Below are 110,536 nucleotides of genomic sequence, written 5' to 3'. Positions count from 1 at the left end.
CCTGCCTTCCTTGCCAACAAAAATAATGAGACACAGAAATAATATGAAATGAGTGTAGACAGAAGCATAGCTGCTAGATGCCTTCAAAGCCTGGCCTGGGGTTGAATAACCCGTCCTGGCTGTAGCTTGCAGCAGCAGTTCTGGTCCAGGGGTGCTGGGTGGGTGGTAGGGTCAGTCCATGGTACTTTGGGAAAGGTGTAGATTATATAAAAGGTGACGGGAAGGTGAATTAGGAGAGAAAGAAGCAAAGGAAAAATGAGTGTGGGTTTTTTATTTTTTAACCTAGCTAAGACTGATTTACAGCTGTGTGTGGAAGCAGAGCCGTGCCTTGAGAAGCTGCGCATCTGGAAAGAGACCAAACAAGTGAAATTCCATCTTGCCCATGCTGGGCCACCCAAAAGGCTGCAAACTTTTAGGTAATTATCTAGAATTTATTACCTATAACATATAGGTTGTTATAGTTAATTATATGGGTAATTATAGTATATGGGGAATACATAATATATAGATCACAAAAATAAGTTAACTATAAAATATGTTAGAAAGTTAACTACAGTTTCCCTCTCCGGAGCTTTTGATTGATGAAGAACCCTCATGCCTGACCACGTCCAATCTTGCCTTCTGGCTGGGAAGCAGGATGCTACCAAGCTCTGTCCTGGTGCGAGCACTGAAGTTGCAAGAGGCTCTGGGCCCAGGCCAGGGGTGTCGGAGCTTGTTGTTGGAAATTGGTGCCAACCGACCTCTGAGCGGGTACCTGAGGAGGCCACTGCAGTACAGGTTCATGTGCATGGCCACTGAGTGAGGGGATATTTTGTTGTGAGTCTGTGAGCCCCGGGAGACTCAGCTGATGAAAAATATTTTTCTATGGTTGATGTCTCACTAGATTTCTGGCAGAAGCTTTTGGAGAGAAAAAAGGGAGCAAGTGTTAGATTCAAGGAGTTCCTTGTGAAATATAGTTTCTTTAGATTGCAGTTCCGGTTGCTCCGGACATCTGAGAGATATGCTCTGAAAATACAACTATTTTTGACGTCAGAGAAAGTACTGAAACTCACGTAGATGATGCCATCATCCAGCGGAAAAGCAGTAAAACTGGCAACACTGACACATGAAGACCCCCTGGCAGGACACAGCATGTGGGAGTGAGGACAGACCCTGCACCCTGGGGAGACAGCCTGAGGAGAGGACTTCTTGGGCAGGAGGCGGGTGTGCTCAGGGCTCTTCCTACCTTCCTAAATGAACGAGGGGCAGGGAGCCAGCCCCAGCACCAGGCTGCTGGTGGCACTCAGCGCCCGCCCTGCTTTATCTTCACAGTGCAAAGGTGTTCACTGGATGGGAGATAAAAATGTGGACACTGAAACAATGTCCATAGAGGAATAAGGCATAGTCTCACAGGTTTCCAAAAAAAACATGGCCAGTGCTGGAAAGCAGCGACTGCAGCACAAGCTAATGGGGATCACCCAATTTGGCATCTGCCTGTGCAAAGGCCAGTGCCAGGAAAAGCTCTCTGGAACATTGACCGAAAAGGCTGAGCAGCTACTCACGGCTGCTGTGAGACTGGACTTGCTGACTGGGGGCCAAAGGTGTGGGAACATTTCTTGGGTGAGCGGTGGCACGGAAGGAGCGGGCAGGGCTGGTGGCACGCCGGTGCTGATGGTGGAGGGGGAGAGGGTGGCCCTGCGTACACCCGCTCCAGGGGAAATGCCCCTGTGGTTGCTCCTGGTGGTTATTCCCACTGCTCTGGACCTCTGGTATCCTCAGTGTAGAGGAACAGTGGGACTGGTTTCACCGTGGGTGGCGCAGGGTTGGATCCTGGTCCATCCTCAGCCCAGGTCATATGCAAAAGGCACCAGGGAAAGAGGGACCACTCGCTTTTCCGCTCACCCGGAGAGTGATGCCCTAGCCGCACCTCTGCTCGGCGGGCAAGGAGCTATGAAAGGAGGCAGATGCAGCAGAAGACACGTGAGCCATTTTCCCCTGCCTATCCAGGTTACCTGGGATCTAGGAGAGGGGCAGGCTGCTCTCTCCCTGAGATTGGTTGCAACCCACCAGCAGCACTGCAAAATTCGCTGATTATCACAGCTTGCATTTAACTGAGCCGAGTTGGAGATGGGGTAACTGAAATTCAACAAGTCTCAGAATATTTGCTGTTCTGCCCCTGCGTGAACTCACACAAATCTATTTTTCAAGGTTTATGATAAAACCCATTCGTGCAGCTCAGGCCAGGCTGGAGCTCTTTTCTGCATCATTAATTCCTTGGCTTGTTTTTCTTTTTCCAAAGTTCTCTGCAGGTCATTCCTCCCAAGTGCAGCGAGGGATGGAAGAGCACATTGAAATCATTATTGATAAACAGTTACATCTCGAAGCTACACAGAGCCATTATTTCACAAAGATGCGAACAAAATGGTTTTGCATCGTGTGAATTATTTTCCTATTTGAAACACAGAATCTCTCTCAAATAGCTTTAAAACCTGTATTGTAGTGAAGCATCCAGTTTGTTCCATTAACTACTCATGGAGTCAACTGGAGAACCACTGTTATTAATTTCAATGGAAAGCTAAAATGCAGTTCATTTTCTGTAATTGCAGGCCCATCACCTAAAGACCCAGGAAAAGCTTTTAATCCAAGGCATTTTTAGAAGGGTATGATTACATTGCATATCTTCATAAGGTGCGTAATTACCAGGGTGTCAATCACAAAGAAACACAAAGAGCCAAACTTCCTGGGCTGTTAGAGAGTGGTCCACCCTCCCACCTCGGGGCTGTGCGGCTCGGCCGGTGCGTGGGGTGCCAGGGTGGGTGCTGGAGGTGGGGCACCTCTCCGGGACCCAGCCGTGATGCTTCCCCTGTGGCGGGGAGCAGCAAACCCAGCAGCTGTCCTGGTGCCAGGCCGCACCCCCAGTGCCAACGTGCCAGCAGCGATGGAAAGCCCAAAATAACCCTTAGGCCTCCCTGTGCCACAGACCGCGCACTACCTGTCAGAGGATGATGCAGCGAGACCGTGAGCCTGGAGGAAGCATTAGCGGGCTGGAAGATGCCTTGGAAAAAGCAGCGCTTAAAGGGTTATAGGGGAGTGGCCGAGCATCATGGCAGTGGGACAGGGGACAGGGAACGTGCAAAAGGGTCAAAAAAACCAATGGAAAGCTTGGAAAGAAAAATCTGGGGGTAAATGCTATTTAGTTTAAGGATGAGAAAGTCTCTGTGAGGTGCAGAATATTCAGAATAAAATTTAATCCCAAGGGCACAGGAGAACCCACCACAGCCAGACAGCTGTCCCAGAACCCCTGGATGTGGGCTGCAGCGGTGTGGTGGCTCCCGTCCCAGCCATCCTCATGGACATCGCCCCGTGCCAAGCTGCCAGCCGCAGCCACACCGCAGCCAGAAGGGACCATGTGGTTTAAATTCGAGGTCTGTGCTACCTTGACTCTATTCAATCAAAACAAATCACATAGCTCCTCCAGCCTGCCTGTGGGAAGAAAAAACTCCAGCTGGAGGGAAGAAGAAAGGAAAACCTTTAGTTTTGAATTATCGCTTGGCCATTTCGCTCAAGGAGGGACAGCCATGATCGCCTGTGGCGATTCAAGGCTTCTGCAACCCGGAGGCGTGCTGGCAGGACTTGCAGCTGCAGGCAGAATTTCAGCACAAGGCCACCGTTTCCAAGCAGGTCCTTTGTCCTCACAAACCTGAATCACAGAGGAAACTCAAATTGGTGGAAACCCATAGGTGCCAGAAGGAACCACTTAAATCAGGCGTCTGACATGCATGACAGCCCCCTTCCTTCAGCTCTTGGCTCCAGTCCTCTCCTGCTTTAAGCACTGATGGATGCTGAGCGGTGGCTGCAACGGCAGAGGTGTGACAGAGCTGAAGCTGTTTCTTTCCAGGGCTGCTTCACCAGTAAAGAGGAGTCACCTCTTGCTGCGTCCCACAACAAGGGACCCTTTAATTGATTGCAAAAAGAGCTAAGTGTACTTAGCACCTTGGTGGATGAGTACTAAGGTGGGTAATAGTGGTGGCAGAAGTAGCTGTTTGGGAAGCAATTTAATTAATAAAAAAATAAGAAACAAAAAGGTCAAGCCTTGCCTCTGCTGTGCTGCATTTAATCTGCACATGTATGCAGGATTTCAGGCTGCCGGGTTATTTTTTTTAGCTGGCACGTTTCCCCAAACATGATAACATTTTTTAACTTTAGTGGATGACATTCTGTAATATGTTTAAGGATCTGTAATATTTTATGCTTGTAGCTTTTTGCGATTGTTGTTCCAATATGGCACTGATGCCGGTATTAAAGTTTAATATGATTAGAAAGCTCAATTGTATAACCATGGGGTTATACTCTTTATCTATTCTAATCTGATTAAAATGCTTCTCTTCAGTAGCTTTATGCAATCGCTTTATAGCAAAACCTGGGAGCAAAGCCACCAGCACTTTGGTTTGTCCCAGATTGAAAGAAATACCAAATGGGTTCCTTAATTGCGTATTTCATTCATTACCATGCAAAGCTGGGTCCAAACTGCAAACCTGGCTCCATTTGGCTTTAGCGGAGCTGCTCGCTGAGAAAGGGCGTGTGGGACCCATCCGACGGCCCAGGCTCACCCTGAGGCTGGTTACGGTTCAATACCTGCCTGCTTTAGGGGCAGAAAAAAGGCATTTTGGGTCTTGCTGCCTGGTGCCGAGGTTGCTAAGCAATGAAGTCACTACACATAGCTAATGTCACGGCTACATCTAAACCCCATCATAGCATTAAATTCATCATTGTAATTAAATTCTCTCACTGCCTATGATACCATCTCCCTTACGTGATGTATCTGGTCCAGACTAGGTGTAAACTAGTTAATGCAAGAGAACACATCCACCTCTAATTTCCACTGCCATTTAGTGCTCATACACCACAATTTATTATCAACCTGAAGGTACAGTACAGAAAATGCGCTGCAGAGAACATGATAGTCCATTAATAAGTAACAGCATGGAGAAAAAGAGCTCTGTTTTAGTAAAACTTACCTCCTCTCCTTCCACTGGTCCTCTAAAGATTACCAACACCAGAACGGTGTGGCAGAAGAGCTGCAGAAGACCAAACTTAGCTCCCGAAATAGTGGTGGTTTTGCACCACCACACACTATGCTTTGGGGGTAAAGCAGAGCTGGTAGATGAACCCCCCACACAGCAGAAGCTATTCTGTGTGCTATGGATCCATAGCGTTAGGCAAGCCTAACTCTGAGACCAGAGTTAGAGTGCTCCTGATGTGTTTACGTGAGCCCTTGCAGCTGCAGGGGTGGTTGTTTTGCAGACCATCTCCCTGCAAGATGCCCAAGACTGAGTCGCCGCTGAGACTGTGACCACTGACTCCAGAGTAGCCAAAGCTGGTACTTGCCACTGCGGCAGGCTGCTGTGGGAGGCAAAGTGGCCTCGATGCCTCTGCCTCTTCTCTCTAAACCTGAGCCGTGGTCTCCACGACTGGTTGCTGCAGCTAAGGCACGGTAGGAAAGGTCCAGGAGGGGAGTTGAGGTGTTAAAGGTAGCTACTACTACTTGGGAAGCAGAGTGAAGAGGGGCAGCCCCTCCTAGATGCGATATGTGCCCCTAAGAGTCACAGAAGTGTCTCTCCCCTTCCATTTCTTGCCCAATTCCTCCCCCTCCTGCAACAGGAGCGGTTGGCTCTCGTTCCTCCTTTGGCAAAACAAGCTTGGCTTTCCCCGCTGAGAAGCGTGCTATTTCTGCTTGGCTGTGCTTGCAACCCACAGATTCCTCCAGCCAGCCTTTACCAGCATAGCTTAACAACAAAAACAACCCCCAAACCCAAACATTTTCCTTCTCCTTCTGAAACAGCTTGAGGCCCAGTGAACGCCACGGCTGCTGCTGAGCAGGCTCCGCACCTTTGACTGGCCTCTCAGACCTCTTTTATTTCTGAGGTGTCTGAAGTTTTCTGTGTCACTCTACGGTAGGGAGCTCATCACCGCTGTATCAGTTGCAGTGCATCATTGACATGGGCATTGCATCCATATTGCACTTCTAATATTCAGGGGACCCATCCATGTGATATGGCAATAAACAGAAGGACATCATCAACATTTAACTAGAATTAAGCTTTCTTACCCATATAACATTATTTGAATTGTCCCAGAAGCATAAAGTCTAAGGCTTTCTCCATCCTCTGGGCAACAAGTAAGCTAAGAATTGTTCTTCACTAGCTGGACAGATCTATATCAGGTGTGATGAGGCCATTGCAAATCATTTTCCATCTCTCCTTTTTCTATGTGTCAGGGCAGATCCACTTTTTAGGTAAGCAACCTTGCCTAGAAGTTGCCCAAGACAACTGGGATGAGGATGTTCGCTGACCTTCCTTGGTGTTACAACATCTTCTTGGGCTGCGTGGCATCAGACACGCGTGGCCTTAGCTCCATGTTTGCCATCATACTGCCTAGCATACTTATTCTTTTAACTCATCAGGATCTCCTACCTTCGTTTGTTAACAAATTTTTATGATCCATTAAAATTGCCTCACAAGTAAATGGTCAAGTTTCTTAACTAAAAGGAACTTGCCTTGCTTCCGATATTATCTGGGTCACACTACATCTGAGAATGAAGCTTAGATTTTCATTATACCCGCCCCAGATCTATTAGGGAATTTGCAAATAAATGAATTCTTAATTCTTTTGCGATGCTGCATTTTCCCCTCCGTTGTTCCTGACTCTAAGTAGGAAGTTTGGAGCAGCAAATGAAAAATCTTCAGGTTTCGCTTCACTGGCATGCTGTGAAGCAGAATAAACTGTTTCAACATTCTTCGCTGGAGATCCTTAGGGTTGTTCGGGGAAGGTGTTCCTCTCTCATGAAGCTCCAGCACGCAGGTAACTAGGCCCCAACACCTCACACAACGGCTCTGTGCACCTTCAGCTGCAACAATTAATTCATTCATCCATCGGTAAATCACAACTCTGATGGTCTGACTCTTACCTTACAAGAAGTACGAGAGCTAATAACCCACTGGCAGATGCAGCTAGTTTCTTCTGCGTTTCTGTACATAGGCATGGTTTTGTTTTAAAGGAACTCATCTATTCATAACCCACTAATTACTGCAAGGAATAAGAATCCAGGTGCTGGGCAACTTCACTGCAAATCATTAAGAAATGCTTTGAGACTCATTCCAGCTTCGCAGATGTCTCAAGATAGAGCATACTTGCCTGCAGGAGACGGAGATGGGAATTGATTACCAGGAGGCCCAAGTTTCAGCTGTAAAACTGATGTTTCCAGCAAGACTGTCTCCTTGCATCAAATCTATGCTATGAAAACATCCTCCAGCTGATCAGTACCAGCTGGCGTTGAGGGGAAAAGAGGAAACGCTGCTTGCGGTGAAGCACCATAAGGCACAGGCCTTACCTCCACTTTAGAAACACTTCTCAGTGCTGGAATTACTGGTTAAACAGCTCGTACGTTACCCTGGCGGGATGACCATGCCCTCAGACTCTTTTGGTACATTCACTAACTGTAATTTATAATAAATCACAGCAGAAAAAAAAAAAAAAATCTTTAAACTGTGTCTGCTTTGAGCTACCCGTATCTTTTGCAAAGAGTGAGACAATACTTTGAGTTATTACAATGAGTAGAATGAACTTTTATTTTCATTTATCCTTCATTAATACCATACAATTAGATAGCAATATCTGGAAAAAAAAAAAAAAAAAAAAGAAATAATTTAAAACAGAAGGCACAGAAAACCAAACCCAACTATGCAGCTACAAGGGAAAGGGAAAAAATGATCCAGGAAGGGAATTAATTCAGATAGGTTTTATCGCTAAACACTCTGATCAAAAGCTACAGCACACAGAAACAAAACCGCACAGTTTAAACTAACCCATGCTTTTGTTACTTATACATATAAAAAAAAAAAAATCTAAAAATCTGATTTTTGCAGAGTTTTGAATGAAAAGTGTAATTTTGAGAATAAAAACCATTAAATCTAGTACATATGTCAAAATCTTCCCTAAAGTCTACACTAAGATGTACTTTACAAAAAAATCTGCATTAAGAGCAAAGCATACAGTTAAACAGCATCTGGGGACGGGAGGAGACTTGTTCTCAAATCAGTTAGAGTATCAAATAAATTTGGTGTTTGCTTCAGACACAAAGATTCTCAGTACAGTAATATACTGTAGAGGACATTCTTTTGTATTTTAATATTATGAAATTAAACCGATAGCATATATTACAGAGAGGAATAAAACCACTTCATTCATATGAGATTTTTACAATTTTTTTGCAAAAGAGTAACTTTATTTGTTTTGAAAACAAAGCTACTGGAATTAATGACATGCGATAATATGCCCCGATATTATACCGGCTAAGTTTGAAAATAAAGTTCATGCTTCACAATTGAAATATCCTGTGATTCTCAAATACATTCTCTGGTTATTAGTAATACAATACAGAGGTCATTTGTAAAATCAGTTCAGGTTGGGAACCCGGTTTATAAATGAATCTTTTTTTGCAAATATGCAGAACACTGACAACACACAGGGTTAGCTCCAGGTCAGCATATTTCCTTCTGCGCTCCACCCCTCTTTCCTTAAACAAACGGGTGCTTAGCCTGCAAATATCGTGGAAAGGCAAAGTCTAGAAGTTACAGGTTGGTTTGTAAAAATACTAAATACAATCCAAGATAAATAGTATTACTCTTACTGACAACTTAATAGCAGGTGCTCTCTAAAGGAAAAAAAAAATAATATCCTGAAATGCAAGAGAGATTGTTTCAGCATTTGATATCAAGGCATTTGCACATTTGTCAGGAGGTGACAGAATAAGAGTGAACTTTGCAGCTTACTCTGCAGTTGGACTTGAATTCAAAGAGCCTTCCTTCTAGCCTGCCCACCTGTAAACCACAACGTATAGTTTCTTAATAGCTTGCTTTTTTCCTGGAAATAATTCTCTCATTTAGAAAGTACAGGTCAAAGTATTGTTTCCACACATGAATAAAGAGAGCTGACAACTACAATAGAAACGGTAAAAATGATCTTTGTAAAAATGTTCATCAAAATTCTCTGACATAGCAAAACATTCATTTGTAAAGTAAAGTCTAATACTGCAAGCCATTCACTCAAAGACGACCTTGGGCACGTGTATTCTTGCCAGCGTTGCAACAGTAATTACTTCCATATTTCTTGTCATTATAGGATACAAACTCTGTAATATATTAAAGTTTCCTAACAAAGAGTCCAATTATTGCACTTTATAAAAATTCCAGTAATACCAGGCTTTTGTCCTACTTTTCTATGAACACTGATGCCCTGCAAGAAATATCTGGGGGACCAAGTAATTTTTGACGAGTAAGACGGATTACTTGAATCAGTCCGAAATACTGAATCAAAAATGGAAAGGCTTACGAAATGAAGAGAAGTACCTTTGGAAACGGATTTTGATTCATAGCAGCAGATAGATGTGTCATTGTGGTACTGACACACGTCCTCTTCACAGGGAAGAACGGACACATGGCTATTACGTTTATCTATCACCTGTAACTTGAGGACTGTGCAGAGAAACCCAAAGAACCACTAAGTTGTTCTGCTGACTCTACAAGCCTGATGGGGAAAGCTCAATGACAGCCGTATTGGAGTGGGAGTTTCTCTACGAGCTTGTGTATATTTGCATTTGCGTCAGCAATGGGTATAGTAAACAGAAATGGCTATTTCAGGATGGAAAGATACACAGAGCAAGTCTGAAAGGCCCACAAAAAAAGAAAATACAGCAGTTTTGGCCCTGCTTATAACCAGCTGTATCAATAGGGGAAAAAAAGATAGAGGAGATTTTTTTGCCAGCTATTTAGAAAAAGAAGCTGCTTGAACCAAAGTGATTCACAAATCTATATGAGGCTTCCAGGCCAGCAAATCACGGTTAAAGTCACTTTGTTCCTCTGCTCCTTCAGCATGGGAACGAGTGCAGAATGGCTCATTCCAACTGTGGACAGTCCGTTTACAGCAACAATCATATCACCACACCTAAAAACACAAGAAGAAAAAAAAAAGATGACTACTACTCCGCAGTAACTAGTACACACCAACAAACAGCACTTCACCTCTGGGGTGATAGGTTTCCATTAGGTTGGAAGTGTAGCTAAAAAAGCCCAGAGAGTTCAATTTTAAGCCTGTTTTACTAATAAAACTCATCTGGGAAATTCCCAAATCACTGGGATTCAATTCTAATACAAAGATAGTTCTGCATTAAGAGCTGACCTGTAGGGAAACGTGAGGAAAGAGAGTTGGCAAGATCTAACGGAGTCAGGAGAAGATGAGATAGAATGTGCATGACAGAAGCATTTCTCTTTGTTTGTGTGGATTATAACACATTTACACCAAACATGCCTTTACCGTAGGAGGTGTAAGTAAAGATACTTATGGTTACCAACTGCATTCCAGCTGAGAACCTTGTTTTTAATGGCTTATGATTTTGTTAAATGTAGCTATTTGGCTTGAAATCTCCCTCAGCAGACGGTTCCACTGAGAAGCTGTAGCATCTCTGTGTTTTGATGCAGGGAATAGAAATTTGGGAGGGTGCTGTTTACTGGCCTTGAGAAAATTGACCTCGAAGGGTTAATTTTCAGTTTTTACAAGCTCAAGAGAAACTTTAAAAAAAAAAAAAGCACCTAAGTTCTTCCTATGTTGGGCACGCTCCATCTCCAAGCATCTCTTCTCTGTGACTTGCATGTGTGTTTGGCATCCTCCAGAGCAGTCGAAAATGACTCTGGAGATCAAACAGGACTTTTCCTGAAACTGATCCTCCCAGCTATTGGAGGCACCAAAATGGATGCCAAAAAGATGCTCTCCTGAGCTCTCCCAGTGCCCTCCACTAAGGCAGAGCAGAGGAAGAAAAGGCAGTGCGACCAACACCACTTAAATGTGCACTCAAAAGCGCTTCCCTGCCTGAACCAAGGTACCCCATCAACCAAACCAAAATGCTGCAGTTCCCTGAGTGGGGTCTCAGCTTACCCAGCCTTTCTGCTGCAATCATTTCACCATAAAATCACACCAGACAGATAAGGTAGGCAGAAAACTGTCTTAACTATTGAACTATGAAGTTATTTTCTCCCTTCCTTTCTAGCCTAACAAAACATTTAGAAAATGCAAACAAAACAGAACAGCTTCAAAAAGATCTGCCCCATGATAACTCATGGGGCAGGTTCTAAGGAGCTCTCCCTTGTTGATGGCCCATTTTTAAGTCCATATTCTCAGTGAGACAGTATATTTGAACAGAGGGTATTATATCACAATATCACTCAAGAGCATCTTTTCCATTCCTTACAAGGAGGTAAGCGTGACCACAACTACTCTTCCCCTCCTCTTAGGAATGATGCTTGAATTTCCATTTGAAGACTTCTAGTTATTAATTCCCCAATCTGACATTATTTACTTTGGGTTGAACTGAAATCTTTCATTTAATCCAAACTGTTTCATAGTTGGCCAAAAAAATGTAATTTTGTGTTCAGCCAAGCTATTTTTTTCATTTATTTGTTTAGTCATTGAACTGAAAAATCAATTACTGGCAAGGCTCTAGGCATAAGTACATTTTTAACTTACAAAGTTGCTTTGTAAGTAAATCTACATGTAAAAATCATGCCATAAAACTTCAAGTTACATATTCTTTACTGCTACCTTCACAAAAAAATCAGTTTATGAACAAGAGAACCTTCAATAGGAACTGTAAGTCCTAGTTCTGAACTAATCCTAAATGAGTCTAAGATGCATATATGGATACTAGACCTGCAGGCTGCATCCAAACAGAATGTGTAAGTAGAATCATATAATCTTTAAGGTTAGAACGGACCTCAGGAGGTCTCTAGTCCCACCTCAAAGCAAGGTGAGCTGTGAGATCTGACCAGGTCTCTCAGGGCTTTATCCAGTTGGGTGCCAGAAACCCCCAGCGGCAGAGACCACACAACTTGTGCCACTGCCTGACCGTCCTCATGGGGGAAATAGTTTCTCCTTATATCCAGTCTCAACCTCTTTTGTTCAACTTGTGCCTGTTGTCTTTTGTCCTCTCGCCCTGCACCACACTGTGAAAAGCCCAGGCTCTGTCTCCTTGATAATCTCCTTGTAGGTACTGGAAGGAGCTGTTAGGTGCCCTGAAGCCCTCTCCTCACGGGGCAAATGCTCCAGCTCCCCCCATCTCCAGGCCCTTCACTGAACTTGCCTCATTTATCGGTGTCTTTCCTGCCAATTAATGACTCTCAGTGCACTGGCATAGGGACTCGGTTCCTTAGTGATCTTTTCAGAGATCTTTTTCATCTACTTTCTTGCCTTTCCATTAAAACAGCAGCACCCATCTTCAGTACCAGAGTTCCTAGCAGTGGCTTCAGAAGGCTATAGGAAAGGATAAAGCAGTTTTCCCCACTTTACAGAAGTAAGTTCTAATTTTTCAGCTGTTCTCTAGGAAGACAAAAATGTTACGAACGAGCCAGTTCTGCACATACACATTTTGCAATGTCCCTTGGCCTAAAGAAGAGTTCAACAGGGAGACAGAGACAGCAGGTGACATCCGCATCGCAGGTGGGGAGGAGGACGGGAGATGGCAGAGGTGTCAGCACAAGCACCACCTCTGACAGACGCCCTTTCCCCACCAGAAACACCCCGTCCTTCCCTGCATCACACTCATCAGGGAGGCAAAGCACTACTGGGCTGCATGACCTGCCCCAGCATAAGATGCTACAGCGTATTTCCTTAAGCAATTAGTTGCACCAGCACGTAACTATTTAAAGTGTTGATTATTATTATTACTACTATACTTTAGCTTACTTTAATCTTCCGTCAAAGTACGCGGGAGTTCCAAGAACAATCGTTTTAATGAAGAAAGGCTGGTTTGTGTGGTTCTCCTCGTAGCCACCGACAATGCTGAAACCCCAGCTCCCTAAATTGCTCCGCCGCAGTACTACGTCATGGCAGCTATGTAGGCAGCTGTGGAATGGAAGCACAGGACAGCAAGAGAAAAAGCCGTGTATACCACGTATAGATATTTTTATAGTGGGCACAACACCTGCTGTCTCATCATTACCACCGTGATAAGTGTGGAAGAGACGGGGAGGGATGGTGATTACACTTCTGTTCCCGAACAGAGTGATTTTGCAATATTCAAACTGATTACCAAAAAAACCCACAATCTTGAGACAGAAAAATGTTTTAAAAGAAATAATGCAGTGCTAGAATAATTGCTTAAACACAGTTAACTCTGTAAACTGACAGTAATAGAATGGCATTTTAGGGATTTCACAGGTGGCAAGAATGTGGGTGGAAAATGGATACCCCATGGGCTTAGTTTGCAAGTCAAAAATGCAGTGCATTTTTCTTCCACCCCCAGCCAGTTCAGGCTTTTTCTACTTTAAGTAAAGATCTAAAAATCCATGCATCATCTTCTCTACCTCTGAACTGACGCATCATCAGTAATGAAAATATAAATGATTAACCAATTTTATTACATGGAATGTAAATAATCCAGATCATGCTTCACTAACTGTATTGGTATACGTTATCTCCCATGGTGAAAATTAATTCTTGCCAATGAAGTTGGCAATGACTGTAATTAAAAAAAAAAAAAACAACACAACATAGAAATTAACTTTTGGGTAAAAAATGCCAAGTTCTTTACTGATGTACAGCACTCCTTTAGGTAACTCATTAATACTTGAAAGGAAGAGAAATTAATTGATAGTAAAACTCAGAAAATTAAATGAAAAAGTGTGAAATCTTTGGAGGGTCAATGCATGGTTCTGTTACCTTCAACTGCAATTCTGCTACCAATACGCGTGGTTCTTGTTGTGGTTTTATGCTTAAACTACAGACCTGAGCCCAGTAACTCTATCAGAGGGAGATGAATTAACCTGCACGCCCTGACTGAAGTTAATAACACTGATCACTGTAGTGGGAGCTCTTCTTGATAGCAACCAATATCAGAATGAGCTTATAGCTGCAGACACGAGAGAGTGAAAAACAGAAGTGTAAAAATGAAACATGGTGATGTCCAGCAGACTGCAGATTAGTCAAGGGGAGCTTGCTCGCTGCAAATCTTGGAGAGTTTTTGTGTTTGGCAGAGATGGTAGTGGGTTCTTGAAAGAAATGCATGAAGATTTGTAACTATGGGCTTGTATATGTGCAAGAGACCTGTGTCAAGAGTCTGTGAGAACGGCAAGTCTGATCCAATATTCTAAAGTTGTATATTTGGCCTCATAAATTTAGGTAGTGGATTAGCAAAGAGACATGTAGGTAAATACTTGTGTTTTTATTAATAATCTCTCTGCTTTTAGATACTCTACAGGATGTTATGACACAGTTAAGCAATAGAAAAGATGACTCTTCTTCTTCAATGTCAAGAATCTACATGGATAGTTATTATGGTTTGTGAAGGGATAAACCAAGTCTATCCATCTTCCAGTTTCCTAAGGAAACATTGCTCCTGTTCACAGTCCTCTTCCTAAGCACACTGCCAACCAAATATAGCTGAGATGGTCGGTCAGGCAGAAATAAGGGCAGATGTGCTGCAACTAATAAGGTCTCTGCTTTTGTACCTCTCTCAGACTTAGCTTAAAATAGCTAACTAATTACTTTATCAAATAATTTCGTACCTTGGAAGTCCCAGCCACATGACCCATGACGGTGACCAACTGGCATCATATTCATTTTCACTGATGGTACTCAATTGTTCTTCATTAGCCTGGGGCTGTTCTTCTACAATCTGGACTTCCAGGGCTTTCAGGGCGACTACCGAAGAGGCAGCACTAGCTTTCAGCATGGCCACCGCCTCGCTGTGACTTAGGTTAGTCAAATCGATGCCGTTGATGTTCAGCAGCACATCACCTGTTCAAAGGTGCAAGTGAGAACACATCAGTCTGTCAGAGTCGCTCCTGCTGACAGCACCTCCCATGCCAGAGCTTCACTTAATATTGTATTTTTCAGAGCTGAGACAGTCTGAACCAACAGCCTGGGAATGTGAATAGCTCTAAAGCTATGTGAATAGCTCACTGTCAGTTTGAAACATTAACGTATTGAACTATTAAGCTGGATCAGTATCATTTATTTCCACGTAACACACCAAAAGCTGTAGCTTCTATGGTATATTGCCCTGAAAATTTGAGATAGGAATTACCTAAGCACCTCACCATCTCGACTGCAATTGCTATTGCAGATCCCACAATCGTTTCCAGTCGTGGATCTTAGGTCCACCCTAACTTTACAAGGGAAGGAAGAATGATGGAAGGAACAATACAGGTACCACAAAGTAACCAACTCTTGTAGATTACTGAGGCTCCACAGACTGTTTTAGGTCTTCTGGTTTTTCTAACTTGTTGCTCAGAAGAACAAAATGGAATTAAAAAACTACTGGAAAGGTTAGTACAAAAAACAGTCCATTAGAAGAAAGAAAGAACATCTCTATAAAGATAATCTGGAAAGAGTTGAAGCCACTAAAAAAACTGCCACAATTTTTATTTTATTTCAGAATATTTTTAAAAAGCCTCAGGATGAAAACAAGAATGTTATTTACTGTCCAAGCAGTGACAGTCTCCTCTTCCACACAATGTCACACTTACTGATGAAAGTCAGAAAAACCGAAGCAAAAGTGTGAACACCTGGGTCACATTTGGAACGAGACTCATTTTTTAAAAGCTTTTTCCTCCCACGAAAAGCTGAAGTTGAGGTGCAGCTTAACTTGAAATCACTTTTGTTGCTGCTGTGGCTACTTTAATGTTACACAATGAAAGAGCAATTGCGATTCTTTTATCAAGTGTGTTTTTCATAGTAGTACAGAAAAAGAAAGCATAGCCATTGGTGTGTGGGTGTAAATCTCCTTCTCTCAGAAGTATATAAGGATGCTCCCACACTGTTCTTTTTAAATTTGCAATCTGTGAAGTTTTTTCCCTAAAACAATCTGTAATTCTGCGAACTGTGAATCAGAGATCCCATAGGCAGTCTTTGTTTCACATACGACACAATACGTTTCAATCATCAAATGCTTTTGCTATCAATCAGGCAGGACTGCTTTCACCTACACCGAGTCTAATGTCCACCTCCTGGTTCCCTTCTGCAAAGCCGAGGAACAAGGACAGGTCTGTAGCACTCCTGAAGATCGGCAAACACAAGCTGTCTCAGAGGATAAGAAAGCATTCAGGAACCAGGGTCAACATTGACGTAGCTTTAGGGGTAAACTTAGCATGGGTGAACTGTGGCCTGCCATCAGGGCATCTCTGCTGTTCAGATATTATACTGAGGAGCAGAGATTCCTTGGACAGAGATGGGGCCCACCCCACCAAATTAAACACAAAACCAGGATGCGTGTGCTGCAGTACAAAGCATCACACCAGACCCTCAGCTCAGGCAATTACCGTCAGCTTTAAAGAATTTAACCAGACATTTCCTGGTCTTATCCACTTCCCCTGCTATCGTTCTCTAAACATCCCTTTCCTAGAAAAGGTGGAAGTGCAATACGAAATACTCTATTTCCATTATTGAAACATGAAGAAAAGCATCCATCAGCGCTTTCCTACATCTGTGAAAAGACTTTTTGACACCACCTTGACTCCAGAGAATGTACTCATCAAACAGCAGCCAGAGGCCACCCATGCCACCAGGAAAGCCAAGCCCCACCTCGTTTAATCCTGCCGTCTCTTGCCAAACACCCGTGAGGCTGTACACTTGTCACAAAGATGGGCAGTTCACCACTTTTGCTGCCTCTGCCTCCTGCCACTGTCATTCCCAGAGATTCATGTGGCTCTTTTTTCACAGTAATGTGCTTTTCTTGGCATGTAACACACTGGGAGAGATCCTGTTTGACAAGGACAAATAACATCGTTAAAACTTAAAAAAAAAAAACCAAAACAACAGAACAAAACACAACTAAATACCCAAAGCTATACTTTGGCACTTTAACAGAATGGTTTAAAGGGACTAAGCAGTGCAAATCGGCTTTGTCTGGATTTCCTCCAGGTCAGAAAAAAACCCAACCAAACAAAAAAAAAGCCACTCATGTAGATAATTAAATATAGACAGAAAGTTCATAAAGGCCCATCTTGAAAAATCTCACTCCAGTTTTTCTTAGCATCCTACACTGGAATAGACTAAATTTTAGGACTGCACTACAAAACCATATGGTCAAAAGAGTGGACACAAGCCAGAAACAAATCTTTTGATGTCTTGGTGAACATCAGCATTACCTCATTTGTCAGTAGAATATGGCCCAGAACTACAAAGGGGCTCCTAAGAAATGAAAACACATATGTTTTCATGCTGACAAAGAGAGACCATTTAAAGCCCTTATACGTCATGCTTTCTTTTGCAGCTGGTATGTAGAATCTCCAAGACCACAAAGTAACTAAGGCCAGTCAATGCTATAGGCTGGTAACGGGTGCCTTGTGCGGTCTCCCTAATGATTACAACAAAGACCCAAACTTGAAGCAAGAAGAGATCCTGTATTTCATTTTCTAACACCTGAATTATAAAGTTTAGCCCGTATTTAGTTTAGCCCCATCAAAAGGATCTAAACCTGAATCAAAGTATATTTTATTTGCTGAAGCTCTTCCTCTGAAGGATATTTAGTGATACAGTCAAACCACTGTACCTATACCTATACTAGCATCTTAAATCAACAGAATATTTTCAAGGAATCCAAAATACCAGAAGAAATAACCTGGGAGATTCTTCCAACTACAAATACTTATTTATTTCCCTGCCTTCTCTTGGAAAATGACAACACTACTTTCTTTGACTTCCAATGCCACATGCTCCTCCTCACTCACTCTGCTCCTCGCATACACACATTAATCACATATGTAGCTATACATACACATATCATAGCTTATAAAGACAGCTCCTTCTTAAGTCTTCACGCTTTAGGACTAACTGGCTGGTACCATGCAATTATATAAACATTTTTTAAGCCACAAGACTTCTAAGCCAACTGTAGGTTAATGAGAGAGAGGCAAAGATAAACGGTGTGAAACATGGGAAATGTCCACTTGTGGTTACATGGGACATCCCACTCTGAAAGAGCCCATGGGTGGTATTGATAGGGGAGGGAAATCAGCTCAGCCAACAGATCAACTTTGGAACTGAGCTATGAACGCAACCGATGCTGGCAGACGGAAAGTGGGCTCAAGCTCTTATATAGATGAGCTGTAATTATTGTGTTGATATGGCCTAATGTTGTGGCAAGTTCTAACAGCCACTAACTGTATTCAGGAGCCTCACCTTTGTCCCTCAGGAGGAAAACAAGCTTCCTAGAGCCTCACTTGTTCTTTTCTGAAATTACCCAAACTTTTAGAAGAAAATACTACCAACACATGTAAATCCTTCCAACAGAAGTATAATGTTAAACAGTGATGCCAACAGAGCAGACAGGAGGAAAGGTGGCTTGGCTGACACGGTCAACATGACAATTATTTCACAAAATCAACTTCTCAACAGTGAGAAGTCATATTTTTCTAACTACAAGAACATCCCAAGCACAGGCTTTATTTCTGCAGGTCTTCTGGATAATCTGACACGAGCTTCATGAAAGCCTCCTCATTCTGCCTTTCTCTCCAGCTTGACCCTACAGAACTCAGCAGTCTTGCAGCCAGCACTGCTGGCTCATGGAGATGATGACACATCCCTCCAACCTGCTCTTTATATCCTAGGTAGTGTGCATCACATCCCCTGTCCTTGCTGGTTGCAGCCAGCACAGCAGCAACAAAAGACAACGTTCTTGAATGACACCTCTCCCATGCAGTAGTAACACATGAGCCACTGTCTTAGACAAGGTCTAACAACTACAGCTGTATGAGCTCAGAGAACTTGCTTCTTTCATTGCAGTCAGCAAATCCAAAATATATTGAAAAGCTGTTGCATATCTTTTGTTCTCACTCCAGACATGATGCAGGACCTGCGTACCTGGAAGCCATCTTTAAAAAAAAAAAAAAACAACAAAAAAAAAGGTAAAAAAGAAGACATAACCCCTTCTTCCAATCTTGCCTTGCTACACACTTAGACCATCACAAGAATAAAACTGTATTTATACCTCTTAGAAAGAGAAACACCAACCTTATGTGAGTTGGGTCTGCTGTGAAACAGCTGCTGGGACTGGTGTTGGTGTGAGTTGCTGTTGTGAGTCCCCGTGTCTCGAATAATACTGACCGTCTGTGACTTCAGAGGCCTAGAGATGACCAAATTCACTCTCTCCCCACTAGCCTGCCGAATATATAAAACAAAATAATGAAGTCGATAGGATATTGATTATTAGCAGAGGGGGAGGAAAACATATGACAAAATATGAAACAAGACAACAGCAGAATTTGTTTTCCAGTTCCTGGGGGTGCCACAAACTTCTTAAGATTACACAGTCCCTTACTTGCTTCTTGCTGCAATTCCCCCCAGAACAGAGGGGATATTAACACTCCTGCTTTTCCCCTGGTGTTACATCTGTATCAGCTGGAAATCCTTTGCCAAAAGGACTGTTTCTCGCTTTATGTTATGCAGCTTCAAACATTAAAAATCACCCATTCCATTTGCAGCCTCTGCAAACTTCTGCAACACATAGCAATAAAAGAAAGAAATGCCCACGTGATGGCTCCAGGGTCTGCAGATTTTGGTCAAAAGCTCTGAACACCTCTGGTGTTTCCCAAAGAGACTTCTAAGAAAGATGGTATATATAAGCACACCATCAAATTCTGGAGTTTGGGGAATATCAGGAAACTTGGATACCAGACATTAAATGAAACATCAACTTCTATTGCCGCAAAAATACACCTCAATAGATAAAAGTTACCCAGTGTAAAATTCTGACCATTTCACTGTATCAAGATACGGGGAAACTGAAATTACAATTCCAAAGATCATTGTTATTTTCCTTTAACTGCCATGGAAGCTCTTGAAATCATACCTGAAACAAATATTTACTACTCATTTGTATCGCAGCTCTCTATGTCGTGCTGGGTTAAGCAAAGACGACTGCGCTAGACGGCAAGAACCTACTACTGGTCTGTTCCAACTTTCCTAAAAAAAATAGCAGTTTTCACCAACACCCAGTCAGCAGGAAGCAGCAATGTGCTGCAGCTGTTTCCTTACGGACTGGGAGAAAGGCACGGAGTAAAGGTTTTCCTGTGGGAACAGGGAAGAGTCATATGTAATGCTTTCAGTAATATTTGTGTCCAGAGCAGAGCCAGTCATTTGGAATAGCCCTTTCCTGAACACTCAGAAAATGAGTTTTACTGCACAGGATTCATGGAAGACCTATTTTTTTTTCTTCCCAGCTGCTACCTGTTGCCTCTACAAAGTCTGACAAATCACTTTCCTGTTTTAAGCCCAACTCCATGCACAGGCAAATAAATACAAAACAAATCCCACTTTTATAGAGCTTACTGAGAGATTAAAACTACAGTACATATATAAATATAATAGTAATTCTCTTTTTTTTTCTGCCAAGCAATAGGCTACGTGGTACTCTCCTTGATCACCCGAGTGGTCTTCTAACCTTCAGGCTGTATGCCAGGGAAGACTAATGCACTTTTCACTTCTGAGGAGGTGAATTTCATCTGCTAGGTGCCAAAGCAGACCTTGCTTTGCACTATTATTTCCAGAACACAAATCACAGCGAATTGCATCGCTGCAGGCTTTTAGGTGTTACACAAGCTGTGCTGTCCAGGACAGACTCTACCCGAGGCTTTACCCAAGAAATAAAGCTGAGCTAAGGACTCAGGTAGGGAATGCAAATTACCTGTATAACCTGAGCAGCAAGCTCGGGTGTCCCGTGCTTCAAGTCATGCCCATTGATTGCAAGTACACGGTCGTTGCTGCAGAGCCTGCCGTCTTGAGCAGCCAACCCTCCTTCCAAAAGGTCAAGAATGAAAACTCCTGGCTCGTCTGTTCTGCGTACAAGTTTAATGCCAAGCTGCTCGCTGGAGTCGCGTTTGTGCAGCGTCACTTGAAAGCTGTCTTCCCGCAAGGAGCTGGTGGTGTCCGTGTGGTTGTGTGTGCGGCTGCCGAACCGCCTCTCTCTCAGCACGGTGAGGTGCAGCACTGAGCAAGGCTGGGAAAGCACAGCTCGAGCGTGGTTGTGAGACACATTGCTTATGTCAAAGCTATTGACCTGCAAAACAACAATAACAAAAAAACCCAGAATGATATTTTCACATGTTTAATTGTTCCTGGTTATGGAAATTAAAGTCCTTTCCAAACTAAATTCAGAGCTCACTGCAAAACCAACCTTGGAGTAACCTACGTATCTGACCCTACCAGGCTTCCTCTCTCATACTTCCATCCTCTCCTGCAAACCCACTTTTGTTGCTCCATCCACAAACCTATTTTTAGGTTGGAAAAGACCCTTAAGATCATCGAGTCCAACCGTTAACCTAGCACTGCCAAGTCCACCACTAAACCATGTCCCTAAGCACCACATCTACACATCTTTTGAATACCTCTGGGATAGTGACTCAACCACTTCCCTGGGCAGCCTGTTCCAATGCATGACTACCCTTTTGGTGAAGAAGTTTTTCCTAATATCCAATCTAAACTTCCCCTGGTGAACTACAGGCGTTTTCCCACAATGGTGACAACATCTCTCTAACAGTGAACACCCTCTGTCATCATAGTCCAGGGTTTTTGTTCTCCTGGTCACCTACACTTGTCTTCCTTAGATCTTTACATTGTTTGTTCTCCAGGACAAGAACTTTGTGTGTGCTTTCAGTGTCAAGCCCAGCATCACTTAACACTATAAAACAATAACCATAAAAAGAATACATACAGATTTCTGAAGAAAGCTTATGTCTAACAATATGCCATACTTCCATGATGTGAGAAATAAAAAAAAACACAACCCCTTTGAAATCCAGAATAATGAAATTTGTTCATTAAGACAGTAGAAAAAGCTGGTTGTACTAATTCTCAAGTCTCAGCATGAACTTAGGAGATTTTCCACTCTAGGTCAGAGTTTCAGACTTATAACCTGTATCGCTCCAAATTCAGTTGTAAATGAAAAACAGACTGAACTTTCCCTCTCTATAAACAAGAATTGTGTTTGTTATGTGGCCCACTGATACAAAGCTCAGTAATCTTCAGTCATTTCTTGCACTATAAAGTTAAGATAAAAATTGACAGTGCAATGAGATTTGGCAGAAAACAGGAGCACCACAAAAACCAGCACAAAACCTGTATTTGCCTTGTTCTGTAAGAAGGGGTTCGAAGTTAACACTAAAACTTCATCCTTAGCACGTCCTATTGTGCCCTGATGGAGAAACCTCTGCCCCATAATTTCAGCAGATAGAAACTAACACCAAATGGACTATACTGACCTGCCTTACCTAAGCCTTTTAATGGTCCCCACTGCAACCTAAGTAAGTAAAAACATAAACTTGCAGCTTCCCACCATCTAATAGCAATATTAACACTTAAAAAAAAAAAAGATAGGAAGAGAAAGGACTCGGAAATCTATGTATGACAGCTGCCACATTTACATCATGCATCTGAGCTGAGGGGCTCCAAGAGGTCAATACCAAACAATTTGGCTGTGGTGGTTTCAGCACGGCGAAGGGGTAGCCGTACCCGCCGCTACCCTACCCCTGCAAGAGGCTGCCGCTCTGGCAGCGAAGTGGGAGGTCGCCCTCCCTCAGCCACCTCCATCCTCCAGCCCGATGCCCAGCACACAGCCGCTGCTCCCGGCAGCACCGCAAGCTCAGACACCAAACCACAGTCGTGTCCTGGTCTGCTGCTGCCCCGAGACAGGCTGTAACCTTGGGCAGAGGGAAAGGAGGCATAGCTAGGAGAAATAACATTTAGAGCTGCCACCAGCAAAACCCACTAGGGCTCCTCCGTTAGAGCCCTTAAATTGAATCTAGTTTTATTTTTAGCTGTCACTAGCTAAAGTAAATACATAAAATATGGAAGCATTCAAAGGGCATAGAAGAATATATGCAATAAAATGTAATTCTTCTTTCTACAAGGCAGTTCACAATTTCAGAATAAAACAGCCTTAGCATTTCTTGGGGAAAGAGATTCTCATTAGGTCATGTTTTACATGAATTACAGCCACAGTCCAGCACAAAAAAGAGACAATTTGTAGAGCACTTTGAAAGTGTTAGGTACCTATCTATACCTTGCAGAGAACATACACTTTTATGTAGCTGTTACTAAATGCTGTTCCCTCAGATCTTGAAACGGTAATACTTCTTGTTTGACTGGGCAAGAAAATGCTGAGTTTCATCTCACAGTCCTTTCTGGCTTTTAGTCCTTTACTGCTCATAAAAGCCTTTGAAGACATTTTCAAAAATAGCCGACTGAAGTGCGCACGCTGAGCTGCATCTAACGCTGCACTTAATTACAGCTGGCAGAGACCGAGCCTGGTCATTTTAATACAACAGCTCAGCACCTGCACAGGTAAATTCAAAGCAATAAAGATATTGTATCGTCCAAAACATTTGGCTTTTACCTCCTGTACCTCTCCCTTGGCATGACAGAAGGACCCTGATGGACACCCTCCTAGCATCTGACAGCCCCAGTGCCAACACGTCGATAGGGAAGACTCACTGCAGCTTATAAATTCTATTTATCATCAATTTACTGCCACTCACAGCTTTGGAAACTATAACTGACACCTGCCCAAACAGCAAGGATTTCCAAAGCTTCACTGGAGCTCAAGATCCCTATTCTGTCAACCAAGGAGAGCCCTTGAGTATTGAAATAAGTTAGGCAGCATTCAACCAGTGTCTGCAACTGCTTGTTAAAAAGGCAACATTTTGGAAACCTCCTGGGTTACTTTCTTGGCCAGCCACTATGCTAACACTCCAAGAGGGGAAAAAGGCATGTTTCTCAAAAGGGACTTTATTTTCTGAAGTGCAAATTAATTTCATTCCAAGGGTAACTACAGTGTTTTAGCTACTTCTATCAGCTTGATTTCAAAAAAGTGAAATGAAAAAGGCTGATACTAATTTTGGACTGACCTTAGCCTATCAGATCAAAAGCAAACATTGTTACTGAAGTCATTTTGAAATGATGGTAATATATTCGTTTCAGGTGGAATGATTAAAAACAGAAAAAAGCTGGAGGACTGTCTTGTTTATGTAGAACTCTGTTAGTGCCATTCTTAAGAGTCCTATAAACAACCCCTTCCCCTAACATAAAACTAAACCTCAAAATTGAATAGAATTTGATCTTTTTACACTGTCTGTGGCTAATTACTTAACACAGTAACAAAAATACACATTCTATCACAACCAACTTAAATTTTAACTGTTTACTTTTTTTGAAAAATATTTAGAGCGCCTTGCTTCAGATGATGCTAGTGAAGAACATCACTGACTCTTCTACACATACTGAAAGACACAGGTCAACTGCCTAGGCTATTGGAAGGTAACAGTGAAGCCAGATTAAAGTAACAGTTTAGATGAAGCCAGCCTTACAATCCATAAATTGCTTTTTATACAGAATAAACTATGCCAACTTGTTAGCCAGAAGTAACCTTGGGTTCCTTCAGAAAGCATGCATAAGTTGAAATAAAGACCAGGTCCCACAACATTTAAAAACAGAAAAATAAACTCATATTTTAAACATTGATAAGAGATGCTAAGGAGGAAAAATAATTCCAGAGACTGGACCGACAAACAACATAAAGCATGATAGCCAAAATTGCTAGAACAACAGGCTCTGCTCTGAATATTAATTTGCCTTCCCACTGATAATTGCAAAGCTAACATTTACACAACATATTCTGACAAGGAAAATCTCCCATCTCATTTAACAGGCAGTTCTGCAAGGAGTGAATGGAAAGCAAGCAGACAGAATACGTAATTAGGTTCCATACTTGAAGTATTTGGTCTCCAGCAAGAAGTCTTCCATCTCTGGCTATGATCCCATCTCGATAAACCTCTTGAATGACAATGTTGATCAAAGGCGTTTCATTGCCACCCACTATGCTAATTCCTAATTCGATATAAGGATTGGACCGATGAATTTCAATAGTAGTGATCTCTCCTTCAGGCAAGGTAGGTGGCTGTTGATTTGCTGCCAATTATTTTTAAAAAGAAAGATGATTAATATCCTTTATACGTCATTCATTTTCAATAAAGCAAACCACCAAAGGACAATGTAGAAAGGCCACACGACAATGGTTTAACAACAAACTAAACAAATGCAATTGGATTAGTTCCACTACTTGGAACACCTAGCTCATTAGAAACAGCTCTCTAATGACTTAGTAGCATCCGTGCTTCCTGAAATGGAGTCATTTGGATTGGAAAAGGGCATTCTGAACCCTTTGGATCCTGTCCTTTATAATAAATTTCATACATTTCATTTCCAATTGGGTCACTTGTGTATTCACATTTGGTGATGATGATAAAAATGTGTTTTAGGGGTTACCCCATGGGGTATGACTTGGTCATGCCTCTTCGTCAGCTGGTCTCACAACTGCACTAGGAGCTGCTATTGAGTTACCGGGTCAAGAGAAGGAGCCCATTTCTGAAGCAAACATGAAGACAACTAAAGAGGAAAAGGGGGGATGCTAAAGGACAGCAAATACAGAGGAGAAGGAAGAGGACGGGACCACCTTCCTCTGTGGTAAGACTCAGCGCTTCCTCTCTAAAATCCCAGATGCTAGAGATGGTACTGCTCGTTTGGTGCAGATGGATGCAGGTTACTCAGCTGCCTTTTCGCTCGAGCAGGACAGCACTCTGTGTGTGGGAACGCTGCTGATCCGGGCAGGGGGAATGGGGGAAGAGGGGAAAAGAAGTGTCATCTTAGAAAACAACTTTTGTAATTTTACAGAAAATACACTCCTTCAGACTCACTGCAAGGCCAGTGATACTAGTAGATTAACGTGAACTACTGCACCATGATATGATAAAAGATGATACAGCACCATGGCATCTGGCACACGCTCTGAGATATTTCTTTCCTTCCTAACTGTGACCTTATCCCAGCTGTATACTTGCACATAACCGAAACCCACTAATATTTATCCAGGAATTGCAAAAGAAAAGAGCAGAAGATGAAGATGTGCATTCACAGTTGGTAAGAGACAAGCACTGACACCACAAATGTTTCCGCATCTGATAAAAGAGACTTGAGAAGATAAGTGGTGACATACTGTCTGCTACCGTGTTCTCCTCAAAAGGCGGATTGTCAATGCCAGGCTCGTCTGTCCATGTGGGAAGGGCGGGCGAGGTGAAGCTCTGCTCGGCTGGCACTACTCCCTGATCTGCATCTGGAGATAAACTGCTAGGCTGCTCTGTCCCACCGGGTCCACTCTCGCCTTCTGCTTCTGCTTGCAGCTTGCTCGTTTTCCTTCTCTCCAGAGCAGTCCTTCGATGAGAAGCCCCAGGACACCTGTGAAGACAACGTTTATACCATGCTTCAAGCCTGCAGCAATGTTTGGAGCACAAAATGCCCGCGTGCTCCATCAAATGAAATCAGTCTTCTTCAGAGCCGCAGCTTTAAACTAGTCATAAAAAAAATATTAAACACATTGGATTTTAAGGCCAAAATATGTTTTAGCGGACAGAACTCCAAAACAATACTGCCTTCTTCACAAAACTTCTACTACATAGTTTTTTGGTCATGAACTAAATGTGCTGTAACACCTTCTGAATGTGTACGCTGCTATGTACGTTGCGGTTTCTGGAAGTTAACCTTGCTGAAAAGATTAAACAGGACTGGCATAAAATTCCACAGAAGAGAAGCCCTGTGCAAAGACACATTTGGAGACCCACTGAAGCAATCTCCTTTCACCTTAGTAAGCCAAGAGAAGGAAACATCGTATTTTCCTGGGGTCATTCAGAGGAGGAAAGAGATGAAAATTTTACCTATATTGCAATCTAAGTGATAAAATACTGAAAAAAAATTATGCTTGTCTAGGAGTTTGTATGAAAAGTTTAGCAAAAGTAACAGCTCTGCTCATCATCACCTCTTGAATCAGTAGAAAGTGTTTCATCTTCCTCCTGTCTCCCCTTTTTTTTCCTGACTTCACACAGGAGGTGCAATTTTTTGCTTTCCCTCATGTAACGATGCTCCATCAGCATTTGGCGCTTTTCGCTATAAATTCATTTTTGTGAGTTGCCATTATTCTTAATGCAATATTTTTTTTTGCTTGTGTTTAAAATCCTACAATAGTTTATTGCAAAGAAGGGCTGCAATGTTGCAAATTCACAGAAAGCCTTCATTTTTCGAATGGTCTTACATTTACGTATAGATAATTGGATGTGGACATCCATCTTACATCTGCCTGTGTGACAGCTTTGCCAGTGTCTGATATGTCACTTCTTACAGTATTTTATGTCCTTCTTAAAGTTCCTGCTTCTGGAGCTGCTGACCACCTAAAGATGCTTGTACTGTAGCAGTGTCAGAAAAAAAGGAACCGTGTTCTTGAAAGGACTCCCTGTTTGGGAATTTGACAGATTGTTATAACAAAAGAAGAAATGATTTATTTTTGCAACAGGAGAAGAAATATGTTAACAGAGTAAAAGACAGCTGAAGTCTAACGATGTCCTAACTTGTTAAACCAGAATGTTTTGAGAATCACAATTCTCTTCTGACATTCTGTGAAGGGGATTTGATAATTAAATGGTTAGACTGTTTCAGCATGAGGGATTTTAAAGAAATGTTAACAAAGTTATTCAGCTCCCAAGAATGTTGATAAAGACACCTGTATAGCTTTTGTGACCCCCAGCAGTGTTATACATACATAAAGGGAGTTATCTCTCTCTCTCTCAATCATTAAATACATATATTAAAAGTCATGATATACATGTTTAGAAGAATAGCATAAGGTAACCCAAATGTGCTGTGAAATATGCATAAATACATAAATTAGAGACAGCTCACATTACGAAATGACACATTTAAGAAATCACTTCTTGGGGCCTTCCCCAAGGTGACTGCTGGTCATCTTGTTCTTCAAAGTTAAGAAAGTGCAAGCACGAAAGATGAAAATGACTTGAAAGGTTTTGCTTTGCGAAAAACTTTCTCTGATTTTAATGATGGAACACAACCCTACTTCTTGGTTGTCCCCAGGTAATATTTACTACATAAAATCATTGGCATAGTGGGACTGATAAGCTACGAAATCTGGCCAGTCTCAATTTATTGTGGTGGCCAGAGACACATGGTTACAGGTGAAACTCAGCAGGAAGTTTTCATCATCGACCATTTCACAATGCAAACCTTAAAACAAGAATCCCAAAAGGCCAAGAAAAGGAGACATGCAATCCCTTCCCTCAAAATTTCTAAAATACTTTAACCTGATGGGTTAGCTTCACACTCCCCCACATCTTAGCACTGGCAACAGGGGAAAAAAGGACCAATCTCCAACATCACTCACTTCTGCAGCAACACGGCAAGGGGTAAATGCTCTTGAGAGGAAACCTCTTCTCTCCTGGGAGCTCTGACAGATGCGCTTTCCCACACTGATCCACAAGGGTTCAGGACAAAGCCACCCCAAGCTGCATGTCCTTGCTGTCCCTGAACTGCTCTGCTATAGGAGTGGCAATTTTTCAGCAAAGAGGTGAACGAATAGCTCAAAACTGACGCTGTCAGAGGACCGCCCTTCAATCCCGCTGACCTTGGACGGCAGAGTCCAGCCTTACTGGATTACTTCTGTGAACCAGATACTTCCTTAAGTATCTTCTACCAAATCACTGTGCTCTTGACTCTTATTCAGCCAGCTCACAAGGCCTGTGGATCCCAAAGGATTGGGTGTAGACAGCAAAGCACACCTTAGCAATTTTTTTTTAAACTGTATCAAACCAGGATGGAACAAAAATCACCCCTGGAAGTGTCCTATTTCTGTCAAAACCTTCCAAACCACAGCCAGATCCTCCTTCACAAAGCACATTCCCCCATCGTTACCTGGCAGCTGATGAAAGTCGTAACACGAAATATAAATAGATTTGAGGTTTATTTTTGCCAATGATATTTAATTATCATTTCAAAGGCTAATATCAAGAAATGTAAACAGCCTTCCGAGCACACCTACTCAGCTCAGTGGAATCCCTTTTGTGCAGCACTCTACAAGGCAAAAAAAAAAAAAAAAAAAAAAAAAAAAAAAAGATTCTTCCCCAAATTAACCAGTAATTGTAACAGACTAAACAGACTATGACTTTCAGCCTGGTATAGTGCAACGGCATTGCCAGGAAAGTAGTTGTCTAGTGGAGACGTTAATTCATGGGATGCCAGTTCCTAGGTCTTTAAACATGATATGCCACCTACTAAGCAGCAAAGCCCAGTATTGGTATGCAAGCACATCTATAAGGAGATTTTTCATTTCCACTTGCAACATAAAAAGATTTTTATTGGCAGTAGGAATGTATTATTCACAAACAGCAAAACCATACAGCAGTTGTAACAGTTAACAAGCACCAATAAATCTCTAAAGATGCACATTGTCACTAATACTGTTTTTGCCAAATAACTGGGATAAAGAGCATTTTGGACTAAATATTGTAACAAGTTATGTACACAGATGGGCATCTCGGGATCAAAACGAGCATTGAAGATTGTTTTTATGGGTACAGGAATCCATTCTCATACAACAAATTACATAAATAAGGGCTCAAATGAGACTGAAATGTGTCTTACAGGAATGGCATTTCACATCTACCTACCAAGCCAGAATATCTTGGCTAGGAGCGAGAAGAAAGGCAGGAATGTTTTTTAGAATTTCCAGAAATTATTTAATTTCTTTCATGAATCAAGATGCTCAAGAGTAGAGATACTGAAATAACCAGCTAAAGCAACTGAGTGATGTTATTTATCGGGAAACTCGAAAGGCCATTGTTCTTGGGATGTAAAATGAGCTTCTGCTTATATTCATCCACTCCCTCCTCCGTTCAGCACCAGCTTTTGCTCAATTCTGCATGGTGACTAAGCATAGCTTTTACCTTCAACTTCTCTTAATCCATATCAGATAGAGAAGAAAAGTTTCCTTTTTGTTTTGTTGTTGGTTTTTTTTGTAGCAAAGTCTGCTGGGTTTCTCATTTAAAAGCTGACTTTTTGGAACACTAGCAGCAATGCCTCTCTGCAGACAAAAAGAGCTTTCATACAAAATTAAGATGTAGTTTACAGTGTATTCCGTGGAATAACAGTAGGGGCTCGAAAAACACATTTGCTCACTGACTACTGAAAAGAAAGATTTCATTGTAACTTATGCCATCAGCTTCTGCGCAGTCTAGAGGTTCAATAAAAGCAAACACACCAAATAACCTCAAACCAGTGCACTAAATAGCTTTCCAAGCAGGAGCTGTATTTAAGCAAAGACTGCAGAGAAGCAACCCAAATGCCTTTGCTGTTGCTCATAAAACTTTTCCAGCAAAGTGACCTTAAGCAGTAATTCTGGCAAGATTTACAGCTGCAATTCAGAGTAAAACATGGTGCTGCTCTGGAAAGTTAAGTGTTTGGATCTTGGTTTTTCTTTTGCCAGGAAAAAAAGAAGAAAAAAAAAAGGGAGGCACTAGGAGTTATCTATGTTTGGGAATCAGAGAAGGGTCAGGAAAAAGAGTAGTTTTGTTGCACATTTCTCTCTCATACCCAATGATTTGAGAAGCCCACAAGAAGCCAGGTGGCTTCAGAGCACAGAACAACCACAGAAGGATCCTGCTCCTTTCCAGCGACAGAAAGAGTCCATAGGGCCTGAAGAAACTCTGAATCTGTTGCCTGTCCGCTTACTCAGGTGTAAGAAAAGACCTGCCAAGAGAGGATTAAATCCCACAGATTCTCTTCACTTCTCCTGGTGCTATGAAGAACAGGGTAGGGACAGTGCTTGCAGTTAACCAGGACTCAGCACCACTATCATAAACACCAAAATAACTGGGACTGCAAAGATTTTGAATGATAAAATTCTGTATCTATACAACTAATTTTCCCATGGATCTTGTTAATCTAAAGCCGTATATTAAGCATGCTGACTGACACACAGTGAATAGCTCAATAATTTCTTCAATTCCAGAAAATACCATCCTATATAAAGTTCAAACTTAACTTGACATAAAATTGGCTTGAATGTTGGCCCCGACATTAAAACATTTGGAAAAATGTCTCCATCCAAAATGGTAACTTAAACCACCATAGGAGAATACAGGAGGGGAAAACTGAAGCCCAACTCAAAAGCAATACAGAAACACAATACCTAACCCTCATTAAAAGTTGTATGAATTTCAGAGTATGTTTTTGTACAATGGAGTTTCTTCAGGTTTGAATAATCCATAAGAATTAACTGAATTAAAATCATACACAGAAAAGTGCAATAATTTTTTTGTCAGATTTCCTTCTGATAATTTACCTTTGATATTTAGAAGTGGAATTGGTACCTACTTTACTAAACATTAACAAATTTTCTGTCCCAAGTGATTGTGAAAAACAGCACAACTTGTCATTACTCATATATTTTTTTTCCTTTAAATCAGATTATGTGTACTGTGTTTAACTTTGAAACCACAATTCCTAAGTGAGTGTGATGAAACTGAAAGACTGATAAATCAAGAATATTTTCTTTATGCAACGAGGTACCATGGAGTGCAATTAGTGACCATGAAGTAATCAAGTTTGTATCTCGTGCCTCTCACCTCCTTGCTGGAGCAGCTTGCAGTAACCTTACACTCTGAGGTGCCTGCTGGATACGATGACATTTTCTTCCAGCTTTGATGCTCAAATGGAGCCAATTAAAACAACACTGGAAAACCTGAGTGTGAATGTTTTTAGATAGTGAAAACTAACCAACCATATTGCATTCCTCAGAAATACAAACTAGTTCATGTAAGGGCTTGTTGAGACTGGTTTATATTAATCTATGCTGAAAATTATAATAATACTGAATTTTATATTTCTTTCCTACAGTTAATGATCAGTAGTAGAATTTTACTGGATTCACTAATCCATATAAAATCAAATTCAAACTACGCAGCTGCTGCCATCATTTATGTCAGCAATGATAATTTACAGGTGTTCAGATGTTTGCAAATAAACTTAATTGAAAACTGTAAATCACCGTATACTCAAAATGTGTATCGGCATCCCAAGACAACAGAAGGAACTGAAAATGAGCAGCCTTCTGCAACTGAAAGCTTTTTTTTCCAGCCAACAAACAGTAAAAGCTAGTGATTCAGCTCACTCGGATTTCATAATAACCTTGTGCATTAGGTAAATGAATATTTCATATATACCTAAAGAGAGCATACATAGTGTTCCACGTACAAATAAATTATGTGGCCCTGTTGTAAACAGCCCTAATATCATTCAAAGAGATGTCATCCAAGGAAAATGGACTGCAGAGGTGAGGGATATGACAGTGGGAAACCAGAAGATGAACCAAATACATAGCAGGACTCTTGCTAGCATTTTGCCTTTTATTAAAATCAAATTGGTTTAATATTAGGATTATAAATCGAACAAACAGGCTTCCTCACCACCCCCAAGTCATCATATAGATCAGAAATTACTTGCTTGGAGGAAACAAGCAAGAGCCTAAGCTAACATGGAAACTGTGTGGAGAAAGAAAAAAAGAAAAAAAAAAAAAAAAAAGAGAGAGAAAGGCTCCTCATTAGTCCCCGTACCTCCACACATGTGTACATTTATGCTGTGGGTACAACGACCAATAACACCCAGGCAACTCGAGGCTCACCACAGTCCGTAGGGTTGCTGCATACCCTGTGTGCCCAAGGTCCTCCCAGGCTCTGAATCCCCAGAAGCCTTCAGGACATGGGAAAGAAGGAAGAGGGCATGCTGGAAAAATGCACATGAACAAACCGTTTCCAAGGCAGGCGGTGGCTGCTCTCTTCCCTTTCTCTGCGGAGCACCTGCCTGCACGCACACCCACACCACACCTGACTCCAAGCAATCTCCTCCACAATGTCACCCTTCACCCGAAAATGGTCTCCAAGAGTCTCCAAATGGACGAAGACCGAGACTTGGAAAGAAGTTCATGGGGTAGATCCGTGCACCTCTCAAATAAACCTTTCCCTCCAGGTGGCCACTAGTGTCGCTGGACCGGACTGAGGGCGAGCGGAGGAGGCACACAGCTAATACTGCCCTCATTTTGGGGAGGGTGACAGGAAAGGAAACCTCTCCCCATCCCACCACAGCCACCGCTGTCCCTCCCTCTGGGCCTGGGGTTTTCAATAAGACCACCAAACCATGAAACACCTTCATGAAATGGGCAACTGATGAAGTTTATGCAGCCTGGTTTAAAAAATAAAGGAAAAAGAAAAGAAAAAAAAAAAAAAAAGAGTATCAAATTGAAAGAAAGCAAAGCAGGTAAGAACAAAGCCCATGATGAAGCCATTGAAATGAAAAGATCTCATCTCAGCCAGTGACTGAGGAGACCACAAGAGTTAGGACTCGTACCATCCGTTTTTGCGAAGAGTCACCAGACAATATGCTTGTTTTTGCCAACGCTGCTGACAAAACCGCTTACATATTGAATCGTATTTTCCTAGTGCCTTTTGTCTATGTGTACCATGGATATCCTCAATGCTTATTCTTCTGGGTTTGATGCTTTTTTGCAGGGACAGTTACATACTTCTCTGAAACCTTCCTCTCCAACATGAACGTAGTTTGTCAAATAGCACTGAGTTGTACACAGAATATTTTCTGGTAGCAGATGTGATTCACCTGAACCTGATCCTTTGAAGTCAGATGCATTTCCTCTCAATACATAAATTCCTTCTCTACATAACTCTTCACTATACTCCTCTTATAATTTCATAAATCTCTAAACAGTTTAAAGTTAGTTGGTATAGATATGCATAATATTTTTTTAGCCCTGACTCATTAATTCCACCATATTTTAGCTTTAACATAAATGGTATGTCCAAGTTTTTGTTTGTGACTCATGTAATGAAATAGCTAATGATTAAAAAAATTCTATCTGTTTATTTACTGAAAATATTCTCCAATGTATAGAGGAAACAAAAGAAGCCAAACGTACCCCTCAAAACAAGTTTAACATTTTTCCATTAGAAAAATGGCATCGCCTTACAGAGAAGAATGAAACATCTTCAGGTAGCAGGGTACTGCACACACGGTACAGAGGCAATTCCTTTGCTGGAAGGACAAAGTGCACTAGTCTGCACAACATGAAGTATCATTGTCTGAATTTGATAGTCACAGAATCGTAGAATACCAGGTTGGCAGGGACCACAAGGATCATCTGGTCCAACCTTATAATAATCTTTTTTCCTCTCTTTCTATCATGGCCTCCTTTCAATAATTAAATATTTAGGGTAGGATGGCATAAAGCAGAAGAATGATAAAATTATTAACAGTTGAACATAAGGTCCTAAACATTTAGGTGCAGGTAATATTGCAATGTATCTCTCTGACACAAAACCACTCACAAAAGCTGCACCAAAACTTCCCACTGGTGTGAAGTGATGAGTTTCTACCAAATTAACAGGGTGTTGCAAGCGTTCTATAAGCAATCAAAACTAAAAAAAAATAAAATTGTTTGTTTAACAGAGAAACATAGGTCTTGCAGGAGTCTCGAGAGATACCCTGTCCATCTGCCCACCTCAAAGCAGAATCAGTTCTGCCATAACTGTTCCTGATAAAGGCTGGTTTATGTTCATAAACACTTCTGAAAGTGGGGAATACACAACCACCATTCAAGCAATCTATGCCAGTGCCAGACCATTATAAAGCTTTTTTCCCTAAAATCTGAACTAAATCTCCTTTGTTCCTATTGCACTATTTCTTTCCTCTTCACAGGCAGAGTTTGCACATCCCTCGTTTTTCCCCTCCCTCAGCCTTTTTTCCCCTACCATAAACAAACCCCATTTTCTTTAACAACTTCTGCTAAATCATGTTTTTGAGACCTCTAACGAACCATGTCGTTCTCCCCATGACTCTCTCCACGTGTTCTTCACCATTTCTGGTCTGATGTCCAAAGCGGTATCCAGGGCGCTAGTTGTGCGCAGTTACAGACTGACCATTCCCTACAGTTTTCTACTGTGAATTTAAAACCCACCACCAACCCTCTCCCCTCTCCTGCCCCGAAATTCCACTGCTACACAAACTGGCCTACCAAGCATGTAAGGAACATGCAATGCAAGCATCTGCGCCGCTCACCTGTTTTTGAGATGTGCCGCCAGGTCACATCGCTGCATGACTTCCTGACACGCGGAAGAGAAGGGGCACAAAACAAATAGCTTGTCTAACAGTTTATGAACAAGAATGCTGGATTTTTTGCAAAGTTTAAAATGGAGTCTTTTTCGATCCAGCGGGCAGAAATCCTTCTCCTGCAGGAAGTTCCTTAGGCACTTGTAGCAGAAAGTGTGTCCACAGGGAGTGTCCAATGGCTGCAACAAGGGCTGAAGGCAAATGTGGCAGACCAAGTCGTCATCCACTTCGTTCTGGTAGTTGTAGAGGTGGTTCTCCCTTGTCCAGTGCTGCTGGCCACACTCGAAGCACAGAGGGTTCAAGGAGGCGTTCTGCTCCACCGACGCCATGTCGTCACCTGTAGTCCCCATTGTACAGCTAAGAAGGCTGATGGATCCGCCTCCTCAAAGGATGGGGTTGCTCATGGAAAGCTCAGAGGGAAGCAACTTCTTCCAGGGTGACTTATGCTCTTCAGTCAAGTGTCATTTTCTGCAACAAATAAAGAAATAAAAATTATTCATCTTGCATGAATTATGAAAATTCTTGTCAGTACTTTTGATGACTTCTGCGTTTACCAAAACACCACAGCTAGACAGACTAAGAGAATATTCCTGTTTTCCATAAATTTGTCATAGAAGAGAGCAGCAAAAAAATCTGTAAGTACAATTCCTTTTACAACAGAAATGTTTTACGGCTTCATAACAGCTGCTGCACTGCACAGTTTTCACCTGCAAGATGACCAGTTTGTGACAGCAAGGACACCGCATTATGCAATGTCACACCAGAGGCATGCAATTAGCATCTAGCACAAAAATACCCTATTGTGGAATAATGGTTATGTGACCAAGTAATTAAATGTGTTCTTTAATATGAGATTACGATTTTAATCTGGTCCGACTCTCTTTTTTGGATTTTGACTATTAATGTAGAATACGACACATTACAGGTCTAAATACATTGCATTAAAAATAACAGCAACAAACTGCTTACCCTGTTCTTTCCATTAATAATATTGCATATATGTCACCACTTACCTTCAGGTTTTCTCTGCGGGTTACTACACAGTAAGAGGGACTGATCCTATCCAGTATGCCACAGTTGATTCAGTACAGAGGCCAGTAATAAAAATATGGAATAAACTAATCATATGAAGCTATTGGTTCCAAACAACTAACCTGTTTTGCTTTTTATCTAACAAAATTACAGCGTACTCAATGTGTCGATAATCATGTCAGTCAAAGGCCCGTAGGTCTGTCACTGTGGGATTTATTTTCTAAACTTTATAAGTTATTAAACTTTGCCCCTCTTAAAATAGCTATCTGGTCAGGAAACTGCAGCCATCAGTCTTCAATTTCAAACACTAAATCTTTACCCACTCCCAGCCTTATTTACCCTTCTCTCCCCTACAAAATCACATTGCTTGACACTCATAAAAGGATGACTTAGAAAATATAACAAATTTTCTCACATTCTTAAGAGACCTCCTGATTCATTAGTTTTGGTAAATGTTCTCATCAGTGGGGAAAAAAACAAACAATCAAACAATCAAATCTGAGTAATGCTTACTTTGTGCCTAAATTCTTCATTGCAATTCAGCAAGCAACACTCATGACAGACACTGTATTCTAGCAGAGTAGTAGCAAGCATACGGAGAAATGAAAACTGCTAGCCTAGGTACCAGCCCATCATTTTTATTTTTAGCTGCTGAAATGTAGTCATAAATATATTCTGAAATTCATGTGGAACACATGCATTTCACCATGTCTTACTTTTTAAGAGAATCCCTGGTTTGGTTTTTGCCCCTTAACCTCGCACAGCCAAGCACAAGACTTAGAGCACATTTTACAAGGATTATTATATCCTTTGACGCAAAAAGGATTAAATAGTAATTTGTAATCCAGGCTTCTATTCTGCCGTGGAAATTGATGCTCATCATTGCCCTGCCTCGTTGCAGATAATGTGCACCTTCTGGAAAGGATTTCACGAGGGAAGAGCATAGCAGTTCTTTGTCACTGGAGACGAAGGATGCAAAATGAGACCCCAAAAGAGATTACTCAAAAACCAGTCTTAAACGTATTATGTAAGAGTTCAAAGATTGGACAGCAGATAAGGAGAGCCGTGCATGGGGCCCTCATGCTCAAACCACAGCGCTCTCGCTCTGCATTCATGCTAGTGGATTAAGGCAGAAGGGATGAGACCCATCTAATGGCTGTCTTTTATGTAACGCAAAATAAACCAGATAAATGTTCTGGAAAAACACTGCATTGATTTGCGACTTTACCAAATTATTTTACCACTTAGGGCGCTAGGAGAGGAACACGCAGCGTGTGGGGGTACCGGCAGCACCAACAGGCAGGGCAGAGGAAAGGGACATGCAGAACACAGAGAAAGCCATTTTAAGAGTGTGTTGCCCAAATGCTAGACCCACTCCTACTATTGACTACGATCAGGACTCTTCCTCCTCCTCCAAGTAACCCAGGTCCCAAGAAAGAAGCAAGTCCTACATCAGCAAGGCTACGGAGACACCCAGGAACCATTCTGTGTACTGTGGTTACGGAGCTCCAGTTACGGACCACTGGCAGCGAGCATCCTGAATTCGCCTTCTTGAAGGCTTCTAGAATTGCTGTTCAAACTTTGAAGTCTACGTGACTCACATGGCAGTCTGCTACAGAGCACCAGGCAGCATCATACAGTAAATATACCCGTGAGATACTTTGACCATATACTTGCTGTGGTCAAAGATACCTGCACCCCTCTTCTGGGAGGTTGTTATTAAATCCTTTCGTGTGTTAAAAACTTTTTAAAAATAGCTTACTATAAATTTTGAACAAAAAACAAAAAAAGGAAAGTAAGAAAAGTTATTGAGAAATGAGACTTTCACTGTCACGTTTTAAATTATCATGACAAGCCTTCTTTCTTAGGAAAGATACATTCAGAGACAAGCTCTGTTTACTGAAATCACAAGAGTTTGTCCTCAGTGCAACACAGGCAGTCACTCTCTATTGCCCACCACTGAAGGAGGTGAGGAGACAAACCTGTTCCTACAACTGCCCCATTCCTGTGTCTCAATGCTGCTGGTGCAGGGACAGGGACCCTCGGCTGTGCTTTGCTGCGGAGGTGCCACTTCAGGCCCGGGGCAGGCTGTTTCTGCAGGCTGCTGACACTACCTCTAGCCACTTTGCAGGGCCACCAGTGTCCTGTTAGCTTAAACCATCAATAAATACCATATAAACTAACGCCACCACCTTTTCCACAGCTGACGTGACCACCCTTCCACCACCTCTCTACCAGCAGAGCTGTGGGAGAAATAAATAGTGGATTACAATATGAAGATTTAAAAAACAAACACACACACACACACACACTGCCACCACCAAAAAAAAAAAAAACAAAACCAAACCCCCAAAAAACCCTATTGAGATTTCTTCACTTTCGCACTGCTGTTTGCTTCCTTCACTGCTGTGCTGCATTTGAGGCAAGCCTGTTCCATGACTGAGGAATCAGTCACCAGGATTTGTATTGATTATATACCACAGCTGCCTAATTATCAATTCCAAGAGTTTTTATAGGCTATTCCCAGTGCAAAATATTGCCTGATTTACAAAGTCCACAAACACAATATTTGTGGTCTGAGCAAAAAGTGCGATGGCAGGCAGGGTCTAAATTTCACTGATGTAGAGCACTATATCCCTGAAATCCACAATACTGGAGCACTGCCATTTATAATACCCTACTTCAACCCTCTTTATGCATCCCTTATGTTATTTGCTGTATCTCTTATCACTGCAGATCACCAGCTCCACAGGATGGTATCAGCTCAGGAAAGCTGCAAACAGGAAAAATAGTCAGAATTACAAAAAATATAAAGAGAGTAAAAGAGCGGGCCAGGCCTGTTATTCAAGTCATATAATTCCCTAGGAAATAATTCTCCTGGGACTTTCTTACAACAGCCAAACAGTGCAGGTGGTGCCCTGCTTTCAGTTTTAAATCACAGTCCACTTGGGAATTGGGCAAGATTGGACATCCAACTGTGCAAATTGTTATTTTATTTTTTTTTTAAGTGGAGTGTGCATGAGAGCGATTTTAGACTGAAGATGACAGCCTTACCCTTAGGCCTCCTCCAGTTCTGACTTATTGATTCAACTAACATTCTTTGGAGAAGCTTGACACATTTTTACACAAGCATAAGATGTCAGGCTCTATACCTACATCAGATTTCACGATGTTTATTCCTTCTGTCTGAATGGGCACTATAAAAACAAAAAAAAAACAAACCACAAGGAAACCGGAATTGTAGCAATAACTTAGCCTTTTTACTATGGTTGTCTCTTTTTACATAAGTCACAAATAATTAACACTAGTTTCAGTTTGAAGTGAATGGAAATATGTATTTTGCGATGAATGCTCTCAGAGATTTAAGTAATCTATTTATAAATTCTCTTATTAAAATCCTGGAGATTTAGAGCCCATTAGCTGACTGTTCAAAATTTTACAAAAAAATCTGACTATACCTCAGAAGCAAACAACTAAGGCAAATACCCAGCTTACCAACTAATCTCTCTCAAAATTATCTTTAATATACCACAATTCCCTATTTTGTTTACTACCCTATGCAATTTCCTCAACCAAAAGCAAAGGTCAAAAGAACACCCTTTGACGAATGACACTCCTGTTCCTTTGCCGGACTCCGGTGTCCCTGTATTCCAAAACAGCTGGGATGCAGATCTCTCAGTTCTGTGGCTAACAGCACTCCATGCCAGAATGGACATCTTCTAACTACTGAATGAATGCCTCATTTATACTGTGTGGCTGAAACCAACTGCAGGTGAGGAAATGTCCACCTGTATTTGCTCTCGATTCAATGCCACCGGGTGCTGGCTGCTGCTTCTCATCCCAGAGGGCTCAAAATTTTGCTGCCCGCTGGCAGCACAGGAATGCCTCAGCACATCCCTTTTTTATCTCTCCGCAGTGGAGAAAGGGGGGTACGGAAAGAAGTTATAACAGCTATGGTGAAGGTTTCATACGATCCTAAACTCAGGCAGTCCTTTCCTCGTCAGTCAGATTTGTACTCGCGAGGCAACACATAAGATATATTGATCAATAACTTTGAACAACAGCATGGTCATCACCCTGGATTTCAGGAAAGGTGGGCTTAATTTTAAGATGTCACAGGATTTCTGAAGTCTGTTCTCCATAGCCATGGCACCTGAGTGCCCAAGCTAGCTAGGAAGGATCTCAGGGCACCCAAATTCCCCTGCCTTTTTCAAATACCAGGGCTGTGAACAGGATCTCTTAGCAGCCAGGAGTGGATCAACACAAGCCTCAGGAGAGGGAAAGAAGACAGTAGTTACATCCATCGCTTAAAACCACATCACGACCGATTAAAAAGTAGTTCTTAGTTCGCAGTCCAGTATCCTTCACAGGAATTGCAGCATCAGGCTGATGATTCATAACTGTTTTCAAAGCAGACCCTAGCTCGAGTGGAAGAATAAGATAGCAGGAACTGTAATAAAAAACATGATGAGAATAAATAGCTGGCACACAGCACTAGAGGGAAGAAGTGTTATTCCACATCTTCCAATAAGCGTGACCTAGCTCACTAGATACAATCTCTGGTTTAATATTAAAGCCATAGAGCAAACAAGTGAAGCAGAACTAGCAACTTGTATTGACTTTACAATATCCATGTTAATTATACCGATATCTGAGGGCTGCACTGTCTTCAAACACCAAACCCCAATTCAATTCTAGTCCAAGTTTATGAGACAGTAATCCTGTTAGGCTCTTCTTTTGAAAACGCGAACAACTGAAAGTGTTGTCAAAAGATGGCATCTGGCAGCTCAAAGTCGGAAACAAACCTACGAGAGACGGGCAGAGCACAGCAATTAGACTGGGACAGATTTCTGCTAACGCTGCAGCCACACTGTCACCGCATGCCAATTATCCAATACATCTATTTTTTGTACCAATTATCCAATACATCTATTTTTTGTATCTATTTTTTTAAGCCATTCAGCAGAATGACTGGAATTTTTATATTCAAGCTAAATAAAATTGTGCCTGAACAGTGACTTAGTTCCACTGAACCACAACCAGGCAAGGCTGGGCTTGCAGTAAAAGCATCTCTCCACTAATTATTTCTTTGCCTCTGTACTTGTCTTTTTGCTCCATCAAAGCACTGCTCACCCAGCGAAGGTGTCAGCCCTGTACCAGATGTTGACATGACATCATCGCTGCAAAGGCAGTGGGTCGCAGGTGATGCTTCTCCTTCCCCACCGCAGGGGTGAGGGTTTTTACGTGCAATATCCTAAAAAAGATGCGCACGTGCGCTCCCCATTGCTGGGTATTTCTGGAGTACGGCATTTTTCCAGGCTGCGAAATGAAACCCTGCTTAAATCTGGCAAATAAGGAGTGTTTGGGAAAATTGAGAGGACTGTAAGTTGTGTTCGGTATTTGTGGAGTGCTGCGTTTCCGTGGCAACAGGGGGGCTATGGGCTTTACTTACTGCCGTGATGTTCAGGGCCCCCGCGGTACAGCCGTGTGCGTGACACCCTGCCAGGCAGGGGAACCAGCAGGAGGAATGCCTGCGCTGCCCTCTCTGCCCCGCGGCTGCCTGCGGAGGTTTCGGGGGTCCGAGCAACCATCGCACCAGGGAAGAAAAAGATGTAAAGAAAGGGTAAACTGAGGGGAAGCACAAGACCATCTGACCTTAGGAGAGAAGATGAATGACGCCCGCCTCCCAAAACCAGCACTTCAAACCCAGGGATGCTCAACACCGGGGGATGACGGGAGGAAAGAGAAGGATGTGGTGCCCAAAGATAAAACAAGTGGCCAGAAGGTTTTGCTCAAACACGCGAAAATCATCCTGCAGCCATTTTCTACGGCACAAATGGAATGGCTTCTATTTTGGGACCAGGAGATTAAAATAGCTTTACTTTAGTTAAATCGGTCTCGAATGAGACAGGGAAGATGAGGACTGTGACCCTACGGAGGTCTCTGCAGTGAAATATCCATTCTTTATAGCAAATACAGAGCTACATCCAATAAATCATCTCAGAATAGAAGAAAAGGAGACAAAAGCATGAATCTTTAATGAAGTTACATCTACGCATCTACAGATTAAACTTTGCGTATTCCTACTGAACAAGAGGAGCGCTGAAAAAGGAAGAGGTAAAACGCACAAGCCAAGCCAGACGAGAGTCACCCAGGTTCGGATGGCTGGGCTGCTCTCCTGGCCTGCAGGAAGCCTGAACCCCCTGGAGGAGAAAGGACTTGAACTTGCGCCCGCTCCTGCGCAGGCACAGCAGCCACTGCTGCCCACCTCACTCAAAGCCTCGCTCACAAGTATTTGCCCTTCGCTGCCATCCTGTTTCACAAGAGAGGCGGCGGCTGCCTTTACCATTTGCAAGATCCTTTTTCTGGGGGTACATTGAATTTCCTGCTAAGTGGAAAGAGAAAAGCCTGTTTCTGGGGGCTAACCCTGCTTGGTGTCAGAAGCCACCCCACCGCAAGCACCCCCAAATGCGGGACAAGTGCCTGGGGACTCACGACAGGCTCTCCCAACAACCGAGCAGGTTTGCAACTTTTAGGCCTGAGCGTATGAAAAAAAAATCTCCACGAAACCTCCTTCAAGCTCCTAAATCCCTTCTGGAATTTTGCAGCAGTGAAAAAAAGAAATAAAAAGAAGCAAAGCAAAATGAAAATGAAAATAACTCACACTCACCTGCCGGTAGAGCCAAAGACAAATTTCCTTCCCAGCACAAAGAGCATAAAGAAAGCATAAAGAAAGCAGTATCTCATTACTGCTGTTATAACAGGTGGGCTTTTACATCCAGGGGGAGCAAAAAAATTACTCCAACAGTCCAAAATCCATGACAAGGAGACAATTAGCAAGGCTTTCTTCTCACTGATGGAGCAGAGGAGAAAGGCAAGAAAGAGTAAAACATTTGCTTATCCGCCATGGTTATTTTCTGCAGTGCAATCTGTCCACCAGCCCTTGCCATATGTGCCACCCTTTCTGTCTGGAGAGATGAAGGCAGCAGAAAGCTGTCCATCAAGATGCTAAACCTTCTGGAAAGCCCTCCCCTGAGCGCTTTGCCCTGAAACGGGGACTTTCGTGGATGAACAGAAAACACTTAACTAGATTAAACATAGCTGGTTCCTGGGTATGCACAAAGAGAATTTGATTTGATTAATTCAAATTTTAAGGAGCTGAAGTGATTCAAAGAAAATAAAGAAGGAAGCAGTGAGCTATGTTTCCCTTTTCTGCTCTTCTGTTTAACCAGCCCCCATCCCTATGGGTGTGCATGGAGAAAATTCAGGGAAACAACACTTGGATTAATCACAAAATGGCTTTGATGACAGAGAGAAGCTGGGGGTGGAAAGAAGGATAAAAGAACTTTCTGGGTAGTTAAATTGCAGGACTAACTATTTTCAGGGAGAAACACCAGCCCCATCTCTTCCTTTGGGCGTATGCCATCTTGCCTAACGTGTTACAGCTGGTTTCCCCCACCAACCACAACGCGAGTGATGATGGAAAGCTATTTTGAAAGGTAAACGATGCTGTTACCAAGCAGTTCTTTAGCTCAGCCACATAATGAAAAAAATTAGCTACCCCCTAGTAAGCTAACAAAAAAGAAAAATCCCTCTCGAAACACAGATTTCTAAGGTCTATGTGAGACAGAGCCAAGAGGACATGCTTTAGAGACAGCTCAGAAAAATGACAATCCACACACTGCCCTTGCTCTGCAGGAAAGCAAGTAAAGTCCTCTGCGGGAGCGAGTGCCCATCGTCTGCGAGGAGCCCATGACAACCCACGGCCAGAGGAAGAAACCTGAAAGTAGGGGAGAAAGAGTGCAGCCGATGGTCTAGACAGAAGGTTTGCGGCTTCAGCCTCCAGCCTCAACCTGCCGAACAGCGCCCTGGCAGCTCAGGAGCATCCCTTGAAAAGCCAAGGCATTCTCCTAAACCAGTCTGCCCTGCCTAGAGACTGCTTATTTTCTCCCTAATGAGAAAAAACAAATATCACCACATCGGGACATTCCAAGAAAGAAGAAAATAAAAGCCTTCTTAAGCCCACAGTCAAAACAGTGTTTAACTCGAGCTACCTACATGCAGGCCAAATTAGGCAGGAGACATGACTCGCTCGTGCGCAGGGGTACGGCACACAAAGTGACTGGTTCACCTGCGAAACCACCCCATCGGGTCTGCAGCCCAGCGTGACCAGGGAGCAGCAGAAAGCCGTGCTGGCTCCAGCCAGCCCTTGGCACGCAGGCGACTCGTCCTGAAAGCACTGCCACACCTGAGCAGTCCCTACCTGTGCCTGGGAATGACGTTAGGATGCCGTCCGCTAGCTGTCGCTTGAATTAACTCCACGACAAAGGCAAGTACTTTGATTCTTAATGCTTTAGGGTGATGACTGCACCTCTCCCTATTAACTCTGCTGAAGACATTTCGCTTTGCTGCTGTACATAACTTAATTTCCAGGGAGAAATTTCCTTCTGATCCGCATAAAAAGGTTATTTTCAGAGCCAGCTGCCCGACCCAGCTTTGAGCACACAGGAAAGGCAGAACGTGACCTGTCCTCATGCTCTTGTATATTTATACAAAATACCCCCGTATTATTTTGTATGATGCTTGTCAGAAAATGGAAACTTTACATTGAGATCTTATGCTTACACTCTCTACATGCACATGTACCTCACACCAGATAGATGTACTCTGTACACAGATACTCAAAATAAATGGCTCCACGCATAATCAGAATTTACATAACAAGAACATGTTCGATCTAGAAGCTGTAGTCTTAAATATACAAATAGTATCTTAAATAAAAAACATTTAAATATTTTGTATGTAAACAGGTCTTTACATACACAGTAGACTAGTACTTGATCTGGGGCCTGCAGACAGGATTCAGAGAGAGAAGCGAACATTGAGTTGACTATGTAAGTCAAGTCTGGTTATACAGATTTGACAGAGCCAAAGAGTATGGAAGCAAAGACAACATTGCCTTTGCTTTTAGTCCAACTGGAGGAATCATATATTCTCCACTTCAGCCCTTGTAATTCCACAGCCACCAAGAAAGGCTGGAGACAACATTTGTTGAATTTAAAAAAAAAAAAACAAAACAAAAAAACGCAAACATTTTTCCCCTAACCATGTTTGCCAGCTGTTTATTTCAATTATTTTCCCTATTAGCTTGGCTGACTGCGTGTTAAATATATACAAACATACATACATACATATATATATATATATATATATATAAATAGAATTTCAGCACCTATCAGATAGGGAGGCTTTTACAGTGCAGTTATTTATCTGCCTGAGGTGCAAAGTTTGGCTGCTGCAGTGTGTCCCCTGAATCCTGTTAGTGCTCTTAGAAAGAAACTACTTCAACAGGAGCACTGTTGAAAAACAGTCCTTTAAGATTCAAGTGAAAATGTTAGCAAAGATGCATAGTAACACAGAGTAAGCCAACAGGTCCTGGCATGTGTTCTCAAATCACTGGCAGGGGCTAAATATTAAGCAGCAATCTTCTGCCTCCCCCTTGCAGAATGAATAATGTGGAGGAGTGAGCGCTGAACTGCTGTTACAGCATTTCTGCCCACTTTCCTTGGTCGTCTCATTCTCTTTGTTTGAAAAATAAGATTCCTAAACAAAGGTAGACAAATGAAAATCATTACCTTCTAAGTCAGTAGTAAAAATTAAAATAAAATCAAAGAAAAGAATTGACACTAAAGACACGTAAGTGGTAGCACCTATGTAAAACACCAAACTGGTAGCCATATGCAGAAATTATATAGAACATATATATATATAACTATAAATAAAGAAATAAACTAGAATAAAATTGTCCAATAAAAGCACAAGAGGGTTAAGCACTCAGAGAAGGGTACTTGTCCTACAAGGAAGGGCCAGAAGTTTGGCGGAGTGGGGAGGCATCAGGGCTCCAACTGCTACGCTCGCCTAGTGAACAAAAGCTGAGTTATTAAAAAACTGAAGGCCTAGAATTATGAAAGAAAAATGCATTTCAGTTCTCAGATACTTAATCATGAATTTGGAAAACATATAGAAGACATTTACTCACGTCAGTAGGGAATTCTGGTTCACCATATTTTGGGAAGAGAGTGGGAAAGCAGCGATGCACTGAAGAGCCCCACCAGGTAGGATGTTCAGATTCCTAACTTCAGGCACCACTTTTCTGTATCCATGGTCAAAATGGCTCCAGCAATAGAGGCTGACAGAAGCACACTACATTGGGAAGGAGCCAACCTTCTCCTCCTCCTCCTCCCTGCCCAATCTCTTCTCAGCACGCTGAAATTTAGCATTTGAGATTCTGTGGGGGATGATACAATTTTCACTTCCTCATTTATTCTATGTATTCAACCCTTAAGAGCTAGCTCTTAAAATACCAGTCTTGCTTTGAAGGATATTACTTCATTAGCATTGCTTTTGGAAAAAGGTCTTTAAGAGGCAGACGATTCAGCCTCAGGAGTGCCCATCTTCTTTGCACTCCCTAACCACAATGCTCATTTTCCCAAACCAAGCACTTCTCAACAAGTTAGGTTAGGTTCACAGACATAAAAAATTAAAACTCTCATTGATTTCCATACTTTTTTTTGTTACTCCTAACCCATGCCAAACACTTTCACGTTTTATGCCAGATACTTAGATGAAACATTTTTTAAAAACTTTATAAACCTTTTTAATTGCTATATTGTCCAAGAGCCAGGAACCATCACAAACAACGCTCCTAATGCACTGGGAGCCATACAAATGAACACAAAAGATAATGCTGTCTCTGTGTGATAAGACACATTCCCATGGGATAGATCTCCATAAAAAGGGAGCAGTGCCAAGACAATGAGACCCCAGGAATGCTACACAAGGTCCAGTGCTGCTGTAGACACCTGCCTACCCTTCGTACAGAAGCAGCAGCAGCTGCAGCTGTGTTGATAAGGCCAGGTTAACTTAATGCAATGGCACTAGCACGCGATGGAGTGTTTGGGAATAACATACTTCCAAGCTTCTCTGCTCCTATCAGCAACAATGGGGATTCAAGGAATTAGCCAGAAGTTGACCTGCAAACTGCCAGTTCATGAAATCCAGATCTTGTAAGAAATGACTCCAACTTACTATCAAGTTCACAGCAGTCCAGTGGCTCACAGGAACAGGGTCTAGTGGGTCAAAGAGACTATGTCACAAGCCATCTTCACCTGGCAGAGTCACTAAAAATCTAAGGAATACCTAGGAAATAAGTGCACACTTTATCCTGAGAAGGGTCCCTTCTGCATTAAGCTTGTAACATAGAGAAGTATGAGGGAATCCACACAAAAAATTAGTCTGCTTTGTGGTCATTAGTTTCCAGCTAGACACAGACATTTGGGTCAGAAAAACAACATTTCACATTTCTGAAAAGAACTGTTTAATATTGTAATAAAACCCAGCCTGATTTTCACTGGTTTTGAGAGTTTAAAAGCTAATCATTCCAATTTAACGAACGAAGAGGTGTGCAAACAGGGCAATTAAATCATCCTCTCCTTTTGGTGTACGATCTGAAAACCAGAAGTGCAATCAAGAACATAATGAGATTGTCATTCAAAGGAGACATCTTACTTTAAAAGCAGTAGACTCAACTACAAGCAAAACACTGTCTCTTATTATCAGTCATATGGGATGAGAACAGAGTAACAATAAATAAAATCCCAGGCAACTAGTCTGCCTCCATATATTGAGTGAATGTAAACAAAACATACAGGGAAATGGAAAGAGTCCTGAAAAGGCCATCCTAGCTGAACAATTTTAAGATGGAAAAGGCAAAACCTTTCACAGAACCGAGAAGTTACACTAGAAAGCTACTGCAATAATACAACATACTTTGGCTAAATGGAGTGATTTGCATACATTTCCCTTTCAGAAGGGGAAATATATTTACTGCTTGTCCATACAAACTGGTTTAACTGAACATGAGAGTTTCGATAAGGTTAAATTCTGAACTGATACTTATTTTGTTTTTAAAGCATGTTGCGTTGCTTTAGCTTCAGCCAATCACTGCTACTAAACGCAAGTAAATTTAAAGCTAAAAGGGTTTACAAAGAGTCTTGGGTTTTTTTCACTAAGTAAATGAAAACAAATCACTGCACCTTTCCCATATGCAATAGAAGATGGAATTTTTTTTGGATGCCGGATTTGGAGAACAGCTCATCTGCTGGGGCTCCGGCTGGCTGCAGACCCGTGCTCTCCACTGCCCTCCTGACTCTCTTCAGACTTGCGAATGCAACCGAGGGGACACTTTGGCTCAGAGATTCCTATTTAGCTGCAAACTGGCCGTCAAAGCATGCAATGAACTAGCTATAAAACCTTGTCCCAAATAATTATTCTAAACATTGGTACACGGCATGTTTAGGGTAAGAAAATACACAAACAAAACTGCTGAACCTCACCAACAATTTCAAATCTTCAGTTAAAAAACCTCCTAACAGCGAGACCTGATGCCTCACTTGCTCTCCCGTCTTTCTCTCTCCCTCCTTCCCCTCCCCAAATCCTGGAAACACAGCGAAACAGGAATTATCTTTCTGGGACAAAACATTTCCACTTGAAACGCTAAGTACAGTTATTTCAAAATACCTACACACCAGAGCTCTTAACATTTATTTTTCTACCAAGAAGTCCTGAAAGCAAACAGATTTAGTAAAAAGAAGGAACAAATGCATGAATGATCTTCTGTTTCTCATTCTGTTTTTCAGAAGTATATCATCCCTTTTTGTTTTTAAAAAAGTCTTAAACAGAGGACTTGTGTTACTTAAAGTTTGCATGCACTGCACAACGCCCAATGAAATGAGAAGCCTTTTTTGCAAGGTGGTTGTAAAGGCTACCTGGAAGTTTACCAGGGCTCCTAGGATGCCTATTGGAAAGCCTTATGGATAACTGTACAACTATTACTACCTATGTATCCTAGGAGACCAAAGAGCTTTCGCATTTAAGAGCTTATTTCCCAGCCACCCTCTCGATACCCATCTCATGCATTTATAAATAATACAAATAGCCTTGAGAAAAGAGGACGTTGGTTTAATTTCAGCCACAACGTACACTGACCTCTGCTTATATCAACATAAATGTTTCATTTTATTTCACTTCTCCTTCTTGCTCACCTTCTGACTACAAAGATGTCAGAAATCTCACGCAATTCATGAAATGTGCTTTTAAACTTGAATTTTACAACTGAGCAAAGCTAAAATTTTTTAATCTTTAAAAATTCATATACATACATGCAAATCACCAGAAAGAGCCTTTGTATTCATGCAAGTGAAATTTAGACTCCTGACCACAACATTTTGCAGAGCACCAACCCGTTAAATGCAACATGTCAGAGAACCACATAATTTAGGAAAAATCCTCAAAAAGAGAAATGCAAAACAAAACAAAACAAAAAGGCACAAACCAGCTAATTCAAGAGAGACTCACTTTACACTTTGGGTTAGAATAGCCTATGCATTTGAAACAAGCCGAATCGAAAGCATTCCCTTCGTTTCTTGTTTGCAATTCTCATCACAGGGTCTAACCTGCAATTAAGCACTCGGCGCCCAGCCTCCAAAGAAGCATCTTTAAAATGCCGAGCGGAGCCCGGGAAACACCCAGGTACGATTCCTCGGCAGCCAGCACCGAGGATCTGTTACAAAACCTGCAACACAGAGCACGACAGCCCCTTCCCTTCATCACCTTTTTAGTCTACGTTTCTTACCCTTCCATCCCAGCGGAGGCGAGGAGGGAGCACAGCATACCTGCCCAACATAAAGGAAAAGAAGAATATACTGTTGTTCTCCTGAAGGAGGGGATATCACATGACAACAGGGAACTTCAAGGAAAAAGGTTGTCAGCATGCCAGTATACACAAATTAATTCACTGGTGGGCAATTACAACAGGACCAGCCCCCCGATAACCACCAAGCAGCTCTCAGGGTTTGATTTACTTAAAGCAGTAAATTCATCTGATCACCTAACCTCGCACGAATACAAGTGAAGCCCTAATAGCCGTGGCTCAGTAAATACTAACGGGAGCAGAAGCCAGCGTAAAAGATCTGCAGGTGCTCTCTTACACTGTGTCCTTTTCAAATCCTAAACCTAACATTAAAATTAACCGCAGGCTAAAATGTCGCCAGCAATTTCTCATGAATGCATAATGAAACGGTGCTGCTACATCTCGCGCATCAGTTTCGTGAGCACACCCGGCGACCATGTGCGGCTATCACACACAGAGGAATACTTACAATAACTCCACGTATACAGTGGCTTTACAACACATACAGGACATTTCAAGTCTCTGTCATGCTCTCCATGTGCTATGGGCTATGTAAAGCAACACAACGTTTGCAAGAAAAACAATAAATTTGATTATATAACGTTATTTTTCTTCCCTCCTTTATTTCAGAAAATTCTGCTTTTTTCTTAAAAAAGAAAATTAAAATGAAATGTTGAAACTGTTCTCAAAACTGTACATGCTTTCTGAAAGAGTCTCAATTTCTGTATAGTTTTTATAATTCAGTATCTCAGTACTAAAGGGGTATTTAGTGCAGAAAGTCAGTTTTACATCCCGAAATTACTCTGCTTTTATCAATTAAAAAAAGAAGGGGGGGGGGGGGGGAAAGGAGCATTCTGTTTTTCTTTCAAACTAACTTCCTGGCTTTTTGAATACTAGATATACAGCATATTTGCAGACTCACAAACTACCAACCACTATCTTCCACGGCAGCTTTTATAAAGTCCATTATATTGGACTTCAATGACTCCACTTTCAAATTGAATACTTAAGATTTGTTTTTCCATGATACTGGTCATAATACAAATGACATGCAGGAGAGTCTACAGCCAGCTAAATGCGATAACCGCCATATCCCTCAAGACACCATCCTCTCCCTTCACTTACTTAGTTCCATGAAGTGGATTAAAAAAACCCCTAAACCTACAAACACCACCATAAATCAGCAGTAGACAAGTATGCTCCAGCAGTGAAGGGTTCAGTTTGAGGTCTCAGTGGATGCTTCAGAAGACTTCAGGATCGTCTTTATACCACCCTCTGCTTGAGAAAACACGATTGCAAAGCAAATTACCCATCTGAAAAAGTTCCAAAACTGTTTTTCTTGACTCTTCTTGGCTTGGCATGATCTTAAACAAACAGGCTTGGATAAACAGTATAATGAAGAGGACTCATGTCCTTCTGATTCATAGGAGAGCTGCATGGCCTAGACGAGACATCACTCCTGGTGAGGCCACCAGACCGGTTAAATAAATCGTCCGATCAGAAGCGAGGCCCATTCTGCTCCTTCCCATGAGAAAACCTGTGACAGTATTTCAAAGACCTAGAGAGCACTTTGGAAACTTTTGACCTCTGCTAGAGACATTTCCAGCAGCACTAAAATGACGACGTCAATGATATTTACGCTAGGCTAGGGGCGTTTCCTTTGGGTTTGGGCATTTGCCTGTAATACACCATTTCATCTGGAGAACCAATACAAACCACTCCTGGCTACAGTGCTCCTCTGTCAACACACCAGTGTTATACCTACATGAGCTTCCTTTAGCATGCAAGTGTCATTAATTAAAATAAAGTCATGGCTGGAAATGGCATTTGCTAAGATACCAAGATTTTTAGCACAGGGATCTTAGCTGTACTGTGAAACGGCATGGTGAAACGCCACACAGCAAAGGAAAGGGGTAAAAGCAGAGCCCTGGCCCTGCTGCATGAAGGTTGCTCCCCAGCCCAGCCCTGCTGCCACAAGGTTCCCTCCGAACCCCCAAACACCAGCACTGCTCTTGCTGCCAATGAAGGCGGAGGAGCACAGCCAGGATCTGCCTGCTCAGCCAATGGGCTGAATCGAAATTCTGGGTTTGAGCCCCAAAATTGCCTTCAGGAGTCACGTCTTCCAAAGACCTGAATGGCTGAAGGAAGCATGTTCTCCTCCTGAGCGATGAACCTATTCCCTCCATCAACATGGGGTTTAATGCACAGACTCCACAGTTTTAGCAGTGCTTTGCAGGAGGAAAATTAACATTTTAAGATTTGATTTCAACTAAGCATGCCACACAATTGCAATGAGCAGTTGAATAATGAGATTTTATTGGAAAGAAAGAAAAACCCACCACAAAACCCCATATTATACTAACCTCAAGAAAAAGAAAATATGTATTTCTGAAGGAACAGGTAAACAACTTTTACCCTCATTAAAAAGTTGGGAAATGTGCACACCACCACTAAAATATAATTAATACACAGCCTTCAGAAGAGTCCAAAGGAGCAATTTAATTAACCACCTGCTGATTTCATAAATGACAAGAACACACAAAGGTAATGGCACCTTATAATTGAAAATGTCCTGTTTATTTAGCTGAGCAATTGTGCTGTTCTATGTTGTGCATAAATATGAAGAAACAAGTTTTGAACTCATGACATTTTTCACTTTGTAAGGTGTGACAGGACAACGTACTGCCCATGATATAGTCACTGTACACTCCACTTATTTAATGCCTTTACCTAAGAACCTCAGAGTCAGTGACAATCATAAAGGTCTTAACCTTTATGAACTCTTTTGATGGGCTTTTTCCATGCCCTCTTCAAAAACGCAGAAGAACTGGGAGGTAAAACACAATTTTATTGGTATGCCACTTCAAACAAACTATCGCCTCATGTAGGGACTTAGTTTATACCTGCAGTTCTCCCACTTTCATACAAAGGGATCCTCTGTAAGCCGCACGAAATATTTCTGTTGACAATCTTGTAAACTCATTTTGCAATTTCCCACCCTTTTTCTTCACGTGGGAAAAGCTTCCTTTCAGCTACTATATCCTTTATTAAAGCTGAAGAGAAGCACCTTTTACCGAGGTAGGAAAACAATATAACAAAATATGCGAAAGGCTCTTCCTCATTTTTTTCATTGGACTTTTCAGGGATAAAGCTGAACTCAAATTAATATTCCTCCTTGCATTCACAAAACTCAGAATGTCTTTGTGCTGCTACATTACAGCCATCAAAGTCTATTTGACTGAACATGAAACAGAACAACATCTGAATTTATGAGCTGTCCATCTCCCTATCTAATGGACACACTAGGACCATTCATTTATACCTGCTTTGGGGCATACATAATTTAAAATAACAGACTGAAGAGATTCTTCAAGCATAGCAGCCTCCACTAGAAAGTCGACCGCCAGACTAAAAGACTTTCCTTACAGGACTCAACAACATACCATAAAATGAATCTCAGCAGTCTGACGCCGCAGCAGCAGCGGCATGCAAGGATGGATGGGGCTGCCTCGTCCATTGGTCTCAGGATCTCTGGTCCCACCTGTCCCCCCCATCAGCAGCCCTGGGATGATATCAATGACATTACGTAGCACGGGCTACCTGCCCACCTATTACAGGAAAAGCATTCCTTAATAGAAATTGTACCATTAAGTGCTGATCCCAACAGCATCACGGTACGATGTATCTAGCTGAAGCGATTAGTTTGTGTGTACACATTAAATACACATTTCTGCAATTTTGCATCCAACAGTGAAATCTTTAGTTATTGGTATTTGCTAGTCATGTTTACTGTTCCTGAGAGTTTCCCATCCTTAAGTGTTTATGATATTTACTCAGTCTGTAGCAAGCCATTACCAGCCCTACCTAGCTGTATTAGCTGCCTGTCAGCAATGCCACCAGATATGTAAACATCTCTTTAAAATGATGAAACCTCCCATTACTTGTATGCACTACTGTTTATTTACCAATTAGATGAGGAAAGAAGGGTTCTTGAATGAATACCATAAAGTGGCCTCTAATAATTTCTGTAACTTTTTTTTTTTTTTAAGGTCTTTCCAGTTTTCATGTGTTAACTCTTTAAGAGCATTCACATCAGAAACCAGCAGGTCCCGGGTACCGCCTGTGCCCCATAGCCTAGCAACAGTACCTTTGGGTTCCTTGTTAATACTCCCTGTCGTGGCTTAACCCCAGCTGGCAACTAAGCACCATACAGCCGTGGGGGGACACATGACACGACAGAATCAGAAGGGTAAAAGTGAAAAAACTCGTGGGTTGAGATAAAGACAGCTTAATCGGTAAAGCAAAAGCTGCGCACACAAACAAAGCAAAACAAGGAATTCATTCGCTGCTTCCCATGGGCAGGCAGGCGTTCAGCCATCTCCAGGAAAGCAGGGCTCCATCACACCTAACGGTTACTCGGTAAGACAAAATGCCATCACTCCGAACGTCCCTCCTTCCTTCTCCTTCCCCCATCTTTGTATGCTGAGCATGACGTCATATGGTGTGGAACATCCCTTTGGTCAGTTGGGGTCAGCTGTCCCAGCCGTGTCCCCTCCCAGCTTCTTGTGCACCCCCAGCCTGCTCGCTGGTGGGGTGGGGTGAGAGGCAGAAAAGGCCTTGACTCTGTGTAAGCCCTGCTCAGCAGTAACGAAAACATCCCTGTGTTATCCACACTGTTTTCAGCACAAATCCAAAACATAGCCCCGTACTAGCTGCTATGAAGAAAACTAACTCTATCCCAGCCAAAACCAGCACACCCCCTTACGTATCCTTCCTTGAAGGACTCTTAGGCATCTTACCATGGGACTGAACACAGGGCTGTTTTCCAATGGTTAATCATGACGACTGCTGCATGTTTCCAGGATGCACTCACCCTGTGAAAATGGTTTAGGTTTTCTGCTTCTAAATGTTATAGAAAATATATTGCTTAAATTGTAATATATCATTTAACTGCCTGCAGCTTCCAAAACGATCTGGACTGTTCAATATTGCTGACTTGTTTCTAACATTTACTATTGCAATAAACTTTATCAGAAACGCTCGCCTTCTTCCATGCCACTAATATATTTTGAAAGAAAAACGATGCTCCACAACACCTTAAAAGAACTCCATTTACCCATTATTTATAACCCTAACAACTGCACTAAGAGTTTCTCAAGTGGTCTTACCTGCAGTAAGAGCATGTCAATGGTATGCAGATTTCACGTGCGAGGTTAACTAGGTAACAAGCATTAGAAAAGAGAGTGACCACAGCTAGAGAAAGGCTTAATTGTGCAAATAAGTGTTACAAGTGTCATGACCTGGTAGGGAAGCTCTCAAAGATAAATGGTGTTTGTGTAACTCACCAAAAGTCACCTGGGATGCAGGGCAGGGGAAAATGAACAGGGAGATCTCAGCAGGACAGAAAAGCTCTGAATTTTCCACTTTAGTGAAAATCCAGCTCTGGATTTCCCACAAAATATCACAACTTGCCATTGAAGAGAGCAGAAATACCGGATCTCGACCTTCCTCAAAACCTGCCTGTAGGAATGCCTGGACTGCTCAAGTTTGTTTCTTTTTAAATGGCTTAAAAGTTGCCTATTTTCCCCTATTGATAGACAGATTATTTTTTCCTTTATAACACCACTCTCCCAAGTTTTCTGCTACACAAGTTTGAAGAGCCAGAGCTGTGGTGGTCTGCAGCTTGTTTACAAAACTGGCCCTTACTATCTCCCCAGGCGGCCTGGAGGGGCAGGCAGCAGCCTCCCAGTGATCCCTGAGCCCACTCCCATGGAGACGCGGGATGGACGCGAGGAGATCAGTTATTAAGTGATCAAAATACACAGAGAAAAATAATTTATTTTAGATATTACACGGGGGATGTAAGTCGTTCATTAATTGCATCTTCTAGATTAATTTCTGCTTCCATTAGGTTGATGTACAGTGAAGTAATTTAAATCAAGGGATTTACAGCGCTTTGAATTAGTTTAATAATGCTAAAGCTAAATGTATATATTCAAATATTTAACTCACAAGAGCTATCTTTTTTCACTATTTTATAAAATTAATTTAAAAATCAAATGTATTTCATTACTATTCCTGGTACAGAACCTTATTTAAATTTTACAATCATGAAAATGCACAATACCATTTAAAGTTTAAATACAACTTAAACCTTTAAACTTAAAAGTATTCACTTAAACAAATCATACTACTTATCACTACAAAATTAGATTCTTTCAGTGCAGTAACACTGCTTTTTTGCCTTCCTGCCCTCCCTGCCACCAAAGAAGCCTTATGTTTGATTTCTACCACTGAGCAGCCCTTCCATCCATTGGTATTTCACTGCAGAATGCAATTTTGGAAGTGGCAGAGTTTTGCCTTGAGCTTGAATTATTGCCACCAAAAATCTCATCCCTACAAAATTTCCTTTGCATTCTCAAAATTAGGATGAATAGAAAATAAAGTGTGGTCAAAAATGTTTTTCAGGTTTCTCCACACATCAGCAGCTTGACTACCTCAACACCAACGTCTCTGCACAGGACCCGCTTTCATACAGTCTACTCAGATTCTCCAATCCAGCAGCTCAAACAACATTTGTTATCTTTTAGCAAATACCTGCTACCGACTATTTGCATTTCAGAGGCTTTCCCATAACTTCTGGTTCCAAGAGCAGCCTTCAGGGTGGCTTTCAGTAGCACTATCTCATTTCACGTTTCAACAGACCAGGAGAACACAGATGCTCAGCTTCCAGTGCTCAGCCGAGGTAACTTCTAGCTCACAAACCCAGAAATTCTTATGCCACCTACCTACGTCTCTACTAGCAACACAGCTAGAGGGTTATTTTAAAAATGTCTTGTGTACATGCATTACCTGTATTTAAGGAAATAAAAATCATAAGAAAATTATTCAAACAAAATATGCAGCCTATCTGCCGTAAAATTGACCTGGCAAACCACCTTAGAATTCCTTAAGGACACCAAATGTCCTCGAACTCAATTTTCTGAATTGAGAAGAATCCACTGTACTGCTACTTTGTCTAATTTCTTCTAGAATTACATTAGGAGTTGAGGACAAATTTAGTGCTTTCTGCACCAAAGCCTGCATTAACTTTGTGGCTTTATAAACTCCAGAATTGCTAAACACATGTAAACCTCTTAAATAAATAAATAATGCACCAAGAATTTTTTTCTTCCAGAATTACTTTGCAGTGTAACTAGAATGGTACTTCTCCTTCGCTGCAATATTATGTTGTGGTACTAACTCAAAAGTTCAAACCGTTTTCATTTCTTTATTACCAGTAGCAATCTAGGAAATGCTGCCATCAATTGTAAATCTACATGAAGACGCACTCCTCTGGTGCATTTTGTGCATAGCAATCAGTTCAGAATGCAATCTTGTGTTGTTTAAAATTCAGTTTATTCTTCAATTACTCTGCTAGCCCGACTCTAATTTATTATATTTTCTGGTACATTTGATTTTGGATATTATGACATCCTGGCTCATGCCATTAGAGAGGAAACATAAAATGGTGAGGATGCCTAGGGACAGATGAGAGTAAGATAGCAACAGCCTGGAAAATTAACAATATCACTGTCTCTGTGCTCAGCTAGACCTCTCCTGCATTAGTGCTAAAAAAAAAATTTGGCAGTATTTCTCCTATATAGACTTGGCATCCAGGAATGGCCTCAGAGGCACCATAAAACCTCGGCTAGTGCGGCGGGCAGCTCAGGTGGCTGGCAGGGCGGATGGCAGGCTCTGAGCCTGCCTGGGCAGCTGAGCTGCAGAAGAAATGAAACACTGGCCCTCCTGCTGCTCAGAGCCCACCAAAGAAACCAGCGCGGTTCTAAATGCCACTGATACTAAATACATTGATTTTTTTGTTTGTTTGTTTAGCCTTGTGTTGTCTCGGTCCTAGCTACAATCTTTCTCCCAGCACCCAAGGTGAAATGAGAGGCAGCAGCCAGACGGCTTCTCAGAGCATCTTTGTTGAGAACCCCAGCAGAAGGGAGGGCTTCGCCTCCCCCTCAGGCTTGGCGACCGACTACATTAACCTTCAGGGCACGCTGCCAGCCCCACCTGCTTACTCAGGCTTTTGCCAGCAAGGGAAGCGCTCACTGCCCCGATTGATCCTTCGAAGACGCATCCTCTTTTGCTTACTTCTTACTTCCCCCTACTACATTTGGTGTTTGAACTCCTGCATCCAGAGGATGGAGGGGCAGTCCTGATGGGGAGACATCAGGCTCCTGTATTCACATCTGACCTTTTTCCCTGCAACAGATTCTGACAACTTTAAACATGAAAAATCCTCGTGTGCCTGCACAGCTTGCTCTGTCCCAAGAAATTCCACACTGGGCTTTGAAAATACTTGTATTTCCCTTCTTTTGTTGGTTATTCAGAAAGCCTGAACACAGCTAGCCAAAACAATACCCAAGAGCAAACACTTTGCAGGGAAACCCAGGCAGCTGGACCCATGAGAAGCTGCCAGCATTGGAAAGAGCTTGCAGTGGGGCAAACCTGGCTGGACCCAAATCCTCACTGATCATTCTGTCCTCCAGAAAAAAACAAGTAGACTACTTTTCCTCTAGAGGATAATAAAGTTTTCTCCTCTCTCTAAGCTGTCTTGTAGCTCAGGCAATATTGCCGGCTCCTTCTAAACCTCCTAAGCAGTAAGGATTTTACTAATTATGTAGTTGCTGCAACTGTTGCAGTCATTTAAAAAGACAATGTCAAATATTGCATGTTGCAATGTCAAAACATGATGATTCAGGTTGCAAGCTAATTTACAAAATTAAGAAATGCCACTTTTTAGCTTACCCACTGCCTTTCAGTTTTCCCCACCCGTCCTGAACCTGTGTTGTAACCCAGTTGCTGGTTTCTGTTCAGACGCCTTTTTCCCCAGCAGCTCAGTCCTGTGCAAAGGATGGACACAAAAGGAAGTAGCATGAGGAACGCACAAGCCCATTTCCAGTGTTGAGTTGCTTGATTTTACACTTAAAAAAAACACTGAAAGAAAGTTATTGGTGCATGAGAAATACGGAGTACAATTTTAGCTTGTGAAGTCTGATGGAGTCAGAGCAAATCAGATCAGGCCACACTTAGGTGGGATGGAGAACTGGGACGGAGGGGCTCTTCCCTCCTGTTAAGTGCTGTCCCGTGCCCCAGCATAATGAAATATCACCAGCACGATGAGAGAAAATAGCTCCTCTCATTTTGGTGTACAGGTACCAGGAAAACACGTTGACCAAGTTCTTGAAAAGCACACGACAACTTCAGCTCCAACCATTTTCTCTTCTCAATCCCATATACTCTTAAGTAACTTGTCTATGCTTATGCTGCAAATCAATGCGCACGCTCCGGTGTCTCCCTGCACCTGGTCTCATTACCCTTTGTTTGAAACAAACCATGAATCGAGACTGGAGACGACTCGATTTCACTTCCCAGCACGCAGAAAATAATCATCAATAATTGATGTCAGTCGGCTTCATTTGGGACACTGCCTCAGGCACGCAATGGAGACTTACAGTGTGCACCAAGAAAAGGAGGATTTGTATATAAAATGATTTGATAATCTGAAAAAATCCCTCAGTAAACAAAGGAAGTTTACAGATAATCGTATTAAAGGAGTTGTTTCAAAACAATGCAGAACGTATTCGAGAACATCTGGGAAGAAAGATGGTAGTTTTAAAAGCAAAACCTTGGGGGAAAATATTTTTCTCCCTCAAACAGAAAACAATAATTCACTTTACTAAATCCTAATCCTCTTCAATTCATGTTAAGGCAGAGCTTTTTTTCCAATAAAGAGTTTTATCAGTCTATTTAAATGCAACTTTATAAAAAAATAATTATTGAAATATATTTAAATACAGTTTTAATATCTGATTAAATGACTGGTTATTCCACCTTTTTTTGATTGCTTCCATTTTATTTCAAATTTGAGAAGCAGGCGAATTTTAAGTCAGAAAACTGAATAAGTTTATTATTAAATAAGGATAGAACTTAACCTCTGAACTACAGAAAAACATATTGTATCATGATAGCAAAAGCAACCTGATGTCTGTGTTTTTATATGCACCTACTCATCAGCTGGAAAATCAAGAAAATAACTCCTTCTATCTTATAAATGTTATTATTTTTCCATCACTCATTTAGTGTTTTCCAAACTTCTGTTGTGGGGATTTATGTGCAAATCCCCCCAATAAAACCCATAAACTGTTCATGACATTTTCTATAATCAATGTGGATAATAAATACTATTTATATAGATCTTCTACTTAAACAACACGTTATTGAAGCTCCTCACTGCTATAACTGCTGACAGCACCAGAAGAATGAAGTTATTCCACAACTAAGAAGTAAAAGCAAAAACTACAGAATTGAACAATAGTTAAGTTGATAAAAACATATTGGATCAGATATAACGTTCTATAACGTCTTTACCTACTGTATTTCAACTTCATTCTTCCATAAAAATGCTTAATGTTAGAGCTAGATTTGGAAGGATTTCTAAGCTAAGATCTGAAAAGAAAAAAGAAAAGAGAGCAAAAAATTGCTGAAAGAAAAGAATAAATACAGGGTTTGTTTTTTTCCTTTTTATACTTACTTAGTTATATATAGAAATTAATTTTATATATACACATATATGTAAAGTAAGTTCAATGACAAGTAGAATGCCAACCAGATTTGTGCCAGCAGCAATTGAGCCCTAGCAAAGAAATCCCATGAGGGATGCTTTGCTATAACCACATCATCACAGCTGTGGTGAATTCAGTGACTTCCTCGGGAGCAGAAGCAGGCAGAAGGACTCTCATGCCCACACAGGACCCCATGGAGTCTCCACTGCAGATTCAATTGCACAGTCAAGCTGTAGGGATGGCTAAGTAGGACTCAGCATGTGATACATCATCTGAAAAATAGCATATACGGCATAGCAACTGCTCCTAGCACATGTGGGTGCATCGTATGCATCGTAGTGAAGTCCCTTCTCTCCTGCGTTTCAACTTAACCTGCTTAGCAGGTTTTCAGGTATACACGACCTCACCTATATCAACACTTTAGAACAAACCATCTTCTTTATCCTCAAAGTCAGTACTGCAGCTAAAACAGAAATCTTTCCTCTTTGACCCTTTGAGGGAAAAAAAAAAAAAATCACAGCACAATGTTGACATTACCGTGTGAACTAAGGTGCCTTCACTAGACTTGACACTTACCTAACAACAAACGACACCTGTTGGGAAATCCATATGGTTCTGATCATTTATAGGAGGTAACATGTCAAGCTGTACCCAAAAGTTCTTCATCAAATATCATCCACTTCATAACAGCATGACACTTAGTTATGAACATTTTCCGGCTTCACAGCTTTTCAAACTTTTCAAAATATGACTTAGGAAAGCATTACACTTCTACAGCATTCCCCTAGTTAATGGCACACATCCCTTACTGCAGAAGAAAGAACTGTAACAGTTTCATTTCACACTCCAGTAACCCAAAATTCTGCATTACGACTCACTTCAGTGTTAATTTTCCCATAGATTCTCTTTTTCTGCTTACATAGCAAGACAGCTCAGGTCAAATGCACAGACAAGCTGTGCTGCTGATTCTCCTTTTTACCACCACTGAATCACCTTCACTTTTGCTTTCCCGGAAAGTTATTTTCCCTGCAGAAAGCAGGAGAGCCGCAGTCAATAGATAAGTCAGCAGCTACTAGTTAAAATGAATTTCATAGTGGGCAAAAAGCTCCCCACAACTAAAACCGCAAGTATTATTTATGCAGGATCATGCCCACGCTGTATAAATACACCACGACAGGTATATTTGCTGCTGTACATGCAGTGAAGCCTAATTCAGCTCGTGTCACTTCCAGCTATAGACAGACACGTATCAGAAGCTATAGAATATAAAAATATCAGCCCTGAACAGACATGCTGAGCCATCCCCCAGATAACAGGAATGAAGAACGGTTATTTTGCCAGACAAAGTAGAAAGATACCTTTTTTTACTGGTGATTTGAAAAAAGAAACACATTTGGTGGTGATTGTTGAATTCTTCGGAAGCTTTGTAATGTGTATGTAAAGATCTAAGTTACATACCTTTTTAAGACATTTGGATGAAATGCATGACAGATCCACAAGTACACAAACATATCTGTATTTTTAGCCTAATATAACCTGGATGAGATTAGCTTTACCTTTAGCATTTAAAAGGAATTGAAATAGTTAAGAAGCAAACCGAAATTCTGAAGGCATTCAATACTGAACGAATAGCATTTTATACTGGTTTAGTAGAAGGCAGGAAACACTGTCATTTTTAAAGCTTCAATCTTCATTAGATGCAGCAATGACAGCTTAGTAATGGACTACTTGTAAAAACAGTCCGGAATTGACTTGTACTAATTTTTATTTAACATAAATGCAAAATTTAGCACAGACATGAAACTATTTCACGAATTCACTGGGTGACCCTTCGTTACCTTCTGTCAGTAACAATAAAACAGCTGAGAAAACCCCTCTAGAGCAAACAAGACAAAGACAGGGAAAAGAGGCCGGACAGAGGGAAATCCTCATCCACCTGCTCCAGAAGAAGCCTGACTGAAAAAGGTTTTTAAAAGTCTAAAAAACAAGTTACTTCAATTAACAGTCAGGGCAGTCCCAGGGAGCGGTGGGGTTTTGGACGCTAGCTACGGTGCATACATACTGTACCAAGGGTAGAGTTACAGCTGGATGATCACAATGGGGTTTACAGCAAACTCTTTGAACGTGACCAGAAAGTTTATACAGCACGTTAGGATCTATGTGGTCTTGTGATGTATCGATCAACTTTCAGTTACAGTTATTTCAGTCTGGTTGCAAACAAATTTTAAACAACTTGATTAAAAAAATATATAGGAGAAAATGATGATATGGGGCAGGGGAACAGATCTGATACAAAGAGGCAAGAACACAAGAAAGGGTGGGCTATTGGTAAATAAATGCATGAACTTGGAAGTAACAATAAGGCACCCTCTTCTGCATGAAGTGTCAACAGCTGTTACTGATTTTTTTTTTTTTGCTATAACTTTTAACATCCAAACGCGTAGAAGCAACTTAATACGGTCCATATTTAAGTATTTAACCTATTGCAGATACTCAGTGAGCTATCCATAAGGCACATACAAATATTAACATCTCCAGCGTCCTCCTTGAAATGGGACTTGCTCTAGATGTAGGCTACCAGCCATAAGATGGACTTTGAATGTCCTGTTCTGCAGACTGTTACTGAAGGCAGTGGAAGAACTAACTGTGTTGAAGTCAAAACGTGGTTAGCTTAAGAGCCTTGCGTGGGTTGTGGGTTTTCTTGCTGCTGTTGGTTTGGTTTTGCTGGTGTAGCAGGTAGCGATGTCAACTATGGGAATGATTTGGATGACATCACTATACCCACAGAAAACCCCAGTATAGGCTCTGCCATAAGAGTACGTTGCTGATACAGCTCATTTCATCTGGGGACTCATACAAGGTACGCAGACAGAAGCACATTCATGTTATGACAAAGTAAAATGCACTGATACCAGCCAAGCTTTTTTTTTAAATGAAGACTTTGTTCAGGAATGCCAACCAAAACTTGACAGCCAGAAAAATCACGACACGCCTAGATCCTGAAATGTTGCTTTGTGTCAGAAAAAAAACCCATGGGTTGGTCCTTTCAAAGCAAACACAACATTCCTGTCACAGAACACGACAGCTTGTCCGGGCACAATATAGCAACCACTGAAAACTGCTTTCCACAAACTGGTTTCAGTACACAAGTCAGCAACATTTTACCTCCGTTAGCTTTGCTTGAATTTCCATTTGCTTCTGTTGTGCCAAAAACCTCTGCTGCACCAGCTTTCTTTTTCCTATGAACTCCGAAATGAGGATTAGCACCAATCTGAAGAACAAAGAAAGCCACAGGAAGACAAGAGCTTAAAATCCTCCATTGCTAGTATTTTTTGGCCTTTCAGAGCCAAAATGGTGAAAATGACACTGCATTCAGAGAGGGCTGTCTGTGGAGGAAAGCTCGGATTCACGCAAAAATTGCATGCAAAGAAAAAAAAAAATCTACATGATGAGTACCACTGCAAGAGTCAATAAAAGCATCAACGTATAGCAACACCGACTTGAACCCAATAATAAACTGCATTTACTCCCAATTGTTTTCTGACCAGCCAGCCCCTGGGAATGCATGACGCTGGCATCCTGACACCTTCCACTGGACTTGTGCAACCTCTTCGGAGAAGGTCATGGGAACACCCAGAGGCAGGGCTATCTCAGGGGTTGAGGTGGGGAGCGCAGCCTATACCACACTTCAAAATCGCTCCCACTGCAAAGAACATACCAATGCAGAAGCAGGTAGCTTGCCACTCATTTTTCCCCACTGTGCTGAATAATACCTGACAGCACTACACCACTCCAGGCAACCTGACCAAAAGCCACGCTTTGCCTTTCTGCAACTCCTGGGCTCCTCCCTTCGCCCAGACACATACGGGTTCTCCTTTAACATACACCACTTTCCGTTGTGCTCTATTGCTAGAAAAAAAGATAAGTAAGTCATAGGTCCTTCTTACCCATTTTCTAGAACTACTTATTACTACCATTTACAACATTTTAAAACCGGATCAGTTCATACATTGGATATACTCCTTGATCAAATTGCATTTTGCTCTACTAACAAGGGTTCTTCATAAAAATTCTGTACACCCCATCTAACAGTGGTTAAGCATGACAAATCTCTGCAACGAAATATAAAAACACATTCTTCTCTGTGGAATGAAGGAAAAACAGCCAGGCAAAATGCAAAATCTATCACTCCATCCCAAAGTAAACAAACTGCCTGTGCAAAAATTAACTTCTATATAATATTGAGCTGACACATATATAACCTCACAATTACTGTCTTACCCGATTTGGTTTGTTTTGCTGTGACGACAGCAAGAAAATTCTAGACATTCTTAACAAAATACCACAAGCCCAGAGCAACATCATAACTTGCTTACTTCAAACAAAAATGAGGTTGCAAATATTGAGCTATGTTACTCTAAGGTTCCATTTTTTAAATAAAAATAGTTCCCACTAATTGGGTGGAAAAATAGCAGAAATGCAAAATAATTTAAAATCTTGCATGTTCACAAATTACCTGATTTTATGTCAAACAACTGCGTACTTAAGCTTTTCTTTTCACCATCTAGTGCACAGCTCAGTGTGAGACACTCAGCAAGAGACTCCCCTCCTCTTCCAGCCCCCAAATTACTTGTAAAACTAACATCAATAGAAACAAGCAACTACAAGAACGTAAAGGATTGACATCTATGCACAGTTATATCAGTAAAAACACGTTAGAAATAAAAGAGACGCCTGCAGTATTGCAAAGCACATTGCAAGGATGAAGTCAGCTCAGGTAGAGCACTGCAACGCAGCAGCAGGGCTGGGAGCATCTCTTTATGTGTCGGCAGCTAAACCAGCCCCCAGCCCCAAAGCAGAAGTCAGCTGCCTACATTGTCTCATGCAGAATACAGAACAGTCAGTATGAAAAAACGACAGGTTTATCCCATGAACTTTGCGAACACAAATCCTGACCCTGAAAACGTTTACATGCAGGCTTAACGTTAAGCCCCAGAACAAACCTACTAATTCCAAAAGAAATACTTGGGTGTTTAAAATTAAACATATGTAAGTGCAAACATCTACAGAATTGGGGCCATAAAAAACCAAAAAGCACACACCGCAACATTATTATTTTTTATTGCTCCATAGACATCATGACACAACAATTACATAATTTAATACTGATATTTAAAAGAACGTTGATCTTCGAAAGGCACTACAATTTCTCAACAACAAACTCCATTGACCTAATAAAGCAATTAAGCAGCATGCGATTCAGTGGGGTCACATTAAAATTGCTTCTGCAAACCAAATCAGCAAAGAATTTTCAAATATCAGAGACAAGCTACTGCTGTATCAAATAGGCAACCAGTTTCTTCTAGTGCCTTTTACACCAGGGAGCATTTTAACACTAAATGAATGCTGTTTTCTTATTAGTTACAGCTCGTAATATCTAATAGCTCTTTAAATAAGCAGCATCTTGCTGATTTATGACATTAATTTACATTAATCCAATGTCTAGTACACATCATATCCTTATACATTTCACTTTGATATTGTTAATATCACTTCTTCACAGTTGCTTTCAACTATATTAAGACATTTTTAAGAGGACAGAAAAACGGGATGAAAAAAGAGGGGGATATTTTGAAGTGTTTCCAAGTAGACAGTTGTAACTAGAAGTGTTTCCAAGTAGACAGTTGTAATTAGAAGCTAACAAACTTCTACTGGTTTTCAGTGATACAGGCCCATAAATATATACCAAGATCAAGACTGACAGGCTGTTCAGTGCAGGTAAAGTCTTACAAAAAAACAAAGTTTCACCGAGGTCATCAGTGCTTCCACGAGAGCAGACTCCAAACAAATGCCAAAGCTTGCAATGTCAAAGCCAACGTTTCTGTAATTACGCATGACAGGTTTTAGTAATCTGATTTTTTATGCTAACCTAACTGTCTCAAGAGAACAGTACTTTTCCACCCAATCACCAGCTTACATTCCTCTTGCCAAGTTTCGTCCCTAAATTGTAGCTTGATATTTTATTTTTTTTTTTAAATAGAAGATTCGAGTCCTGTGTTAGGAAATCACACTGTGTTTGCAAATCTCAGACCTGAGTCCAAGGCCCTGGGCTATCTCTCGCTGAAGTCACTAGGCAGAGTTAAGGGTCACTACAGTTCGAAATTCAGGACTGAAAACACTCATTTTCAAATTATGCTTTCTTTTTTTTTTCCTAATATCCAGAGATTTTAGAATTGTAATAATATAAGCGCTTTAAAACGTAGCATTGCATACTTTTTTTAACAACAACAAAAAAAATCTAATTGGGCACAATGGTGTTCTTTGCAGCCTGCTGAATTTGGAGTTAATCATTTTATATAGCATTGTGTCCAGGAAAGAGGATTCCTCCCTCAGTGAGCTGATCATTAAAAAAAAAAAAAAAAAAAGAAAGAGTAAATGATAAAGGAGCCTATTAAGTCTTATGGTTCTAGCAAGTATGCTGACATACCTTGTTTCCATTTTGAGGAAATCTGTTTTAATAAAGTCAGGACAGCATATGGTACTAACATGTTTATTTTCCAAGTGGTAGGGACACTAACCGAAACCATCTGATGTTTCTTCCTAAGCCTCCTTGATCTGCTGCTGGATTGCAGCTTAGAATAAAGCATCGCGAAGCCAAAAGGAATTGGGTAAAGGAATAAAAAAAAAAAATCAGTAATTCAAAGTGTTTATTTAATGAGAGCCTAGCTCAGAACAGTTTCTCTTTTGAACAGAAGCTGAAACGCACTTAAGATTCGGAATTTACTTCCAGAGACTACCAAACGTATCTCAAAGCTAATCCCTAACAGACATTTTTTACTTTGCACACAGAGACAAAAACAAACCCACAATATCATGTAATTAAAAAAGGAATTAAATGAAGCTCAGAAGTCCTTAATAGCGGATTTCTATAGAAGCAAACAATCAGCACTGTGCATTAGGAACATGGTAAGAAAAGTCACAAGGGACTGTCAGATTTGTCACTACCACAGCTCCGGCAACTGTTTTCTCAATTAGTTGACCGAATACTAATATTCTGTCAAGAGCAATGATAATTTTAAAAGCATGCCTTGTAAAAGTTTGAAAGACATGAGGTTTTAAGTATTCAAACCACATTTTCGGTGATAAGAACTAACAAATGGGGGAAAAACGGAGAGCCTGGGACAGAGCACTAGAGTTAACGTTTTGAAATAGCTGCCAAGTACACACAGGCTTCAGGGACATTTCACATACAGCTCTGATTTCCTCTGGCGCAGCTGTAAAACACATAACCTGAAACCCGCTCCTGCAGCAGGGGTTTGCTCGCAGCTGTTCTTCTGCCTCCCCCGCACGCAGCAATCCGACTCCTTTTCAGGCAGCAGCTTCTTTAATGAAGCTACGCGGGAGCAGCATCGGTGCATGCAGGGACCCCAAACACCAGGCGCCGCCGGAGCAGGTCCCCAGCGCCTGAGCCCGCAGCTCAGCTCCGCGGAGCCGCGCTCTGGCTCCGGGCGCAGCCGCCGCTCCGCTCCGGCGGGCGCAGACCCGCGGCGGGCTGCCCAGCGGGCAGCGGCACCCGCTCCCCCGGGGAGACCGGGAGGAAACCCCGCTCCTCCCGGGCGAGGGCAGGGCAGGGCCGCGCCGCCCGGGCCGGGGCTCCGGGGCGGGGGACCCCGCTCACAGGCGCACACGCCTCAGCCCCGCACGGCGGCTCCCGGGCCCCAGCCCCTCTCCCGTACTTGTTGCCCCCCGGAGGGCGGCCCAACCCGGCGGCCGCAGCAGGCCCGGCCCCGCCGCTCCCGCGGGGAGACCCCGCCGCCGCTGCCGCGGTCGAGGCGGGGGAGGGGGGCGCGGCCGCCGCCCCGCCCGGGGGCCCTCCCGCCGCCGCCGCCGCCGGCTGAGGGGAGGCTGAGCCGCCCGGCGCCACGGCGGGGCAGCGAAGTTACTCACCGCCGCCGGCTCCGCGCCGCGCTCTCCTCAGCCGCCGCCGCGCCCCTCAGCCGAGCCGGCTGCGCCCGCCCGCCCTCCCGCCTGGCGGGAGGCAAACTCCGGGCAGCACTTGGCGGAGCGCGTCTCCGCCGGGCCGGGCCGGGCCGGTGCTCCCGCCTCCGCCCCCCGCCCCGGGCAGCGGCGCGGCCCAAGTGACAGCCGCGCTCCGCCACTCCGGCGGCAGCCCGGGGCGCGGGGCCGGGCGGCGGGGCGCGCCGCAGCCTATGGGAGCGGGGCCGGGGCGGGCCGCGGCGGAGCCCGGGGCCGGGGTGTCCCCGCCACTCGCCTGATCGCAGCCCGCCGCGGGGGGCCGGAGGCGGCGGGCGGGGCCGGGGCGGAGGAGGGGCCGGCGGGGGAAGCTGCCCGGCCTGGAGACCTGTGCCCGCCTGCCCGAGCCCCGCGGCCTTGCTGGGGGGCAAACCCTGGCGGGGAGCCCCGCCGCTGACGGGAGGCGGCAACCCCGCTGCCGCCGAGCCCGCTTTCCGCCCGTCCCCGCTCAGCCACGGGCGAGAGCCCTGACCGCCCCACGCCTCCTTCGCCCGCCGCTGGGGCGGAGGTTTGTGGTGGGTCCCACCGGCGCGCAGCGGGGCTGGCAGGAGCCCGCCGGGCCGGCCGTCACCCCCCGGGGTGTGGGGGGCCGGGTGCGGCCGCAGGTGCCCGGTGGGGTGTGGCGGCGGCCCGGCTCGCACCGCCCCGGCTCCGCCCCCGCCGGGGTCCTCGCCGTCCGCTGCGCCTGCCCCCGCCGCTCCGCCCCGCCCCGAGCCGGGCGGCGAGGGGGACATGGCGCCGGCCTTCGCCTGAGGAGCTGGGCCGCAGCGGGGGAGAGCGGGCGCCGCCATGGAGGAGGACCCGGAGCTGGAGAGGTGAGAGGCGGGCGGTGGGGACGGGCTGAGCGGCCCCGGGAGCTGCCGGCCTCGGCGGGGCCTCTCCGTCGAACAGGGCCCGGCCTCGCTTCCCACCTCGCGCTCAAGGCCCGGGCAGCGCTGGGCTGGGGCGGGTCCCCGGGCTCTGCGGGCGGCCGGGGCCCAGCGCTGCGCGTCGGTGCGCTCCGGAGCCGGCTGCGGGCGTGGGCCGGCCCCCTCCCGGCGGGGGGCCTCGGCTGCCGGGCGTGAGGCGGCGGTGGAGACGAGGGCGCCGGGCCCGGCCTGGCTGGGCCCGGCCTGGCTCTGTCCGGCGCCCCCGCGGCCCGCTCTCCGCCGCGGCCCCTCGGGCTGCCGTGAGGGTGCGCTCCGAGGGGTGCGCGGCCTGGAGCTGGCGTGTGCCGTGTTCCCGGGACGAAACTGCGGAGCCCCCGCGGAGGGAGTTGCCGTAGAAAATAAATGTTCCTGCATAATGGGAAAAAAATCCATTATTAAAAAAAATAATTCTCGTGATGCATGCTGATACTATTTAGAAACAAGATAGAGAAGTGTTAGGCGGCTCGTCTCTCATCAATTATAAATCGGTGATTAGGTGTACTTGGTGAAGTCAAAAGAAAAAAAAGGTTAAACTTCTGTTCTTACAAATTTTTATTTTCAGTGTTGGAGGTGTGCCAGTTAACTAGTTGTTAAAATTGCCCTGTTCCTTGTATGGAATAGTACAAAATGCTTGGCAGTTACTTTGTCAAAAAATAAAGTTGCTCTCTACCTTGCATTTCCTTGGGATAAGAGGATTCATCTCGCTGTGTGTACTGAGTTACAGTGTTCCCAAGCAAACTTTGAGGATTAAAATGCAGATTTCTGTATTTAGATCTCAGTCACAGCAGGCCTCTCTTACTTTTGTTTTAGAAACAGACTTTAGATGTGTATGTCCCAGATTTTTGGGGTGATAAACCTATTTGTAGTTATTGGAATCTTCTTTTTTTTTTCCTCCCTTTGCAAGCGTGCTTGTGAGTAACTGCGTGTTTCTTATGGTTGTTTAAAACTGGTATGGTGAAGTGATGACCAGAGGCTTTCTGAACTGTTCTCCCTGTGATTCTCCCCATTAACTTTTAAGAAACCATGTCTGAGAGTGCTTATAGAAAATAACTTGTTTCTATTTATATCTAGCAAATGTTTAAATGGGACAAAAAGCGATAGCACTGGGGTGGTGGGAGGGCTAGGGAGCATAATGCTTTCTAAGAGGCCTTTAATGCTTGGTAAGCTACTTCTGCTCCCGGATCATTGGTTTAATAATTAAAGCTTCTTTCTATATATGCCCGAATGTTATTTTATTAGTGCCATTCCAAACTTAAACCTTGTTCATTCGTAGCAAGTTGAAACCATCTCACTGTGCTTCCATGCTGTCTGTCTTCTGGCTGCTATTGCCATGCTGGGGACTTGGGGTCCTCTGGGCAGGTCAGGGCATAGCCACTCGCTCACCGCTTATAGCGGACTGCTCCACTGTCTCCTTCTGATGCTCTCCTTCCCAGGAACCAGATTTGAAGTTTTTCCTGCCTCATAGCTTCAAGCTGAGTCGGGATTTGCTGTTCCTTTTCCATGGCAGCATGGTAGATAATGAGGACGAAGCTCAGTATTACTTACCAGGTGGTACGCGGTAGGGTTTAGCTGTCCAGCGTCTTCAGTCCATGCTACCATTCGCCTCCGTATGCGTTTAATCATCTCTGAACACATTAAAGTACAATATAGTGTACTTGACGATTATCACTTTCTGTCCTGGATCTACCTGTCATTAGTTACTTTTTCATACCCTCAGCTTTCACAACAGCTCACTTTGCTAGTAGCACCCTGAATTCAGTTCATGCTATATGCATTTACAATGTGATACTTGGGTATTTCTTACTCTAAATATGCTTCTTACTCTAAATATGCTTCCCCATACAGTCTTCAAGAGTCTAATACAGACCTTTCTTTATCCTTTGGTTTGCAGACTTTACTCCTTAGTTTCATATTCAATGACCTGTTGATCGTACTGTCCTGTGAGCAGTACAGCGATGGTAGTCAGGGTTTATAATTTTTAGGCTCTTTATGATACGGCTTTAGCATACAAATAATGGCATTTCTGTTCTGTAGCGAGAGTGTTAACTATTTTAAGTAGATTTTTAGTGTTTAAAAATGGGTTTATTTGGAATATTTTCAGTAGTCTGTCTCTGAATTCAGGCTTGTCTTGCAATGCACAAGTCTTAAATAACAGCTTAAGGTTTTTGTATGTGCAGTTTTTATTTAATGTACCACAGAGGAAAAAGAAGTGTAACTATTTTTGTGCATGTTTTTTTCAGGTCTGAAGCGAATTTTGTGTCACGGCATTCCAAATAGTGATCTGTTAAGACAAGTCAGTCATCTTGTTTTGTTTGGTTATTATCTAAGGAGAGGTCTCTTCATCTTGCTTGTTCTATTTTGTCCTTACTGCCACATTTTCCTGCTATTATTTTTCAGTTTTACTGTGTCTGACTCTTGCTTGACCTTGCATTTGATGTTTTCCTCACTTTAATAGGAAGCAATAGTGGCTACTGAAGCTGAATACTAACTTGCAAGTTACCATGTAACTGTTGCATACTCTGGATTTTAAAACTTTAAAAGCTGTACATAACACAAGTTTGTAAAACAGTAATTGCTAAATTCTACTGAATTACTTCCTCTGCTCCATCTCACCTAATAATCTTTGTTGGAAGTATGAACTGTGACATTGTTTCCTGTGAACTTGATGGTACATCAGTGAAGACCCAGAGTCTTGAGATAGTGTGATTCTAGGAAAATTCTGTTAATATATAATTAATGGGATTGTGCAGATATGACCCAAGAATCAGTAGGGGGGGGGGGAAAGGTTACAAATCAGCTACTAGGAACTGTTTAGTTTGTTTCCCCTGCAAACATGTGTGTGTGCTTTTCCTAGTTTATTTTAACTAAATATCCTTTGGGATATTACAGAGGTCACCATTTTCATCCCTATCTTAAAAAACTAAAAAAAAAATTTTTAAAAAAAATCTTTCTTTTCCCTCTCTTTCCTAAATTACTGTCATGGTTGTTCTGTGTGTTTGAAGCCCAGAAAATATGTCATTTCTCTGCGAATATAAAGGAAGTGGCTTTGTTATACTGTGTGTCCAAATCCTTCCATAATCCGTTCTGTCTTTCAACAGCTATAAATATTTCACAACCTTGGATACCATACCTTATTAGAAGTGCTTACCAGGCTTGTTTGGAGCATCATTTACTTGGAATTAAGTTTTTCCTAAGGAGATGCTGCTCTGAATCACAAAGAATGCTATAATTCTGTAACAAGAGGCCTGTAGTTGAGTTGAGAATCAATAATCTAATATTTTTGCTGCACAGGCATCCCAGTTACACCTTTTAACAAATAAGCATTGTGCCTTGGAGAAATTGATAGTTCTTACTATTGTTTTTTAACAGTTAAAAATCGAAGTGTCAGGATTCAGTATGCCATTCTTTCCCATATTCATGGTGAAAGTGGTCTGCAAGCTAAAATCAGTGTTTGAAATGGAGTGGTATGTTCACTACTCAAGCTGGTGAGAATATCAGCACAGGAATGTGCTGCAAATAGCAGCTATGGGAATGACAAATAGAATATTTAAATAAGTAAGAAACCTGATGGACAAAGAATGAGAGCATTCCCATGTCTGATGTAGAGTGTCTTTGCCTTTGAACAAATGTTAGGAAGTTTGTGGCATATTTGTGCCCTTTTTTCATTCTTGCTCTTAATGTTATGGCTTAAGCTTTATTCTTGACATTCCTTTTCATCAGTTTTCTTAGTAAGTGTGAGCAGATAGGACAAACCAGCTCACAGGAGTTAATTACAAATAACACTGGCCTTCATTACCATTCCTTTATTGTAGAAGGCAGTATCTTCAGTCCTTTACTTGACTGAAGGTCTTGATATTAATTATTCAGATGTAATCAGAATACCAACATCCACTTCTATTTCCAGTCCGTGCATTGTTAAAAATAAGTTGTAAAGTCCGCATAAAACTACTTTGAGAAAATCGATTAAAAAGCCTGCTAATTTTTTTCCTGGGCTTGCAGCTTGTTGTCAGGACCTAGAGTGCCTCAGGAGGTAGGTTTAAGCATGATTTTGGGGATCGCAGTAGCCGAGCAGCCTGGCCTTTGAGCTTGAAGAGTAGTGGTATAGACTGCAAGCAGTTATTAATGCTGTGAAGGTCTTTGACGAAGATGTGTTTGATAAAGATGTCTCTTCTCTGACTTTGGGAGATGTTGAATATGAACGCTGCCCTTCTGCTCCAGGTCTGTGCGCTTCCATAGCCAATTGCGTGCTGTGAAGCAATTACAGCAGATATATTTTCATTACAGTTCTCATTGGGATCTTTAATGAGATGATGGCGTGGGTGGAGATGGCAGAGTTTGTTAGGTTATGTGCTGAAAGCTCCCAGGCACACCCACAGAGGACTAAACAGAGACCATGGTGGAAGGAGGAGCCTGAATAGTGCCCAGCCCTGGCTTCTCCCAGGCCCATCCCAGGAGCCACCAGGCCATCAGAGGTCCATCTCCACGAGCCCAGAGGAGCACAGGGGCACAGCAGCAGGTGGGAACCCACAGTAAGGCCTCAGGGCAATGACCATCTTCTCTGGGCCCAGAGGCAGCCTCGGCCACCAGGCGTGACACCCATGAAGATGAGTCAATGCTGGAGTGCCTTTGGGACTTAAGGGTGTTGCTGCAGAGGGGTGTGGGAGGCATTAAGGGATGCAGGAGAAGAGCATTTTGAGATTGCGTAAGGCTTATTATGGGATGTGTAGGGGAGGAACCAAAGGCAGGGAAAGGGATGGGTTCAGGTTATTTGGGGAGAAGCAAGAGTGGGAAAATACAGGAATAAGAGGATAAAAAGGTCTGGTCATGTGTGAATAGCTTGCTGGTTGGTACAGTTGTCTGGCTGTGCCCTGCGCCTGATCAGTGCAGTCTGTCCTGTCTCCCTGTTAAATTCCTTTCTGACTCTTTCTTGGGTGAGGGACTCTATTTGAGGGGAGAGGGTGTGCATCTCAGTGCTAGCAGCTAGAGTCACACTATGGGTCGGAGGGACTGTGTGTGCATGATGCCAGCAACTGGAACAAGGTGCAGGTCTGGGTGCCAGCAGTTGGGCTGGGACCCTGGGCTGGAGGGCTGGGTGCCAGCAACTGGGGACACTTCACGGAGTGAGTAAAAACAAGTGTCAGCCACTGGAGTGGGATTGGGGACAAATTTATCTGCGCTGCAGTACTGGAGCAAGTGTGGGTGCACGAGGGAGCGTGTAGCTGTTAGCGAAGGTCAAGCTGGATCAGCTGGTGAGTGGGTGAATAAGGTGGGAGCTGGGAGGTGAGCGTGTATCTCTAAGAGCAAGACCACGGGAGGAGGTAGCTGTCGGAGGCAGCGGGGAGTCCTGGCCAGCTGCTGGAGAGGCTGTAGGGTCAGGGGCTCTCCAGGGGCAAGACACGTGTGCTCATGTGTCCCTGTGGGCAAGACGGCAGTGGGGTTGAGTGCTGGGGGACCAGGGGAGTCCCAGCCAGCTCTGCATGATGGTCTGTACCAGCATCTGGAGTTGGGCTGAAGCCTCAGGGGCTCCTATGCCCAGCCAGAGAGAGGAGCGGGATGAAGCTGTTGGTGTGAGCGCTCTGTGTGTCTGTGATCAGCGTGGCCGGCGCTGTATACGTGTGGTGTGTGCGTCTGCCTGCTGGGAGCAGATTTTCAATGTTGCTACTGGTTGGACCTGGGCATGGAGCTGCAGCTGCCATGCCTCTTGGCTGTCAGATCCAGCGTGATACATCTTCTCCTAACAGAGTGGTCTATAATTACAAACATTGGGTGGTCTCTGTAATGACATGGTGTTTTCATTGCTTGTAACTGTATCAGACATGCCTCTTTATTAACAATTATTCATTTTTCAGTCTATCTCTTTGATCTTTTGGAAAAAATGATGAAGCTCTTTCCCTGAGTGAGGAATAGAAAATATCTCTGGTTTTGCCTGCCTTCAGAGCCTTTAACATTCTCCCATTCTTTGGGCACATGCATTTGTGATGCAGGTCGATAGGATTTACGCAATGGGAGCTTTGCGTGTAACCTTGGAATATAGAAGAAAAAGTCTAATCCCTCAGAAATGTAAATAGTTCTCGCACCGTACTCTTGAAGATAAAAACGTCACTGCTTATACCTTCATGTTACTGTAATTCTGCAACTAAGCTTTATTGCTCAAAAAGGATTGCCACAGCAAATTTTAAGTGATGCTTGCTATAAAAGACACCAGAATGATGACAGTGTTCTTAAATGTGCCCCTGTCCCTAATTTTCCCTCCTATCAATCCCCCAGTATTTGAGTTCTTCTCATGTGAACGTTGCGTGCTGCGTTGCCTTTGCTCATGCTGCTGCTCTTGGAGTGGAAGCTGGCAGCCACAGGACTGTTTGTATTGTAACCAAGCTGTAAAAATGAAGAGAGCAAGGAATGCTGAGTCCCAAGAGGCCTCTAAAAGCAAATGTAAAAACCTTGTTTGCATAGCTTTTAAGCTTTTGGCTTACTTATGTAGAGGATGTAAGTTCAGTGAGTGGAAACACATTATTTCAAAGAGGATCTGAGCATTTTTTCATTTGTCTGTGCAAGTCAAAAGGCCTTTGTAAAGGTGCAGTGAATAAGAGTGATATTGAAAGACCAATATTAGGAAACAAGGTTTGATAAGAAAGGAAGATGTTGACTTACAAGGCTACTAAGATGTATGCCAAGTCAGTCTTATGTCTTTAATATAACCAGAGGAAAAAAAAAGTCTCAAATACTTAGCTTATAATTCCTACCTAAGTTAATAGAATTGGTGTCACCATATTGACACTGTGATGTTTCCCCTGAAAGTGAATCATAGCTGTTTACAATATATGTGTGTGTGTGTGTGTTTTATTAGTGCTCTGTAGCTCAGATACTTTGGTTTATTATTTTAATTATAAAATAATGACAGATATAGTGGCTTTTAATCTGCCTCCTAGTCAAGTTTCTCAAAACAGAATCACTCAGGTTAGTAACTGTGGTAAGTAAAAGTCAGACGCTTTTTCTTTTTCCTCTTTTCCTCCCCTTCATCTGACATTGCTGTTTGAAGGCTCAGGATAAGCTTTTATAAAGGCCACGTGTTCCTTCTGTCATCACTAATAAACTAGCTCAGGCTGCTCAGATAGCAATTTCTGGGTCTGGAGAAAAAATAAATTTTGCCATAATTTCATGGAGACCTGTGTATGCAACATTTCCCACGTTCCAGTGGTAAAGCCTGTTTCTTACCTTTTTTTTTTTTTTGTTGTTCTTGGGGAGCAGCCGTCCTGCACACCCTGCTGCTCCTACCTGGGAAAGCAACTGTAGCTGGCAAGGTTGCTGATGCTGTCCTTGGCATCTAGGTGCAGGTAACTCAAAACAGCTGACAGCTTACCTGGGCAGATACTTGGTTTCCATGAATGCCTGTGATATGACTGGGTATGCAACATGTCCTTGCAGTCAGATGTACGCTTAAAAAAAGATTTGAAGTACCCCAAGCCCAGCTGCCACTGGGATCATACTAATAGCCTTATATGAGAGAGACTTCTGTGAGGAACCTTAAACCAATGTGCCATTAATAGACTAGTGCACAGAGAAGCAATACTACAGTTTTTGGTGCGTTTCTGTACTATTGTTTCTGTGGAAGTCTTGGACACTTTCCTTTGCAAAGTCCTTCAGATGCAAACTCTCAAAGGAAAAAGTTATGACCTGTGGATATTTGCATGTCTGTCTGGCACAGATCTCTGCTTTTGCTGGATAGAATGATTTCCCCTTGGAACAATGACGTATATATAAATATGTTGATCAAGGATGATTTATATGTTGTTTGAGAACTTGTGACCAATTCTGGAAGCTTGTTTAGGAATCTTTAGCTAACGTATTGCTTGCTGGAAGTTACTGTAAACTGATGAAATAGTTCTGTGATAAGTGGTTATAAGTATAAAATACGAAAACTGTATTCAAGCAGAACTGCAGACTAGCTGTAGAAAGAGTAGCTACACCTTGGTGTACATCACACTTGTACTCATTTAGCACCAATTTGTTTTCTGTTGCCAGGGAAAACCAAAGCATGCCTGTGTCTGTGTTTATAAAATGTCACCAGCCTATCCTAATGAATGAATGAATCCACGATCACAAATGTGAAGGGAGCCGGTAAAGGCCCATGTTAAGACCATAACAGACTGAAGAAGGTTAGATCTAGACTGACAGATGTAGGCTGCTGTGTAACTGCATAACGTTTTCTCATTAGCTACTGAAGGAAATTCTGTACTGCTTATTTTCATTCCCTGTTATGCACATGTAGCATATGCATTTAAAGCTAAGACCTCTTGTGTTTTCCATGTAGACTTTAATAACCTAAATGGTAATAAACCACTTTCAGATATTTAGAGCCCAGCATTAGCTTGTTGGATCTTCACATGGACCTGCTGTATAAATTGCTTGCTTTTCTTCTCAGACCTGCTTCTGCTATTAGATGATGACTCTTGACTTCTCCAGTCTCAATTTTGGCTTGACAAGATACTCAGGCTTTTTTTAATCTGTGGCAAAGCAGCAAAATCCTGCTGTGCTGATAATACAGTAACAACATGATGGGACATGGCTTCCTTGAAGTTTGAGTTGAAGGCTGTTGGCAGTTACCTTTTTTGCACAGTCTACACACACGCTTGTACCATCAAGGTGATGATTGTGTTACTTACGTAGTCCAAACGCCAGCAGCCATTCTGGCACATCATAGCTGGGAGAGCTAAACAATCGATACCCTCTTTAATACCTCCTACCTTCAGTTCCTCAAGCCTTCAGTTTTACCCATGTCAGTGATGTTAATGCTTAGCTTCATATACTGGGTATTATGGCCAGGTGCATAGCTTTCCTTTTCTGTCTTGCAATTATTTTTAGTTGACATACATAGTTGCTTACAGTTAACTAACCAAATTGGTAGTTTATGCATTCAATTTATATAATAAATGGCTCACATTATCTGTTCATTGTTTTTTCCATTAAATTCAACCATATACTGTAGAGCAGTTACTTAAGTTTTATTTGAGATTAAAATTAATTTATAAAGATAACTGAAAGACTGACATTGCAGGAGTTACCTATAATTTGCATAATTTACACTCTGATGACTTTTTATGTGAGCATAGTTATTTAGTTGCTTTAGTGTTAGTCTGGCCAGTTTGTTCTAGAAGATGCTGATAATGTAAAGATTGGTTGTTTTGGATGGTGGTGGATCATAGTCACAAAGATGAGCTCTTTTCTTCCACTGTTACACAAAGCTAGCGCAGTTTGACAACTGATAGTTGCAGTGATTTTACTGTCATTTGACTGCTTGCTATTTCACTGGTGGTGGTTAACTGTGCTCAAAATAGGTGTGCTGTGGTTGAAAGACTTTAGGAAGAACCTAAGTGAAGTGACAGCAGGGAAGAGCATTCCCAAGGTGAAGTGATAGGGACTGTGCTTCTCAGTATAATACACTAGTTTTGCACACTTTATTTCTACTCTTCAATTAATATTGCAGTTGTTGTATTTGCAACAGCTTTAATTGCTTTTAATATGTTAAAATGTTTCTTTTAATCTTGGTGCATAGGAATCTGAACTATCTTAGTAAGAAAGTCAAAGTGATTTTGGTAGCCTCTTTATTGCTTAATTCATTACAGTAAAGAAGCTCTCCACTTTATTTACTTAAGTGCATAAAGTGTCAAGTTCTTGTGTTTTGCAAGTGGTAACTTTTTTCTTTTCCTCATATTTAGGAAGGCTGTGGAAGAGTTACTTAAAGAGGCAAAACGTGGGAGAACCAGAGCTGAAACAATGGGAGCTATGGGTTGGTAAGTTTTGCCAAGAGGAAATTAATGCTATGACCAGTGCCAAAATAAATTTTACATTTAATGTGTGACAGAAGTCTCTACCTTTTAATTTGATTCATGTTTAAATAATTTGTCTTCGTCCAGGTATTAATTTGTCTGGGCAAAAATTTGAGTCCAGATAAGAAAGAAGTTGAATTAAATTCTGCCTGCATGAAATTGCTTGACAGAATGTCTCGAAGTCAAAGCAATTGGAAAATTGGGAGTAGCTTCTGTAACAGTACTTCCTTATAATAGATGGAATTTCAAAGTTTGGATTGGAACCTCATGAGTTTAAAATACTGGGTAGCTTCAGTGTGCATGTACTTACATACTGGCCGCATGTTACTGGGTTAGATTCTGTTTAAGTTAAAATTCATAGCTTGACACCTAAACCCTTAAAGCAGTAAAAATAATAAATGATCCTCTAGTAGAGAATCCATATGTAAATTGCAGCCAAAAATGAACTGAAAGTATAATCCTGTTTTGGAAGGATGTATTTTTTTAATACTAAAAAAAAAAAACAAACCTAAAACCCAGGGGCTGATTTGTATAGCAGGTGGGAAAGTGATTTAAATCTTAACTGAAATACAGTATTAATTATTCAATGCAGTATTTAATTTTTTACAGCTAGATTATCATGGCATATAATGCATGTAATTGTAATTAAAGAAATAATAACATGCTGAGAAGAGTTGTTAATCTTAAAATAACGTATATGACTTTGATAACAAGCTATCGGATCTAGGGACGTTCACACAAGTAGGGCACCAGTTGACTGCATTGAACTCATTTGTAGATAAGGTTTGGCTTCCTCCACCAACAGTAGTAAAAGACAAGCCTGCACTGTTAATGAAGTTCTGAGCTGATTTCTTGGCTATGTTTGTTTTAGTAGCTCTGAAGAGATTAAAATAGCATCTTGCTGAAAAAAGTTAATAATTTATATTTTCTAAGCAAGTTTTGGGGTTTTTGTATATTTCACCCAGTATTTCTGCTGGGATGCAGTTTATACCCTTTACGGTAAAATAGTTAAATTGGTTTAATCCCCTAGAGTGGTTATAGCTATACTGATACAGAATCCTTTTACCCTGTCAGCCTTGCCAAATGGCCAGGTAAACCAGTGCAGATAATTAGCACCGTAAGTGTTGCATGCATCCAGTTACTGTGAATTTTCAAGTTAATTCCAGGCAGGGAGACTAAAGATTTCTGTTGGGAGATAACCAAGTGTCCCTGTGCAACTTCACTGCTACTAGTGCAGTCTGGAATACCTGCCAGGAGTGTGTATGGTCTTCTGCTCCTGGCTCCGGCTACTTTTTATCCCTTGTCTGTAAAAGGGTAGTGGTCCTGCTCAGCTGGCTGTGATGATCAGCTCAGGGTAACATGCAGTTTGCTAAAGCCTGATGCCCAAGACGTGCCAGAGGAGGGGATAGCCAAGGGTGACCTGTTCTGCAGAACAGCTGCAGATTCCACTAGAGTGAAATAGTGGCTGCCTAGGCCAGGGTTGTGTTAAAGGTGTAGGAGGAGAGGATTGTCAAGAAGGCTTCAGGGAGAAGACAACTGTTGACGTAGGGATTAACATAGTGATATCCTGACCCGAGACTGTTGAAGTAAGGATCCTTTCATCTGCAGGTGAACATGAGAATAGCTATACTGGGTCAAAGGAAGGATCTGTCTCTGCAGTGCCCTGTTTCTATCAGTGGCTGATAGCCAGTGCCTAGGAAATGGAGGAAAAAAAGTACAAGAAAGTAGCAGTATTTCTTCAAGGTACTATCCCAGCTTCGGGCAGTCTGCTGCTCAGGATATCCTGCACTCAGAGATGATTTTTTTTTGTATATGATGTTTCTCTAGGGATTTTTCCCTCTCTGAATTTATCTTTAGAGAGACTGGTAGTAATCCCACTTGTCACAAATCTGCTGCTGTAGAGTTTGGCATAGGCTAGTGTACAGCTGGTGTGTGTGGCTGTAAGGAAGGTATAAAGGCCGCCATAGGCAGACTCCCAATAAGTCTTTGGTGTCCAGTTCTGCAGGTGCAAGAGACAGAAAAGCAGCTGGACACTGCCACTGCTCTCTTCCCTTTAATATTTTTCGTGCCCCATTGTGCTGTTCTGGTCCTTCTGAACTGGCCCAACGACTAGGTATTGCACATATAAGTGGGAGATGAGATAACCAGTAAGATATTTGGAAGGAAACTTCACTATGCTCAGTTGAGTATCACACTCCAGCAAAATGCCATCAGATGTAACTGATGTTATGGTAAATCCTGAAGGGCTTCAGAGATTAGATCCAGGACTGACAGGTATCCTTGCAACTGTAAACTACTGAGAAGAAGGTAACTGCTGCTCTGAGCTTTGTGGATACCAAATGAAATGAGCAGAAAAGCTAGTTCATGAAAATGTATATTAGTAGACCAAAGCCAGGAAAGCATAACTGGTAGAAGCAAAGAGACAAGGTCATCACGAACTTGTCTAAAAGCACAGTCTTAACAGGTAAAACGCAAAACCTTCCTTCCTTGCCAAACTCAAAATGCTTACAGGTGTGTTTCATGAGGACTTCTGGGATTTCCTCAGCCCTTTGTGAGAGGAGTCCTGGAGAAGAGATGCACAAACCCTGGAGACATCTAGTGTAAGGCCATCAATCCTGCATTGGCACTGGATAGTTGAAGCAACTCGGCCTATGAAGAAAAGATTTGTTCTGCCATCTGTCTTTGGGTAAGGAGAAGCAGAGGCTGCTACTGCTCGTACTTTGCTGATTCCAGTTTATGTTGCTGTCCAGCAGCTGTTGGATACTGGTAATTAGATTTCTGAAGTCAGTGGCATTTGACAGGAATTGATTAAAGGGAGGTGTGTGGGGAGGTGGCATTCCCGGGGAACTATATTGTGCATACCATTACAAAGGAGTAGTGTCTCCTGGTGGCTGTTGATGGCAGCCACACCTTAGCCAGCAATCCTCTGAACACTGTTTTGGGACTGCTTTCAGGTTCAAGCCACTGCTCCGTTACTGTCCAGAGTGATTAGTTCTTCATAGCTCAAGTGCAGTGCTTGAAGAAGTTCCCCAAGCACCCCTACCTAACCTTTTGCTGTCTACTCACGTGAAATGGATAGTCAGCTGCTGTTTGAGCCTAAACTGCAAGCATCCAAGCTAGTATAGCTGACGGGTACAGAAGAAACGTACCAAGCGGTCATCCTTTAGCCCACGATCTCTGATACGAACATTCAGCCTTGAAATCTGGGACAGCGTTGCTAGTATTTGTTTCTTCCAGTTTGGGAATGTTTTGCCAATGTTACATTGTCTTACAAGTTTCCTGTGGATGACGTGGGTAGGTGCTGCAACCTGTAGGGGTTAGACACCAGTAGAAGAAAGGCTTGTCCCAAACAGGGAGGTTGGTGGTGATATCAGGCAAGAGCTCATGTGGGAAGGGACATAATCTGAGGCTCTCTGGACATGGAGCAACTGTCAGTATTGCCAATGGGCTGCATGAGCTCTTAGTTGGTTAAATCCTAGCTCACTGGCCTCCATGCTCTCAGGACTGCTTAGATTGATACTATCTAGGTCCATGGCAAATTCATCCAAGAAGTACTGGATACTGGTATTTGTAGATCTTGCATTACTGGCTCTTCAGTGTTGACTTGTTCCTTGTCCTCAAGATTCTTGCTCTCAGCACCACAGTATTTCTAGTTCTTGCAGTACCCCTTTCGTATGTACTCTGTGGCCATAGTGATTCTTGTTGGGGGTCTCCTACATCCTTATGATACCACATGATGTAGATCTGCTAATGATGTATCTGTTTCAAGCATTAGTGGAGCTAATCACAAGTAAGAATATGTGTGAGAGAAGGGGAAGGGAGGATCCTCTTCTGAAGGTGTCTTAATCCTGGAAACATTGAGCAAGAGAGCAGAATCTGTGGCTAAATCTCAGTGGTGATGCTGGAACTTCTGAGATGAGAAAAGACATCAGAGCAGCTGTCTGAAAGTTAACACTGGAAGGGCCACCTGGATGGGAAGTTGTGGACAAATAGCGCAAGAACACTTGAAATGGTTAGATAAATGTATCCTCGATTCATCAGGATATAATAAAGCTGTAATTGTGTGTCTAGGTAAAATCAAGCCAAAAGCTCAGCTTTCCTTAAGTGGTTTTGTCAGTCCTATGTACATAATTAATAAGCTTCTTATAGCAGTGGAGTTAGGTCCCATTTTAAGGAGTTTTTCAGCTTTAATTGAGAAAGGCAGTTAAAATGTCACAAAAGCTACTGTGTGGACAAGTTCTGGAGGCTATTATGTTTTTTTCCTCCAATGTATAGGTCTGGTCTCCAAAAATGCTGGTAGCAAGTGAGCTAAGGCTGAACTGAATGTAATGTTCTCTGCTTAAAATACCTAAAATAAGATATGGAAAACAGGGTATTTTGGGATGGTTTCTTCAGCTCTGCATTGTAAGAGCAGATGAAATTGCAAAAAGAAGATAAATGTTGGAAGCATTAAATTATTTTTAACTCTCTTTCTTGTAAATCAATCCTAAAATTGCTTTCATTCCTATAGATAGCTTTCTGTTCAATACCAAAGCTCTCAGAAGTGCTGCAGAATCCAAAGTAATGAATGTGAGGCTGAAGGGTTTGAGGGCACCGGAATTGCAAAATGCTGTATTGCATCTTGTCTTTGAATGGGTGTTGCGTGACTGTGCAGAAACGCTGCAATGTGATTCCACTATATCTCTTTCATTTGAATGTGAGAAGGAAGAGAAACAGGGTACAGAGAGAGATTGCAAAGTAAATACGTTAAAATCTTGTGATCAGAGCGCAGGTTCCCATCCAAAGTCCTGCCAGCTGTATCTAGCTGCCAAGACCATACATAAAAGCTTGCAGTGTCATCCCAGGCATCCTCTTTTGTGAGATCCCCTGTGAAAGGATAACAGCCTAGATTAGTTGGTTTGGCAAAACAACCTCTAGCTGCCTTTTTTTTTTTTTTGGCACGTTCAGTCACTCTTCTGTTAAGTACCATATTTTCCATGACAGTTTGGAAGTGGTAGAAATGTACTTGTAAGTTCATGCATAATGAACACTGTTTCCTGGAAAGATCTGAGTTACTCCGTGTGCCAAGGCTGACTGTGCCAAGCCTGTTTGATATGTCCAGTTACTCAGCAGAGAAGAGACTGTGGCGTATGGCACTGTACTCTTGTGTCTTTAAGTGGTGTCAGTGTGTTTTACTGATAAGAAGTTGTATGATACACTTCTGTGCTGAAGTGCACTGCAACACTTGCTGACAGGTATTGGCTGGAAATTCTGTGTTATCGCACAGAAGTTGGCTTAAAACGTCAAAAGTAGGGTTAAGGTTTGGCCTATGTTCAGAATAATGGATTTAATCTTTTTTTCTTGCTCAACATTTCATCATTGCATATTGGAGAGATTTTGGGGGGTGTGGGACTTGTCTGTGGAGGGGGATGAGGTTCTGTGGGTAAGAATAGCTTGGTTTAGCTTGCTGGAGCATGCAAAGCAAAAAGTGAACCCTTACATTGAGTGAATACATTGCTACAGAACTGGAGTCCGTTTTGTAGACAAGACTGTTCTAGAATTGCAGGTTGCGTGCTTGCTTTGGTCATGCCTGCAGCCCTGCTTCAGAAACACCTCAGTTTGAAACTTTAATGTCCTTTTAACATGTCTTTTATTTAAAAAAAAAAAAGCTTTTAAAAGCTGGTCTGTGGCACTGTTCACTAGTCAGCAGCATTGCATTGCACCTTGCACAGGCTGAGCTTGCCTCCCAGCCCTTCAGAACTTATATTGAGGGCAAAGCTGTCATTGAATTGAGCTTTGCAGATCAGACCTACAGTATGCCAAAGGCTTGTCTTCAGGGAAGTCAGCTGTAGAAGTGTTCTACAATTTTCTCACTATTAAAAATGTTCTCAAAGATATCAGTGGATTAATACAGTTCACTTTTAATCTTCATGGTCCCATATATACCATGGATATATGTAAACATTACGGGCTTGTTTGTGTGCATGTGTAATGTAGCGTGTGTCATACATCTCCTTTCCTTTAAGGCTTAAAGGCAGAATTTGCTTTGTTGAAGTCTGAGGTCAATAAAACTAAGGCCTGATGTTTCTCTTCAGTGCTGTAACTTACTGCTGCTCTGTGAAAGCCCAGTGGCTTGCTTTTATCACTGTATGATGGTGAACTAATGGCATCTCGTAGCTGACTCTGAAGCCCTGCATTTCTCATCAGTTTTCATTCTTAGTATAGCTCAGGCAGCACTCATAGTGCCAAAAAGAAATAAATACCTCAGCAAGGTGAATTTATTTAGGGCACATTGTCTTATTCTGGTGCTATATATATTAGTGCTTAATCAATGCATTAGCTTTTAAGAAAAAGCAAGAGGAAGGAGACAAATGTGAAGTGGTTTTTGCCTGGATGCAGCCTAGAGAAAGCCTTCCTCCTTGGTAGGAAATGTTGAGGTACAACAATTTAATGCTGGAATAAGACATACAGAGGACTTAAATGTTGGCTGTTTTGTGTTATGTCTTGAGTGTACCCTGTGTTATGGCATGTTCAGCACCATGTTCATAGCTGATGTAGCTTGAAGTAGAAACCCTATCCTGCTGACATATGTTAGCCTTGTATTTTTACTTAGTAATACAGTTAATGGATAAATACTGTCTCCCTAATTTACAAAACAGCTATACTAGATACAGATCTAGATTTTTTTTTAATTATTTTTTTTAACCAGGATTTGAGCAAAACAGTGTAGATTTATATTCAGAAAGTTTAGAAAACTCTAAAACTAGTTATGCTGTAGAAATGCGTCAAGAAATACCTAGTGGAAATAAAACAGTGTGGCTGTTTAATGTATACTTCTAAAAAGACTCTCATAAATTCTTTGAGGATTTAGGACAAGAACAATTATCAGTAATGCTTAGTAGGCAGACCTGAAGCAAAACACCACGTTAAATGCCATGTCCAGTTAAAAGTCATGAAGGATGCTAAATAATCAGATGGGATCTTCATTACGATTTTCTGGTTGTTCTGATACCTCTGATTATTCATAGGTGTCAAAGGTTTTTAAATGGTCAAGGTATAGTTTCTATACTTACACAAAATATTCAAGTAGAATAGATGATCTTAAACTTGTGGTGTAAGGATTCATTGACTCCGTAGTTGATTAAGTGGCACTGTGATCTCCAACAGCTCTGCTTTTTTACAGTAATCCTGTAACTTCTCCATTAGCACGCAAACTCAAAAATGTTGTGAAGACAAACACCACGGTGGCTCCCACTATAAACAAAGTCTTCAGAGTGATTTCTGCTTACTGCAGGAATATATTCAAACTTGTTTTTTCTCATTCCATTCTCTAAGAGATGATAAATTGGGAATAAGTAGAGTACAGCTGATACCAACAAGATAAATGAAATGTTCGGTGCTTGTTTACTAAAACTAGCTGATAAATTATGTGCAAAAGTGTTAAGCTGCAAGAGGAGAAAGTCAGAAACAATGGAAAAGAACTGGATAAGTAACCTTTCTGTTTAAGAAAAAGAAATAAAACATTTTGTTTGGTGGTTGCCAGATATAAGTTAAAATCGGTATGCTTCGTGTATGTATTTTATCACTACAGCTGTCTGGGTTCTTCATGCAAGTGTGTCTTTTACTTTCTGAATATCTCCATTTGTTAAATAATGCTGACTTTAGTAGGTTATGATCTTGTAAACCATTCTGATTTGATTTAGAATGTCACCGAATATTTGATTCCTGAATACCTAAGTTAAGCACCGTCAGCCTTAATACATATTGTCATCGTCTGCTTCCCCCTGCACACACTACCTTGTGAAAATCATGTCGATTTTCACTGTGCTGAAGTAGAACAATTATCATCCTATAAAGAGTAAGATAAAAGGAGAGTGGAGACAACCTTGAGCATATCTTTCTGTACTGAGAGTTTACACTAGGTGGCATGCAAGGAAAGCTGAAAGCACAAACCTGTCTTAAAATTATTGAAGTTAAAATCTCAGACTTGTTTCAGAATGTTTTTGTCTTGTCATTTGATCACTTTTAAATGTCTTTACAGGTTGAAATGTCCTCTTGCTGGTACAAATAAAAGATTTCTTATTAATACCATCAAAAACACATTACCGTCTCAAAAAGAACAAGACCAAGAACGTGAGCAAAAGGAAGACAGTAAGGAGCCTGAGCCAAACAAAAGCAGGAAAGAAGAAAAACCAAAGAAACGCAGAATTCACCCATATACACCCAGCTTTCAGTCCAGAAGGAGAGTCAGCTATTCTCCTCCGAGGCACCGAAACAGGAACCAGCACACAAAGGATAAGCATGAAAAGCGATCAAGCAAACGATGAGGAGAGGAGAGCGACAAATATGTGTTGTTACAAGCCAGGAATGTCATTAAGTGTCGAACTGCAGGGATGTCTCAGTTTTTCAGGAAAAGATGCTGTTCAGAATTGAATTTTGAACCGAGTTGGTTGTGTGAGAAGTAACCTTGAGGTAGCTTTAGAAAACCTTTCTTCGGGACCTTTAAGAGAAAAGCAAAGTGCAGCATAAATCTTTCAGTCGTTCTAGAACAGACATTCCTTTCCCTCTGCTCCATTCCGCTCTCCCCTTCTGACTAAGCTTAGGGTCTCGGTGATGGAGCGTGATACATGTGTCACTGTCTGATACAACTCATTCAGTCATGTCACTCTTTTGGAAATAAATTTAAATTAAGCAGAAATCTATTTATTGTGTAAAGCTGGCAGAACTTCTTTGCTGCTAACCAATAAAGAAGTTCTGTGTGTTTGGGTTAGTTTAGTTTTACAGAATCTAGAAGAAGGGAAAGCTGGTCAGTGCCTGGCCAAGCATATACGTTTTTGTATAGAATATAAGAATTTGCTTTCTTCAGTATAAAAAGAACAAATTTAAAATGGGCAACGCTGGTTTGCTTTCCAGGAGGAACCACCAAGAAATACTGAGTTTGCTTGTTATTGTATATTCACAAACCTGTCATAGATAATAATAAACATTACCCCTAAAAAGCCATAACTGCAATAATTGTCTCTGTTTAGACTTCCCTCTGTAAGGAAGTTGTTTGAACAGTCTGTTGTCACGGTGCTTTCAAAACAAACCTTGAAGACAAAATTACCATGTTCTCTGTCCACTGCTAGGAGGTTTCCAAGTAAGTGTGTAATACTAGAAATGCAGAGGTGACTCTTAAAAACAGTCAAATGCTCACTTTCCAAGCCCGTGTGACAATTCTGTAGTGGTACAGTTCTTAAACTTGTGATGACTTGGAGCACATGTAATACACAGCGGCATGTTCTACATCTCCCTTCTGTTTGTGTTACAATAACAAACTTCTGTGTGAAATATTTTGTATTTCGGTATTCTCAAAAATAATTGTTTTGAACATAAGTTTCTGTTTTTAAGTGTGTTGACAATAAAATCGAAAATGTTCGTTAAAAGCGCTTTGTGGAATTAATGCTTTTAATGGGTTTCTTGACTGACGTGGGCCTCTTTCCTGTAAGGGAAAGGAGGACCAGCGCTTCATGGTCCTTCAGTGTTGTGTCAGGGCAAGAGTGCCACCTATAGGCTTATCTATACCTCGTCTTGCTATACTTACCTGTCTCTCTTGGAAAGATCGTGTTATCTAGGAGATGGGGAGACCAAAGCGGAGATCTGCCGTGGCTGAATTTTGATGCGTGAGCTGGTAATTACTCTTCTGAGTAACGGGAAGGTAGTTAAGCAGGCGTTGAGGCCACTGGCAGCTGCCAGGGTCAGCGTATCCAACAAAGTGGGATACTTTTACATTTCCACTGAGGAGTTGCAGGTAGTTTCTCTGTTTCCCTGCAGGAACCATAGCACTGAAACAGAAGTCCCAGCCTTTCAGAAAATGTCCAACGATTTAAGTGAGATCAAGGAAGAAGTAGTATCTTTGGAGAAAGTGGGACTATCTTTGGTTTAAATAAACAGATGTTGTTTGCAGTCCTTATTTTGCTGGACACTGGTTGTGTTCTTAATAATCCTTTTTGGAAGGACAGCACCTATAATGCCGGCCGGGCTGTGCTGCAGTGACAGTGCTGGACGGATGTGGCTTTGCAGCAGAGAATTCATCTCGTCGTTGGCCAGGACTGGGGCTGGGGCTGTTCCACAGGACAAACCCCCTTGAATTCTTGCTGCTCTGGCTTGCAGTGATAATACAGTGTCCTGAGAGCTTTCCACACTCGGGCCATCAAACACCCCTTTAGGATGAGTGCTGCTGTTGATTCTACGTTAGTTTAAGCCAGGCATTCAGATAGGGAAAGTGATTAGAGTCTTAGAGATTTCAAAATTAGTCTGGATTGTTGATAGAGAGCGCTTCTGTGCTAGAATTGCTCAACTAGAGGATCTGACATGACCTAAACCAGATAGCTGGAGAAAGCCTGTTTTCATCACTGGTGGTAGGTTCAGATCTAATGCCACTTTTTTCTGACTTACAGAACATATGTGAATTATTAATCTTTCATTGGTTGATTCCATATTTTACTGCATATTTACACATATGAAATAAAAATTCCATATTTTATTTCATAAGTGTACATAATAAAACCAAAATCTCTGCTGCTCATTAACTGTTTTTAAGGCAAATCTTCACCTGCTGATCACTTTTTTAATCAAAAATTGGGTGCGTAAAACCAGGTGTGTATGGTGTCTGCCGTTGCTCAAATTATGCAGCACCAGCATCACATTTATAAGGTATCTTAAAGATAGGATTTAAACCCTGAAACCTAAAGCTGAACATGACTTTTAAAAATGTTATTAACTACTGTAACTCAGAACACTTGTTACTCATTAAAGTGCCTAGTCCTTAAAATAAATAAATACATAAATAAATAAATAGTCTGTTCTTGGTCTCAGCTTCTTGTAGTAGTGTGTTGCAGCCTAGTTATGTGGGAGGGGAATGCACCTTGCGTTAATGTTGCTGCAGTGATGCTTCAAAGGTGTTTCGTGTTTTATATGTGAGCTACTGATGTTGTCTTTGTTTAGTTTCAGTGCACATTGTACGGGTAACAGAGTGTATTCAGGTGAGGGTATTCTCTTGCCCTAGCCACAAGAACTTGTTAATTAGGCTTTTTTTATTATGTTGGACAGAAATCCTCCAAAATGTTCATCTTCATCAACCTGATACTGAATGTAAATCACAGAACAATGTGAAAGAGGAGGAGAAAACATTTTATAATTGGGCTTTATGAAATACTTTTATTAGTTTTGACTGTCAGGAGTATAGTAACGTGCAGTTCTTACATTCATTGTACAGCCTCTTCTCTTTTGTAAATCCAATTTGAATTTTTTACAATGAATCACGAACGTCCAAGAAAAGCCCAACAGATTTGACATATAACGCTACTTAAAGGCAAAAATAGACCCTGTTTTTTAGACTGATCCAAGTTTACTTTACAGAATTTTCTTGAGGTGCAGTTGTAAGAGCGTTCCTTAGTGATTATGAAATTTCTACAGAAAACTAGTTGACAAAGGAGATGTAAATGTTTGTAGATCAATGGAATAATGTAGCAGGAGGGGGTTGCCTTTCCTGCACACACAGAACTGTTTTTTGTGTTGTGGCTGCAAGTTGATCACCGAGAAGCACGTTTCCTCTCCTGCCCTATCGGAGCTCTCATTAATAATGTTTTCAGTTAATTAAACTGGAACAACACAAAAGTAGACTTGCTCGGATAAGTGGCAAGAAAACATATTTGGATTGTGTTTGGAGGAGGATTTTATTCATTTTATCAGTGGAGTCGCTGATCCACCAAATCTTTATTCATGTGAGTGATCTTTGCACTTGCAAATAATCCTGTTGCAGCTCACCATCTATGAATGAAACTCTCGCCTACGTTATTATAGGCTCTTTGTTTTAGCGACTGTCAACAGGAAATAGTCAAAAGTAAATGTTAAAGAGGACATAGTTCCAATTTAAAAAAAAGCCTTAAAAATTCTGCAAACTATATACACACACCCTCATTTCCAGATACAAGAGTCTTAAGGCAGAAAAATACTCAAGTACTTTTATGCCAAATATTTAGCAACCTCTCAAAGTCTCAAATGAACAGTGTGGATATATCTTCCTTATTTATTTTACATCGGTTCCGTATTGCTTAGGCTCTAAATTTACCAAATATGGTTTTAGTAACGCTCAGGGCATTACCCCCCACCTTATAAAATGCTTCTAGAAGGCTGCATCTATATTGAATCTCAAAACATTGAATCTCCATTTGTATGCAACGAAAATAAACTTTTGTTTGTAAGGGAAAGCAAGAAGAATATGCTATTTTTACATGAAATTTCTGTTCATACAATATTGACTGCTATCCAAAATGATGAGCCTTGTGTTATGACTGGAATGTTGAGCCAAATAGTTTTGGCTAAGGAACGGTGCAAGTTCTGTGTAGTTCTCCTGCGAGCGTCCTGTGTCTTTTCTATTCCGATTGCATAGGGCCTAACTGCACAAGTGCTGCGTGGGCAGTGGCGTGGTGCCCCGGTGAGGGGATGCAGTGCCCTGTAATGCTGGTGTAGGTCTCTGGAAAAGAGTTCAGTTCCCATCTACTGCATCCTTGTAGGATCTTAGGCAGGTTTTCATGTTGATCTGGATATGTCTGTACCTAAAAAAATAAGTTTTGCATGGTCATAAGCACTGTAGGCTGTGTTTCTCACCCATCTTCTGTCCTCTTGGCTGCTCTGCAGATGACCATCAGCTTCCCCCTGTGGCCATGTTTGAGGTGCCACAAGCTTGTGCAGCCCTGTGTCCTCCAGATCCACTGGCCACCACTGCCATGAGCCTGGCTGTGGATGTGGGCAAGCCAGACCATCATGCCTTTGGCAGTGAGCAGGACAGATTCAGGGCTTAGTTTCTTCTCTGTAAATGGGGATTTGAGATGTAGGAATACCCAGCATAGATACATAGAAATGCTTTGAGAAAATCTCATCACAGCCTCATGTCGATAACCTCAGGCACTCTGTATCGCCTGTGGAGAACTGTTATGGTCTGGAGTATGGCATGACAAACAGACTTGTGTTCTGCCGTTGCAGTGTCATTGCAGCCTGGGACATGGTCACAAAAAGAGCATTACAAGGATATGACGCTACAGTCTCAAAGGGGAAAATCAAAACTTTGTCAGAAAGTGAAGGCAGTGGCATCTTTAATGGTGTGGATGAGAAAAGGCTGTCTAGACCACAGTAGAAAACCAGTGTAACTGAGGATTTAATTGGACTGGAATTCTGAAAGTGCAGCCCCAGAGAGCCGACGGAGACTCTTGCTAGCGAGCGGAGAGGCTGCCCTCCTGCTGCCCTCTGCCATCCTCCCACCCGCGCTGGCTGGGCTTCGTGTGGGAGGACCCGCGGCTACCCCATCGCGCCCAGTGCACCTTCCCTTCGGTGGCGGATGCGGCACAGTGAGAGTCTCTGCTCTCTCATCGGTCCTGACCCATCTCAGGTCTGCGCTGAGACAGCAAAGATCCTTAACGTTTGTCAGCTTTAACCTAAAGGCACAAGCCCTGCAACTCAGTAGAGTTGACTCAGATGCTTGTAAAAAATGTATGGTAATTAGAATAATAAAGAAAAAAATAACATACTGTAGCTACTTAAACATTGATCCTTTTAAATTGTATGTTTAGCAGTTTCAGTACAGTTCACCTTCTGGAGATCCCTCCTTGGTTTGTGTCTGCGTGGTCGCAGCTTGAGCAGGTCGGCCACTGCAGGGCTGCAGCTTGGAGGAGTTCAGTTTTGTCATGGAGGATCTGAAAGAGGAGCATGAATGTAGGACCATGGTATGAAAGGGAGAACCCAAGGATGTGGCCTGGTGTTTGCTTGGGCAGTCGGCAGCCGGAATAAGTCTTAGCACAGTCTCACTTCTCCCTCCTGCCAAGCAGGAGCGTGCCTGGTCACCTCCAGCCAGGAATGTCCCTGGTCCTGCTCGCCATGAAACCCGCAGCCCGGCCAAGCCGTCTGTGCTTTCCTGGGGCGCATGGACGGGAATGGGGAAAGACTGCAGAAAGTGCTACAGGAGCAATATTACACGCAGCTTAATATCAATTGTGTAAATACAACGGAAGTCTGGTTTTGGGAGATGTGCGTGGGCGTTCTGCTTGAGACTCTGTGTCTTCTGAATTCTCCAGCCTTTCCTGGAGAGGAACTGCCTATGTCTTTTGAAACGTCCCACAAGGGCTGAAAGTTTGCCAGCGCTAGTCATTCAAAATGTCTCAGGGAGAGAAAAATGCCAGCAAGCAGCTAATTCATAAGGAACAGCAACGACAGACAGTTCCTGGTAATGAGCTGTAGCTAAAGTTCAATAATAAGAATATTAAGAAAGGAGTATAAAACATGAAGAAAACCAAGGCTCTATGTAAGCTATTGCTTTGTCTTAATTCTGTATATTATATTCAAATACAGTCTTCTCTCCCTATCATATTAGCAGACACCAGAGTAAAAGCAAAATCCAAAAGGAAGGTAGGCAAAATAGTTGATGTTGTCAATCTGGATGTCTAAACCTGGGCAACTCTGCCCACAGCAGACCTCTAAATTAAAACATTGCTCTTCAGCGTAATCCACTGTGTTGCTAAAGCAGCAGAGAGGCGATGTTTCTGGGATTTCATGGCATTGCTGGTTGAATTGCTAATGCTCCTCCAGCCAGTGCTGGGGGGGTTAATGCCTCTCTGAACCCCTCCATGCAGAGAAGGCACTTGCAAAGTCCTTGGAGGACAGAATATATTTTGTCCAGAAAAGAGTTTGACTCTCTTACCTCCTTCTTTCTCTCCTGACTTCGATTTACTAAGCTGGGGGGTGCCTGGAGGAGAGGCACGTGGAGTTTCCCATGGTCTGGCCCTGCGCCTCCCTCCCTGAGGACCCCAGCAAGATGTGGTGTGGGGCATGGCTACCGCAAAGATCCCCTTCACATCAAACACCTGAGATCATTCTGGTTAAATAAATCTCTGGGAGAAAGCATAGGCTCCTAGGGAAGTGGATGGTACCGTATTGATAAGTAAATCCTCATCTGGTATGAATGGTGCTGCCGTCAGCAGAGCTGGGCTGGTTTGCACCAGCTGAGCACCCAGCTCTGTCCCCATCCAGCAGCTAGCAGGTAGCTTAAAGGGGGAGGGAAGCCAGAAGAGCAGTGTGGGATCACTAGCAGCAAATATTGGTCCTGTTTTTTCCCTGGGGCTCATGATTTGGGTACTGCTTCCCCCATCCCTCACAACTGCCTGTCCAGCAGAAGGACTTTGCATCACCTTTTGTTGCATATGGAGACCACAAGGCTCAAGGCAGGTTCTCACTGAACCAAAAGAGAAAGGGGCTGCAAATGTATTTTTCCTCCCTATCACCAGGCTTATATTTAGGTTGGTTATTACCTTATTGAAAATTTTATATCTATAATATGATTTGCAAATATATATACAAGGAATTGTAGTCCTCCATGCTAAGACCTGGCGTTAACAGGGTGTTAAGCCAGAGCAGAGTGAAGCAGCTCAGGCTTGGTGCTGCACTAGCACAGCTTTTGTTCTGCCCGGAGCTCCTGCGCACACCCTGCCTGCAAGAAGCACTCTAGACCTGCAGGTAGACGTACAGCTCCTCATGACGTCTGCCTAGTGAAAGGACCAAAGATCAGCCCTGCCATGGGGGAATCCCTTCCCAAGGGTGGCTCTGTGTCTGCTTCACCAATGGGTCCCATTTGGACTTGGATCCCTGCAGGAATCTTCTTGCAACAAGGAAGGGACTGGGAAGGCACAGCTCTACCTTTCCATAGCAGGACCTACTGCCTCCTGCCCAGTAGGCTCCCTGCTGTCTGAGAAATGAGTTAAACTAGCAATAAAAATCCACAGGAATGAATTTTACCTAAACTTCTTTTTTCTTTGCCCGTTGAAAATAATTTCCCAGGCACCTCCGCGCTCGGTAGAGAGCAGAGAGCCCCCACCATGCTCTCATTACTTGAGATTCACCTCCAGCCGCCACTGCCAACTTTTTTTCCTTTTTTCTCCTTTCTAGGTTGAGGTCTTTAATAATTCCGTGTCTCTTTCAGCCTAGGCTCCAGCCTGGGAAAAACAAACCTGCTAGCCTGGCGAAAGCCAAACACACACGGCCCAATTATCAGCTTCCCCACTGTTCCTTTGGGCCGGCTGGTATTCTCCCTGCCTTTGTTTCGCTGCCTGCTCCCTGCCTCCGAGCAGCTTCCTTTGACTCCACTCCATGCAGCCAGGCAGAACAAGATCCAGCAGGTAAACTGAGGAAAGGCTATTGTCCGGCTGCCCCTCGCCTGTGGACCACTGGGGTTTATCTGCCAGCAGAGCTTCATGTGGGTGTACCTCTGTAAAGAGCTGCTTTGCTTTTTAATTAGGGGAAAACGCATTGGTTTTTTGCACTTAAAATACTTGTGCGTGGGGAAGGCAGGATTGATGTGTGTCGGTAACAGCAGACCATGCGTCATGGTTTGGGTGCTGGGCGCAGGTCACATCGTTTTGGCTCTGACTGTGTGCTTGTTGTCTGTCTGGCAGCCTGAGCCTTGGCTGGCACTCGTCCTGGCAGCCTTGGGAAGAGCTGGGGAGGATGGATGGGGCTGCATCCGCGGCCGTGTGCTCCCGCAGCTCTCTGGGACAAGGGAAGGTGTGTGGGAGCAGCGCTGCGAGGACCTGGCCAGGCTGTCCTGTGGCAGGGACAGGCTGGTGCCCGTCGTTACCCAGCAGCACGATCTGGGAGGTGGGAGCTGGCAGCGATGAGCCACTGCCGGCCCCCAGGGTAGGTGCTCACCACAGCGGGGTCTCAGCTCATGCCGCTGCCAAGCTCCCTCTGCAGCAGCAGGGGTGTCCACCTCCCATTTTAGAGGCAGACAAACTGTTCCCCAAACATGCTGCACCGACTGAGGTCCCCAGAAATGCTCCTGGGGGTGAGAAGGAGGAGCGGCCAGTCCTACGTCCCTTTCTCAGGCAGCACCAGCTTGTCCCTCTGCCCCAGCTACCCCATCTTGCCGTGACCCGAGTGCCCCAGGAGCCCCAGGCTGTCCAGGTGATGGGGGCTTGTGCTGAGGACCAGCTCTCCACATTTACATCTGTGCTAATAAAATAAAATGGGGCAGGAGTGGTCCTCCAGCCCTGGGGCTGCCAGCTCACATCTATCCAGCTGCAGTCCCTTAAGTGGGGCAGCCCCAGGCAAACTGCCCATGCTGGGCCTGGGCACCCGCCGGGGTGATGCTAGCTGGTGGGGCCAAAGCCATGCCAGGGTGGCACTGACCAAAGGTGGTGCTGAAGACACAAGGTTGGAGTTAGATGAGTTTCTCCCATTGACTCAGCAGAGTAACATAAAGGTGGGAGGTGTGGGGCACACAGCTGGCCGCTGGCGCCTGTCCTCGAGAGCAGGATGCTTCGGGAGATGCGGTGGATGCACTGAGACAGAGTTCCTGGGATGTGCAGTGGTTGCACGGCTGCTCTTTGAGATAGCAACTAAAAATCAGCTTTGAAGGGTGAGAACTGACCGGACAAAATATCTTCCCTGTCTTTCATTAGCACAGTGGCTGCGGCTACGAATGCACTCGCCGTGCTCAAAGGATTTACAGTTTGCGAAGGATTTGTGTGGGGAGGGAGCTGGTGAGGGGAGCACTGGGGAGAAGCTTAAAAGTGAATTGTTAGAACTTATCTCCATCTCAGTCCTCAGTTTATAAAACAAATTCTTCGGGCAGGTGCTTGAATTCACAGCCTCTTTAGAGGGAATTTATCAGCTCCAGGAATATACTGGTTAAGAAAAAAAAAAAAACTATCACCATCAGCTGCTAGGAGGGAAAAGCTAATCATCTAAACTTTGCTGCGGGAGAGGTGCAGCTGTCAAAGCAATAAGGTAAATGAGTCTGAGGCTAAAATGGTTTTTGCAGCAGAACTCTGCTCCCTGCTAAATAGGGGAGATTGAACTATAGCACCATTCCACTATTCCCTGGTAATGCACCATTTTGGGGCTGACTGGGTGGTCTTAAGTCCATTGCCACAGTGGCTATATCGCTGATACCAATCAAGGCCCCGCAGCTGAGACCCTGAGTGACCTGCTTCAGCAGCTTTTTTCAAACCCCAATTCACTCATTTGTGTGGGATGCTTTTCTGCTACTTTATTTATGGGATTACATAAATGAGCCATTAAAAATGTAAATCTTCAGAACAGTTGAATAATAAAGATTTAAACAATAAGCTCAGGGCGGTACAGTACAGAAACTTCCCCGAACCAGCAGTACTGCACCATCGTGGCTATGGCAACAATAGCGGGTTAAGGGAAAGAGAGAGCAAGGAGGAAAATAAAACGTCCCGGCATTGTAACAGTCACTGGCACCACAGAAAGATTAGGGATTTTTTTTTTTTTGCAGAGTATTAGAACAATAATGAAGATGTGCCATTATGCGCCACAAAGGAGACCATGCCATCCCTCACATAGCGCAGGTGTCAAAACAATCGGGCTGGCTGCAGAATTGAGTTTAAGTGAAGTTTGTCCCACCTCACCGCAAAGCGTTTAACCCTTCCCGGGCCAGAGCCAGCTACAGACGTGCCATGGCTAGCGCAGGATCTTTTCTCCTCTCTCCTGTGCCATTAGGCATCTGGTCTGAGCATCTTTCTTCATCAGCAGGGACAACGAAGCTGTACACCATGGACCTTGCTGAGGAGGAGCTGGCTGCAGGTTTTATTTGGCTTTCGTTGTGCTTATATCATGTTAAAGTACCTGGTGAGGCAATAACAGTGAAGAATTGTACTGAGGTTTAGTTAAGTCCCATTGCAGCTTTTTCTCTGCAAAGGATAAAATGATGGAAGTAGCTTCTCAGCAGTAAACTGCTATTTTGTCTCACAAATTTTGAGCTTAACAGAGCTAATTTTCCCTATACAGCTGTGTGTATTTTAGGTGTCCCATAACAATCTTCATATGACAACTGTAGTGAAGAAGACTGAGATTCCACCGACGTTTCAGACGTGTACACCCTGAAAACAGGCTCTGAGCCACATCAGTGCTCTCCCTAGAAGCGGATTACAGCATGTGGCATACTATTTTAATAAGGTTTTCCTATCATTCGGTTCTGGGAACTGAGTAGGTATTTTGTATAACTAAATTTGGGAGTTTATTTGGGAGAGTAAATTTGGGAATGTATATAAAATTCCAGAGTAAATTTGGGAATTTATATAAAAGACATATTACCTCCCTATTTCAAAGGTCATCACCCACTGGATTTTAATATTTCTAACCTAAAGGCAAACGTATACCCCTGCCATCCTAATTCCTATGCTGTAAGAAGGGCAAGGCCGGGCCCCACATCCATTGCTGCCCGGTGAATCATGACTCACTCACAGAACAGACAGTGATCCCATCGAACCTGAGCCTGACCATGATGAAAACAGCTACATTCAGATACATTTTTAATTGCTTGGGCTTGTAAAACTTATAAATTAAGTGCTGCATGAAAAAAAAAGTTAAATTTTTCCACAAATAACAGAAGTAGGCAAGATGTGGTATGGCTTGCAAGTGAAGCCTTCTACAACAACAGGTTTTCAGGCATCGCTGTATTTGACTGACCTTTAAAACATCTTTTTATTTCAGAACCATGGGATTTGGGCAGGATTCCCTTCTTACATCTGTGCAAATCCATAGACATCAGAAGAGTTACTGTGAATTCATGCTGGTGAAAATTAGAAGTGAAGCTGTTTCATAGTCTCTCTTACCCTTGAAGTTCAACATCCTCTGTAGATTCTTGCTGTCTTTACTTTCTGAAGACTGTTTACAGCAGTGTACCAATGTCATAATGAGTTTTCAGCAATATTATAACAGCCAGCATTCAACTTAGCATCACAGAGGGGTTGAAGTTGGAAAGCATCTCTGGAGGTCACCTGGTCCAACTTTCCTGCTCAAGTAGGGTCACCTAGAGCTGGTTGCCCAGGACCATGTCCAGACAGCTTCTGAATATCTCCAAGGAGTTACTATATCTCCAAGCATCCTAGAGTTGCAGTATCATATTGTGATGGTGTATTATAGGTGCAACTTCTATTGATACCAATAGGACTGATTTCACTGTATGTAGACAACGGACACCATGAAAGCATGCCAACCCCCTAAAGTTTTTTACCTGCTGTAAGGGGAGAGGAAGAATTCCTGGTAGTGGAAATAGGGAAATATTTAAAGAATACAGTAATGTCAACTATGATAGCATGACAAAGTTTATTTTCTAAATGGTGGCTCTCCCAATGGGGTTGTATGTTTGGGGCAAGGGAAGGGAGAGATGAAAAGGGAAAATGGATTTATTGGCAGAGTAGAGAGGTCACAAGAATGCAAGATGTAGACAGCTTTGCGTTAACAAGAAAGGTCTTCCTCTGGGTTGCATATGAGATTTTTTGAGAACACTGAATTTATCTCAGGGCAGAATTTGGTTTTTAGGATGGATAGATCCTGTCCTCGGTCAGAGTGGTGAACTTGGTGGTATTTCCAGATGCTTCTGCCTTATTGTGTGTGATTCTCTTAGGTGCAAGTGGTTACAGTATTGGTTTGTATGGCCGTGGGCACTAAGAAGGCAGGTCATGGACTGCAGCCCCATCCAGTCCCAGAGCAGAGTGACTGGCCATGTCTGCTCCAAGCCAGCTGCCTGTGCATGTCAGAAGTGCTCTCGCATTGAGCAGAATGATGTGATTCACATCTGAAGCTTATTGTGTGTTACGTTTAGTTTCTACATTCATTTGCCAGATTTGAGTCTCAAGCGAGCAAGCCCATGCAATGGACAAGGGATACAGGGCTGCTGCAATCCAGCCCAAACATGACTTTGTGCAGTGCCACTCACCAGGTGGGCAGCACGCACAGAAGAGGTACACATGTTGGGCAACCCCTTCAGAAGTCACCACATTAGCTTTTCCACCTCTGTGCACAAAGTGAGGGAGCAGTACAGAGGAGAGCTGGCGTTGAGGAGCATCTTCCATGGGTTAATGAGTCATATGCACGTTCAGGCTTCTCCTAGGCTTTGCTCCCATTGTGACCTGAGTGATCTGGATCCAGGTCCTGAAGCATATTTAAACAAGTAGTTAAGGGCTACAATCCTGTTTGTTTCAGGGAGATAGCTGAATATTAATCTCAACCTTTTCTATCTGAAAGCAAGTTCTTCAGGGAAAATAGAGAGTTAAGAAGATCAGCCACTCCATCATCCTAATGTACATGATTCTTTTGCTCTTCATTCTACATCAGCTTCGGTGGGGGAGGAAGATCAGGGTGACTGTCTCCTCTAGGAAATACTTCAGGGAAAGGAAAAGCCAAGTTTCACCTCTGGCTTCATAGAAGGAAGGCTTCCCTTACAGCCTTCCCAATATGCCAGATTTTAAGTACTTTGGCTGATATTTAAACAGAGCTAGGAGTCTTCAGGCAATGTGCGGTCCTAGGTTGGAAAGATGCATCAAGGTAGGTCTGGGAGTCTCTCGGAGCTCTGCTGCAGAAGCCGGGAAGTCGGGAGAGGAACTGGTGGGACATGTGGGACTTGCACCCATGTCCCGAGTTCCTCAGAGACTTCAGGGCAGCCCTGGCCTTGGGACTGGCTCTGTGAGGGTGGGGATGGGGATGGAGCAGCCCTAGGCATGATTCACGCTGGCCTTGCTGCTTTGCATTACCTTAGACAGGAGCACAATTGCTGCTTGACTGAAATGGGAATGTCCTGTGCTTACCTGACACCAGCATGAAGGCTCACCAGGGCCAAAGGCCATGAGATGCGCAGCTGCAGAGCTTCCCCATGTCCTCCGGGTGGAAAACTTGCTGCCAGGGTCAACGCGGTCCTCAGTTCTTTATTTGCTTCAGGTTAAAAATGCAAACCAATACAACAAGCCCTTTTGGGGGGATGAAGGAATGAGGGATGAAGGGTGTCTCTCAGCCTCATCACTATTGCTCAGGTGGGTCAGTCCTTTCACTCCAGCCCTGAGGTGCTTAGCAGAAAGGATGGGCATGAAGTAGCAGAAAACTGAACTCCCTTGGAAATCGATAGATTGAAGGAGCCTCCCCATAAGCTGTTATTTTCCTCCTCCTGCCTGCATCAGTGCATCTGTCTCTAGTTGTCTGCTAGGACCCATTGCAGAAGGTGGCCAGGAGCCGAGGTCGGCAGAGCCATTGCTGCTCAGTTAAGCCATGGGCAGGTGAAAGCTGGGGTGCTTTGCAGTAGCAGCAGCCGTGACTGGGATGGCAGGGAGAGGTGGTGTCTGCCACAGCCTGGAAAAATGGGAAGCTCTTAGAGCAGCAAGTCCTTCTTCTGACCCGGAAAGGAGGCAGAAACCTTCTCAGTCTGGAGGTTGCAGCTCCTGTTTCAGGTCTGAAGAAAAGCTCCTATGCCTGCAAGTTTGTTTCTCCATCTCTATCTATCGGTCTAACAAAAAGCTTCCACTATACTGACGTAAGATGCTTTCTTTGCTTCTTTCTCCTTTCTTTTTTTTAACCTGTTTGCCCCCAAATAAAAGTGATAATTTGACACCCCAAATAAAACTGAATTTTCCCCTGTCATAAACCGTGAATATAATTGCAGGAACGATGTTAACTATCACCACACGCTAAAAAAGAAAAAAAGAATCAAACAACCAAAAATAACCAGTGTGAATTCAAAGCGAAAATGAACAGAGTCTGCCTCATTCATAAATGTCATAGGAGACTTTGGTTAAAAAGGCAAGCCTGTCATCCCAAGGCCAGCAGCTGTTGTTATGTTGAACAAAATGGATACAAATGGGTATTATTTTAAAGCGAAATGCTTAATCCCAGCCCTAACAAGCCCACTGTCCTCCCTGTAACCCTGTGTCATACAAGCCGTGATCTCCAGTAGAGGGCTTGATTGCACAGGAAATAAAATTCCCTGGCTGTGCCCTACCAAACTGACAAACACCCTGGCAATGTTTGAGTTACTATGGCAATCACAAAATAGGAAGGCCTTTTCTTCTTTTCCCCATCTCTGCATGCAGCCGCAGGCTGCTCCTGAATAGCTCACATCTGCAAAAAGTTTTAACACGGTACTCAGATAAAGAAAAGGATCCCAAAAATGGGCATTGACCCGTCTCAAAAAATGTTGCAAATTTTATATACAAGAATTGGGGAGCTGTGCCACTTTGCGCAGGTTATGTCATAATGTGAACAAAAAGGGATAAAAGCTGATGAAGGCTTTTGCTGTCAAATATGGAGAGAGGGGAAAAAGCAGAAGTAAATGACAGCTTTAATGCAGATGTAAGAAGAAAAGTCAAAGATGGGTGACAGAAAGTTGCTGGTCAATGAATAAGGGAAAATTTTCGAACACAAAAACCAGACAAAAGAGTAAAATACAATAAAAATCTCGCTATAGAGAATACTGAGAAAAGTCCCAAAAGCACAGTGAGCAAAATCTTGGAGCTATCAAACCATGTGAAACGGACATGTGGTTCTTTAGAGCGGCCCATTTCAGGCATTAATAGCTCCCATTATAAAGGGGGAACCTGATCTCTGGCCTGGAAAGCTTTCAAGAAGCAGACTTTTTACAACAAAATTGAAAAGCAAAACAAAACTGAACCTTTCTGCCTTGCACAAATTAACTAGGATTTTGGTCTTTCTAGACAAATTTGGTCCTGCATAATGAACTGTTACACATTTTACCAGTTTTCCTTGGACAAATGCTTTCTGGTAATGGAGAATAATTATGTATTAAAATGGAGATTTGCTTTCTGGCAGATCTTACGATTGTGCGTTTGCTGACAGTATGCTTTCCACCATTAAAATACATTTATTGTTGGTAACAGAAACGTACCTTTACCAACAAGCTGATTTCAACCACCTAATTTAGATGCCTGCGTAGAGTATGTGAATGTGTGTTAAGTGCCTGACGGTAACACTGGACTATTTAATCCCAGTGAAAGGAAAGGTATGAATCCAGAATTTAATATACAGGTCTACTGCTCTGTGCCAGTTTTCCCTCATACATCTGCATCTGTGGTGTGGGAGCTGGAGAGTGCCACCACCACCTCCACGTAAGGTAGCACCATCTCGGAAGAAGATTCAGTAAGAGTAAATTTACTCTTAATTTGTTCTTAATCTTAGGTTCAATTGACATGTTATAGCTTCTGAAAGTATCATTGCACTTTAAAAGCTCTTACTGACAAGTCACATTAATCACTAGCATCTGAGAAAGGCTTAATGTGGGGAAATGAATGAAAATGGCATAAACAGTTCACAAAAAAGTCCAAAGGGCCAAAAGAAGCCCCAAATCCAGTAAAAGTGGGACTGCATTATACATTCATTGACTCTTGTTCTTTTGGGGGTGTTTTGGTATGAAAAGAAAGAGACAATAGTAGACAATAGCAGCACCTTATCAAAGTTCATTCAAGCAGCTATTTCAAATACTTTTAACGGCTTGTCACTGGGTCTTGCAAGTCTCCGAGAGTCTAAACACTCTGTCACATTTGTGTACTAACCACTTAAAGTGCTGCTAAAGCCTTTTGACCTGGACTGACTCTCCTTTATCTAGGTCAAAATGCAAGGCAAAGCCTTTGTGTTCCACGGCCTTCATTAAATTCATTGATTTGACCTGTATTTTAAAGACCAAAAGTCAAATGGAATGGGAAGTTAAAGTTCCCATACAAAATCTTCCACCGAGCACTTCACTGCCTCCTTGAACTATGTAACATTCAGAAAAGGCCATCTCACGGCCATTTGAAGTGTGGGCTATAGCTGGAGTGGCAGTTTTGTCCAGTTTTTTCAACAGCATTGAAGGGATTCATCAGAGCCTTCCCTCTCTCAAATGAGGACAAAAAAGTTGAAGCTTGCAGAGGGTCCCACTGACCGTTTTTTCTTGCTCCAAGTCATCTGTTCAACAGGGCATAGCAAAGTTCAGGGGTAGGTAAATATTATTTAAATCTCTTTAGCACATGGACAGGCGGGGATGAGGTTTGTTGCTTTACATTAGACTCTTGATGTGCTCATGGTCAACTGCACTATCAGGGAAAAAGAAATGATCAGCTTTTACATGTCAAGAAGTAAACCCTCTTCTGCGTTTGGAGGCCAAATTTCAGAACTTGTGTTTACTCTTCCTGGGAATAAAGCATAAAACCCATAAGCCTTTAGAGAAAAAACATAGGTTTAAGTCTTAATTTAGTTTTCAACTAGGATTCAGACATCAGAAAGCTTGAAACCTGGGGGTTTCATTCATCCCTAGTAAAGAGTACAGTCTTGGACCAAGAGATGTTTCTGCATAATGTTGTGGGTCTGAGAAGGAAGAGACTGCTTGTAAACTGCCAGGGGCAGTCCAGGCTGAGCAGGGAGGCAGGTCCTGCCCTATGGGGGTGTGGACAACAGGAGATGCCAAGGGCCCTGGCTGGCCTCTGGGATCCACTTGTGCAAGGCTGGAGTGGGCTGGTCACCTTGTCTTGCACACACCTCCAGCTGAGCTTCATGGCTTATTCACAGCAGGAAGAGTGGTGTGAAAGAAAAATAACCTACAAATATGGAAGTAAACTTTAGCCAAATGACAGGCCACACAGATCTTCAAAAACAATAACGTACCTTAAGAAGATCTGTAAGCTTATAATTTCAATAAAAAGGATCATGCACGATCCAAGTATTTGGTGCAGCTTTCCAGAAATTATTATTTTCATGACTGACATTAGGAGTGGGATTCAGCTGCCTACAGGTCTTGGGTTATGTGACTGAAGGCTCATCTCTCTGAACGCAAAGAAGCACAGAGGAACAGTGATGCCAGGGCAGGAACCCCCATAGCCTAGCTGGAGAAAACCAAGAAAACCTAATTGAGAAAAAAACCTGCCCTTCCCAGGGCTGTCACAGATAAGGCATCAGCCCCATGGTCTGGGGGTAACAACCCCTGACTGAGAAACTCCCTGCTCACCTTACAGACTGAAGAGGTTAGTGCCTACGGGGGTACGGGACTCAGCATGGGAAGAGGGGGAAGAACATTTTGGGATTGTACAAAACTTGCTGCAAGACCTGTAAGGGAAAGATTAAAGGTAGGGACAGAGAGGGATGGAGGTGCTTTGGAGAAATAAGTGTGGGAAAACAGAGGGAAAGAGAATAAAAAGGGCTGGTTGTGTGTAATGAAGCTACTGGTCTGTCCGTGTGCCTGATCACAACAGTCTGTCCCATTTTCTCATTAAACTCCATTTCTAGCTACTTTCCTGGGCCCAGGGACTCTGTGTGCCTGGGTGTGCATGGAGGGCTGAGCACCAGCAACCAGAGCAGAGCTGTGAGCCTCACATGCCCATGTGCTGCGGTGGCCTCTCAGATAGTGCTAGACACCTGAGTTAGGCACCTGGATAAAGCCTTTTAACTGTCTGAGTGTTGTGCCAAATGCTGTATGCAAGTCTCCTCCCTGCAGCCAGTCGAGTGGCTCACTGACATTTCCACTCCTGGGAACTGGAGTGGCTCCCACATCCAGCTTGCACATCACCCTGCACATGGAGTGACTTACGGGCAGGATGGGCATGGGATGAATACATTTCAGAAATGTGGGTGGTCCTTACTGTTGAAAAAATCAGCTGGAGCCTGAAGAGAGTGTGTCTCAGAGTATATCTCCACAGGATCTGGAGAAGCTGATTTTCTTTTCCAGAGACCTGACCATTTTGTTTTTCACATCTCACCCACTTGAATCTTGAGAGCTATTTACAGCCATGAGCAACTGTGAAGTTAGGAGATGTTAAGGCAGTGAGGGGTCCAGAGACATGGTGGTGGGAAGACAGCAGAAGGAATTATCAGAGGGGAGAGGTGTGGGCCAGTGCTGTGTTTGGATTCCTGCTCAGCAAAAGTTTGGCCATCTCACCCTTTCTCCTCTTCCTCCCCAAACACAGCTCTTGGTCCCCTTGGAGCAGCAATGCCCTCAGGAGCTTTGAAGTGGTTAAAATGCTTTCTCAGGTGCTTCCAGCAGACTGCATCCAGCTCTGAGCTGATGCAGAACCAGGGCAAAGCGAGTGCTTTAACCCATAAAACAAATGAACTCAGTAAACATGGCAGCTCACATGGGGATCACTGATGAGTTTAAATGTTCAAAAGAAAGTCCAGGAACATGTAAAATCCTCTTCATCTAGCAGTAGGTCTCTAAAAGAGTAGGTTCTGCTTCTATTTCTGGGTTCACATAATTATGATTTTACAGATCTCAACACCTAAAAGATGTAGAGGAAAGGAAGCAGCAGAAACAACACATGGAAAACCTTTGGTGTTGGGTAATGGCAGGATGTCACCTCACAGAAAGGCTGGCTGGAAAACATGGAGGAATAAAGGTTTCTTAATCTTTTGGATGAATTCTGTACTTCCCAGAAAGGTCAGTCTGACATCTTCCAAGGGCGTAGGGTTCATTCAAAAGAAGCAATTGCAAACTTAAGAAAAAACCCAACCCAGATCTAAAACACCCCTTTGAGCCATTATTTTCTGTGATTCCGATTTTGTACAAAATCAAGATTCTAAAAGCTAGAACAGGGCTCCTAACCAAGTCTAGTTTATTTGACATTTTCTTGTTTGCAAAATTATCTGTAAAATGATTTTGTTTGTCTTATTTATTATTCACCTGTAGCGATTTGCTCAGCAGTTGGGCAGTCCCTGGATTGTCTGCAGACTCCTTGTCTCTTGCTTTGTGCATTCCTAAGATGCTTTTTTTTTATGTTTTGTGACTGGGGCATAATTGGTAACTTAGAGACACTTTTTTTATGATGTCCAGTTGGGCAATTCCTGGAGCTTTGAAGATTTACCAGATGATCCTTTCCTACTGTGACTCTTCATAGAGGAGCATGTTTGCCAGAGGCTCTGTGTCCATGAACATCCTAGCAAACCATATTCCCCTCACATCTCTGGAAAGGAATGAGATGAAGAAGGAGCTGAATGCCACCAAAGCAGACTGATTATTTTGTATTTGGGAAAACATTTGCAAAAATCTGTTTGGAGCTAGCTGTAAACAGAGTTACTCTGAAACAGCGTCTCTGTTAAAGAGGTATTGTTCCCGGCCACCAAAGCAGAATAAAAGTAACTCCAGGACCACATTTGGAGATGTGGGAACCAGCTAGTCCACGGCATGCTCCCCCTTCCTGCCCGCCCATGGTGGTCCCTTTGCAGTGAGAGCTTTACTTGGGCTCTGGGGAGAGCAAGAAGCAGTTGGGGGAGACACTGCAGAAGGTGAGCTTGAGAATCATAGAATCGTTAAGGTTGGAAAAGACCCCAAAGATCATCAAGTCCAACCATTAACCTAACACTGCCAAGTCCACCACTAAACCATGTCCCTAAGCACCACATCCACACGTCTTTTAAATACCTCCAGGGATGGGGACTCAACCACTTCCTTCAGCAACCTGGTCCAGTGCCTGACTACCCTTTCGGTGAAGAAGTTTTTCCTAATATCCAACCTAAACCTGCCCTGGCGCAGCTTGAGGCCGTTTCCTCTTGTCTCATCACTTGTTACGTGGGAGAAGAGACCGACCCCCACCTCACTACAGCCTCCTTTCAGGTAGTTGTAGAGAGCGATAAGGTCTCCCCTCAGCCTCCTTTTCTCCAGACTAAACAACCCCAGCTCCCTCAGCCGCTCCTCATAAGACTTGTGCTCCAGACCTTTCACCAGCTTCGTTGTCCTTCTCTGGACACGCTCCAGCACCTCGATGTCCTTCTTGTAGTGAGGGGCCCAAAACTGAACACTGCAGCCTCACCAGTGCCGAGTACAGGGGCACTATCACCTCCCTGGTCCTGCTGGCCACACTATTCCTGATGCAAGCCAGGATGCCATTGGCCCTCTTTGCCACCTGAGCACACTGCTGGCTCATGTTCAGGCGCCTGTCAACCAACAGCCCCAGGTTCTTTTCCTCTGGGCAGCTCTCCAGCCACTCTTCCCCAAGCCTGTAGCGTTGGTCTGTGTCAGAGCAGTGGTCCCCTACCCCCCTACTCTGTCTCTGTGGGTGGCAGTAGGAGCTGCAATGAGGGAGGGCACAGGAGTTTCACTGCTTGCTGTGGTCCGTTCACACTGCTGGGAGCCCCCAGCCCCAGAGGTGAGGGGGTGTTAGTGGGAGGTACCTGCATAGGCTTCTGAGTACCACCTCACGGACCTGCTGTCCACAAATGTGTTTAATCCCCTTGTGAACCTGCTGATACCATTCACCTTTGTGGCCTCCCATGGACATGATTTCCAGATGTTTGCTACCAGCCATGTACTGGCCTGTGTCTTTTAAACCGATCTCCCCGACTTTCCCTGAGCACTCCTGGTGCTTGCATTAAGGGATTTGGTGAACAGCAGTTCCATGTTTGCCTTACCCATCACCTTCACGGTTTTGTGAACTTTGTACATATCCCCTCAGCCTTCTCTCCTCTAAACTGAGGAGTCTTTTCAGTCTGTCCACATAAAGTGGCCGCTTCACCCCCCAGTCATTTTCATTGCCTTTTTCTATATCTTCTGACTTCACTACAACCTTCTTAAGATGCAGAGACCCGAACTGCACCCAATACTCAATGTATGGGAGAAATAAGGTTTTCAGCTTCTCTTCATTCTAAAAAGAAAATTAAAAAGAATACAAAACTTGAGTTAAATGTAAACCACGTTTTGTGCTAATTAAAGAGGATTATGTTATACCATGAACACCATAGTAATCTTACTAGTAGTGTCCTGTGAGTAGCCTTGGTTCAAACAGGGCTCCCAGTGGGAGAGATTTTGTCCATGTGAAGTCTGCCAGGTGCTGTGGTGGCTGCAGCACGTGTAGGCTGCCTCCTGAGGCAGAGGCTGCTTAAATATAGGAGCCTGAATAACAACCTCTGAGCTCAGGTCACCCATCTCTGAGGTACAGATGCACAGATAAGCCTCACACACTCCCCAGGTGGGATGTAGAGCTGATATAGGCTAAACTTTTTTACACATTTAAGATAACGATTTTCATGTGTTTTATTTTAGTACTTGCTGCCTTTACCTGGAAGTCTGAAGTCTACAAGCTGTGAAGATTACAGCTGATTCAAACTATGGCTGTTTGAGGGGCAGAAAGGAAAAAATAAAACATTTAGCACTCATTTTGCTCTGTCAAACCACAGTCAGCACTAGAGGCATGTTATGCCGATTCAAACACATGGCAGGAAACTTTCCCTGTTCCAAGAACTTGCAATCAAAATGGGCAAGGGAGGAAGAGGGGGAACAGGACCAGCGAGGTGAATGGTGATGCTACGTGGGGGACCAGAGGGATGTAAAACCTGGCTCTTTTCTTTCCAGGTTTATGGTCTTGAAAAGAAAGATTTTTCACACAAGAAAAGTATCTTCAAACACTCCCACCTTTTTCCTCCCTGCTTCCCCAATCTCCTTGTCAAAGCATCTCACAGCTCTTTAGAAAAGTTCATTTGCTCTCAGAAGTCACCTGGTGAATATCCCACAGTTACTCCTGCTCTGCAGAAACACCCAGCGAAACAACTCGCTCGGAACGGAACTGTAGCTCAGACTGCTAACGCCCTTCATCCAAAACTGCAGCTCTGTCAGGTCCGGTTCCCAGCTCCCCAGGCCCAGTTGCCATCCCAGTGCACGCCAGCATGGTAGTACAGCAAGGAAGTGGCTCATGGCCACAGCAGCCGCCCCTCTGCTCTGCTGGCATCAAGGCGAGGGTCACCTTTGAAACCACTCAGCAGTCCCCAGGGGACCTGGCATGGCAAACAGCACATGGGACCATAGTGGCCGTGGTCACAGGGATAACGGCACCACCAGTGTCTCTGGGTTTGCTGTGGGCTTGTACCACTGTCAGCAAAACAGGCTTTTAGCTCTTTACAGACCCTTAGAGCTTTCTCTTTCTCCTTGGTTTCACTTCTCTTTTTGGTCCCTCTCCAAAGGTATATGGTTGCACTTTTACAAACAGTGATCAGCTGCGTACAAAAAAGGGCCCTCCTCTGCAGTGTACTGACACATGAGGGAGCAGCTCACATTTTCAGTGCAACAACAAAGCAACAAGTGCTTGAATGCGAACATAAGCACCTGAAATGCTTGGTTTGGGCTCTGCTGCCATCGTAGGGGGTTCCCGTAGCTCCCACTCCCCCATGCGCATCCTCCCAGGCCACCTGTGGCAGCTGGGATGAAGCCCAACAGATACCACAGAAATGCAAAGCCTGGTTATTTTACCTTACCTTAGCATTCGCAGGGGGAAGGCGCCCCTGCAAAGCCCCCTGCTTGAGCCCCAACAGGTGGGAGCCCGTGGCTTTTTCTATTAAGGAATTCAGGAGAGTTGTATTAATCTGCCGAATGGCCACGTCGTCTGACAGCCTTGTTTGCCAAGCTGCGAGCGAGTGAGCAGCACGAAGCGTACCAAAACCTAATGATGTACTACCAACATCCACGCCAAAGACAAGGCCATTTAAAGCAGAGAGATAAGCTGAGTTAGCATAAAA

The 110,536-nt window shown here is 42.9% G+C and overlaps 2 protein-coding genes across 7 annotated transcripts; one reads left to right on the top strand and one right to left on the bottom strand.

The window, feature by feature from the left end:
• Positions 1-7,623: 7,623 nt before the first annotated feature.
• LNX2 (ligand of numb-protein X 2) lies at positions 7,624-68,676 on the bottom strand. Of its 5 annotated transcripts, XM_087756093.1 has the most exons (11): positions 68,431-68,676; positions 63,649-63,754; positions 35,038-35,556; positions 26,072-26,310; positions 24,788-24,987; positions 20,711-21,082; positions 19,039-19,185; positions 16,609-16,786; positions 14,592-14,823; positions 12,772-12,930; positions 7,624-9,981 (listed from the first exon to the last, which is right to left on the bottom strand). In XM_087756093.1, exons 3-11 carry the CDS (start codon positions 35,436-35,438, stop codon positions 9,846-9,848), a joined length of 2,064 nt encoding a protein of 687 aa, XP_087612219.1. In that variant the 5' UTR covers positions 35,439-35,556; positions 63,649-63,754; positions 68,431-68,676; the 3' UTR covers positions 7,624-9,845. The 5 variants fall into 5 exon arrangements, with proteins under 5 accessions (XP_087612219.1, XP_087612218.1, XP_087612222.1 ...); XM_087756092.1 differs by lacking the exon at positions 63,649-63,754; XM_087756096.1 differs by lacking the exons at positions 63,649-63,754; positions 68,431-68,676 and adding an exon at positions 67,774-68,420.
• A 483-nt stretch (positions 68,677-69,159) lies between these two features.
• POLR1D (protein) lies at positions 69,160-90,087 on the top strand. 2 transcript variants are annotated; one of them, XR_015704461.1, is made up of 4 exons: positions 69,271-69,332; positions 79,142-79,216; positions 81,764-81,938; positions 87,273-87,410. XR_015704461.1 is itself a non-coding variant. In XM_087756098.1 (3 exons), exons 1-3 carry the CDS (start codon positions 69,307-69,309, stop codon positions 87,556-87,558), a joined length of 387 nt encoding a protein of 128 aa, XP_087612224.1. In that variant the 5' UTR covers positions 69,160-69,306; the 3' UTR covers positions 87,559-90,087. The 2 variants fall into 2 exon arrangements, 1 of the variants encoding a protein (XP_087612224.1); XM_087756098.1 differs by lacking the exon at positions 81,764-81,938 and having other exon boundaries at positions 69,160-69,332; positions 87,273-90,087.
• The last annotated feature ends 20,449 nt before the right edge of the window (positions 90,088-110,536 follow it).

Source organism: Nipponia nippon, unplaced genomic scaffold, assembly GCF_047370975.1.
Source record: "Nipponia nippon isolate SJK-2023a ecotype South Korea unplaced genomic scaffold, ASM4737097v1 scaffold_2, whole genome shotgun sequence".
Classification (NCBI taxonomy): Eukaryota; Metazoa; Chordata; class Aves; order Pelecaniformes; family Threskiornithidae; genus Nipponia; species Nipponia nippon.
Note: the sequence above shows the minus strand (reverse complement) of the source record. Positions and strands in the feature narration are given on the sequence as shown.

Excerpts from the sequence above, each read along its gene's own strand:
- LNX2 (XM_087756093.1), bottom strand. The coding sequence starts at position 35,438 with ATGGGGACTACAGGTGACGACATGGCGTCGGTGGAGCAGAACGCCTCC. Across the intron at positions 21,083-24,787 it reads CTGGAGACCAAATACTTCAA|GTCAATAGCTTTGACATAAG; the intron begins GTATGGAACCTA and ends GTTGTTTTGCAG. Across the intron at positions 16,787-19,038 it reads GCAGACCCAACTCACATAAG|GATCTCTCCCAGTGTGTTAC; the intron begins GTTGGTGTTTCT and ends CTTGTCAAACAG.
- POLR1D (XM_087756098.1), top strand. The coding sequence starts at position 69,307 with ATGGAGGAGGACCCGGAGCTGGAGAG. Across the intron at positions 69,333-79,141 it reads GAGGACCCGGAGCTGGAGAG|GAAGGCTGTGGAAGAGTTAC; the intron begins GTGAGAGGCGGG and ends CCTCATATTTAG. Across the intron at positions 79,217-87,272 it reads ACAATGGGAGCTATGGGTTG|GTTGAAATGTCCTCTTGCTG; the intron begins GTAAGTTTTGCC and ends ATGTCTTTACAG.